Source organism: Manis javanica, chromosome 2 (genome assembly GCF_040802235.1).
Source record: "Manis javanica isolate MJ-LG chromosome 2, MJ_LKY, whole genome shotgun sequence".
Taxonomy (NCBI): domain Eukaryota; kingdom Metazoa; phylum Chordata; class Mammalia; order Pholidota; family Manidae; genus Manis; species Manis javanica.
The window spans coordinates 184859024-185003202 of record NC_133157.1 but is presented as its reverse complement, the minus strand read 5'-3'; the positions used below and the strand labels follow the sequence as shown (position 1 = coordinate 185003202).

The window sequence follows — 144179 nt, the reverse complement described above, 5'->3', positions numbered from 1 at the left end:
TGATGTGCAGGTAGAGTTGGAAGCTACCTCTCATGTAATAGATTGCTAAAATGTTGCATACATAGTCTGATTTGGGGATTACAGAGAAAAAGTCAAATAGATGAAGCAATAGAATCTCTCTTCATTTCAATGTTTTTTAATGTACCTAATCATGAAATATTTGAAACATGTGGAAGAGTACAAAACATAGGAAGATTCGCTTATGTATCCACCAATTCTATTCCTCATCCACCTTACTGATTTACATTCCCACCAATGGTGTATTGGTAAATCAACTCTCTATTTTTGACTTATTTCCATCACAGTACTAAAATGGCTTCAGATTATTTTATGAACTTCTTTACTTTCTGTGATACTTTTTAGACAGGTCCATATTTCCTACTAGATTAATGTTCCATGAGGGAAGGAAACATATCCATCTTATTCATTCACCCTTGTATTCTCAGTATTTAACACAGTGCCTGGCACATAGTGGGTGCTCAATAACTGTTTATTGAATGACTGAATATGCATATGTCCATATCAAATGACTTTTATTCTAAAATGCTGGCTTAGAAAATAGTGATAATAATAGTAGGGTTTTTAATGTTCTTAGTTGCCAAAATTATACAGACTCCAGAATTCTAAAGTAGTTATAAACTATTCCTAGTTTGTTGAGTATTTTATGTCATTAAAGGGTGTTGAATTTTGCCAAATGATTTTTCTGCATCAATTGACATGATTATGTGTTTTTTCATTCATTCGGTTGATGTAGCCTATTACACTGATCAATTTCCATATGTTGAACTATTTTTGCATTCCAACAAACTAGAATAGAAGGAAACTACTTCAACATAATAAAACTAATAGATGAAAAATCCACAATGAATATCTTACTCATTGGTGAAAAACTGAAAGCTTTCCCTCTAAGATTAGGACGAAGGCAAGGATGTCTCCTTTCACCCCCTTCCAGTTAACATGACTGGAAGAAAAGGTAATAAAAGGCATGTAAACCTTGGAGGAAGAAGTAAAATTATCTGTTCACAGAAAATATCTTCTTATATGTGTAAAACACTAAAGATTCCACAGACGAAAAAAACCTATTAGAATTAATAAATGAATTTAACAAAGTAGCAGGATACAAAGTTAATCTACAAAAATCAGTTGCATCTCTGTATACAATGAACAATCTGAAAAAGAAATTTTAAAAACAATTCCACTTACAATAACATCAAAAAGAATAAAATATTTCAGAATTAACTAAGCAGGTGAAAGACTGATATAAGAAAAGCTGCAAAATATTGCTAGAAGATACTAAAGAAGGCATAAATAAATAGAAACATATCCATGTTCATGGACTGGAAGACTTAAAACTGTAAAAATGTCAATACTATCCAAAGCAGCCTACAGATTCCATTCAATCCCTATCAAAATCCCAGTGATGTTTTTTGCAAAAATTGAGAAACACATCCTAAAATTCATATAGAATCTCAAGAGACCCCAAATTGCCAAAACAATCTTTAAAAAGGAGAACTAAACTGGAGGATTCACACTTCTTAATTGCATAACTTACTATAAAACTACAGTAATCCAAACAGTGTGGCACTGACATAAAGACAGACATGTAGACCAATGGAATAGAATAGAACACTCAGAAATAAACTATCACATATATGGTCAAATCATTTTTGACAAGGATACCAAGACCGTTCAATGGGGAAAAGACAGTTTTTTCACAAATGGTGCTGGGAAAACTGTATATCCACATGTATAAGAATAAAGTTGGACTCTTACCATATGCAAAAATTAACTAAAAAATGGATCGATGACCTAAATGTAAGGTCTAAAATAATAAAATTATTAGAAGAAAACATAGGACAAAAACATCACCATATTGGGTTTGGCAATGATTATTGGATATGACACTAAAGACACAAGTAACAGAAGAGAAAATAGGCAAATTGGACTTCATGAAAATTAAAAATTTTGAGCATCAGAAGATACTACCAAAAGAGTAAAAATGCAATCCACAGAATGGAAGAAAATATTTTCGAATCACATACCTGACAAGGGATTATATCCAGAATATATAGAGAACTCCTGAAACTCAACAACAAAACAACAACCCAATTCAGAAATGGGGAAAAGATTTGAATAAACATTTTTCCAAAGAAGATAAACAAGTGGCCAATAAGCACATGAGAAGATGCTCAACAGCACTAGTAATTAGGAAAATGCAAATCAAAAGTACAATGAGATACCAACTCATACCTATTAGGATGCTACTATAAAAAACAAAACAAAACAGAGAACATGTTGGTGAGGAATGTGGAGAAATTGTGCATGTTGCTGGGAATGTAAAATGATATAGCTGTTGTGGAAAACAGTATAGCAGTTCCTCAAAAAATTAAAAATAGAATTACCATATGATCCAGCAATTCCACATCTTGATATATACCTAAAAGATTTGAAAACAGGGTCTTGAAGAGATACTTGTATGCCCATGTTCACAGCAGCATTATTCACAATAGTTAAAATGTGGAAGCAACCCAAGTGTCTATTAACAGATGAATGGATAAGGAAAATCGTGATATATACATACAATGGATATTATTCAGCTTTAAAAAGGAAGGAAATTCTGGAATATCTACAGTATGGATGACCCTTGAGGATGTTACATTAAGTGAAATAAACCAGGCACAAAAATACAAATACTATACAATTCCACTTATATGAGGTACTTAATTTAGTAAAAATCATAAAAACAGAAAGTATAATAGTGGTTGCCAGGGCTGGGAAGAGGGGAGAATGGTTATTGTTTAATGGGTATAGAGTTTCAGTTTTACAAAATGAAGAGTTATGGGGATAGATGGTGGTGATGTTTACAGAACAATGTGAATTAGTTTAGTACCACTAACTGTACATTAAAAATGGTAAAGATGGTAAATTTTATGTCATGTGTATTTTATCACAATAAAAAAATGTTTTTAATCAATTGACTAAATGTGAAAGTTTATTTCTGGATTCTCAGTTCTAGTCTAATGACCTGTCTGTCTACCCTCGGACGTTCCATGCTGTGTGGAATGCTACAGCTCTGCAGTGAGTTTTGAAATCAGAAAGTGTGGCTTCTTTAACTTTGTTTTTCTTTTCCAAGATTGTTTTGGCTATTTTGTGTCCTTTGAATGTCTATATGAATATTAGGATTAGCTTTGCAATAGCTGTGAAAAGGAAGCTGGGATTTTGAATAGGGATTGCACTGAATCTGTAGATCAGATTTGGGAGTATTTAAAAAAATATGTTTTAAGTTAGTAAACTAAAAAGGTAAGCACTCCAACCCCCAGGTTCTATCAGTTGAAGTCAGCATCACTTGGGGCCTCTGTGAGCCTGATTCTGACAAATACTAAAAGAAATAGTGCCTATCTCAGAGATTATCAAATAATCAAGTGAAACAATCTACGTGAAAGCTATAAACTGTTGTAGGAAGTCATTCATTCTTTTAAGTTGAATTGCTTATATAATTTGGAAGCTTTGCTTATAAACTGACTGGTAAATTACAATTCCATTTCAGTATAAATTACATGTTAAAACAAATATTTATTGTTCCTTTTAAGTTGGTCTTGAGAGGCTATACATTTATTCTGACAATGCTACATTTGCTTGAAATATTTCTTCCAGTTACTGTTCACATTTCTCCTTTTTTAATTTAATAATTGTTCATTGTTAATTACTTAATTGAACACAAATGTTTAAAAATTAATCAATACATAAAACTTATGTTTATAAAGATCACATTTATATATCAAAATATATCTGTGTTTACTTGTTTAGAAAACTGTGATTAAGAAATAAGAACTAGAAATAACCTTATAATTCTTGTCTTAAAATAGTACAAATGCTTTCCTGATCTAGCTAATCTTGGTGAATTAAAGTTATAATTTTCATTAGCAACTCATAGCTAAAATCCAACTAAAGTCAAAGATTTCATTACGACTTGCATCACATTACTTTGCGTATCCTCAGTGATGGCCAATCATTGTTTTTGAAAGCAAATTTGATTTCTTGACATGATCACAAGTCGTTGGGAGCCAAGTCTGACAGCTTGGTGAAGGCAATGATTAGTCTAGGCAATGATTTTCTTTTTTCAAGACTGAAAGGTTACTACTAAGTAGTAATTAATTTTTAAAAATAAAATTTGTGTGTTTACATGAGAGTTGTCCCACAAACAAGTCCCTGGTCTGGGCAGCTATCTATTTATCACTTGATAAACGAATTGAGAAAACAATAGGGTCTCCTTTCCCAGCTGAGGAGCATTTTTTGCACCCCCCTTCCCTCACCATAACTCACTCTCTAGAATATGGTTTTTCAACTTTGTCACTATTGACATTTGGAACCAGATCATGCTCTGTTGTAGGGGCTGTCCTGTGTACAGTGGAATGTTTAGCAGCATCTCTGGCTGCTACCCACTAGATGCTAGTCACAACATCAGTCAAAAATGCCCCAGACGGTGCCAAATATACTTTCGAGGGTATAATCACCCCTGGTTGAGAAACACTGCCCTCCAGAGTGAACAGAACTTTGTGTCCCAGAGATTTGGGCTTCCCTTGCCCCAAAAGGGTAAGATTTTACTATCAAAGGTCTAGGCCAAGGATCTCAAATGCAAATGCTTCCAGGGGCAGGCAGAGCATTTACATAAGTGAGATAGATCAGATGTAAAAATATTTTTTGATGCAAATAATAGTACAATAAATATTTCACTTTCCTCTTCACTGTAAGATAAAAAATAGGGCAAGTGTAATTGATAATGCCGATGAACAGTCAACCCCAACACTGAGGAGCAGTAGGGATTGGTGGAGACTGTGGTGAGCTATAGAGTCATACCATAACATGTAGAGCTCATGCCCCATCTAACTGGGCAGCCACCGTTCAGCTCTAGCCAGTTACTGTCTTGTGGGCATCTGGCCTAAAACAGCAGAGCTTTCAATTTTGGGAAAAAAGCCAGATTTAAGATTCTTTTTTTTGTTTGTGACATCTCCCACATTTTCACACATTATCAATTAATTTAAAAAATTTAAAAACTTTAATGTGAATCTTGTGCCTGACAACTGGCCCCAGATTTCCTGCCCTGTCAGAGCATAGAATAGAATTGCTCTGAGGGAAGGGGATAGAAGCAAGGAGATGGTCTGGCTCCCAGGAGCACTTGGCCCCACAGAACTGGATTCTGGAGAGGTGGGGGGTCAAGCCCCTTCCATGTAGCAGCTTAAAAGTAAGATCTCTGCCAGGGTTGTCTGCATGATATCTGGGGACCAGAAGCTTCCATGAAGGTCTGTGTGGTCAAGTTTGGCACCAATGATACAAATGCCATGAACATTGGCCTTCAAATAGGCAATGCAGACTCAGCTAATGAGCCTCTTGATGTTAGTGATGACCAGGATGGACTCAAGACCAGAGACCCTTTCTCAGCTTCCCCGGGTGCCATGAGCCTCATTGTTCTAGTAATAATTCAACAGAGAGGTAAGGATCTCTGCCTTTGCAATCCTCACTCCTCACCTCTACCACATAACTGAAATTGGATTTCCCATATAACCTACTGTCATATTGTCTATAAGTTGTTTGAAAACAGTTTGGCATAGAAAGTGTGCATTAGTTTTATTCTAGTTAGAGGCAGATAGCTGGCATTTGAAGTATCTGTATCAGAATACACACTCTAAGGTAATTTGTTAGACTTTGAAAGACTTCAATTAGAAACCACAATTTGAAAGACTTTAATTAGAAACCACATTCCCATGAGCTTTTTCTCAGGACACCAGAGGCTTGTTAATTGGCAAAATGGATGTTGGAAAAGATTGTTCATTGGAGAAATGAATGAAGAACAAGGTGTGTAGACCAGCTAAAAATCTTTTACAGGCATGCCTGCCCTTGTGCAAAAAAGGTTTGATACTTAAGTGAGCCCAGAGGTCTGCTTCTATACCCTTCAATAAGGCCCCAAGTTTAGGATTTTGCACTGGTCCCATTATGCTTATTAGAGACTCGAAGAAGAAGGTTAGCTGGCTCCTGCTATAAAATACTGTCACATTCACCTCTGGTGAAACTTTCAAACAAGACACATTCAAAGGTCTTAAAAGTCAGAAATCTGGAACTTCACCAAGCCTGCCAAACAATGTTATGACTGTTTTTGTACCTGCTTAGTAATAAATGTCTGTGTGTGTGGCACAACCCAGCCTGAAACTCATACTCATTTTAAGGAGAGGCTGTAGTTATGGCTGTCACCAACCTTAGCTACCGAAGGCTAAGATAGCTACTAGTAATTGTGATATCCAAACTGCCTTAGATCAGTTCACCATACCTGCCAACCATGGTAAATGGGGAAGGAGTCAAATTTCATTTGAATCTGAAAATTAAAAGAATGTGGCATTTCCTTGTACAGTGCCAGGGAGCAATACATAACCAAACTCTTATCTCCTTGGTTTTTATTACCTTGCACCCCTATAAGGATCACCAGTGAGATATCTAATTGAGTGTTTGTATGGGAGTGAAAAGAGGACAGAAACAAACACGCACACATATATTCTAAGAGTAAAAAATAAATTCATGTTTCTCTTTGGGATTTTTTAGATATTCCTCATTTTTGCATTTATAACTACAAAGCCTTTAGAACTTCTAATAAGATAAAACTAAAACTGTAAAACATTGGTAGGTTTACTCAAATAAGTTCAAGATTATGAGCAAAATGTCAACCAACTTTCCCTCTTGCAAGCTCGGATGTATTGCCATTTGTCTCTGTGTTAAATAAGCATTGATCCAACAGTTATTCAAGGCTGTAGGCCCCCAGGAAGCAGCAGTGCCTCTTGCCTTCCCTGTACACACCAAATTTGCACTCTGGGGATACAGAAAGGAGTGCCAATTCAACAAGGGACATTTTCCTGGAGGAGGCTCCACCCACCTCCCGGGTGTGGGGTACCTGGCTGAGTTTTCAGGGTTTTCAGCCCTTGAAGGCAAGGCCTCCGGGGTGAGAGTCCAAACGGCAGGCACCGGGCCCCGGCACTAAAAGGAAGTATTGGAATCGTCAAATCCAGAAGTGGACGGAAACTTAGGGTTTCTCTAACCCACACATGTCTTATTTGCAGAAAAGAAAACTGAGGCCTGGAGAGGTTAAGTGACTTTACAAGTTGCTTAGGGTAACTTTAGGTAACTTAGGTTCCTGATTTCCAGCCCACTGCTCCTTCTACCACACTGTTCATCCTCACTACACATGTATTATTCTGTCTTATTTATTCATTAGTATAGTCATATTTATTTTTCAATTATCATCCTCGCATATGTGGAGGCTCTTTTTAGCATTTAAAAAACTTGAGATATACGTCACATAACGTACAGCAGCACACTATTTAAAAATATGCCATGGATATTCACTGTTATGCAGCTACAACCACTTTCTAATTCCAGAATACTTCCATCACCCCAAAAAGAAACCCTGTACCTATAAGCAATTAACTCCCATTTTCCCCTTTCCTGAGGCCCTGACAGCCACTTACCCACTTTCTGTTCCTGTGGATTTGCCTATACTGAACACTTCATATAAATGAATTATATGATATGTGGCTTTTGTGTCTGGCCTCTTGCAATTAGCTTTATGTTTTCAAGGTTCACCACGTTGTGACGTTTGTCAGTGCTTCATTCCTTCTTGGCTACATATATGGGCTTTTTAAAGTGGATTCTAGACTGAGAGTTAAGTAAGAATCTTTCCCTCTGAGGATTTTTTTCTTGGGGGTGGAACTTCCGCTTATCTGAGCGAGGCAGCATGCAGCCCCTTTCCAGGAGGCAGTTTCCATTGTGTGCAACTCACCATGTGGACCTAATTTTCTGCCTCTCTGTACACTCTCTCTCCTCTATTCAGCTTAAGAGACCCCATAATAGGAGGCCCCATAATACCCAAAATCACCACCCTGCCCAGTCTTTAGCAGTGTAATGTAACTCAGAGGTGCAATCAGGCAAGTGGCTGTCTTTTGCTTAAACATAAGAAATCACAAAGAAATTCTGCTAGACATTCTGCTAATTATATCTGAATGTAGCCCAGGATTACTTAGACCACTCTTCTTAAGTACAATTCATTTAGCAGCATACCCTGCTGCACATGCAGCTTAGAATCAGAGGTAAACCAGACCCATTTAAGCTACAGCTAAATATATTTTACTGCTCTGTTTCAGAGCTTGGAGTGGGTCAGGGGCGGGCAGGTGGGGAGGATGGCCTACCACTGCTCTTTCTAAACAGGAAGTTGCTGTGCTTTCCTTGTAATATAATATATCCTCCAAACATGCAGGCTCTGTAACTGGGGAAGTGGTGGTCCCACTGGGTCCATTCTAGATGTATTATTATACATCACAGTGTAAAAAGGAAGATGACTTTTTTTAAAGTTCAAATCTTTTAGCAGGTTATGTTAGACATTCTGAATTTTTGGATTATGTGATTTTCATTTTTATATTTGTTACTTTCTAGAAATACCTTTGCTAGCCAATTTTCAAAGTTCTTCCTTGGAATAGATTAAATGCCCCAACAGTGGAAGTCTTTCCTCATCCAAGTTCATGAATAATTTGGCATGTTTTCTTAGAGAATTTAGATAGGATTTAATTGTGAGTATTTGAATGTTTGAGATAAGCAGGAAGGAGATGAGCTGAAGGATAGTCACTACTTGACAGCAGGACACAGTGGGAAAGTTCAGCATTATCTTTTTCTAAAACATGAAGTTCTACTCATGATTTTTACGTGAGCATGGACTAAGAAAAGCGTGTCATGTAACATTATTTGGCTTCAAGAATTCATTGTCAGGAGGTCAACAAGGCATGAGTACTAAAAGCCATCCGCTCTTATGGCCCATATTGGGCTGATGCACCAGTGTGTCTGTCCTATTCTCTCTCTTGCCTATTTCTGCTCATTAAACACACACTTTCTCAGCCTCCTTTGCATCTAGGAAAGGCCATGTGGCGCAGTTATGCACTTAGAAAGCTTTTGCTTTTCTGATAAAAGGAGTATAGGTGATAAAGGGGGATAAAGTGGGTCACTGTGACCCGCTTCTCCCTTTTTTTCTTCCTTGAAAATGGCATGATGCCTGGAGCTACAGAGGCTTTTTGGGTAGTCCTCTTGCTATATGATGAGGAAAGGCCACAAGAATTGCTGCAGTGTTAGCCCTGACGTCACATCACTGAGCTGAAGCAGCAACACTATTAACAGCCCGCTTCCAGCCTTCATATTGTTTAAGAAATATAAACCCCTATTTATGAAGTCATTTTAGTAAGATTTTTTGCTACTTGAATGAACTACTAATATAAGCAATCTATGGAAAGAACTATGTTACATACCCATCCTCTGCTTTGTTAATATTTACCACAATACTTATGCCTAAATAGCCACAATTTCTCTCATTTTTTCTCTCCTGTTTTTCAGTATTATCCAAAGTCTGATATTGTTCCCACAGGTTCTTCTCATGGAAACTTAGTAGAGGCTTAAGTTTTAAATTTGGGGGGGAAGCAATATACAAAATCCATTCTAAAAGAAATCAATTCATAAGTAGTTTCATATTCACAATCTAACGTGTGTCGCTCCACCGAGATGAAAATGTTTCCTGGGGCAGTTACACCTGACACGTGGCAGAACTAGTTGCTGTGGGAGAATAAGAAAGAGAAACAGTGACTGCCTCTGTAAGTACAAAGCTGTCTGACAACAGAACTGTTTGTGCATGAAGACAATACTTTTAGAAACCCATAACCTTTAGCAACCTCAGGTGCCAAAAGCAGAGTGTGAAACAACCAGAATTAGAAAAAAATAGGACTTTTCTATTGACTTCATTACAGGAATATACTTTAAAATTTTAAAGAAACTTATGTTTTTTGGAAGAAAAAGGAAACCTCTACTTTTAATCATTTTCAAATTAACCCCTTGATTATACACCTGTGATCTGTTTAGGAGAGTCTGGGTAGCTAACACATTGTTTTGTCTGTTAAGGGTATTATCCATTGTGTCATGTAGTTTCCTGTTTATTAGGTCCTTGGGAACATTTTTGTATCTGCTCATAGAACTGAGAATACTTATAGCTAAGCCATGGGTTTGTTTTTATTCTATGAATATTGTAGCTGACTTAATTGTCAATGGGCAGCTGATTTTGTTTTATTGGATGCTTTAAAAAAATTACCAAAAAGGTATACAAGTCTCACAGCATTAGTTCCTATTAGAAAATAATGGGGTTAATTAGGTCAAATTTTCATATAATGGCCATAAATGACTGGCCCATATATATACCCAATGTCTCCACTTGATGTTTCCCAGTACTAACTCAGGATATGCAGTGTTAGCCAACGTTATATGAATTTTCAAATTTTTAGTTACTCTTACCAGCTTTAAGGATTTTCATTATAATTACAATAAGTAGAGATTAATGGACATTTTAAATTAAGATAAACAATTCCAAATATATATAATTCCTTTAACATCACAACTGAAGTTTCTTTTTCACTCGAGTTGAGTCCAAAACAGCTGTTTCTGATCAGCATCAGTCTTCCTCCCGCCCAGACTCCTTTTAACTTCTGAATTAACCATCTTGAATATGTGGCTCCCAAGATTAGCCTTCTGCTGTACATCAGGCCTGCAGCAGAGGAAGATCATGAGAATGGAGCCTGTGGAGTGGCCAGGCCACTCATATTTCACTAGCCTAAAGTCAGCCACGTGGCCACACCTATGTGCAAGGGAAGCTGCAAAATGAATTCCAGCTCTGTGCTCGAGAGGAGAAAACACGTTAAATGAAGACCTAGCCAGTCTCTGCCACAGTGAAACAGGTAATAAAGTAAAAGGTACAGAGCGTTTTATAACCTGGAGATGGAAAATTCAATTAACTCTAAGCACTCGGCGAAAAGATAGGCTACACCCCAAGGGGGACTGTGGAATTCTATCTACCCAAATCATGTGTTAAAAAGTGAAAGAGGCTATGATAAAAATATGGTAAGGGTAAAATATGAAAGACACTCTGCGATCACATGGCAGGCACATTCCTCCTCCAGTGAACAGGTAGGCAGAACCAAGCCAACTGCAAACAGCAGCTCAGGGTGTTAATCCGTTGCTCAGATAGAGTCATCCTGGAAACATTCCCAGCTTATGAATTTTTTCTGATAATCTGTATTGCAGTTCCAAATAACTCCAGCCTGCCTGAAATGCCTCCCTGCTCACCTTGGCTGGTTAAAGTGACTTTGCTTCCTCGAAGAAAGTGTAAAAAAAGAGTATGCAGATGGTGAAGCCTATCAAACTTGCAGTATGATTACTTTTGTGTTAGATTTTAGGAGTTAAGTTTTGTAACCATTGTGACGATCAGTTTGTGTTTGTTATTTAAGAAGGCTGAAGTGCTTCAGAGAGTCTTGCAAATTAGCCTTGTGGTTTTATTTTGAAGTAATAAATTGGTACTCAATTTGTGATTGTCATTTGAAGGTTGTAAAATAATTGAATACGTTCATGAATAATGTTTGAATGTTTAGGAGGACCAAGTGTACAACATGTATAAGTTAGTCTTACTAGATTTATAGGAGTTAATTGACATGTAGAAAGATTTTACTTGCAAGGTTTGTTAAGTGTTGTGCCATCAGGCATTTGAAATGTTTCAGAAAATCAACTATATTAAATTTGTAAGGGTAGTTGAAAATGTTTAAGAAACTTAATTGCATGTGTGAAGGTGGTCAGTAGTTTGAGAAGTTTAATCTTTTTAAATTTATAAGTTAACTGACCACTAATCAAGTAAAAAAGCAATTGTTCTCACTTTTATATGAAAATCATTATATTTACAAATAGAATAAATTTATAAATTAGATTTATAGGCTGTTTGAAGACAAAAAAGGTAAAATAAAATGTTCAAACAATTTTAACAAATTGAATATTAATTAAATAGAGTAGATATGAGCAGTTCATTTTGCTCACAAATCTCTCATGATTAAATACTTAATTGTAAGGAGTAAGGAAGAGGAAAGAGAGTGGTAGGCATTTTGTAAAAAGTAGGACTAAAAGCACTTGAACAAATTTATTTCTTTCAAAGTGTAGTATGAGGCTAGAAATTGGTCTGGGGCATCTTTAGCCAAAAAAAAGGCCAAAAACAATCTTAAAATATCACAATACCATAATTTGAAAATCAGAAAAGGTACAGTAGGTTGCTATATTATATTCACATTAAATTTTCCCAAAATCAACTACATGAGCTTGGGTATGACAAAAGAAGTTAATTCTGTCTCAGTCTCCTAAAGCCTCCTAAAAAGTAAGGGAATTTTCAAGAGCATTGTTGCCTTAGATTAACTTTAGACTGTAATGAGAAGTTGGGCATGTCTCTGCCTAAATGTCCACATGACCTGAGCCTCCAGATTGCATTTCACCCCCAGGAGGGAGGGTGGTCCAGCTGACCTTGTTGGGGAGCTCTAACAGGGCTGAGTGGGGAATGTGAAGGAAGCTGGCAGGGTCTGAAGAACTGGAGACAGGCTGTGGCCCCAGAAGGGTGGGCCTTGCCTTGGAAGGGGACTAGGGTGTTGAGGCGTATCGGGGGAGCCCGTGGAATTGACAGGAGAATCGGGGCCATTCCAGGAATTGTGTCCAGAGCAAAGCAAGAGAGGGCAGGTCACAGCCCTAGGAAAGGGGTCTGACTGGGCTTCAATATTGGCACCAGGTCCTGTGACTACAGAGCATCTCTGGGACCAGGAGGGTCCTGTGGAGGTGGCACTCACAACGGGAATGTCTGGCCATGCAATGCAGAGATAGAGAGCAGAACAGAGACCAGATATAACCAGCACTCCCACCAGCCCAGGGACAGGAGAGGCCCGTGGGGGAAGTGGAGGCTCTTTAAGAACAGGTGGAAGAGCCACTCGGTGTCCCGAGCTTTAAGATCTGAGGTAATAATTATCATCTTCACTGTGAAATAGTTAAAGAAGGAAGAGAGCAGGATATCGAGGTTGTGAAGTGTGGTGGGGAGAGCATAGACTGTACAAAAGTGCAGGTGGCTGGTGTGGGGTGTAGAAAAGGTGTATTACCAGCATCCTGGGCCTCTACCCTCTAAATAACAGTAATACCCCTTAAATTTTGAGAACCAAAAATGTCTCCAGACATTGCCAAATGCCCACTGGGGAACAAAATGGTCCACATCTAAGAACCACTGTTCTAGAATGCAAGCTCTGTGAATACTGGAACCTTCTCTCTCTATATCGCCAGCACCTACAAACAGCACTAGTAAATATTTATTTACCAATGAACAGCTCACAGATAGTATCACAGCAGTCAGTGGAAAAGTAGTGAAAATATGATAATACAATTACAAAACCTTCCTGGGTTAAATAGGCGAAAACTGATTGATATAAGAGAGAGCCAAATAGATTTATCCCAGGAAAGTTTAGAAAGAAATAATGCTTATACATACCATGAACTACTATTCAGCCTTTAAAAAGAAAAAAAATTCTGTCATATGTGACAACATGGATGAAACTTCAGGACATTACATTAAGTAAACTAAGCCAGTCACAGAAAGACAAATTCTGCGTGATTCCACTTCTGTGAGATTCCAAAACAGTCAAACTGGTAGAAGCAGAGAGTAGAATGGTTGCCAAGGGCAAAGGGGGAATTGCTATTAGATGTAAAGTTTCAGTTATGCAAGATGAATACGTTCTAGAGATCTGCTGTACAACACTGTGCTTAATAATCAGCAATACTGTGTTGTATGTACAGTTAAAAATTTGTTAGGAGAGTAGCTCTCATATTAAGTGTTCTTAATATTTAAAAAAATAAACAATGGTCAGTTTATCCTTAAATTTTAAAACTTATTTTTCTAGTCAGTATGTTGTTTGGTTTATTTGTTCATGTTAATAATGAATATATGTTTACCATTATAAATATGTTTTCAATACATTTAGATACAGGTGTGTTACTTCTCTGGAGTTTTAACATTCCAACTGGAAACCCACCTCTGCTTAAACCACAGAACCCATTATGTTACTTAAGTGAGTGGACCTCTACTCCATCCAGTGATAGTAACAAAAGGCACAGGTCTTAGAGTGAAGGAGGAGTGCACGAAGCACCTTTAACATTTCCCCCCAACTGTCAGGCTGCAGTAGCCGTGCCTCAGAGGAATACCGGGTTGAGCTGGTAAGTGGGCAAGATTTTGGTGAATCTGGGAGGCCAGGCCAAAGAGTTGTTTTAAGGTAGTGAGCACTGGAGAGCCGTGAGTTACCTGGTGAGTGCAGGTGCAGGTTGTCAGCAATGCCCTCAGAAGACTCTTCAGGCATTGGTGGCTGGGCACACAGTGGAGGGGAGAGAGGCGCCAGGATATGCTGGGAAGCCAAGGGAGTTGGCTGCTGGGGCGCCGAGCCAAAGGAAGGGAGTGTAGGAAGCACAGCAAAGCTGTTCTGCTGAGTGAGGACAGAGTTTTCACAAGGCTCATTAAGGTTTACAATTCACTGAATTTAACAGTGTAATAATGATAATGGATTTAGATTCCTTTTAAAAACAAGTCTGAGAGAGGGTTACTAAGGCAGGGTCATGGAGACCTAGGCAAACCAAAACTCTCGAGGCTTTAGATGGCCTTGGCCAGTGAGAGCAAATCTGGTGTTATTTGACGGCAAGGGGATTGTTTTGTCTCAAGGGTAATCAGCTTTAAGATAAGATTGTAGGATGGGATCTTCACTTGAAAAATTATTGACTTACATTAAGATCTAGAGAGTAATTTTCAGCTATTATGAAGTTTCAAAACCTCTTAGCCTTGCTGTTTTGATTCTTACGACGTTATGACAGAGAAAGCCAGCAAAAACCTATATCCACTGTTCTTTTCTCCCTCAGTAACAGAACCCTGGTTTTTCATCTGGAAAGATGGATTCCCAGAAAATACACCTCATTTCCTAGTTCCCTTGCTAAATGTGGCCCTGTGGCTATATTCTGACTAATGAAATGGGGGCAGAAGTATCATATGGAAGCTTCTGGGAATATTCCTTTAAAGACTCCCAGTCTCTGCTCTTTGTCCTCTCAGGTTCGTCAGCCTCTCCTCCATCTTGCTGCTGTCCTGTGCCGAGCTGCAGTCATCCTGGGCCATAAGGAGGCAGGCCCCCCCTAGGGATGACAGAACGGGGAGCAAAAGGGGGCTTGGGCCTTAAGGACTCTGCAGAGCTGTCACACCATTCCTGGAGTGCCTAACTGGGCCTTCACATGAAACAGAAATGATCTCATATTTGGTGTAAGCCCTTTGTGGAGTTTTCTGTTACCTGCAGTCAAAACTAATCCTCAGTAATACAAAAAATAAAATTCTATTCTATTAATTCCTACTCATCCTATCATGAATATTTTTGAACTTCTCTCATTCATTCTTTCTTCCCCACAATTTGTCCCACATGTCGTTGGTAAGTGATCTCTTAAAGTTCTGACTGAGTCCTGTCACCTCACCTGCTGCCACCTGTGTTTGAGAATCTTCAGTGTCTCCTCATTGCCCTCCAACCATGTCACACCTCCTCAGCCTGGTGTGTAAAGGCTCTGCAGTCTGCATCCACCTACCTTTCTAGCCTTCTCCACTACTCCCTCAGCTTGGCCTGAATGCTCCTCTCCTCCTGAATGTTTATCCCCATCTCCACCTGTCAAAGCTCTACACATCTTTCAAGCCCCATCTCCAATGTCACACTTCCCAAGCAGATTTTCCTCTTTTCCTTCAACAGGGTGGGACCCCTTTTTATGCTACATCCATAGCACTGTGTATCTCTCACCTGATAATTAATTACACTCCGTGGTGTCTTTTATTTTTCCGTCCTTATTTTATTCCCATCCTAGATAACAAGTCTTGTGAAAACAGAAACTATGTTTATTATCTGTGTAATCTCTATTGCTCTTAACATAATTATTATTTAGGATGGATGATGCTTCATATTTGTGGAAGTGAACCAAGGCTTCTTGGCATAGAAAGAAACCAATATGCTTCATTGCTGATTGGTTTTAGATTTTACTGTTCAGTCTCTGTTTTATCCTCTAGCTCTTCTTGAAACAGAGCCCTTTGCAATGGTGAGGATAATCAGGTACTGTCTTGCCTACTTAGTTGTCATCTATTATTATTGTATTAAATCCCTATGATATTAGGGACTATGTTTTAAACTTATTTTCTGTTTCCTTCCCTGTCATCTCCCCACCCAGCCTCTCATAGCTCTTTGCTCATTGCTACACTCACTGAACTATTATGCTTGTTAAAGTAACAAATGAAGTCAAATTACTTCTTCCTTGACATGGTTTACAATTTCTTTCCCAAGACCTTGTTTTTTCCTCTTCCAGTCTGGTTTGCCACTCATTCTGAAGCTCTTAGCTTTCTTTTGCTCAGTTTCCCAAGCATCCAGGGATCATTCCCAGCTCCTCTGAGAGTTCTCAGGTGTCTACCAACCCAAAAGAAATAATACAGCTTTTCTTTGGTCTCCATATAATGGAAAGATGGTATAGTACCAGAGGGCTCTAAGTGCCAAATTCTTTGTAAAGTGCATGATCATAACATAGGCAGGATTTTTAGATATCTACATGGGTATGTTTAAATCATAAATTACTATGGGGCCAGCAAGTATGATGCTATGAGGTCAACATTCCAGGATAAATAAGATTGTTCTTATTTGTTTTTCTATGAGTACATCCTACCATTTTCAAATTGGAACTAAAGTAGATTAAAATATGTTCATTTTATGATTTCAGGCTTACAGAGTATCCCCAGGGAACATGAGGTTGGGAAAGACGTCCAGGACACCACCACTAACAGAAGGGTCTGTAGCAGGTAGACTCTCCATAAGTACTTCCAAGTAGAAGTATTTCTTTTCTAAAGACCATGCTATTTTCTAACATAGCTTTCTCCATCTTCTGTCCCTGGTATCCCTCTTCGATGGTATCTTATTTGATTAATATGTGCTCAGTGGGTGAGCATCCCCAGAAGTAAATTTTTATAGTATCAGTTATAAAATTTGAGCTTTTTACAGCTCAAATTTTATAGCTGATACTAGATTTACTTCTTAATTCCATTCTTCCACCCAACCCGACCAAGAGTTCTTTGTCTCAAGCATTCTGTCACTGAGGACAATATGGTCCTACTATTTGAGTCTGTGGACCATGCCTGCAAATTGAGGCCACTACACTTCACATGGCCTCAGAAGTGATGATCCATAACCTGGTTTCCTGCTCACATAAATTCCCCAAAACGTACTTCCTTCTTTTGTGAACACATACCTCCAGCCAGCACCCGTAATCTATTCTTCTTCTTTTGTTTAGATAGTTCCTGAACACCTCTACCAGCAGTCATTCAACCCATACTGAATCACAGTGCTGTCAGCTCTCTTCATTTTCAAAGTTCTGTTCAGTTCAACAGACCTTTGTTGACAGACTGTCTCATGTAAAGCCTTATTCTAGGCTGTGAGGATATAAAGATTAAGATATGGTTCCTGCCCTGAAGAGGAGGGGCTTATAATCTCCTCTTTTCTTTTTATATATTTGATACTCCTCCAGTCATTGCTCCGCATGAATATTATATTTCCTGGGAATTGTCATTTTTCAGAGATGGAGGCTATACCACATGGTTCTGCTATTCAAGCAGGCAAAACATTAAGATGAATGTCCTCCCATATCTCTCCCACTCTCCAAACCTGACTCTTGACAATTTTGTGTCAGAAATGGCCTAATTTTGAGACAGGGACCCTGGGTTTAGACAGTGTAGGGTAAAGGCCTCCAGGAAAAAGCAAAGCAAGTTAATCACAGCCAGAACAATGTAACAATGTGCAAAGAGACCCCTACCAAAACTCATGTTAAACATTGAGCAAAGTCAGAGTCACATTAATTCTATAAGGTAAAAAAATCAAACTAGGAATATAGACATTCTTCAGTGAAATTAGTTAAAACTAAAAAGCCAGTAGTAACTTGGCCTGGAATGTTTTAAATATCCCCCAGATAAGAAAATACCTCAGTATAGCCCATGCCTTTACTGTGTCAATTAAATCATGCTATTGTAAGATTTACTTTAGCCTGCTAAAAGGCCCCGGCTTATTTTTTGACTTTACACAGGTGCTGCTTTTCTTCCTCCAGCCCTAATCAAATAATTTGCAACCTGGGCAATTAATTTAGCAAGCAAGCTCAGTCATAAACAACATAGTATAAACAGAATGAATTCCATCTTAAAGATAATATTGCCTATTAAAACTCAAGAAGTTAAAAAGTAAGTTTCTTAACATACTCTTTAACAAACAGACAAGAATTCAGCCCACCTTGGGAGCAGGACAGGCAGTCTTAATTAATATGCTCCCAGACTGAGAAGCTGCTATCCGGGAAAGTATCAAAGCAGTACCTTTCTTGTGTTAAGCTAACTTTGCAGAATAACCCGGACTGATGAGAAACTCAGTGTCTCTTCAAAGATAAACATTTGGGGACCATCTGGCAGGTCTGCATCCCTAGCCCTTTGTCTCTCAACTGCCTATAAATCCCCTAGACAACGCATCACTACGGACTCTCTTGTCCCCTCCCAGCACAAGCCAGGAGCTCTTTCCTCCTACTTTATCTCTAAATAAAACCCTCTCACTTGCTCTCCTACTTTGAGTGTTTGCAAAGTTTGTTCTTCAGCTCCATGAACAAGACCCCAGCTTCAATTTGACTTTTCCTGTATACTGCAGGGAGGATTTGGGAGAGAAGGAACTCTATTTTGCCCTGAAACAAAATGAAACTTGAATCTGGTGCACTTGAACCACCTACTGGCTGGTTCCTATGATTTCATACTAATAGGATTATCTAGGTATTTTGCATGAAAATCTGGTAACTAAACGAATGCCCCTCATTAGAAATTAAAGAGGATGTAAGAGGATATACCAGAGATCCCAAGGAAACCTAAGAAGATAGGATTGGAAGAAAGCTATGAAAATAAAAATCTGTGAAAGGTTGTATTTCCTTTGCTTTGATTCTTCCATTCTCCAAACCCCTCTCATACTTAGCTTCTTATTTTTGATCTAGAGGAAGTATTTATACCTCTTCTCAGAAGGGGAGGTCCACCAAGGAGTCAATATTGCTATTTCTCTAGTTAGGCCATCTCCACATAAGGTCCTCTCTCCACTGGTGGCTCTCACTAAAGGTATAGCCTTTCTGATTAATCTTCTTCCATTAGCACCTATTAGGTGTTTATGTCCTCCTTGTTATCCTGATTTGTGAACTTCATTACACTTTAAAAATGTCTCTCTTCCTTCTGATTTTGAGTTCTATTACAAAGCCTCTTCTGTGAACTTAGCCTTGGGTAGCATCCTGCCTGATCCCTTCTTCCTGGCCTTCCTCCATCAACTACATAAGCATGTGGGTGAGTGTAGAGGCAGCCAGGACAGACCCCTCAGATGAGAACTAGCAGGAGAGGGTGAAAGTAGGGGGCAATTACGACTGGAGATTTTTGAGATTTCTTGAAGTTCTTGAAGTTTGTTACCTCCCCAGTGGTTGTCCTTGTGTGTGTGTGTGTGTGTGTGTGTGTGTGTGTGTGTGTGTGTGTGTGACTTTATTTCCACCAAGCAATCTCCTTAAAACAAAAATGAGATTGTGTGGTTTTCTCAGAAGCAGCAGGAGGTCTACTTGAGGAGTGGGATGCAGAGCCTGCATGTTACTCTAAAGGTCAGTGTAAGCCAAGAGAGGGGCTTAAAGTGGAGTGTCCCTGGAATCCTGGGAAGGAAAGTTAAGCAAGAAAAATGCTTGGGACTGGTGACCAATAAGAATGGAAGGGCTGAGAAAGGACCATGCCTGAGATTGAGAAGTAGGGGAGTCGTGTCTGAAGAAAGGCTCAGCTCCCAAGTTTGTCTGTGGCTCTATAGGTGGTCTTTGACATTTCTGTACATTTGGAGACTAAGTGAATGAGAGTCCAGGTTTTCATGGGAGTGCCACCGTGCTTCAAGTCAGAAGGCCAAGATTCAAGTCCTGGATCCTGAGCTCCCTGTTCGTGTGATCAAGACTCAATCTCTTATTCCCTCTGAGTTCTTGGTTTCTTCACTTGTGAAGAGGATACCAACATCTGCCTGCCTACCTCTCAGTTAATAGGTATCAGTAGAGGGCCATTTTATTCCACATACCAAGCTAGGTGCTGGGCCAGTGAATGAGACAGAGATATCCCTTCTGTCTTACAGTTTGTGTTCTAATTTGAAATTGGAGCGACTGTGTACAGTATGGTGAAGTCACAAAGGAAAAGCCCCTGGACTTACGGGCACATTCGCCAGGACACCTAACCCAGATGTGGAGGTCAGGAAAGCCTTCCTTGATCAAGCAAGGTTTGAGCTGCGATGCAGAGGATGAGTAGAACTTAGACCATTGAAGCAGGGAGGTGAGAGCTGGTCATGGTAAAGGAACAGCAGTGAGAAGACTGGGGTGGGGAGAGCATGGCATATTGAACCAAGAAAAGGGCAAAATGAGTGGGAGTGTAAAACCACATTGGGAATGTGGAGCAGACTGCACTTGGCCTTCTAGGCTGTCTATAGATGAATTCTAAGGGAGATAGAATGAATCATGCAGTGTGGACTTTTCTTGGGCCTGCTGTCCTGGTCATCACTTTGCATGTATCATCTCATTTTTCTCTCCCAATAGCCACAAGTTTTAATTATTAACTGATGGAGACAGAGCTCAAATTCAGACAGCCTGCCCCAGCCCCACACTATTATATGCTTTATACAAAAACTCTGTGCAGACTCATAGACAGTATGCCAACATTACATATGGATAGCTTAGACCCAGAAGGAATTGTTTCTCCCAAGATCGCTTTGGGATATTTCTGTTTTTGTAGGATGTATTTCCCAAGGCCACAGAGAATGTGAAAAATGAAATCAGCTTCCTTTTTCAAGAAACTCATGAGGAACAAATGAGTTTGTTCCTCTCTCTGGTCAACACCCTGGCAGGAAACTTACACTGTTGCCTGTAACAAGTACAAGAACCTTGAGGAGGAAGGAGTGTTTTCCCTTGCCTATAATTTAGTTTCCTGTTTTGCTTTCTAAAATTTGCATAGATTTTTTTTAATGCTGTTTGGAAAAAATTTTTTTTTTCATTTTTTCCATGAGACACGATTTATGGTGCTGAGTGATCAGCCATAGGAGCTGCACGGGATTGGCTTGATTTTCCTGGATATAAACTCTGCTACCTCCTCTCTGAAGCCTTCTGTGCACTGTTGCCATTCACTTAGAAATATCCACTCCTTCCTTTGTGCTTTGATGCTGGCCCCACATATTCTTGTGGCACTTTGTTGAGCTTATTTGCTTAGAGGCCTGTTACTCTAGTAGACTGTCAGCTCCTCAGAGGCAGGAATTGACTGACTTATCTGTTTATTCCCTTACTTACATGGTGCCCAACACATAGTGGCCACTCAATAGATGCTTATAGAATGAGAGAACTAATAATGGCTACTTGAAGGATATCAGCATCAATTGGTACCTACTTGTGGCAAGCACTATGCCATAGCTTACATGCCTGATCTCATTAAGTTCTTACAAGCCCACTAGATACTCTTATTCCTCATTTTTCAGGTAGGGAAATTGGGGATCAAAGAGTTAAGGAAATCACACAGGTAGCAAACAAATGAGCCAGGAGTCAAAATCAAGGGCTCTTTCCCCTTATGCCTCTTTGGCCTCCTTAAGGTGGCAGATGGAGGTAGACAGCACCTCAGAGGTTTGCTGATGCTCACAGGTGCTGGCTGGTTTTTAAAAGCTGTCTCTTAATTTAGCATGGCGAGGCTTGTTTAGGGGCAGCTCTAGCAGAATGAGGTTATAGGGACCATAATTGTTTTCATTTTCTGCTCTCTTTTCCAGAAGAGGCAGCGTGGAGCTAGAGAAGGAAAGAGGTCATGGGCCAGGCGGGCAAGGATTCAAATCCTAATTCTGACGCACTAACCAGCTCTGGGTCTCTTACAGAGGGACAGCCACACCCACTGCATGGGAGCATGGCGAGTAAGCCAGATTTCAAGGAGAGTGGCTGGCACACAGGAAGTGCTTTATAAAGTGCAACTGTTTTTATATTACTGCATCCTGTCCTCTGGCTGTAGCGGGCTCAAGGCATCAGGCACAGTTCTCTCTCTCTGTCTGGAGCACCCTCCTCCCGTTGGGATGGGATGACACAGTCCTCCACAGGACACCTGCCTTCTCTCCTTGAATCCTGCTGTACAGTTTGTTTGCTGTTTGTTATTTGGTTGTTGGTTGGCTGGCTGGTATAGGAAGACCTTGGAGTCTTGGCATGGCTAGGTGTCAGTAAACTAGAACCTGCAGGCTAAATTTGTCCCTCCCCTACTTTTTGTGTGGCCACAAAATAAGAATGGTTTTTACATTTTTAAAGAGTTGAAAAAAATTAAAAAAAAATACTGTTTTGGGACAAATGAAAATCGTATACGATCCAAACTTCAGTATCCATAAATAAAGTTTTATTGGAACACAGCCATGCTAGTTTGTTTACATATTGTCCACAGCTGCTTTCCTGTTAGAACGGCAGAGTTGAGTAGTTGCAACAAAGACTGTACAGCCTGCAAAGCCTAAAAAATTTCCTATCTGGCCCTTTACAGCAAATGTTTGCCAATCCCTGGTATAAGCAAATAACAACAGAAGATTCCTTACCCAGAAATACACAACCAGACTTCCTCTTCCCCCCTTCACCCCATCCCCAAATATAGCCTCAGGTCAGACATTCTTTTGGACTAACAAATTGCAAATACTCCCTGAGAACTTGACCTTCTTCACACTTTTCATTTTGACTTAATGATACCTTAGCTCAACACAGAGAAGGGAAAAGGAGAAGGTGGAAGGAGATGAGGAGGAGAAAGAAAGAGCAAGAGAAGAGAACAGACAGAGAGAAAGTAAGCAAAGCCATAAATAAATGCGTTCCAAACAAGCAAATCCATAAACAGGAAAGAGAAACATTTAACAGAAATGTATAAGTTCCCCTGCTTTCTCTGCAACTGGCACAACCACATCATCTCTTCTTCAAGAAAGTATAACAAGGTAGCAACAAGAACCAGTAACACCAGTTAGAGAAGATGATTGATTATTCAAGCAACTGTGGTTGAAGCAATTTAGGACGGTCGACGGAGATGAACTCAGAACTCCTGGCAGAGTTTGGCTGTCCCATCAAACAAGCTAAGGAGTCAGAACTCTCTCAAAGGAATCACTGAATCCTTTAAAAAGAAAGAAGCAGTCATTTTAACAATACAACCTTCATGTTGAAAGACTATATAATAAGCAACAAGGAAAGCCCTGGGAGAAAAAGAAGTGGACTTTATTTTTAAAGTACAAATTTTTAAGTTTCCACACTCACCATATTAGCATAAATCTTATTTTCTTGGGAGAAAGAAAAGCCCACGTGATGGTAATACCAGAGAAGATCTGGTTTTATCCTCGGTGCAAAAGAACCTCATAACAAGATTTCTGGGTGCAGGAATAGGGGTTGTTAAAATACCAGAATAAGCCCTGCAATGCATTTCTCCATTTGAAGACAAAGACCAGAGACAAGACCGTATGAGCGCAAGTGTTTGCCGAGATCACGTCCCACAGGGCTTTGTTTTTTTCGGGTGTGTACTTGACACAGAGGAGAGATTTCATCTAAATAGAACCCACAGAGGGATGTGAAATGCTGAAAAATCTCCTTTTATCATGTCCAAGACACTTGCTATTAACAAAAGATTTAAAAATGGCAGAAAATCATAAAGCAAAGCAGTGCAGGCTAAGAGAACAGTGAGACGCTAGGGAAACACCGCAGCACTGTCTACCCTCCACCTCAGTTAGCATTTGCTTGTGCCCCTGCCTCTCCCAGTTCCCGGGTTCCACAGTTCCCAACTTGGGGGAGTTGGCTAACACATTTAAGCAAAAACTGTAAAGGGCCTCCTGATAGTTCATTGCCACAATTAGATAGCAAATAAGCAAGGGGAAAATGAAGAGAAATCATGACTGTCAAGGTCACCAACAACAAGGCTAGTTTGAGAAGCTATCACCTCCAGGAAGAGCCTAAGGAGGTACAATGACTGAATGTAATGTGGTATCTTGGGGGGATCCTGGAACAGAAAAAGGACATTAGATAAAAAAGAAAATGATATTAGAAAGAAAAAGGGTATTAGAGAGATGAAGTTATGGACTGTGATTAATAATGTATGAATATCAATTTATTAATTGTGACAAATCTACCATAGTTTTGTATCCCCAAAACTTCCCAGTGGGCTCACCACAAGAAGGAAGTAGATTGTCCCCAAGACCCTGCAATGGCCTGAGTCAGTGTTTTACAAGGGAGAGTGGCTGTGAGATTTAATGGGTGTTATTATTGACAGAGACAGAGGAAGGGAGGGAGAGGGAAAAAAAGAGGGCAGAAAGGTGGGGGGACAGAAAAGATGGTCTTTGACTAAACACATTTCAGAAAAACTAGATTAAAACCAATTAAACATATTTCTTTACTCCAGGACTTCTCAGAGCCTTTATTTTGCTTATTCATGTGGCCAGAGCTATAGAATACAGGGTTTCCCAAACGTATTTGATTATGAAGCTCTTTTATTACAGAACACCTCTCAGGACTAGCTTCCTCTTGAAGATACTTTGGAAAACACTAATTTATGCAACCTGAGGACTAAAATAGATGAAAACTGCTAAAGGGTCTGCCACAGTAAAGTTAAAAAACAGTGAAAACTATCTAATTAGCCAGCACTGCATCACTAAATGGTTTTTACCTGGTTCTTTCAGGGACCTCTAAAGCAAGAAATTCTACCAAACTAATTGCTGAAAAATTCTCATTTTATGTCTAAACTCTCAAGAGCCTAATAGCCTGTGTGTCTTGTTAAAAGTAACTGGAGGAGGAAACTATTAACACGAGGCTCAGTTGATATGCTCCATTGCTAAACAGAAGACATTTGTATCTCAGCTCTTTGAAAAGTTACACAAATTTGTATGGACAATGAGTATTTGGTCGAGATTCATTAAGTGCAGAGATGAATAAATCCTCCCTATCCTGGGGAACAAAGGCAGTTCAGTTTGCAAATAACTGCAGACACAAAAATATATCTTGGGCAGCTGGAATATTTAGAACTCATACATGAGAAATTGTACATTTTATTCCTTTAGATGTGCACTTTGTCAAGTCTAAGCTGCAATTTGATATAATCAATTTGGGCAGTTGTGTTTCTTTAGCTGAGATTAAAACAATAGGCTCAGACTGTGCAGGATTTTCTTGCAAATTTGTTCCAAAATTTAATAGATGACAAGGGATAAGATTTGAATCTTGACAACACAGCTTTGTTATGAGTTACATTAATAGCATTTTTATCAAGCTCTGACTACTTTTAGCACAATCTTTGAGGAACTGGAAAAATCTTGCTTGAGATGATGCCTTTAAAGTAGCAGAGAAATAATTGTTGAGGAAACAGAAGACCTGAGACAGCAGAATAGAGTATGGAATCAGAATTGAGCAGAAAAAGCACACAAATTTTGGAGGGTAACTGATGAGGATTTGAACCCTAGATCCACCTCTTCAAAGCTGAGTGACGTTGGACAAGTCACTTTTGGAACCTCAACTTCCTCATCAGTCAAGTGGGAAAAAGAGTGTCACCCTTGCAAGGTTGTTGTAACAGAGATAGTATTTGCACTGTGCCTTTTACAGTACCAAACACTTAACCGCACTCTCGGTAAATGAATTCTACTAAGAAAGTAACCATCACCAATCTTAAACTGCATGGAGTTTAGCAAGTAAGTGCTATAGTATTAACACAAAATAAATGAAAGCTCGGTTTTTAGGAAACAGAAGGAAGAAAAAAGTGTAGGCCAGCTAAAAGCAAATGCTATATGGAAAGAACAACTTTATTTGCATCAGCCGAGTTTTTGGAAAGCAGGCAAGACTAATAAATGCTTAGCCTTTTAGCATAACTGACTCAATTACAGTGGTTCTGCTAAAGTCAAGTTTGTAAAATGGGCTGTCCTGTACTCCTCAGATCAAAATATTCTAAAAACATTACCCCCTAGGTTCAAACAAGAAAACGATTAGATCCTCAAAAATGATCCAATGAAAGTGAACCAAGGAAATGTTTCCCAAAATACATTCTGCATGTCACTCACTGGGGGTAGGGGTGGGGGCTGTGGAATTATATAATTTAGGAGCCATTGGGTTGAACAGTTAAACTAGTTTCTAAGCTTCTTTAAAAAAGTAATGCATATTCATAGATAAAAATTCAACAGTACAAAAGGGCATAAAATGAAAAGTAAGATTTATTCTCATTTCACCTTCTGTCCCCTAGTTCTTCACAGAATCAAAAATTGTTAACAGTTTCTTGTATATCTTTTCTTTTGTTTTGTTATCATTAATCTACAATTACATGAAAAACATTATGTTTACTAGGCTCCCCACTTCACCAAGTCCCCCCCACAAACCCCATTACAGTCACTGTCCATCAGTGTAGTAAGATGCTGTAGAATCACTACTTGTCTTCTCTGTGTTGTACAGCCCTCCCCATGCTCCCCCACAACATTTACATGCTAATCGTAAGGGCTTCTTTCTTTTTCCCCGCCCTTATCCCTCCCTTTCTACCCATCCTCCCCAGTCCCTTTCCCTTTGGTAACTGTTAGTCCATTCTTGGGTTCTGTGAGTCTTTTGCTGTTTTGCTCCTTCAGTTTTTTTCTTTGTTCTTATACTTCACAGATGAGTGAAATCATTTGATACTTGTCTTTCTCTGCCTGGTTTGTTTCACTGAGCATAATACTCTCTAGCTCCATCCATGTTGTTGCAAATGGTAGGATTTGTTTTCTTCTCATGGCTGAATAATATTCCATTGTGTATATGTACCACATCTTCTTTATCCATTCATCTACTGATGGACACTTAGGTTGCTTCCATTTCTTGGCTATTGTAAATAGTGCATCTGTCTTTTTCAAACTGGGTGCTGCATTCTTGGGGTAAATTCCTAGAAGTGGAATTCCTGGGTCAAATGGTATTTCTATTTTGAGCTTTTTGAGGAACCTCCATACTGCTTTCCACAATGGTTGAACTAATTTACATTCCCGCCAGCAGTGTAGGAGGGTTCCCCTTTCTCCACAACCTCGCCAACATTTGTTGTTGTTTGTCTTTGTCTTTTGGATGGTGGCGATCCTTACTGGTGTGAGGTGATATCTCATTGTGGTTTTAATTTGCATTTCTCTGATGACTAGCGATGTGGAGCATCTTGTGTATCTTTTCAGAGGTATTATACACATTTCCAAGCCTCTTACTTCATCACAATATAGGTAGATATAGGTAAATAGCTTTCACAAGTGGTATCATATGATACACACTTCTGCATCTTCCCCTGTTTAGTTAATATATGTTGGGGGAAATATCAATTCATTTAGATAAGTAGTTGCCAAACAGCGGTGATGACTAGAAATGTTTTTCATGGTCACAAGTTGGGTGTGGTGTGGATGCTACTGGCAACTAGTGGGTAGAGTTCAGAGATGCTACTAACACCCTACAATGCACAGGACAGTCTCCTACACAAAGAATTATCTAGCTCAAAACAGCAATGGTGCTGCTCTTGGGGCACCCTGATTTAGATCTATTTAGGGTTTTTTAATGGCCACACACTATTCCACTATATGGATGAATCATCATTTATCTAACTAGTATAATATGGGTGTCATTTAGGCTATTTCAAGTCTTTTACTAGAAAAAAGACAAACTGAAATGAATATTCTCAGACAAATGCAGAAGCACATCTATAAAATAACATTCTGTAAAGGGAATGGGGGCCCAACGAGTGTGTGCGTTTTTATCATAAATATTGTCAGTCCCACAAAGATGATACAGCAATTGACACCGCCTGCAACAATGTATGCAAATTCCTCTTTCCTCCTATTCTACCCCAAACAGTGTAGTAACATAATTTTTTATATTTACCAATCTAACTGATTAGAACAGTGTTATTTAAATTTGTCTTTATTATAAGTGAAGTTGAACTTGGGAAAGAATTTTATAAAATTTCCAAGGAAAGTTTAACAGTAACTTAACGATTATTTGGTGGTTCTTTTTAGTAGGTAGGGAAGCCTCTAACCCATGGTTTGAAGCCAGATGGAGCAAACCTAAGTTTTATGGAGTCCTTCCTACTCTCTTCCATCAAGTGTACTCATCAGGATCCCTTTCCTTGCAGACGGAAACCTAGTCGATGAAAGCAAACCAACGCAAACTAGATTACACAACAAACAAGATCAAATAAAAAAAACTTATTTTCTCATAAAAGTAAACTTTGGGAAGGACTATGATTCAGCGGTGCCTCGAGTGTAATGGTGCCCAGCAGTCAAGCTCTGTGCGGGCTTTTCTCTCTTGCCCTCCTTGCTCACCCACTTTGCCCTGCCCCGCTCCAGTTTTTCTCTCTCTGTTGAGCTCCTCGCTGCTCCTACAAATTGGTATTTCACGGCCTTGTGACCAGAGAGACTGAAACACTTGCTCTGGCCCAGGCTCAGAAGTACCAGGGAAGAGCTGGATTATACTGCCTAGCCCTGAGCCAAACAGTAGTGCCAGGGCCAGTAACTGCAGGGAGGCCAAGCCCCTATTAGTGCCACATGATGACCGTAGGGGAAGGGGCTGTGCCCAGAAAAGGAACAGCGAAGCTTCTCCTTCACTACATATGGGTGACATGATGTCCTCCATGCTAACAAAGAAGACAAAGAAATATCTGTGGAGAATATAATCATCATGAACTAAGTGACATTTGGCAAGTAAATTTAAAAGAATTTGACATTCAGTGTCCTCATAAAGTTTATGCAGAGTTGCCCATGTTAAAAACAATGTTAGACACTAGAAAAAGGCTCTTTATTGACTGGATTTGGACAGATGAAGAAACAAATACCGGGAGGATTGTCAGCTATGGTCCTGAGACAGAATGTAGATGCATAAGCCTTGCAAGGTGTAGAAAGCCAATTCTTTTCTTTATATTCAAATGGCTAGAATGGTACTACTTGGAACACCTGGACTAGTACCATAATTTGAACATTCACAAATTACATTAGTTTTCTATTTGCTTCTATAACAAATTACCACAACTGAATGGCTTAAATAATACAAATGTATTATCTTACAGTTCTGGAGATCAGCAGTTCAAGATGGATCTCACTGGGCTTCTATCAAGGTGTCGGCAGGGCTGCATTCCCTTCTGGAAGCTGTAGTGGAGAATTGGTTTCCTTGGCTTTTCCATTTTCTAAAGGCCATCCACATTCTTTGGCTCCGGACCCCTTCCCTGTCTTCACAGCCAGCAATAGCAGGGCTAGCCTTCTCCGCATCACATCCCTCTGACTCACTTCTGTGTCACATCTCTATCTGCTGCTGTCTCCTCTACCTCTTCCGCTTTTAAGGACCATTGTAATTACCACATGGATAATCCAGGAATAATTTCTCTATGTTGAGGTTAGCTGATTAGCAACTTTAATTCCATCTGCAATCTTCATTCCCCTTTGCCATGTAATATACCACGTTTAATGGTTCCAGGGATGAAGAGATGGGCGTATTTCAGGAGGCATTATTCTGCCTACCACATAAATTAAGAAGCTAAAAACAGCATCACCACTTTCTCCTGAACCATCAAAAGGACAACTGGCATTTGAAATACTGTTTGTCAATGATATTAGATACTCCTGATGTGTAAAGTAAATGGCTAAAATTTAAATGATTCAAATGCTTAGGGGACAGTTTACATGGACTTAGAAAGGTAAGTCTGTCTATAAACTAATCCCTAACTTAGAGGCAAGAAACTTAATGAAAAATAAAGCAAGCTAACACTTTCAAAATGGCTATTTATTTTTGAATAAGTCAGGAAAATTTCACATTGCTCAATTTCCATTATATTCTCCCAGATATCACATACAATAGAACCATAACATCCCAAAGAACCCCCTCCTACCCAAGTCTAACAGATGTTTGTGATTCTGTTGTGTGCCTTTTTATAATTTTATCAGTAAGAAAAACAATGCAGTAGAGGACTACATATTACACACCCCATAAACATTTCCTTGAGTAGTATAAACAAAATAATTTGACATCAAGATGAAATATAAATACCTTTAATTTACACTTTGATGTGTAAATGCCCTTAGAATCCTGTATCATGTAAAGTATGCTTTTCTTGGGTTACTCTTTCCATTAAGCTAATCTGCTGGAGAAAATTGAAGTATATATATATAAGAGATTAGAGAAGATTTCAATAGCTTTTTCTTAACCTTCGCAAAATAAAAGGCACTATATATATATATATATATATATATATATATATATATATATATCTGTTAAACAGGACATGGTGGTATAAGGTGGTAACAGTTTATGCTTTATAATACAGCTGATGTTTCTTTGCTCTTTTTTCTAAAATTAAGCTCCAGGGTCCTGCTTGACTAACATTTGAAAACCTAATGTTTTGTGCCTTATTAGCTGCACAAAATGACCATCTTTTCAGAAAATAATGGTTCTGTTTAAAAAATTGCCTGTATATAAGATACATTCTCATCTCTCAGTGCCAAGGTTTTTGTAGGATCTTAGGGCAGGGAAGTGGGGTAAAAACTGCAGCAAAAGAGCCAGGCTAATTAGCTTGCGGGTGCGCCTGAATGAGAATTCCAACTGCAACAACAGTGGCCACAATCTCCACCCTGAACATGGTGTGCACCTACGAGCTTCTCTCAAAGATGTGTAAAAGAAGAAAATGTGGCAACTAGCTAGTTACTGATCTTTTTTCAAACTGCTCCCTTCCATGTCTCACTTATTCAAAACCCCCACCTTCATCTCTACCAAGCTGGCTTTCTGATGCCTTCCTGCATCTGCTGCATGGCCCGAGTCTTGGGCCAAGTGGCCCAGATCCCTAGAGAAATAACCCTCTCTCTACTGAGCCCGACGTCCCCATCACCACCCTGCAACATACACATCCTATGCTTTTTCCTCCTGAAATTCCCACTAAGCTCACTTAATTCCAGGAAATTTTACTACCTTTCATTCACTCACTTGATAATTTTATCCAACTACCATCTACTCATTTAGAACAAAATCTATGTGTCAAACGCTGCCAAAATAATCTTTCAATGACAATTTCTTCCAGGCAGTTTTGCAGTTATGGCCGTGATTGTGTATATTTGTATGATAACTCTCTGTCTTACTCTGCCCTGTTGTTTAATGGGAATTTGCCTCATCTTTGTACCCTAAGCACTCTGGACTCCAGTACACAGTACTCAGTGTACTCAGTCGATTCCAGTTAATATACTGAGAGACTGGTGCTGCTAAGACCAGCTCTTCTAGCTACACTCCCCAGTAAGAGAAAGTAAGTGCACTTGGTCTCACGTTTCTGAGCCACATTTATTGAGCTGACTTTTAACCCATCCTCCTCACCAAAACAAACATGGAATATTTATCCTGAATAGATAACCATATAACCCATTCAGTGCAGGATCCCTGAAGCCCAGAATTGTAGGGCTTTGCCTGAAAGATTGCTCATTAACTGCGAATTGAGATGAAATGGGACGTTCAGAGTACAGAGAACAAGCCAACAGGCTTCGAGTCCCAGTGCTGCCACAAATCCGCTGTCATCCTGGGTAGGCCACAGCTTCTTGGAGGTTTAACTTCCTCATCTGCAGGATGGAAATGCTGCAGATTTCCATCCTTCTCGGGCCATGCAGCAGATGCAGGAAGGCATCAGAAAGCCAGCTTGGTAGAGATGAAGGTGGGGGTTTTGAATAAGTGAGACATGGAAGGGAGCAGTTTGAAAAAAGATCAGTAACTAGCTAGTTGCCACATTTTCTTCTTTTACACATCTTTGAGAGAAGCTCGTAGGTGCACACCATGTTCAGGGTGGAGATTGTGGCCACTGTTGTTGCAGTTGGAATTCTCATTCAGGCGCACCCGCAATGCTCTTCAGAGGCTTCTTGGGAGGATAAAATAATGGACTATGTAAGAAAGTGCTTTGAAAACTACAAAGGTTTACAAAACATATTGACAAGCTTCTTGCGCCTTTCTCTGGTTCACTTATTGTCTTTCAGAAAGTCCCCCCAGTACCTTCCTTAACCTAATTCCACATAAATGACTCAAGCCTTTAGTCTTTGACTTTTGGCACTAGAATTTTAAATCAAACTTTGCAAAAGAAAGTCATCACCTTCACAATCTGTCATGCCTCAACCCCCTGCAATCAGGCTTGCGTTCTTAGAAATCTAAGGAAATTGTACCCTTAAAGGCCATCTCTGGGCTCAGTTTACCAAGTTTAAGAACTTTTTCCTTGTCAGTGTCCTGGCCACTTGAAGTATCAACCATTTCTCTTTCTCCACATCTGAGATACAGCAATAGTGTGGTTTTCCTCTCGTCTCTTAGATCCACCTTCCCAGTACATTTGTCTACACTTCTTTCTTCCTCTGGCTCCCCACTCCTGCCTCCTGGACTCATCACCATCGTGACCTCAATGACTGCTTGCTAAGCAAAAGACTCCTCCATTTGTAGCTTCAGTCCTGATCCTCCCAAGGCCTGCTGGGTGCTCCCACGTGTATGGTCTACGCAGCTTGTCTAAAACAAAACTTATTTTTCTCCCTCAAACTGGCTCTTCTTTCTGCTTTCTCTCTTCCTGTGCCCCATATGTAGTTAATCGCCCAATTCTGGTAATTCTTTTGAAATACCTTGTTACTTCACTGAGCTATGGTAACAGTTCTGCATCTCTCTTGAAGGCATAGTGGGCTTTCCTCATTGACAAAAGTTGGGGGAATGCAAGTGTTGACTTGTGGTTTAAATTACACGATAACTTTTAAATGTATGGAAAATTTTTCAAAGTAACGAATTTCTGCTAAGCATTTTTTATACATTGTCTTAGGAGGAAGGCTTGAGTTTATTATTCTTAGGTGGTATTAAAAAGATTAAGTAAAACGTTATGTAATAGGCATTTCTCAGATTAGGGATTGATTGGGTATGATAGGCTTTCTCCCAAAATATTAATGGCACAAGTTTTCTACAGGTTTACTTGGTAAACTTCTGCCCAATCCAAATTGACCGCTGCCTCAAAGTGAGGCTCCAGACATGCAGGTCTTAAAGATGGGGTCTGTCTCCCTCCTAGGTGGATAGGGTCCCGTACCTCCCAACAATGCATACCCAGCTCCCTACCCCACCCCACCCATCCCACTGTCCCCGCCTAGTGAACACAGCAACCCCAGTGAAGCATTTCTTTTTTTTCCTGCCATGCACAACCTGTTCGTTTTCTCTGCTGAGTGCCAGAATGACATCACCATTTCTACCATGCCCCTGCCTTCTGCTATGAGGAGGCACATGCCTGTAGTCTACCCAGGAATTAGAACCTCAGATGCCCCAAAAAGTACATGGGGTTTCCATAAGATCATTTTGGTCCGTTTTTCAATACTATCCATATTTTAACATTTGCCTCTCTTTTATAGCCCTAAAAGGTAAGTTACATGCCTTTCAGCCTCTTTTTATTACCAAGTCATGTGTCCAACATACAATATACTCCCATCCCTGTGCTCCTCGTCCCTGACCTTCAGGATGCCATGGTGGTCTTCATGACCAGTCCAGGCTGCCCCTTGCCACCCCGCCTGCACTGGGGTGAGCCTTCTTCTCTCAGCCACATTGTTTGGTCCTGTACACACAGCTCACTTCTCTCGAAGGGGGTAGTTTGACCCCCCACACCAGCGCCAGTCCTCTACCACCTCCTGCTCCCTTTTCTCCTCCCATCTGCTTCCACTGTTCCCCTGGAGGATCTTCCCAAGCTCATTGTGTAAACTCATCCCCACAATGTTGACCCCTCTCTTTTAGAGTCTCTTACAGTTACACTTCATGTAACCTTTCGTAACAAAATCATGGCAAAAAAAAGTCATGATGCTGAGATTCAGTTGTTCTGCAAAGCTGACTGTTGGATTAAATGAAGATGCCTGTCTCTCTGTGATGTATATTCTTAGACTATTGGTCCATCATTGTCAACACTTTGGTGTACTTTTTAATAAAAAATTGCAGGTATAACTGCCAAAGACCAGTAGCAACATTGAGATATCAATTATTAGCCAGCAACAAAGGGGCTCATAGGAAAGGAAGACAATCAGGGAAAAGAAAGCCTTGTGGAGAGACATGCCTCCACTTCAGTAACAGTCTGAGTCAGAACCAACAATCACAAGGGTGTTAACTAGGGCCCTGACTGGGCAAATCCCCTTCCACACTAATTCACATAGATGTTTATGCCCCAGTTACCATTTGCAACATTTATTTATTTATTTATTTGGGCATAAGAGGTCATGACCTGGTTTTCCATTTTCCTTTTCTACCTGGCCTGCACCAGCACATTCAAAAGGGCAGAGCAATTCCATTTATGTGAGACAACAGTGGGCTTTCAGGACTCTGAGTAAGAGTCAGGAGCAGTGGAAAGGTTCCTTTTCTCATTCTCATTCATCTCCTCTCCAGCCCTGCCCACATAACCTCGAGCTGCTACTCACTGGCTTAGGATTTTCCTATGAGCTCTCTACCCTCGAGTATAAACAAATGGGTTTTGCATTAAATTCAAATTGAAATATCATGAGAAGAAGTACATAATAAGTCTTATGATTTATTTGCATTTTGATAAAAATTAGTTGATTATATCTCTTTTCCACTTTCTACAGATCAAGTTTCAAGAAAGAGGAGAGAGCAAAAAGGGTCATGAACACTGTAACTCTGGGGGGAAAATATGTTCCCAGCCTGGGGTAAAATAACTTTGAAACTGAAATCAGTCAAAGGGAGAAATAAAGTAGATGAAATCCATTTATTGCTTACAGGCAGTCATCCAGTATTGCTTGCAGTGTCTCTTGCCACCAGGATGCAAAAAGGGACCCCATCCAACCTCTCCAGTCCAGATATGCAGTGCTCTCCCTTGTAATTAGCTATTGATATGGAGATGAGCCACTTCTTTTCACCCCGTGGAAACACCTATTGATATGGAGATGCATTAAGGCCACGTGAGAGATTCTGGAAATACTGCAATTTTACCGACAGACACTAAAGATGTATAAAATTCATGGAGAATCTAGTGTCCAGCTGCCCACATGAGAGTCTGGCCAGAAGCAGGATCATGGATATTCTTATTTCCAGTTCTGCCACATTCCCTCAGTCCCATATGTTATCCAAGGAACAGACTGCTCACCACTCCCGTCATTATCTAAGAAAGGGAGGAAGAAAGAGTGAATAGATTACAAGTGGGGAGACAGTATATCCCAAAAGAGATCAAGCCATGGTTTGGAGGAATGAGCTATTCCTTTGGCTTTCTATTTTATTAACAGTCAATAGCCAATGCAAGTTCATGGCTTCAATCAATCTCTGTTGTCAGAGTTACAGGAACCAACTGATGCTCAGCAAAAACACAGTGATTCCTGAAGCAAGATGGGGAGGGAAGAAGTAACCCTGTGGCCACCATCATGAGACCTTGAGTTTGATTTTTAGTGGAAATGTGGCCCAGAGATCACTGAAATGTGGATGGAAAAATACATTTCAAGACTGCAAGCAGTATGCAAAGAAATCTAAAGAGTCAGTCAGAACCAGCCACATAGTTTGTAGGGCTAGGGCAAAATGAAAATTCAGGACCAATGTTCATAAATTCATAAGAGTTCCAAAATGGTAACAGCAGAGCCCAAAAACAGACACCCCTTCTAAGCATGGGGCCCTGTGGAACTGCATAGGTGGCAGTACAGTGAAAGTGGCCATGGGCCATTTAATTATTCAAATGTGGAGCACAGACCCTCCTCTAACATGGAAGTGGTTGAGGCATGACTCCCAGTTGCTAAACTGCCCTGTTCAAGAATATGACTTTCACCAAGGCAGAAATTTAGACTGTTTGACTACCACCACATCACCAGAGCACAGAGCAGGTGCTCAATAAATATTTGCTGGGGGAAAAAAGCACGTAAATGAGCATGAAATGATTTGTATGCAATAGGTAACTGATAATTACAGACTATACTTGTTTGCTTTCCGTTTTCCTATGCAGGAAATGGAGCTGTAAGTGCAGGGAAAGTGTTGCCTGTGCTTATGGAGACATAATATTCTTAGAAAGCATTCGCTTGAGAAAGCCAGAGTTGTTGGCATCAAAGGGTTTAAGAGCATGTGAGCACAGATGGTGCCCTGGAGTCAAGAGGACGAAAGGGAACTCCCGCTGGGAGCAGGCCCTTTCTGTTGCTCAGGAAAGGAACCCAGGACCATTTTTTCACTTCATGCACTGGGAGCATGTGGAAACATTAGCAGCACAATGGTGTGCTTAAGACCAGGGGCGCTGACGACAGACTAGCTTCATTATTGTCTTCTACTGACCTTGAGCAAGTTGCTTGAACTTTCTGTGCCTCAGTTTCCTCATCTATGAAATGGAGGGATAATGCGGTATCTACCTCACTGGGCTGTTTAAAGGATCTAATGAATTATATGTCTCCAGTCCTTAGAACAGTATCTGGAACACAGTAAGTACTTCCAAGTATTTGCTGCTCATTTTAACACTCTTGAGGGACACCATCAATAGTGGCAATGATGAAGCCCCTCAGGCACCTTCCAAGACAGTAAACATTGAAGAAAGGAGGAAAAGAAGAGGAACAGGCTAGATTGCTAACAGACAATTGTGTGAGCATTTAAGTCCCCCATCCCTTACCTTAGTGTATTGCCAGAAATAGCCAGGGAAGCAGGGTCTTTACTTGGTGCAGGGTGCGAGGTTGTCAGACAGCAAGCACAGGAACCTCAGGGTACCAGTGCCATCAGGTGATTTGACTTGTGTATTTAGACTGGAAGCTGAGTTGCACAGTGGGAGTCAACACACCTTGGTGGTTATGAGCAAGAGACTGAATTCCAGTCCGGGCTCTACCACAGCATCAAAGCTAATTTAAGGGTTAACTGGAACCTAGCCCTGAGTAATAATCCTTCTAAAAACTCAAAACTGAACTAGAATTGGTATTCTAAGTTTTTCTAAGTTCCCACAAAAGACCAAATCCATTTGGATAACCAAGAAGGCTACCACCAATTGGCACGTGTTTACAAATCAGGAAATGCCTTCATTTCCTGAGTCTCACTGTAAGGTTCAGACTGGATTTCACATCCAAATCACCTCTCTTGCCAAGAACCCTTGTTCAGGTCATGATCTTAACATATATACTCTGAGCACAGTCAACCAACTTAGTTACTATTTTAGTCTGGAAAAAAAAAAAACCTAACTTAGAAGAAAAATGTCATTTAATTAAAAAATAGCAGAGTCCATGAATTTTACGTAAATTTTTGTTACTATTCAAGACCAGGGTGACTGAATCCTGGAAGCTCTGAATAGTCATATTCTCTTAAGAGAATTAAGATCCCAGCAGAAAACAAAATATATCATCGTTTTTAGAAGGAAATGTTAAAATATGCTTTGCCGAACAGAGATTGGAATTGAAAAAAATGGTTACTCACCAATCAAATATGAGACTTAAAAGAATAGTAATAAAAGAATTTTCCCTATGGATTCTTCAAGCAAAAACACTGTAAGAGTCATTTGAGACCTTTTTACAGTAAATTATCTCTTGTGGTTTTAAAATAGGAAAATATAGATACATTAAAATTTCTTTTCCATGTCATTTAGATACAGCTGCAAGTTATAATTCAGTCAGTAGTAAGAGATGTGAAGTTCTTATATTAGGAAAGTAGAAATTATCTAAAATGTTCACAGCACTGATAGTATGCATTTTCCTGACATGTATTCTCCAGTGATCTGGAACATTTCTGTTAAGAATGCTTCCCAAGATCAGAGATTTCTTTCCCTGGACAGATGAGTGCTAGACAGAGTCACGATACAGGGGGTTTAGTTTGCGCTTGGCCACCAACCAGCTGGACTGCCTGGAATGATCTTCCTCTTATTCCCTATCTGGCAAACTCCTTACTTATCTTAGAGATTCAGCTCAAAAGCCATCTCCTCTGGGAAGCTTTCAAAGACACCTGCAGTGAAAGTCTCTGGCTTCTCACGCACTTTGCTATATCTCTTTTATAGTATTTTTTCTGTTTCATAATTTTGGTTTCTTCCAGAGGTTTTCTGACTAAAACATAACCTTCTTGAAGGCAAACAAGGTGACCTCCTATGATTATTTCCCAGTACCTACTATAATACTTGACTAAATGAATGAAATAGCTGTGTGATCCTCGATAACTCAAACAACCTCTCTGGTACTGTGTTTTCTTCATCTGTAAAAGGAAGGCATCAGGCTATTTTCTTAAGGCCCCATCCAGTTTGTATGCTTCTTGAATGCATTATATTCAGACACAGATGTTTCACTCAGGCCTTTTCCAGGGGTAGCTCAGACAGTTTCCTCCCTTTGTACCGTCTCCATTCATCTGGTTCCTACACATACCCAGTATGACTATTTTCCACAGGCCCTTACAGCCACTTCTTATTCGGTGCTCTAGTGCCATGGTTAGGAGCACAAAGTTTGGAGCCGGATTGTGTAAGTTCAAATACTGGCTCTAGCATTTACTAACTATGTAACCTTGGGAGTGTTGTTTACCTCCCAATTCTCTAATTTTAAAACAGGGATACTAATAATGACAATAGTATCTATGTCATAGGATGTCTAACATAGGCTGTGATCAGTCAGAATGGATGCCAGCTTAAATAACCAGCACAGCTATACTGGACATGGGGTGCCTCCCACATCTCCCTCCAGAGCTGAGTGAGTCTTTTGCAATTATTGACCATTATTTTTGAGAATGGCTGAACTAAGGATTTAATAAAAGATGCCCCCAGTTACTTTAAATGAGGCCATGGGGGATGGGGTGAGTCCCTGGAAGACTCACCTTGAGGCAGGTTTCCAAGTTCAGTTGATTTCACTTTGGCAGTGAGTAATGATTGATTATTCATTGTCAAAAAATAATAATTGATTATTCATTGAATAATAATAATGGTCCCAGGCTTCTGAACTTACTCTTCCTGGTTTGTGAACAGGATATATGTCTACTTATTATCAGAAAATAATGTTGGATGGTTTTCCAAGATTTGTAGTTCTCTGATTATATCTACAACTTAAGAAACTTATTTTTGATAATAGGACTTAACATTAGAATAACACTTTATACTGTTTCCTGTAAATTATTTTATGAGAGCTTCACAAACCTGTGAGGTGGGTAGAGTAGACATTATCTGTCCTGTGAAGAGTGATCACTGGTTTATTGTATTTAGGAGTAGCCAACACATAAGATTTTTAGTGATTCTTTGGAAACTTAGGTAGACATTAAAGTATTCTCTGGGAAGGTAAGAGGATATAGCTCATATTTTCTTCATTGATTTCCTGGAATTTCATTGTAAATCTTAAATGATTTTAGAGTCTAAGAATAATAACTTATATTAAATTGGTCTGTAGCTGAGACATCACTGCTATTACAAATAATGTATTAGTTCACTTACTCCAAGAATATAAAGTAAATGACTTTTGTAATTCACAGAGCAGAGTAGAAATAGAGACATATCAAGAACACTGATTAGGTGTAAAGTGACAGCAGAATCCCTCCAAAATACAAAGCTATTAGGAGCTCTGTTGACCATCTTTCCTACATGGAGATGAGCATGGTGCTTGATCACAAATTAGAATTCTTGACCTGACAGTGTACATGGTGCAATGTGATTAATCTTCACTCAGGCAATTCACAATTAATATTCCCAATCCTCTCCACTATTCATTATATTAATATAGCCTCTTAATGGAATGCTTAACAACAGTTAAAGCTGGTGCCTTAAATATATGCATTTGGGTATAGATAAGGATCTGTAGAATAGATATTAATGTATAAAATATCTTTATCTTCTGTCTTGAATTCTAGACAAGTAATTGTTTGCTGGTAATCTTATTTGATAAGTACAAAGGAATAGAATTGTACCTATTCATAATTAAATGCAATTTCTGTGAAGCTTTCTTAGTACTGAAAGCAATCTTTGTTTATTGAACAGATTGATATAATAACATTTTTGAAAAATTATAGGGAGTAAGCAGATAGGAAATGGTAGAAAAACCACAGGGGTAAGGAAAATCATGAGTTTTTACCACACAACTATAAAATGTAAAGGGAAATTCTCTTGGGAACCCCATGGGTCACTTGATTCAACAACAATTTATTTCCCATTCAACAAGGATTCAAAACTTTGGGAGTGCAGGGAGTTTTATGATCTATGGCTCTCAGCACCAGCTGTGACAGAGAAAGAGGGCTGTTGATAAAATGATTCTAAGATAATGACATCTTTAGCTGACGGCATCTAATAGCCTCACAGGAAACTTTAAGATGGAAGTCAGCCAACAAGCCCATCTCCATCTGCCCTCTCCTTTGAATTGGCGCAAATAGCAGACTCTTATTTAATTCTCTGAAAAATTAATTCCTTTAAAAAAATATGTAATGCAGTCATTTCTCATGATAGTTCAGCCTATATTTCAAACTAGGTAAAAGCTTTAGAATAACTCCTTATCTTGCTGGCTTGTTCCATCCTATCATTGTCCTCATTATGTCATCCTGGGCATTATGTCATTACTATTGAAAGTGGAGGGACTAATCAAACTGGAACCATTTAAGACAGTAGTGCAGCAGAGTAGCTGCCCACAAGTTACTCCATACCCATGTAGAGATACATCTCTGTAGCTCATGCAGACTAGGAATAGGCAATAGCAAGCCACAGAGTGCTACAGGTTGAATCTTTGTGTCCCCCTCCCAAATTCTTATGTTGAAATCCTAACCCCCAACATAATGAATGCTATTAGGAGGGAGAGACTGTGGGAGGTGAGTAGGTCACATGGCTCAAGTCCTCATGAATGGGATTAGTGCCCTTATAAAAGAGGACAAGAAAGAGCCCTTGTCCCTTCTGCCATATGAGGTTACAAGAAATGACAGCCCTCAGTGAGGAAGGGAGCTCTCATCAGACTCCAAATGTGCTAATGTTATGATCTTGTATTTCCCAAGGACTATGGGCCATAAATGTTTGTGTTATTTTTGAGCCACCTAGTTTATGGTATTTTTGTTATAAGCAGCCAAATGGACAAAGACAAGGAGTATGGCGTAATTAGATCTGCGCTTCAAAAAATCACTCTGGTGACAATATGCAGGACAGATTATAAGGGAAAGTCAATGGACTGTGTGATACCACTTGGAAGGTTCTAGAAATAGGCTGAGGGGAGAAATGTTGAGAGCCTGAACTAAGAGAGTGGTTCTGGGGATAGGGAAAAAAACAGATCCAACACTTAGTCATCAGGTCCTGCTCATTTTCTCTCTGAAATATCTCTAGCAATTTGTTCAAATGTCCCAATAATGCCCTTTGTAGCATTTTGCTTCTGTCCAGTACAGGATCCAGTCTAGGATCACATATTGCATTTGGTCTCTTTAGTCTCCTTTAATCTGGAACAGTTCATCAGCTCTTCATTATCTTTCATGACATTGACATTTTTTATAAGTACAGGTCAGTCTTTTATAGACTGTTTCTTAATTTTGGTTTGTCTGATATTTTCTCATGATTAGATTCAAGTTTTGCATTTCCAGCTGGAACACTATATAAGCAATGTCATGTCCTTCACAGGGTCACATCTGGAGGCCACATGGTGTCTGCCTGTTCCTCCTTGATTATGTTAATCTTGATTACCCAGTCAGGATGTCTGGTTCCTCCACTGCTTGGTTACTATTTCACCTTTGTGACCAATAAGCAATCTGTGGGGAATATATAATGCCATGTAAGTGTTTTACTCTTCAGGAAACTTTCACCCCTGGATTGATCATTCTCTGATGATTCTCATCCAGATCAGTATTTACCATGATGGTTGTAAAATGGCAATTTTTTCTAGAACCTCCATTACTGCCTGAAATAAGGAACTGTATATCTCAGCCTAATTGTGGTTTTGTGCTTAAATTCTCATCAAAATGTTCTTTGGGACTTCCAAGAAGTCTTTTTTAAAGCACAGAGGTAAGGGGCAGGTGCTCATCTCCCTCCTTTCTCCTTCCCTCTGCCTATTACAGAAACATGATAGCTGGAGGTCTGTCAGTCAACTCAGACCATCTTAGACCTTGCAAATGAAATCTTCAACAGAGGATTCCCAAGCAGAAAAATAGCAATTTGGGTCTCTGGTGACACCACAAAGCTTCCATCCCAACCCTGATTGCCTATTTCTAGAATTCTATATTGTTTAAACCACAGTTTGGGGGATCTCTGTTACAAATGAACAAAAGTTCCTAGCTAGATACATACACAGTAGTTGAAGCCTTGAGAAAATATGGGCAGCCTCCTAGGAAGAATGTGGTAATGAAGAGCAAAGGGCTAAGGATTAGGGCCCTGAGGAACAGCAGAACATTACAAGGTAGAAGAGTAGCCAGTGTAGAAGTCTGAAAAATCAAACATCAGGACAGAATGGTGCCTCCAGAATAAAAGAGAGAAAGAAGGTTAAAGGAGAACGGAATGAAGAGTTCAAATTTCACAGGAAAGTCAAATGAAATAAGGATTGAAAAGCCTCCACTGAATTTGGCTGTCAGATGTCTTAGCCACCGACCCAGAGAAATTTTATTAAGATGAAGGGGGAACCTGGACTGTAGGAAGATGACAGATGAGCATTAAGTTTAGGTGGCTGTTCTGTAAAGCTTGCTAGAAAAGGAAAGGAATAGGGTCAGGCTATAACCCCCAGATTATATGTTGAGGACGAAGACAAACTGTCTTATTGACCTTAATCTCCAGCAATTTATTCATGTTTGGCACATAGTAAGCAGTGAATAAATATTAGCTGAATACAGATTACACAGAAAATGCCCCTTCCCTCACACACCTCACACTCAAATAAATAGATGAATAGAATGGGGTGTATGATGGAGGGGTGTTTTGTCAGGTACAAGATAGATATGTATTTTCAGATTTATTGTATTAGGTATATAGCTCTATGAGTTTTGATAAACAAAGTCACGTTATCAACCACACCAAATTACAAAGTATTTCTATCACCCAGAAAGTTCCTTTGTGTCCCCTTCTCCTACCCCCTGTTTGGCAGCCACTCATTTTCCTTCTGTCCCCATAAACTTTGACTTTTTTAGAATGTCATGTAAATGGAATTGAGCCAGGGGCCTTTTGTATCTGGCTTATTTCATATAATATAATGCTTTTGAGACTCACCTATGCTGTTGCATGTCCTAGCATTTTTTTTTATTGGTGAATAGTAATCTATTGTATAGATATATCACAATTTGTCCATCTATTTCTCATGGGTATTAGTGTTACTTGAGTTTTTGGCAATTACAAATAAAAATGCTATAAATATTTGTGTACAGGTCTTTGTGTAGACATATGTTTTCATTACTCTTGATAAGTCCTTCCAGGTGTGATTATTGGGTATAAGTTTAACTTCATAAGAAACTGCTAAGTTTTTTCTAAGTGCCTATACCATTTTGCATACCCACAATGTATGAGAGTTCCTTTTGCTTTGTGTCTTCCCTAGAACTTTTTATAGTCAGTTTTTAAAACATCAGCCACTCTGTTACATGTATAGTGATATCTCATATTGATTTCAATTTAAATTTGCTATTGCATTTGCATTCTGCTAATTATACCGAACATCTTTTCATATGTTAATTTGCCATTTCTACATCTTCTTTAGTGAAATATCTTTTCAAATCTTTTGCTAATTCTATTTTTCTGCAGCTTTTTTGAGATATAATTGACATACAACATTGCATAAATTGAAGGTGCAACATGTTGATTTGACACACTTATAAAATGTGAAATTTTGTTAGCTAACACCTTCATCACTTCACAAAATTACCATTTCTTTTTTGTGGTGAGAACATTTAAGATCTATTCTCTTAGCAACTTTCAAATATATAATCCATTATTGTTAATTATAACTGCTGTGCTGTACATTAGACCCCAGAACTTATTCACCTCATAACTGGAAGTTTCTACCCTTTGATCAACATCTTCCCGTTTCCCACCCCCTTCTCCATGGCCCCCAGCCCCTGACAACCACCATTCTACTCTTTGTTCTATGAGTTTGGCCTTTTTAAAGTCCACATATATAAGTATCTGTCTGATTTATGCCACTTAGCATATTGCTCTCAAGGTCTATACATGTTTCTTGAATGGCAGAATTCAGAATTTCCTTTTTTCTTGTGACTGGATAATATTCCAGTGTGTATGTGTGTGTGTGTGTGCGTGTGTGCGTGTGTGTGTGTGTGTACCACATCTTCTTTAACCAGTCATCCATTGATGGATGCTTAGATTGTTTCCATATCTTGGCTATTGGAACAATGCTACAATGAACATATGATTGCAGGTATCTCTTCAAGATACTGATTTCATTTCCTTTGGATAGATACCCGGAAGTGAGATTGCATGAATTATATGGTAGTTCTATTTTCTTATTTTTTTGAGGGACATCCATATTGTTTTCCATAATGACTGAACCAGTTTACATTTCCACCAAGAAAGAATGCACAAGGGTTCCCTTTTCTCTTTCCTGACCAACACTTATTTCTTGTCTTTCTGATGACAGCCATTCTAACAGATATGAGGTGATATCTCACTATGGTTTTGATTTGCATTTCCCTGATGATTAGTGATGTGGAGCATCTTTTCAAGTGCTTGTTGAGCATTTGCAAAGAAAAATGTCTATGTGGTTTCTCTGCTTATTTTTTAATTGGATTGTTTGGGTTTTTTGCTATTGAGTTGCATGGGTTCTTCATATTTTTTTGGATATTAACCCCTTATCAGTTGTATGATTTGCAAATATTTTCTCCCATTCAGTAGGTTACTTTTTCATTTTGTTATTGTTTCTTTTGTTGTGTTAGAAGCTTTTTAGTTTGATGTAGTCCCATTTATTAACTTTTGTTTTTGTTGCTTGTGTAAATATTGATGTCATACCCCCAAAACTGATGCCAACATCAATGTCAAGGAAATTTTTCCATTTTCTCCTAGGAGTCTTATGGTTTTATGTTTAAGTCTTTAATCCACTTCAAATTAATTTTTTGTGAGTGGTGTTAGATATAGGTCCAATTTCATTCTCCTGACTCTGGTTATTTAATTTTCCCAACACCGTTCACTGAAGAGACTATCCTTTCCCCAGTAAGTATTTTTGGTTCTCCTGTCAAATAGTTGACTGTATATTCATGGGTTCACTTTGGGGTTCTCAGTTCTGTTTCATCAATCTATAAGTCTATTTAATGCCAGTAGGTTTATAATATAGTTTAAAAATCAGGAAGTATAATGCCTCCAGCTTTGTTCTTTCCCACGATTGCTTTGGCTATCTGGAGTGTTTTGTAGCTCCATAAAAATTTTAGGGTTGTTTTTAATATTTCTGTAAAAAAAAATCCCTTTGGGATTTTGTTAGGGACTGCATTGAATCTATAGATGGCTTTGGGTAGTACAGACATTTTAACAACATGAATTCTTCTGATCCATGAACATGACATAACTTTTGATTTATTTGGGTCTTCTTCCATTTCTTCATCAAAGTTCTAGAGTTTTCAGTGTACAAATTTTTCTCTCTTTAGTTGAATTGATTGCTAAGTATTTTTATTATTTTTAATGAAATGTATAAATTACAAACAATTAGGGATTATTTACTTTTTCATCTATTTTGTTGTTAGTATATAGAAATGCAACTGATTTCTGTATGTTGATTTTGTATCCTGACACTTTAGTGAATTCATTGATTAGTTCTAACAGTTTTTTGGTGGAGTCTTTAGAATTTTCTGTATCTAAGATGATATCATGTGCAAAGACAATTTTACTTTTTCCTTTCTGATTTGGATGCCTTTTATCTCCTCTCATTGCTGGATTTCTCTGGTTAGGACTTTCCGTACTATGTGGGATAGAATTGGTAGGAGAGGGCACCCTTGTCTTATTCCTTATCTTAGAGGAAAAGCTTTCAGCATTTCATTGTTGAATATGATGTTAGCCGTGGGCTTGTCATATGTGGTGTTTATTTTGTTGAGATATATTCCATCAACCCAATTTGTTGAGAATTTTTAACATGACAGGATGTTACATTTTGTGAAATGTTTTATCTGCAACTATTGAGATGACCATATGATTTTTATCTTTCATTCTTTTAATGTAGTGTATCACATTTATTAAGTTGCATATGTTCAACCATCCTTGTGTTCCAGGGATAAATCTCACTTGATCATGGTATATGATACTCTTAATGTGCTGCTGAATTTGCCTTGCTAATATTTTGTTGAGAATTTTTGCATCTATATTCATCAGGGATATTGGCCTGTAATTTTCTTTTCTTGTTGTCTTTTGCTAATTTTAAAAATTGGGTTGTTTTCTTATCATGAGTTATGAAAGCATATGTTCTGGATTTAAATCCTCTAATAGAAATGTGTTTTTCAAACACTGTCTCTCAACCTGTGGTTTGTCTTTTCACTTTTGTAACAGTGTTTTTTAAAAGCAGAAGTTGTGGATTGTTAATGAAGTTCAAATTTATCAATTTATTATTTTATGATTCATACTTTTGTGTCCTAAGAGATCTTTGCCTAATCCAAAGTCCTATGTTTTCTTTGAAAAGGTTTATAATTTTAGATTTTGCAGTTAGGCCTATGACCCATTTTGAGTTAGGTTTTGTGTATGGAGAGGACAGGAGACTTAAACGTATTTATAGTGAGAAGGAGAGGGGAAATGGAAGGTGTGTGATGCAGCAAGATTGCAAAAGAAGTAGAAGGAATTGGAAAAGGAGTTTATGATGACAGAAATGGACCCCTTCTCCCACTAAGACAGAAAGGAAAGAAATTAAAACAAAATTTGTAAGTGGAAGAATAGGAAGTTAAATGGTCTCATACCACTTGGCCTCCATTTTCTTGATGAAGGAGACAAGATCATCTGATAAAATGAGGGTGACAGGGCTGGAAAATAGGTTGGAGAAGAATACCTAAGATGTGGAATAGATGTTATAAAGAATGGAGAAGAGAGGTAACAAGCAACCAATAAAAGAGAAGCTAAATGGTGTTAAGGGCCCAGGTTAGTTTGGAAACCTTGAAATTGTAGTTGTTCCAGTTGCAGAGCTGGGCAATTTTCCTTAGTTTATTGCTCAACATCAACAGTGTAGGAGGGATAAAGGCCAACACAAGGAGGGACTTGGCAGTGGAAAGAGTGAATTCCCTGAGAAACTGATGAGAAGTTGGAGTCCTGGTTAAGCAGAAAGGAACGAATCCGGGGGAGACTGATAGAATCAGACCAAAAGGAAAGGTTGCAAGAACTAGAGGTCTGGATGGGGATGAAGAGCAAACTCCAAGTCCAGTGCTTTTCTATGCTTTTTGTTCATGGGATCAAATTAAATATTCTGTATATCAGTTAGGATGCATGTGGCTCCAAGTAAAAGTCTACCCAAATAAAAACGACCTAGAGAACAGAAATGCAGGGTTTTCCCTACTCCAATCACTGACTCACCTAACAAGAAGCCTAGAGGTAGAAAGCTCTAGGAATAGATAAATAAGTGGCACAACAATATCAGGATCCTGGGGCAATATCTCTGCTATTGTCTTGCTTTATACTCATATGTAAAATGGCTACCTGAGCTTCAAACATCATATCTTTTCATAGTCAAAGGTAAGAAGGAAGAAATGGCTTTGTCCTCATGTGTTCTTTATTAACATAGAGGAAAATATTTCCTAGAAGCCCTCCCCATACTAGATTTCCCTTAGTTCCCATCAGCTAGGACTTAGTCATGTGCCCATATGATATTGCATGGCAGACTAGAAAAGCAAGTGATAGGGTTTCTAGTTTCTGTAATAGGTGATGGCTTTGCCAACTAGGTCAAAGTGCTGTTGAGTAGTTGACTAGCAGCATCTGTCACACCACACTTTTAGAAAAGCACCTTAATATGACAAAACCCTACAGTTGTGAAAGGGATCTCAGCATCTTACTACACCGATGGACAATGACTTCAATCGGGTATGGGGGGGACTTGATAATATGGGTGCATGTAGTAACCACAATGTTTTTCATGTGAAACCTTAATAAGAGTGTATATCAATGATACCTTAATTTAAAAAAAGAAGAAAAAAGGGGACCTCAGATATAGTTACTAGCCTTCAGGAGAGTCTATACCTTAGTCACCCAACATGCATATGACTTCAATCATCTTTCAATAGTTTCCAGGAGAAAAATTTTATAAGGGTGAATAAGAAGATTCCAATTTAGACGGGAAACAGGAATTCATAATTATAATACACAGCATATTATAGGACTTAAAGGTGTTACATGATGGAGCAGTGAGGCAATCAACTAATTCCTGCTTGACACACTAATTGGAGGATATAGGGTTTGAACTGAACCTTGATAGATCATTGGAATTGTACTAAGGATAAGGACATTATGGACTAAGAGAACAGAAAACAGAAAAGCTAAGACTCAGATGTCATGAAGTGCAGGATTTACTTTTTAAACACCTCGTTTTTCACGTGGTGGTAGTAGGATAAAGTTTTAGAGGTTAGTGTGTGAGGCAATAGGGCTGCAGAGCGGGGGCTGGCACTTCATTGCAGAAGGCAGAATAAAACGGCAAGGAGGATGGACTTACTCTGTAGGCAATGGGGAGCTCTCTAGTTAAGAGGCAAGCAACTAATATAAATAAAGTTTTAAAAGGATCTGACTAGATGCCACACGTGGAGGGAAGGGATTAGAGATAAGGATTAGAAGATTTTTCCACGGTTATGGCTAAAGAATATGAGCATTGTGGATAAAGTGAAGGTTCCTGTGGCCAGGATTCTCACCTGGCCCTGCTCAACTAGCTCACTACACACATAGGGTCAATATGTTGCTATTGACTCTATATATAAAGAGCTCCTCCCAGTGCTCTGGGTGGCGGTGGCACGGCTGTGGGAGAGTGGAGACTGGAGTGGTGGCAGCACCGAGGACAGAGACTGAGACGGCTGTGGGGGCAGAGAGGCCCAGAGGCAGAGACCAGTTTGCTGCATGCAGACTCGCTCTGAGTGGACAGGATTCTACTGATTGACCTGCCACCATGGGAATAAAGTTGGGTATAAACCTTTTCACCCCAAGAATGTTCCATTGTCATTCCTCGGTCTCACTGAATCCATAGTGAACTTGCCCAGGGCTGAAACCCATTGGCAAGATGAGCAGAAATATGGACAATGGCAGTAGGAACGGAAAGAAAAGGATGAATAAAATAACCATTTTAGAGAATGATGAAGGGAAAGTGTCCTCAAAACATTACCATAGGATTCCCATCTTTGCAAAATACTACCCTAAACCAGGATAGTATTTGGAGACATAAACTATGGAGTAATTCCTGCTGCCTTTGGTGAGACTTTTCCCCTACAATCAGTTGGAGTAGCCTTCTGCTAACTGGTAACAGTGAAGAGCAGCTTATAATTAATAGAAATCATTGTTCCTTAGAATACCCATCCGATAAAAAAATTGCTACCATTTATTAAGTACCTACTATATGTCAGTCACTGAGTAATGCTTCATGTATTTTTCTTACAAATCTTTACATCAGTCCAATAAGGAATAATGTCCCATTTGTCAGGTGTGGAAAATGAAGCCCACTGAAGGGAAATAAATTGCCCTGGGTCACTCAGGACTTCCCAGGCTCAGAGCACTTCACCTGGTAGAGATTATGATGGAAATGTTCCAAATCCTTTGAACCTTTACTAAACCATGTGCCTTTTCAGAGCTGAATTTCTATGGTCTTTTTCCTTAAAAAATAGCCTCCTTCTATCTAATCTCTTATTTTTCTTATTAATATACACCCAAACACATTGCACATATTCTAGAAAACATAGTTTCAGCATTAAGCCTTTTAGGTATTTGATATCTTTGACTTCATTCCAAGGTCATATATTAAATGATGCCCCTAAATTGCCTTCATTTAGATCCTTTGTGTTTCAAATTTATTGTGTTTTAAATGATTACTTGAGATCAGTGAGGGGAGCTGGCTGGTAGGTAACAGTTTGGCTTCAGGTATAACACCATCTTTCTCTGCTTCACAGGGTTTGGGCAATTACTTGAAGAATTTATTGCATTTTTCCCTTATTTTATTAAAAGAGTGTAAAATATAATATAAAAGTGTTAATAATACTAATTAGAAGCATTGGTCTTAATACAACCATGACAGTCAGAAAAGATTGAATCTTCAGCTTCCCCAAATGCTTTTTAGACTTAAACTGGCTAGATTATATTCAACTGTGATGGAAAAATAAAAATTGAGAAAATGAACAGAATGGTATAACAAAATTTTTGTATATGTATATATATATGCATATGTGTGTGTACATAGGTATATAAAAAAATCTACATTTATACTCTGGAATAAAATCCTCCCTTAAAACATAATTTTGTTGTTTAGCTTTCAAACATTTCATTTTAATTCACATTTTCACTATGTCATATATGAAAAGGAGATTATTTACCTCTCTTTTGACATCAAAGTTTTTCAATCCTGTGGTCTTATTTAAATAACTTCTCTCATTTCTTCCCAACACCCACTTTAACCATTTTACTCTTAACAGAAACCTGATGCTGCTGTTCCTCTATGTTTATCTCTAAATTTTCCTGTCTGTTCCAAACTGAAGCTTTCACCCCTTCAGCCCATTCCATCAATTGGACTTTCTTTCCTTTTCCCTAAAATGTTGCCTAGATGTCTAGATTATCATCATCCCAAAGTGATCCTAAAGCTTTTAAGCAAAGAGGTTAGGAATATAATCAAGAGAAAGAAGTAAGAATTAGAAATAAAAATAAAAATAACACATGTGTTGGCAAGTGCCCTCTGTTTCTTGGTATTTTATTACATGTGGGTTATTTTTTGCTCATACTCTCCAGACCCATAAGCACTGTTAGAGTTCCTCTGCTTGGCATAGTCCTGAGCAGGCTGTTATGAGCACCAAATGGAATTTGGTTGTAAGCACCAAACAAAATATAATCTGTTATATGCACCAAAGAAAATTTAGTGAATAGCTCACACAGAGGACCTAAATTCCAATCAAATGTTTGCCCTCTGTACAATAATAAACACAGAAAAATCTTGCTCATTTTAGACTCAATAGAAAAATTAATCTAAATTAATGAAAAGTCTGAATTAGGGAATTTTAAAAAGCTAAATAAATCATTATATTACTTTTGTATACCTAGAGTAGCTTGAGCTAAGGAGGGGTTTCTATGTTAGAGGCCCTTTTTGCCTTCTTTAATGAGAATAACAGTTTGGATGTTAGTAGAATCTGTTTACCTGTAAGTAGCAAATGCACTTATTTCCTTAAAAAACATTTCTTCTTTTAAGTAGGCTAACATCCTAACCACTACAACTACACAATCCCAGTCTCACCTAAGGGACTAATTTGCTCTTTTTAGATAGCATTGACAGTCATTCCTTCCAAGAATGGGTTCGTTAGAGAATAACATTTTATTTCAATTGCAATAATTAGTGTTAACTCCCTGGCAAAATTAGAACAAGTTAGAAGAGGAATACACTGAATTAAAATAGTATTTTCGATTTCAGCTGTGAGAGCCAGGGTCAAACCTTGTTTTAGGCTGTGGTACCCCTCAATCTATCACTTTAATTTAAAAGTTTTGTTATGAAGTATACAGGCCTTGGAGTTAGAGAAAGAAACTGGGGTTATAGAGTTTAAACAGAATTTACAGATTTTGAAACACTTAGATAAAACACTTAACTGAAGCCCTCTTCCCCCAAAAAATGTTAGGGATAAGTAAAAGGAGAGCAAAGTGCCATGCAAAACCCATGGGATTTAGGGTAAAATCCTAAAGTTTTAATCTGGCCCACATGTGGCTTTGGACAAGTCATATAACCTCTCTGAGCTTGTTTTCCAGCTACAAAGTGGTACTACAGTAGTTATGTCAGAACCATATTTTGAGTATTAAGTTTCAATCATGCATGAGAAAATGTTTTGTACACTGTTAAGTACCATTCAAATGTTAGACTACAGAAGGAGAAATATTCAATTTGTATTTTATTGTTTTAAAAATAGAACTGTTCTTGTCTTGGCTTAGGAGAAAAATTTCCTCTAATACTTGGCATCTTTTGAAAAACAAATAATAAACACTTCCACCAGTGACTGACTCAAAATTTTATCATACATTTGTGAAGGGAAAGAAACAATAGGAAGTAGTGATTTTAGACAAATTGTCAAATCACCCCTAAAACCATGACTTTTTTTATCAGGAAAGTATCCCTATGTAGATGCAATGTGGAATTTAAAGTGGTTTTTCACTGAAACATCACCATTTTAGCTATGGTGTTACAAAATTAAATCTGCATTATGTTTAGCATAACATGAATTAAAGTTTTACAAAGATAACTGATTAATCGGATCCTAAGAAATGACAGGAAAGGACTGACAAGGATTGTCTTATAGCCTTTATCATTTTTTATATTTGTACAAGAATGAAAACTAAGATAGTGAGTATGCACTAACTACACATGGAGACAGGTAACATCACCAACAGCTTATTGTTAGCAGGACTCGAAGCTCTGAATGGAGAGACATGAAGAAGAGGAAAAGTAAATACTATAACAACATAATAGAGCTCAGTAATTTAGACATTTTGTTCTGGACAAAATGCTAATCATGTCCTCCTTACCAAAATTTCCTCAGTGAGCCTGAGGCCTGCAGGCTGGAATGGCATTCCTTAAGGAGTAGGGGCCCTACCCTCCTTTCTGATGGGCTCATTTGACCAGGGGGAGACACTGGGCTCAAATTGGATCAATCATAATCTCAGAGGCTAAAAGGATAGTGTTGGCGCTGAAGATGCAAGGTTATGAAGAGTTGTTGCCAAAATCAGCAGCAATGGCAGCCCAAAGTCATATGAAAGTCAGTGTGAGGAGGGAAAAGAAACCAAAAAGCTTACAGAGAAGCAGAACAACTCGTCTGCAGAGAGGAAAATGGAGCAGATGTGAAACAAGGACAAAGATTAGGAAGCCAAGCAACTAGAGGGAGAGAGGGAAAGAGAGAGAGAAGCCCTCTGATCATGCATACTTTCTTCATTTCAGCTCTGTATAATGTCTTAAATAAACCTCCTTTCTTTTACTTGTACTGGCTCCATATGTTTTGGTTCTTCAGAACCAAGGGATATTTTAGTATGACTGATTGGACTAGAGCCAAAGTAAAAAGGTAAACAAGATATCTAAAGGGTCAAATTGCATTTCCAAAATACCATATATTAAATGGTCTTTCACTGCTTATTTAATTTTTGTAACAGCTTTATTGAGATGTAATTCACTTACTATAAAATTTACTCTTCTCTAATTGTTTGCTGATTTTAATTTTTTTTTTAATTCCACCAAGCTTCCAGATCTAATGTCCAATTCCACAAGTAGTCGCCTTAGTAACAAAGAGAATGGCTAGTGCAGGCCAGCACACTACGGCCATAAAAAGTAATAGTTGACAGCCTAGCAGCAAAGGAGGAAACAGAAAAAAACTATAAATAGGAGAACAATTCCAAAGGGGAAAAAAAGAGCCATCTGCGGCCATGTGGAGTGTTTTCATTGGGCTCTTTTGGTTCTGAGGAACAGCTCAAGTTACATCTAATATTAAGGGAAGGAGTTATAAGGAATGAAGAAAACAAGGATATCAGCCCCAAAAAAGCCTCGTGAGAACCACGAGAGGCCAAATCTCCAAGCCTCTGGAAGAACAGGCGCTGTAGCAGAGCCAAACCTCAGGACGACTGGAAGCAGGATGCAGTCGAGAGTCTGACTTTACTACAGAACTGCAACTGTCAGGAGTCTGCGCACTGTCCCCTCGGAGATGAGTTAATTAATGTGAGTCAGCTCTCCCCTCCAGCTGTGCTTGACTGTCTTTCGGCTTCTCTGCCTGCCCCTAACTGGCTTCCTCATCCTGTCTTTGGAATTTGTAAACTGCCAGCTTCTTGACCCATTTCAACCTGCAGATTCATTTTGTTTGGCTAAGATGATGCCTTCACGTTGTTTAGAATTCCAAAGTCTTTGGGTGGGACAAGAACTTGACAGTCTTCAGAATCTATGCCAGGCCCCATTATCTTTGCCCCCTTCTCTCATTTACATAACTTGCCAGACTGCTGACAAGTACTTGAGTTTGTGATTCCTGCTCTCCATCTCTTTTCTGTGTCACAGTTTCTGCTCATCGGCACATCTGCTTCCTCATAACTTTTGTTTATTCTACCCCACTGGCTCCCTTTCTATATCCTTTTAGCTCCCACTGCTAACTAGTAATTCCCAGTTCAAAATCCCCATAAGGACAGTCTGGACCACATCGCCCATTTTTGGCTAAACTTTTCCCACTGGGTCAGATTGTAGAATGCTGGCCAGCCTAGAGCTTAGCTGCTATAGATAAGGTGTCCACTCCACTTATGGCTGCCGAGCTGCAAGGCCTGTGCTGAGCAGAGCGTGGGTGTCAGGGGCTGACACGTCAGCAGGGTCTATGGGCAGTGCAGTCACTCTTAGAAGGGGCTGGGAGCAAAGCAGCCACCATAATTGTCCAGCGCAGTGGATCGAGTGATCTAATTTTACAAACCTTTAAACGCCTGTGAGAATCAGGCTCTGCCTAGCCTCCACAAATAATTAAAGTCTACGATGCTAACATGGAGTCTTTAAGAAAAGGTTAAATTGTGTTCTGTGTCTTCTATTTAAGAAGCAGTGGTTTGTATAGTATACTTTGGAATACTTTCAATTGAAAATTAAAGTAAAGGTAATGGAAGTTATTTAAAATGTACTCAGATATTTGAGAAACCTTGGATATTTTTTTTATATCACATTTTCCTTTGAAATAGGAGTTAGTCTTAGAAAGATATCAAGAAGAGAAGCCTCGAAAGGTTTCTAATCCTGGCTCTGTCCCTTACCAAACTCTAGTAATTCAGTGCCTCAATCTTTTCATCTATAAAATGAGGGTAATAATAGTACCCACCTCCGAATGGTCAGATTAAATATAATAGTCCAAATAACCCCTTAGAACAGGCTCCTCTGTGTAGTGAGTACTAAGAATTATTATCATGCTGTGGTAGTTGTTTGTTTGTTATTATATAAATAAGGAATGTATATACTAATATATTAATAGAAGTTTTTAACAGCTGAGTTTTCCCTCTTTGTACATACGTCCTGTTCTCTTTGACATTTTGTTCTAGCTCTGTCACACAAATTATGTATTGTGTTTCCATATGAAACAAACTGCTTCAGCTTGCTGTACTGTATAATGACAGTGTTTCGTCTGCGGGGATCTGAGTGTGTTTTGACCCTTGTGCTGGTCTGTCTATCCATTCCCTGATCTTGGTTCTAGACTGAAAGGCAACCCACGCAAGCAAAGTAATCTGCAGAGCACTCTCTGCTCAGACAGTGGTTGGCTTAAAAGTAAACACTTTTGAAAAACAACAAAGGCTATAGCTGATGACAAAGGATTTATCTAAAGACAATCTCCTTGGAGTTTCTGGCTAGTTCTAGGCTGACTTCCTGCCTGGAAACAAGACAGGAAAATGCTGGAATGGATGCATGACGAAAGGGCTAGAGCTTGGAAGGACTAGGACTCAGCAAAGCCATTAGAATTAGCTAGGGAACTTTAGAAAATATGTCAGTGCTGGTCCCACCTTAGACGGGTTAAATTCTAAACCTCAGGGGTGGGCCGGGGGAAGGGAGAGGGCAAGCAGCCATATTTTTTTAAACTCCCAAAATACTTATAATGTCCAGTCAAGGTTGAGAAGCCCACTATTCTAGGACTTCCTCTAATTTGCTTCTGCCACTGGGCTGGGCCTCCTCAGAAGAGAGGCTTCCAGGCCAGAAGAGAGGAAAGGAGAAAAGAAGACATTGCCCAAGAACCTGATCACAGCAGCCTCCTCAGGGTTTGGCCAGACCTTGCCCTCTGCTCAGTGCTGTGTGGAAACCAAGTGGTGAGAGAACAGATTATGATGAGCATTGCCTGCCTTCATAGAGCTTTCGCAATTGGGGAGTCAACATTAGCACACACACAAAAAAGTAGTAGCAGAACCTCAAAGCATTACATTGTGGCTGTGATTGAAAGGACATGTTCTGAGAGTTCCACCACGTGTGAGGCAAAGTTCGACATGGAGGGGATGGAACCTCCTGAGGATGAGTGAATATTTGGGCACAAAAGGAGCATGAGGAAGGCAGTTACAAGAACAGCGAACAAAAAGAGCGGAGTCAAAGAAAGGGCACGGGGTGACACAAATAGGGACAAGACCTCTTAATTAGGCTGCAGAATATTCCTGGGGAGTAGTAGGAAATACCCTTGGCTGATCTAAGAGTGGGGCCAGTTACAGAGGGCTGGTGTATCAGCCTGAGTGAGTTAAACATCATGCAACAGGAATAGGAAGGCCTTGAGTACTGACAGACAATGTTTTCTAGTACTCTAACAGAATATTGGAGGAGACCAGAGATGGCAATACTGGGTAAAAAAGATTGTCACCATAATCCCAATGTGGAAGAAAGAAGAAGGCCTATGTGGTCATAGTAGAAACAGATAATGAAAAAGAGTAAACCCTACAAACAAGTTTATATTTCTTTTCGTTATGCTTATTTGGATTTGGATTTTTATCAGACTATGTAATACTTGTACATTATGAAATTTTTGAAATCACAGAAAAGTAAAAAGGAGAAAAATATGCATAATTTCTTTAAACACGAGTAACTACTGCTTTGACATATTCTTTTCATATATTTGTATGCAGCTACTCACTGTCTAAGCAATTTTGTATCCCATCTATAATATAATAGTGTGAGAATTTCCCCTTGCCATTAAGAGCTTCAAGCTTTATTTTTGTAGCTTTGTGGCCTTTGTTGGTAGGGCTGCACTATGATTTACTTATAGGGCAACAGCTTTCAAACTGCTTTTCAATTCTTCCCTTATTAAAACAGTGCTATACAGAGGTACATCTCAATACATTAATGTTTGTCTCATGATGGCTATATCCATAGCATAAATTCCTAGACTTGCCATTAGTGAATACAGATTTTTAAAAATTTAAAGCTCTTGCTACTTGCTGAGAATTTGCTTTCTGAAGGTACTGAACTAATTTGTACTCTTGCTGTAGAGTAAAGCAATGCTGGCTTCACTCTAATTATCTTTGCTAATTTGCTAGAGTAAAAAATGAAATCTAATTCTTTTTATTTGTGTGGTTAAGCTTTTTATGTGTTTATTAGCTACTTGCATTTCCTCACTTATAAATGTTTGCTCATTCTCTTTTCCTAGCATAGAAATAGTAAAAAGGAACAAATTTTAAGTCTTAGCAATATACTGCAGATGAAAAGAGAGAAGATTCAAAGTTGTCATGTTCTTGGCAAAAATAAACAAGACAAAGGAAAGAAAGACCCCACAAACAATATGAAAGGTTAAACAGTAATCTAGAAAAGATTGCAATATTTATGGCAGAAAAGAAGCTTATTTCCATAAAATATAAAGAGTTTATACCAACCAATAGGTCAACAACCTAATAGAAAAATGGGCAAGGGATATGAACAAATAGTTGCAGACAAGAGGCTTTTAAAAACAAAGATATTCGACCTCATTCATGATAAAATATGGAAGTTAAAATAAAAATGAGATAGTATTTTCACATAACAAGTTTACAAAGACCAAAATGTTTAATAATTTATACTTTGTTAAAGAGGATGTTGGAAAACACACACTCAACCATTGTTGATAGACTGCTAATTTATGTGACTGCTTTGGATGATAATTGGACAATAGATTTCAATATGAAAAATAGACATATCCATTGACCCAACAATTCCACTTTTAGGGATTTATCCTATAGATAATTCACAACATGTGTGAAATAATATATGACCCCGATAACCACTGCAAGGGTTTGTAGGAGCATTATATTGGAAACAACCTAAGGTATGCGTCCATTAAAAAGAAGAGGGTGCCTTTATAGGTACTGAAAAAGCATTACTCCACCATACATTGTTGAGTCAAAAAGCAAGGGACAAAGACTGCCACACTGTAAAAGGGGTGGGGATGGGAGAATATAAATTATTTGTTTGTATGTGCACAAACTTATTGTGGACTGATATATAAGACATTGATAATAATAGTTGCTTGGGGGAGGGCTGCTGAAGGGGTGAGAACTGAGGAACAGAGATGAAAAAGAGGGTTTTTGCTGTAACCTTTGGTTCCTTTTGAATTTCGTATCATTTGTCTGCAATGGGAAAATGTGGCTGTTGAGGTATGATTATGGCTTTTCTCCATTGTGTGAAATCGAGGTTCAAAAGGGCAGGTGCTAGGGTTCTATCCAAACTGTGATTTGGATAAAGGGGTGTTAGTATTGTCATCAGATGATAAGCCCAAAATTATAGGGGCTATGAACGTGCACTTTCCTGTTGAATCACCAGCCTCTAGTCTAGATGAGAGAGGTGTTGAATAAATATGCATTAAACTACTAACAGGGTTCTAAAGAATAGAAAAATGGAGGAGCCACAGAGAGGAGGGGACAGATCAATGTGAAAGGAAGACTCAGAGACAATATGAAAGGAAGACTCAGAGACAAAAGCATTTAGGAGTGAAGAAGGTTCTTTGCAAAAATGTTGAAGGGAGACAGACAGAAGGATTGGCTAGCCCAGACAAGGGTCATATGATCACCCCTAAAAGGGGAGTTAACACCACCCTAATCTTATGAACCAAGAGTGAGGGAAGGGTAGTCCCCTAAAGAAATCAGGATGCTATTTCCAAACAAAAAGATGCTGAGCAGTTAAAACAATACTAGCTCTCTAAGCAAAAGGAAAAGAAGATCTTTTTTCTTTTGTTCAAATGAAGACTGTTTCCTTCTTTAAGAAAAAAAAATGGAAAGAATCTTTGGAGGAAGAAAAAGTTAAGATGAGAGAGAAGGTGGAGGAGATTGTGAGAACAAACTGGAAGAAATGGAAAGGGTTGTGTTCACATGGCAATTGGTAGAGAATAATGATAGGCTCTTAGGACTGGGAAGGGCTGTGGAAGCCACCTCAACCAGCTCCCCTACTTCTCTATGCAAGCCCTCCCTCCTTACTCCACACACCAACGAGGATTCCTTACACAACCATTCAAACTCCACTGGAACATATTCAATAATGTATAGTTCATGATCCTGGACAATATTTATTTCACTGTCATACAGGTTTGATTCTTTAAAGTGTCTGCTTTTTTATTGAGCAGAAATCTAGTTCTCAGTTTGTACTCCGAATTAACAAACCTTGAGCCTATTCCTTTCAACTGAGGATCCTTTCAATGTTGGAAAACACTCTCATTCCTGACCCAATCTTTTTTCTCTTTCAGCCAAACACAATCAGTTCTTTTGACCACATATTAAGTGATATGGTTTCCACATATTTCGACAGCCAAATTGTCTTTCTCTGGATTCAAGCTGCTTTATATGTGTCTCTTTTTAAAAGATAAGCTTAAGTATAAGCCTGCTGATGAGGCCTGACCACTGCTGAATTCATTGAGACTGAAGAGTCCTGACTAAAGAGTCTTGACATAAGCTACTCCATTTTATAAGTGACTTCATTTTGTAAAAGACAGGGCTGGCCGGATGCTCCCGGCCAGTGGAAGGTGAACGGCTCACCCACCTGGTGGTCAGGAGTGTCACTCCACCTAGAAAGAACTGGTCCAAATGGTTGGAGAACAAGTTGAGACCAATTGCAGTGAAGGTCAGGTCATATCTAGGCCCGGTCTGCAAACGGCCCATTCTGTGCATGGTCCGTTCTGTGCACGGCCCACTCTGCACACGACCCCATTCCTGTGTATAAAAGGAGAATGAACTTGTACTTTGGGGTCTCCACCTGCGAGTGTGAGACCCCAGCATGCTGGCTACCCAATAAACACTGTTGCTTTTGCATCCACGTGTCTCCTGGTTATTTGGAGGTCGATTGCACGAACCCAACAAGGACTATTGCTTCACTTTATCTGGACACTTTACTTTGCTAATGTAATTTGAGATTTCATTGGCTTTTTTTGCAACACTGTAACACGGCTCAGTCATTTTAAGCTTGTTACCAACAAAATCCCCAGGTCTTTTTTCCCATGAATGGTTGCCAAGTCAGCCCTTTTATAATTATGTAATTAGAGATTGTTTTTTTAAACCCAAAGGATGGAACTTCCTAATTTTTTCTTTTAAATCTCTACTTATTGTTCCTTTCATGCTCCATTCTATTACTTGCCCTGCCCAAATGTGACCCTACATAAACAGGTGTATAAGGCCAAAAGACACTACTACAAAAGAAGGGAACATTCTGGCATTCCATTAATCTAACTGGTCTTTTGGCTTATGTACGGGCCAGCTGTCATGCCTGATTCCTGAATAATCTAGTTCTATTACTTGATAATGCCTTGGTCATATGTTGTACCAATCATAAGTGGGCAGGCTTTCTAGCCCATAATGTGTGTGCATGTGTGTGTGTGTGCGTGCATGCATGCGCATGTGTGTGTGTATCAGATGATGAGCTTTGACCAGTGGTTTCTGGTCAGTCACTGTCAACCTTTGTCCCCACTTCAACTTTGTGCCAGCTGCTCTGCAAGAGCAGACACTAGTGCCAGTAAGCTGTTCCACCCTTCTTCCACGGCCAATGAAAAGGTAGCAGCCAGGACAGCTCCAGAGGGATTTGGAATTAGTCACCTATGGCCTGTGCTTTAGAACAGAGTTGCCAGAGCCTAATTAACCATCATGGAGCCAAATGTCTGATGAGCCTTCAACCCAAGTCTCAGATTCATAGATGCCTACCACCCCATCCTAACTGGAACTGACATCCTCTGCACTTCAGCCTGTGTCATCTAGGGTCCTGATTGCCTTACAATCCCCTCATCTAGTTCATAGAAGACCCTTGTCATGGGGCTATACATCTGCTTCCAGGATTAGGAAGGTCCTCCCTGATCTAAGATTTGCATACCCACTTGCTATAAGATGTTAATTCCTAGAAGCTTTCTCCTAAACATCACCCAAGGCCCCTTGGACTAGACCCTTTGCATATAGACACACTACAAAGTGAACTAAAATTTACCTTGTCCCTTGGACTTGATAATATTGACAGCTGACTTCTCCCTGATAGGGGAGAGCTCATTTGCTTCAGTTTGTCTCCAGTGCTCTCTCTCAGCCCCAATACCACCCTCCTGTAAGCCTGAGCCTGCTTCCACAGGATGAGGTCCAAAGTACTTGAAGCTCTGGGAAAATGTGAATTATGGTGATTAAAGAAAATGTGGTCAGACACTGGAGTGTGGTCAAAAGTGAACCTCTTCCCTGACTCTTTTGCCAGGGTGGATACAAACTGCCCTTTCATCTGTCTCCCACAATATTCTGTCTCCCACATTCAAAACCAAAGGCAGTCACCCTTTGGGAAAACGACAGAGATTCAGACTCTTACTATAGCGTAGGACTCGTACCTCAAACATTTGAAGAGCCTGTGTGTTTGCTAAAAGTTATTCTCCATTTTCCCAGAAATCTCTATAATATCTCATTGTCAAATTATGTCAACAGCAATAGAGAGATGACATATTTGTGCTTCTTGGACACACATTCTGTGTCCCTGAAGGAGAAATGCTGGCTTGAAGAGTGATGATTAAAAAAAAAAAACCACCAGTGATGCCCTCATCACCTTTCCAAACTTGTTTTGGGATACCCTTTTTGTATCATTTTAAAAAGGGGAACCAGATGTTTCCCTAAGGGGAAATTTCCAACACCCTCTTTCTGAAAAGTAAGACACTGGAATTGAGGGACCATACACTCAGGATTTTCCAGGTTTTGACCACAAAAAAGACATCTCCATGAATCAATGCAATAAATAGTATATAAGAAGTAATTACTAAACCTACAAGGAAATTCCATAAGAATTTTGGACCCTGAAGCACTCTTCCTTACCAATCCAAAATTAGTAGATCAGAAAGTGAAAATGATTTTCCTTTGTATTTGTTAGCCAGTCTAAGATGAAAAACTAAGCCTAGATGTGTGGGACTTTTTCATAGAAAAATAGAAAGTACCTGGAAGGTGATCCAAGCAGAAGAAGTAACGCTGACATATCTGCTGAGGAATTGTTCATCAGAATGTTTAGACCACATCCAAGAATGTCACCCCACTGGCTCCTAGGCTGATTATTTTTGGGACAAAATACAGATTTCAAAAGGAAAAAATATAAGATAGCATTCAAAGAGCCTCTGCCAATTCTGAGTTTGAAGGTATTAGCAAACATACTCAGTATTTCTTTCATAAAAGAAAGTTAAAATACAATTTTGTACTTAATACAGACTGTTTAAAGGTTTTCAGGTAAGTATCATTTATTTCAGGAAAAAAATATTGAGAACCATAAGGAGTAAGGTCTTGGAAGAGCAAATAAGGGAATGAATGCAAGAGCTCATGGGAAAGGAAGTAATATTGGATCTTTCTCTGAGAGAGAGGAAATGTAGAGAGACTTTTGAAGAAGAGGCAGAGAGACATGACATGGAGAAAGGGAAGATGAGGTGGATGATGCTTCCCCAAAGGCCTGGGTGTTTCTAGTAAAGCAGGAAGGGAGAGAAGCTACCTCTGTTTCTCTCACTGAACTGTAAGATCTGTTCAGGCAGAGACTGGATCTGTTTTGTCCCCCACTACAATACCCACCACCTAGCACAAGAGCATGGCATTATTGTTGATTTTCAATTAGTATTTGTTGAATAAAATGAATGAGAGAGTGTGGGGCTTAAAAGAATGAGAAATTCTGGGAATAGCTATGTTAGGAATCAACAAGAAATGAATAATGGGGCCGTTAATTTGAAGTTAGGTGGTATGCATTTAAAGCAAATCAGCATTTTTCCAAAGTTCAGAAGCAAGAACAGAAATGTAGACAAACAGGAATTGGCATGACCAAGAGAGTGGAATGGAAAGGAGTGAGAAGGTTTAGTGTTCATGCGAGGGCGATGGAGCCAGGCTTGAAACGGGGTCAAGGGTGGAGACAGATTGAAAGCACCAGTAGACTGTCAAGTTAACAAGATTACAAGTATTTCTGAGGACTTCAGGCAAAGAACCCCTTTAAAACACCAGTGTAGCACATAACTTTGTAACAGGCTAAGTGCCCAATTCAGATTTGTACTGTGAGTGTTCTGTGAGTGTTCAGACATGGCCTGTGCCTCATTTGTTGCCTCTTGTAGCCCAGTTTGTAAATGAAATGGATAAAATAGGGAGGAGGGAAGGAAGGAAATTAGTTAAAGACATGATTGTCATGGGTTATGGCTATTAAAGTTATGAACTGTTCATATTTTTTATGTGTGCATAAATGCATATAAATATTTGGACCTGTGTGTTTACTAATACTCAGAAAAACACATTCATAAATATCCCCAGATATTTTCTGCAATATTGGGGATGATAACAATGATTGGAAAATCTGTCAGTTCGTTGTGTTTTCTATCTTCTCTGCTATAGGATGGGGCCAAGATCTGGTAAACACTGGGCTTGGGAACCCAGGGAAAAAGCTGGATTTGAAGCTGCTGAGGGCAGAGACCTAGAATCAAATTCCCAGGTATAGGCATCTTGTCCAGAGGTCAGTTATTGAAAAGAAAGGGCCTAGAGATGACACAGTAGGACAAAGATAAAAAACAATGGGAATGGCCAAGTCAAATGGAGGGACAAATTAGCAGTACCAAATAGGAAGTAAAAATCCAGCATTGCTGTGATTTCTCTTCAGGAGCCCCAAAAGTCAATGCCCCTGCTAAGACCCTTTAGCCTTTTAAGTTCTCTGCCTTCAGTATCAAAAGTATTTTCCCTTCTAGGATTTTCTATTTAAAAGATTAATCTTTTGAATTAATTTTCATCATCCTTTGTTGAAATGTCTTATTATAAGGTTCTTTGATTTGTTTTAATTTTTTTCATGTCATTTATTTTGCAAATATATGTATATACACATCTATTTATGTTTTTCAGGTCGGAAATACTTCATTTCTGAGGAAATCAATGCAAAGGTACATTAGGAGCCTAATTAAGAGAAAACAGTGACTCATTGTTAGTTGGGAGTGATGTGGGAGTGGGGACTGGAGGGAGAGGGAATGAAAGGAACTTCCACTCTCCTCCAGATTTCCTAAGTCTTCAAAATGTAATATTTCAAAGGAATCCATTGTTCATTTTAGAGGAAAACAAAAATTCTATACTCATTTTGCTATTGGGTCTATAAATCAGTAAAATATGAAGGTGGGAACAAAAGAGATACCTCTTTGCAATTGATCATCTGCTTAAGTCATTCAAGTCCTTGAATTTGATTGTGTTGCAGATTTGTACTTCTGAAAATAGAATGTCTCAAGTGTTAAATCCCAAGATGCTTGCTACTAAATTTTTACTTTTCTATTCAACACTGAAACACAGAGAAGATAATTTCAAGGAGTTCATGTGATGTATGAAACTAGCATTACACAAAATCTTGACTGGACACCCTTCTCTTGGTAAAAAAATAAGTAATAATACAACTCTAGCATGTGGGAATTTTTATTCAAACAAAGCCATCTCAAAATCACAGCAATTACTATAGTAATTGTTCACTTTCCCCCTCATGTCCTTGAGATGCAATGTTTAAAAGTTTTGAATTTATCACAGGATATAAAACCCCTAGAAACATTTAAAATTGAATACAGATCTCTGGCTTTGAGATTTCAGATATTTTTCTCCCTTGCTTAGTTATCCAACTATTTTAAAATCTTACTCTCTTTGATCACAGATAGGAATGTTGGCTTGGGCACTCATATTAGCTTCAAACTTAGGATGTTGTTTTTTGAAAACTCCTAAGTATGAATTTCAAAGTTAACAAAGCGTCCTGAATTCTCCCCTCCAGCCCCAGTAGCAGTCCATGCAAAGTACTACATGTCATCTCTTGTCCATCTTTTTATATCACGTAGACTTTTAATAAGCCATTTTGGATTCTGAGCACATTTGCTAGGAAATAACTGTTTAAGCACATCTTCTCCTAACACATTTCTGATGGGATTCCCCTGGCAAAGGTAGATGGGACTTTTGAAATTGGAACCCTGCTAGAAACAGAATTGTTTTGGGTAATTGCTGATGAATTTCCTGGGTAGCATGTGAGTTGCAAAGTGACAATCCCATTGAACAGAATGGATGGCAGAAAAAGGGTGAAATATGGCACCTGCATAAGCAGGCTGTGCGGGTCCAGCCAGGGTTAGTTTGTTGTCAGTTGCCTCTCCACTGTTTTCTCCTTGCTTAAATGTTTATATATTGTTACTGTTTCAGTGCTGAGATTCTGCCAAAAATATTAAACACAGTTTGAAAGGAAAAGGAAAGTATAAAGACAAAACTTCCCAAAGTGATATTATAGGGAGGAATAAATTTTCTTTCTTCCTTAAAATTCTATCTTTCTATGACACACTACCTTCAAATAAAAGCCACTGAATCCAATATCCAACATTATTAGATATTGATTATTGATTATAAGATTATTGATTATAACCAATGTTTACTGAGCTATTACTAAGTGCCAGGCATGGGGCTAAATGCTTTATTATTTCATCTAATAGTCACAGAAACTCTAAGAAGGAGGTACTTTTTTTTTTTTTTTTTTGAGAGGGCATCTCTCATATTTATTGATCAAATGGTTGTTAACAACAATAAAATTCAGTATAGGGGGGTCAATGCTCAATGTACAATCATTAATCCATCTCAAGCCTAATTCTCATCAGTCTCCAATCTTCTGAAGCATAACGAACAAGTTCTTACATGGTGAACGAATTCTTACAGAGTGAATAAATTCTTACATGGTGAACAGTACAAGGGCATTCATCACAGAAACTTTCGGTTTTGATCATGCAATATGACCTATAAACCATCAGGTCAAATATGAATATTCATTTGATTTTTGTACTTGATTTATATGTTGATCCCACATTTCTCCTATTATTATTATTATTTTTATTTTTAATAAAGTGCTGAAGTGGTAGGTAGATTCAAGATAAAGGTAGAAAACATAGTTTAGTGCTGTAAGAAGGCAAATGTAGATGATCAGATGATCAGGTGTGTGCCTATGGACTAAGTATTAATCCAGGCTAGACAAGGGCAGCAAGACATCCACGGATGCAGAAGATTTCTCTCAAAGCAGGGGGGGTGAGGTTCTGAGCCTCACCTCTGTTGATCCCCAAATTCTCACCTGATGGCCCCCCTGCGACTGTGCCTGTCTTAGGTTGTTCCTCCCTTGAGGAATCTTACCTGTCTCTGGCTAACCAGTCATCTTCCGGGGCCATACAGGGAAATGTAAAGTTGGTAAGTGAGAGAGAAGCCATATTGTTTGCAAAGGTTAGCTTTTTACTTCTTTGCAGATTTATGCCCTGTGGCTTCTATGCCCAGCACTTGTCTCGAGGTATCTTTACCACCTGGAGGAATTATGATACTCGGTAAATTCGATATGAGGCACGAATTCTATTTAAGGTTTGTAATTAGGAAGGAAGAAGAAAAGCTATAGATGTAGCATATGAAGGAAACTTGGGAGGATTGATTATTTCTTTGGCATATCTTCTTGTATAGTACCTTAAGTATGTATAGGTTTTAAACTACTAACTAATTTGCACACACATATTAACATAATAGGAATACGGTGACATAAACAAAGCAAATCTATAATTACCAGCCATCTCCAGTGAAGCCAAGAAAACCATTTAGGCACCCTAGGCATTTGTGAAAATTTATCTATGATATGATGGATATTTTCCAACTGTACTTGAACCATCAGACAAATTAAAGCAGCCCATTTCTGGGATCTGTTCACATCCCATATGTTCTTTTAACCATAGATAGTCTATAGTCATGAGATTTTGGGGTGCTACAACTTGCACCCCTCCCAACTCCTGGTTGAGTTCCAACAGTACAGATCCAGTCAAATTCGTTGTCTCACTGTATGCACATGCCAGCCTAGACATCTCCCTCCTCCTTCTTATGGCAAGTCCAGGAGACGGTGGGCTGGATGCAGCCACAACCGCAGCATCGTCCGGATCCCTGTGGAGGCTTTTTGATGATCATCCCCCGGCACGAGTCCTCCAGAGAGTGCTGATGCCGGAAGCTAGAAGGAGGTACTTTTACTCAATATAAAGATGAGGACACAGATACAGGACCTTAATCTATAAGCATTCATCTCCTTGTATTAATAATTTTAGACCTTTCACTGGAAGGGCTCTAAGAATTCACATACTTTTTTTTCACCCATTGAATATCAATACCTACAAAGAAAATCAGAGGGGGAGTTCATAAGACAGGTTATAGTATTTTTCAGCTTTTAAAAGAATGTCTTTAGTAATTCTGCTTCCAGATACATACCCTAGAGAAACTCTCCCATATGTGAAAAAAAGAGACATGTATAAGAATGCTTATTTATATCATTTATATAGCAATTAAAGTGAATGAACTAGATTTCCATGTATCAACATGGATAGATCTCAGAATCAATGTTGAGCAGAAAAATAAAAGGTTATAAAATGATGCATGTGGTACAATATCATTTATGTAAAAATTCTGTTAGTAAAAATTATGTTCAGAACATAAAACGACAGAATATTTTATTTGTGAATATGCACTTATGTAGTAAAATGATTAAAATGTGAACCAGAGGGTAAAACTTTCAGGATAGCAGATACCTTGGGAAGAAAGGAATGGGACTGGGAAAAGGTACAAAGTAGGTTTCCATTCTATGTCTCATTTCTTTTTCTTTAAAAAATAATACAAAAATGAAAAATGTTAATATTTGTTCTTTTAGGAGCTACATGGGTTTATCACCTTATTCTCTGAAAGTTTTCATATTTTAAAAAACACTTCCATCTTAAAAAAGGTAAATAGGTATAGTCATGCTGAAAGGGCAGGAATTACTATATAGAGCATGATTTTAGGGTAAGATTTTTTAAAAATAAATTTAACTACATACCAAATCTACCTATACTGTCCATAGATCTAGCTTTTAGTCTTTCAAACTTAGGGCAACCTCCAAAGTAAACTAGTTGTAAACTGTATCCCTTAGTAATTTCATTAAGATGAATTTCTTTATATGGTTTTATGTTAGCTGCAAACCACAGGGTGCCAAATCACCAGGCCCCTGTAATATTATCAAGGCCAGCAGGAAGAACAGTTGTCTGGAGACTGTTACAGGCCACAGGCTTCCAGCCCAAGACAACTTCTCATGGGCCATCATTATTAACAGGACTGTACATTTCCAAATCTGACTCTCTGACCATCTGCCTTTCTCTCCCTTTCTTCATCTCCAACAGTACAGGATTTCACTGTGAAGGTAAACACCCCTGAACATTATCTAGTTAGGCTATGTGGTTTCAATGGTGAGTGTTCTTCATTACTTGGTTTGGCATAGGGTTCTGGGTCATATCTAAAAATATTTCAGCTTGAAAATTAATCTCTTGTTTGTTTGCTTTTGTTTGGAACCTTTTCACTTTCTAGATAATAATATAATTGAAAAGTGCCAAATCCAGCATCACTTCAACTGCTATTCATTTGTTAATATTGTATTTTGTAAGTGAAGAAATTCTTGGTATACACTTAAAAATAATCCCTTTTAGTTATATAACTAGCAATCAGTACCAATTTCTTTGTGGGCATATGTTCATATACTTTTCTTTTATACCTGGCTTGTTTCAAAATGGATAAAAGATGGGCTATAGATACATATAAAATAGCACTAGAAAAATTAAATATGAAGTTAGTGAGGAAATGGAAACAGAGGATTTAAATCCAGAGTGAGCTAAGAATGTAAAGTGCATCTTGTTGAATAAGGAGAGAAGGAGACCATGTATATGGCTCTAAGCTTCCTCCTAGCCAAGGAAAATACTTTCAGGTCCACATTATGTATCCAGAAGACAAAAATAAATGGAGATTTATAAATAAACAAGGAAAACACAACTTATACCAGGTGCTAAAATTAAAGAAAAATATCTTCCAGGTAGTGTCAGAAAGAGTAAACATAACAACAAATTTTATGGTATTTTCATACAAATTCCTTACTGTAGGCCCAAACTAAATTCATTAAGGAAATCTGCATGGAGATAGAAGCTGTGGCATGGTATTGGAGTCCTGGAGGATAGAACGGGGTAGTCTAGGCACAGTCCAGAAGCTAAATTGTTACAATTGTTAGTCTTGCTGTAAGGTTCATTACCAGGTGTGGGGAAAATGGAAGTTCCTATGGCCAGGATCCTCACCTGACCCTAAAGTACTTGATGATGTAATTGGCCCACTGCAAGGCTAATGCTTCCATACTCATAGACAATAAGCTATTTATATAGTGAGTCACTATATAAAGATCTCTGCCCAGTGCGACTGGACTGAGGCAGAGATGGAGGTGAATTATGGAGCTGCAGACTGCTGGATGCAGATGTGCTTCTAGTGCTCAACCTACCACTGGCAGAATAAAGCCAGGTATAAACCATTTTACCGCAAGAGCATTTGCCATTTTCATTTCTCAGTCTCACAGAATCCATAGTGAACTTGCCCAGGGCTGAAACCCTCAGGCAAGATACCAGGATGACCATATATTATCTAACCTAGGACACTTGGAGAGTGAAAGGGGGTACTGTTAATAATTAAGCCCACATAACAGGTATAAGCTAGGACCATCCTGAGCAAACTGGGATGTATTGTCATTCCAAGTCCTTGCTCATCACCAACTGATATCCTGCTCCCAATACAACCTACCACTGTAGACCTAGTCAGCCAAATGCACTCTGTTTAAAAGTGGAGTGAGGCTAGCCAGCTGTAATTATAGGGGACTCTGAAGGTCACAAGCATGGGGTAGGCTTGTTCATGAGTCAGCCAAATAGGGAGGTAATCAAGAAAGACTGGAGTAAGCAATCGGTAATGGTGGCCTGAGGACCCAGTCTCCGTCAAGAAAATGTTAAAGGAGGTGTCACTTCTGGAATAATGGGTGGGAGGAAGAATGAATCAGGTTACAGGTAATTGGATGGGTCCCATGAAGAGGAAAGAGGAGCCCTCCTTCTTAAAGGGCCCAGTGAAAGAATACTACTTGAAGTTGGGATATTATCATAATGGCTGAAGCACTTAAGCTGTAGTTCTTAAACATGTGATATGAATTATCTGGAAGGCTTGTTAAAACTAGATTCCCGGACCCCGAGCTCACAATAATGATTTTGTTAGTCTGAGATGGAACCCAAGAATCTATTTTAACAAACGCTCCAGGTTATTCTGACAATGATGGTTCTAGCCTACACTTTGAGAAATACCACCTTAATGGTTGATTAAATAGACCTCTAGGGGAGTCTACCCTTCCCACAAGAAACTACCTTGGGTCAGCTTTGGGGAGGATACAGCGCTGGTTCCCTTGTGGAAGGTGGGGGGTGAGAGATGGAGCAAGGGGGAATAGGTGGATCAGCTCAGTCTTCAGCCCCCTAAAGGATATTTCCATTGAAGGGCCTAGGTTCTCAGTTGGATGAGAAAAGGCCTTTTCTCTCCACAGATTTCCTATATGGTCTTAACAATCAAGTGAACCACCCAAGCAGGTACAGAGATGACCCTATTTTAAAAATCTTTGCTGGAATAATTCCACTCTAGCAAGCTTCCCTTTACCTAGTAACTGTAGTAAGATTTACTGATGATTTAATTACATGCCAAGCCTAACTGCTGTATCTGCATTTACTCATTCAATCCCAAGAACAACCCAGCGGTTTAGGCACATGTTTCACCTGAGGGGATTGCCTCCAGGCAGGTTCATTCTGGATTTGGTGAAACCGAATAACAACAGCATGTTAGGGGTAAAAGGGTTTATACTGAACTTTATTGTCACTATGGCTGGTTGAGTGCTGGAATCACATCTGCCTCTGGGGCAATCTGTCTCCCTCTGCCTCCAGGCAGGGCTCTTTATATAGTAACACTGACAATAATGATTCATTGCCAATGGGTGTGGGATATTAGCCTAGCAGTAGGCCTAGGCCAATTACAGCATCAAGTTGTTTAGGGTCATCTGAGGACCCTGGCCGCAGGATCTATCATTTTCCCTACAGTACTATTTTTGCCCCCATTTTATGGCAGAACATGTTGAGCAGACCACTGTGAAGCACATCCATGGGGTAGTGTGCACAGTGCAGTCTGTGTACATGGCACCTCCTGTGGTAATGTGGTGCACAACCTTCACAATCTTACACACTGGGCCTGACATTATGGATCATGAAAGTTTGGTAACATTTCCAAGATCCCACAGCTAGAACCTACATTCTGAAACCTCATAGATGAAAAAAAGGAGGGGACTTCATAAGAAGAAATATCTATGACCCTGCCAGGAAGGGAATTGAACCAACTCCGGGCTTAATACACTTTTTCACATGAGGACACATGAGAGTGAGAAGTCAGGAAATAGCACATTCGGTGAATTACAGCATGTGAAAACCTCCCAAGTCTTCCCAGTTGAGGTCCTAAGATTGCCTCCCCAAGCCACATTAAATGACAGTGGAGAATAAGGCCCCCAAGTGCACACTCCTGATTGAATGTTTTTTCCTGTGAAACAATCCTAATGCCAAGCTTCTTATCTTAAAGGTCCTATCCAGTGCTCCTGTTAAGGAAAATACTGGAAAACCTGGACTGGATCACTGACAGAACCAAGCGGCACTCGGAGGTCTTGGAGTGCTGAGGTTTATTTTACACCAATGGGCTCAGAGGGAAGTAATCTCCCAAGGTCTGAGCCCTGAGCACAAGCAAGGGGAGCAATTTATATTAATTGATATGTGGCATTTCAGCATGTGCAGGGCAAAAGAGTAGCCTGGAGGAGGGGAGGAGGCAGCTGGGAGTGCTTTGCCAACTGGAGGAAAAAAGCGATTTGCTGACCTTGACGTCTGTGTTGAATATTTTCCTTATCACTCCTATAACATGTTTCTATCACACTTTCTGCCCTTGTAATAGAGTGATTTTCTATGTGTCTGTTTCCCTGCCAAGACTATAAGCTTCCTGAAGGTAGGAACAATACTTTAGTGGATTTGTGTCTTCAAGCACCAAGGGAAAATGCCATATGTGCATGCCTAGGTATCTTTGCTTGCTTCCTTCCTTTCTCCCTTATGTATCAGGCATAAGCAAACTGCCTTGAAAGCTTAGTGGGAAAGACCTACAAATAATAAGTTTGTTACACAGAAAATTAGAGAGGTAAGCATAGAAGCGGGAGGCAGAAAAGACGGACTTGACTTAGCCTGTAAGGACCAGTAAAGGTGGGCAAATTGAGCCAGGCACAGAAGAAGAAGGGAGAGGGCAGTCTAGGCAGAGTGGATAGCACATGCAAAGAAACAGATGCTTATATATATAGGCAGAAACAGGAGAAGGAGGAGAAGGGAGAAAGGAGAGAGGATCTGTGGTCCCCTAAGTAGCTTAGTTTGGCTGAAGAAATTTTCACTTTGATTGTGACACTGGTGGAGGGGACCAGGGTAGGGCTGGGAGAAGAGTACCAGCTCTGTAGCCAAACCACCCATGTGGTCCCAATCCCACTCTGCCACTTACCTGCTATGTAACTTTGAGCCAATTACTTAACCTCTGGAGCCTCAGTTACTAATTTGTTAATAGGATAATAATAGTACCTACCTTTGGGAACTCTTAATAATTAGATGGCTTAATATACTTATAAAGCACTTAGAACAGTGCTTGTCATGTAAATATGTATTCAACAAAGAGTAGTTATTATTTAATCCCATTGTTCTCTTACATTCCCAACTTTTACTCTATTCCAAGTCATACCAATACTGCCTCTAAACAAATTCCAAAATCACCCACCCTCTTCTGTCTCCACTGCCCATCTCCACCTTGGTCAAAAGAACTGAGATTTCTGGATTCTTGCAGTATTTTCCTAACTGATGTCCCTGATTCCACACTTGCTCTGCTATAATTGAATCCACAGAGCAGAGTGATTTTTTTCAAAGACAAATCAAGTGTCACTATACTTAAAAGTCTATCATGCCTATGGATAAAGTGAAGGTTCCTGTGGCCAGGATTCTCACCTGGCCCTGGTTGGCTAGCTCACTACACACATGTGGGCAATATGTTGTTATTGACTCTATATGAAGAGCTCCGCCCAGTGCTCTGGGCAACATGGTGGCATGGTGCAAGGCTGGAGAAGAGCAGAGATGAGACTGGAGTGGTGGCAGTGCTGAGGACAGAGACTGAGATGACTGCACAGGTAGAGAGGCCCAGAGACAGAGACTGGCTTGCTGCATGCAGACTTACTCTGAGTGAACGGGATTCTAGTGATTGACCTGCCACCATGGAAATAAAGTTGGGTATAAATCCTTTCACCAGTGGATAAAATGAAGGTTCCTGTGGCCAGGATTCTCATCTGGCCCAGGTTGGCTAGCTTACTACACACATCTGGGCAATTCATTGTTATTGACTCTACATGAAGAGCTCCGCAAAGTGCTCTGGGCGACAGTGGCACGGCTGCAAGGCAGCAGAACAGAGCAGAGGCTGGAGTGGTGACAGTGCCGAGGACAGAGACTGAGACAGCTGGCGGGGGTTGGGTGGGTAGAAAGGCCCAGAGGCAGAGACCAGCTTGCTGCATGCAGACTTGCTCTGGGTGAATGGGATTCTAGTGATTGAACCTGCCACTGTGGAAATAAAGTTGGGTATCAACCCTTTCACCCCAAGAACATTCTACTGTCATTTCTTTGGTCACAATGAATCCATAGTGAACTTGCCCAGGGCTGAAACCCATTGGCAAGACAGTGTCTCATCACACATCATACCAACCATTTAGAATTCTCCTTATCATGACCTTAAAAGGCCTTAAGTAATCTGGCTTCCTCCTACTTTTCTAACCCCATGTTAATCTTCCTGTCACTGTGCTTCAGCCTCTAGCTGCCTTGAACTGGGCAAGGTTGTCTTGCTAGGATGTCTGCAGCTGCTATTTTTTGCCCCTGCCTTCTCCGCTCCATAACTTGTTTGCCTCCTCCTTGTCCTGTAGGACCTAGCTCAAGTGTCAGAGGAGTGGACTTTAGTTTGAGACCAATCTAAAGTAACAACCTCCCTGGTTTCTGTATGTTACTCTGGTAAATTTGTTTGTTTTTGTTTTTTCTGCCTCCCCCAACCTTGCTCTTCCTGGCCCCCATATAAGCTCCATGAGAACACACACAAGGGCTGTCTTTTTCATTGCTGTATTCCCATGTTCTATTAACAGCAAACCCCTCCCTGCAATATACTAGGCACTCAATAATATTTATTGAATTGATGTTGAATGAATTAGAAGAAAATAGGGAGAGATGGACAAATGCTGTCAAAAATTGAGGCACATGGGGCCAATTATAATGCTTTTGCAGTAATTCAGTGAAAAATTATGAGTCCCTAGCAGTAGTTTTCAGTCTGGATATAAACTGCAATCACCTGGGGAGTTTTAAAAAATACTGATGCCTGAGTGTCCAATCTCTGAAAGAGATTTGGATTTAATTGGTGGGTGAGCCTGGGCATTCGGATATGTAAAAGCTTTGCAGGAGGTCCTAACGTGCAGCCAAAGTTGAAACTACTGCCCTAAAAGCAGAAGGAGGATGTAGAAGGGAGTGCAGGGGTTTTTAGGATGTATAATAAGCAGGATTTGATTACTGACTAAGAATTGGAAATGACAAAAAGGAGGGTGCCTGGGAAGAAGCCTAGATTTCTGGCTTGGGCTTGGGTGAATGAGAGGGGCAACTTGTGAGAAAAAGATAACAAATCTGTCTTAGGCTGTCTGTGGACATTTGAGTGGAGACGTTCAATAGATAATTCTTTATAGACTTATTTTGTCCTAGTGAAGAGTTGAAATCTCTCTAGTTTTTAAGAAGAAAAACAGGAAAAGGAATCTCTGGAAAATATGACAGTCATACGAAGTACAATACCATTCCCACTCTGCACAGCCTCTTTATTCAAAATCTCTTCCCAAGTCAGTGCTCCATCCGTTTTGAAAAGTTCAACATGTTAATATATTTTTCAAGAAGGATATTATGTATGGGAACTGTTCCATAAATCCATTTAACTCACTGTTCTTGTACTACATGTAGGCCAAGTATCCCATTGATTAAAATTGCTGACAGCCTTCAAGTAACATTTGAAGGATAATATAGCTTTAAACTTCCAATAAATGAAAACCAACAAACCCATCATTACTTCAAGATTCGTGGTCAAAGATACTTAGACCCAAATTGCCTAACTTGTTTAAAATTTTCTAATTGGTAAACATTTACTGGGTTACCAAAGATACCAAGTACCATCTGAAAGACCATCGCTCCTTGGTTTGTTTCTAACTTAAATTAGACACACTCAAACAAGGATTGATGGGTTGATATATTTAGTTAAGTAACAGATGGCAAATGGACATTCTGTCCAGCATCTCTCACATTCCGTTTCTCAGTATTCCATGGAAGAGTGACTAAATTTTGACAAGAAATCAGCTAGGAGGGAACGGACCAGGCCTAGACTGAATGTTTATTCATCTAAGAATTGATACCAAGTCATGTGCAGGTTAAAAAAGTCAAAGGGGGTATGACTATTTTAAAGGAGAGAACAGATAAAACTGGATTAAAGTAATTCAAAATATATATAAGGACTGAAATATGAATTCCGTATACTTAAGCGACTTTGTGAAGTTAAGAGGTGGGTAAGAAGAGTTGAAGATACTCTCTCAACCTGCCCACAGGGTGTTAAACTGGCGAAGCGCTTGCTGCGCCTAGCAGCACCTGCGGAAGATTAAGGAACGAGGGGGTGGGGCGCTGCCGCCCTGGGGCAGAACATTTCTTCACGGAGAGCGGCAGAAACTCGCTCCAACACCTCGGCCCTGCTCTCCCTGGGGTTGCCAAGTTGGCAGGTGAGCCGCAGGTGAATTCATAAAAGTGAATTCCTTTATGAACATTATTCATCAAAGGATGAAATTAAGGCGTGCGAAATGCCAGAAGCTTGAGTCTCAAGTCCAACATCTCCTTTCACCTCGGGAACAGCGCCAGCCAGCCTCACTCTCCCTTAAAGACACCTGCCCTCCAGCTCAGCTCGGTCCAGGCGAAGTCCTGCGGTTCACTGACCTCCCCGCTGAGGGGCGGGCAACGGGGCCACGCTCGCCACCAGGGTCGCAGGCGAGGTGACCTAGGGAGAGCACCCGGAGAACCTACGCGAGCAAACGACAGCCTCCCAGAGCCGCCCGCGGCGGGCCCAGTGGGCGTGACGCCATGACGCACAGCGCGTGGGCGGTGCGCCGTGGCTGGCCGGGCCGGGGGCGGGAGGAAGAAGTGGGAGGAGGAGGCGGAGGCCGCGGGGGCCGAAGGAGGGGGAGAATGGCAGTTGCGTCGCCGGTTCCCGGGAACAGCCGTCCAGACAGAGCTGCGGAGGAGGAGTTCGGGACAGCGGCCGTCGGGACCCCTCCTCCCCGGTCCCCCGCCCCAGCTGAGAGGCGCCGCGGCGGGTCTGAGGGAGCCTCCTCCGTACTTCCTGCGGCTCCTGCCGCCGCGGCTGGGAGAGGGGCCTGCCCGCCCGCAGCCCTGCGCCAGCTGCCGCTCTGAGGAGTTGAAGGTACGGGCGGGCGCCGGAGGAGGTTGCTCCCGGGAGCGGGAGGGCAGGGGCGGCTCCCCTTTCCCACCCGAGGCGCTCTGGCACGGCCACTGCCCTCGCGCCCTTCCTCGGGACGGAGAACTCGTGGGAAAGGCGCCCCCTCTCGTGATCGGGCTGAGGCGGGTCCCCGGATCGGGCCTCGGGCCGGTTCGGCGTCCCCCACCCGGCCCGGGCGCTGGCTCCCCCTTGGCCGCGCCGGCCGAGGCGGAGCGTGGGATCCGCCCCAAGCCCTGTCTCCGCCCGGGCAGTCTGTGGGGATGGCAGCCGACCCGGCGATATTGTGACGGGGCAAGGTGGCGCTCCCCACACTTTCTGGCCCCTCAAGCGGGCGACGCCGAGGGCGGCCACGGCGAGGAGGGGGTGGGGCGGAGCGCATTCCTGACGGGTGAAATCGGCTCTAACGGGACCGACTTCCGGGCCCCGCCGCACATTCGGAGCCGCTGCCGCGCCCCCATCCCCTGCTGCCCCCACTAAGGAGACGGGGGCAGTCCGGGGAAGGTTCATCCGTGAGAACTGCCATCCTCTTCAAGAGCAGAAATTAAACATACGAGAAATGATGTAGGTTTGGGGTAAAGTATGTGTTGGTAGGGGTCTTCCAGGATAGTCTCCTTCATGCTAAACCTTCAGGGAGTTTCCAGCCTTCACCCAGCAAGTAATGCCACTCTTTAATTTCCAGTTTTTCCTGTCGTTTGGGGTTCCCTGTGTCATTGCTCTTTGTCCCCATTTTCATCAATGGGAGGAAGAAAGAGAAGTTTAGGGTTCATTAACCCCGCGACAAGGGCAGTAAATAAAAGAGGGGAGAGAGTTTAAGGCTAAATATGGAAGAAAAAAAAGTCTTAATTTTTTCTCACTGGCCCTTGAAGGTAGAAGTATACGAACGATGCTTTATTTTGTTTAATATCCACAACTCAAAATGTTCTGTTGGGTTGAGGTTGGAAAGGACAGCATTTAACTGCCGCTGCAATATTCAAACCCAAGTGTTGGCTGCAAATGCTAGTTTTAAATGTTAATAAACAGTGGAGGCATAAAACATCCCTTCGTCCTACCGGTTGCTTAAAATGTTACCTTGCCCTTCTTATTCCACTCTTTTTGTAAGACTATGGCTATCTTTTTATTTTATTTTTTATTATTTTAACTTTAGATTCCTTGAGCCTTTTCATGAACTGTGACAGTATGTCTAAATTTCCTTTTCCGTTTTGCCATTAACCATTTTAACGCGCATCTTTTCACTTCTGTTTATAATTCAATCTGTTACTATATTTGCCTGTTTATGCTTCTGTTAGACCCAACTATCTAAACTGAATTAAAATGTAAATACTCCTGTTTAGAAAATGGCGATGATTTATTGTTACCTCTTGTTGTAAAATGTTCTTTCTTTGCAGCATGCAATTCCATGGTAAAGATTTAGAATTAAGGCTTGGTATACTTAATAAACCAAATCATGCAAAAACAACAAAAACCTTTTTGTTAGTTTAATATTCTCTTTATTACTGTGCACAGTATAACTGAAGTTTGAATTACATGTGTTCACAGAAACTGTCATCACAAGGTAGTGTTTCTGAGAAAAAAATTATTTTGACAACTAAATGAAGGGTATTTTTTTAATATTTCTAACTTCAGGCAGATTCCAGTAACTTTTAAAACTGAAACATTATTTTAGGAGTTGAAACACAACTCACTTCTTAGCCTCCAAATAGTTGCTACTTAAAATATTGCTCTTTCATCCCCCCTTTGGGGGAATGCCTCAATTGATCATTAGAGTTTAATAGAGAACAGTCCATTTTACTGTCATCTAACCAGTGTTGGAATTTCTTTTTAAAATTTTGGAAATGATTTGTAGGATTTGGGGTGCTTTTTACTTGACTAAATGAAGCCATATTTTTTCTACCTAACCTGAAAGATACTAAGATAACTATTTTTAAAGTTACTTTGGCACCTTAATGGAAAATAAATGCATTTCACAAATTTGAAATAGAGGAAGTCATAAAGTAATATTTTTGCAGTTGTTAATGTAAGACACTTGGGGTCACCTTTCTTTAATGAGATTGAATTGAAAGGACTATTCTGACAGGCTTAGATGGAGTTATATGTAGGTAATCTGAAACAACTTTTAATATTTGAAAGAATCTTGTATATTATGACAGGTTCTGATTTTAAAAATTATTTAGGTATATCACAGATATTTGTTGGGTTCTAATCATCCCCTCCCACTTAAACTTTTTTTTTTTTAATTTGGTGAGCACTAAGGATTGAAAGATGCTGTTCTCTGAATTTTTCAAAGGGGAGAGGGAAGATAAATATTTGTAATAACATGTTAAAGTCTCTAGTCAAGTACTGGGCACAGACAGGCTGGGGATACATTTTGTTGTATTTACATCTGAATTGCCTTTTCTATTCAGGTTATAAAGGAAATCTTAGAGAATTGTTAACTTTTTCTGATGCTACTGACAAGAATTGATTGTCATATGCAGGCTGTTTTGTGCTGACTAAGCTTTATGCTCTTTTATTGTTTGAGGCCCATATAAAAATCAGGCCATTTTTGGAATGGAAGGCCAAAGGAGAGTTGAATTTCTAAATTTATATTTGATTGCATATTGCACTGTATTTGGCAAGCTAGCACTAGTAGTTTAATGATGGTCTGAAAGACCCATGATGATGTATGAAGTATTCAATTTTGGTTTGACTCTTTTTTAGCAAAGTGTTAATCTGATTACCTATTGGAGAATAGCTAAATTTTCCTTAGGTGATTTTTTTTCTCCAATCTGGAGTAATTGTTTTTCTTCAGCTTTTTTTTTTTTTTGGTTACAAGATTTCAGTTCTTTGTCAGCTGACGGAATACGTGTAGTAACATCAAAACATCTATGTACATAACCACACCTGCACAACTAAAGACTAAAAGATAAAATATTCCTTTTCTAAATACATCTGTATTTCAGATGGTAGTAGACTTCAGCCAAAAAAGGCAGTGAAATCATTTGGGTGTTTAAAGCTTCAGTACTTCATTTGTTTGTAAATAGCTATTATATGTCAGTAAAACTTTCTGTATTAAAATGGGAAGAATTAACACCTTTTGATAAAGTTGTTTTTGCTGGTATTGTTCTCTTTGTAGTTGCCAGTAAAGCCTGAACAATTATTTATTGGTAACATTTTATTGATATTTATGTCATTGTCCTTAAAAACATTATGTATTCCTCTCCTAATGATGTTACCTAGTATTTGTTTTTAAAATCGTTTAATAGAGAAATACTATGTGATCACTTGTTTTGCAAGCCCTATCTGGGAGAGTTTTCTTGTGTGAAAACCTCAGTAGGACAAAATTAATGAGTTGATTTGGCCCTCAAATAGGTTTGTGCATTGAATTATGAAGCAAAATCCTCCTCAGAAATCCCCTAGTTTGTTTAAGCTCAAAAGAAACTTCAAACTCAATTTTGGGACCAAAAAACCAGAGTTGGCCCCTTAAAATTATGCACAGTTAACATTTTCAGCCTGTCTTCCTCTGGGGACCCCTGAAAATAGAAATAGCCCTGCTGTAATGTGAATAGCAGGCAGGCTGCCAGTGGAAAAGCAGTCTGGTAGAGGTGAGCCATAAGGAGTGAGCAAACTGTTAGAGGGAAGGAGCAAGAAACCAGGAGAAACTATTGAGAATGTGAGAGTTAGGCTTCCAGATAAGTACTATATAGCGTTATAATATAAACAGTATATCACAAAAATAGACTGCCATTAGTATGAATCTACTGATGATTTATATTTTGTGATTTCTAAGTATTGGCATTTGTTCCCCAAAATGGTGTTCCAAATTAAGTTATTTTTATGCATTATCATAAATGGAATAATATATGTAGACTGTGCAGTAGAAGTGTAGGAGTTAATGTAAACTCTGCTGGCAGGGGCCATTCTCTTTGTTCACTCTTAAGGTCTCAGCACTTAGCATAAAACCTGATAATGATAGCTGTTGAGTTAGTATTTGCTAACTAAATAAAGTATATATAATAATATAAGGTATATATTTCATAACTTTTCTGTATCAGGGCTAATAGAAATATAATGTGAGTCATAAATGTAATTTAAGATTTTCTGTTAGCCACATGAAAAAAGTAAAAAGAGGTGAAATTAATTTTCATAATAGTTAACCCAGCATGTCCAAAATATTATCGTTCTAGCATGTGTTAATGAGTGACTTGACATTCTTTTATTCGTGCTATGTCATCTATCCAGTATGTGTTCACACTGCACAGCATAACTCCAGGGGAATTTTGTATGAAATGTTTGTTCCTTTCCTTAGAAGTTCTTTTGTCTTTTTGATGGTCTCTTTCTGATTGACATGTCTCTCTAGATCAAATACACAAGTGCATGTGTCACTGAACTGCAGTTACTGAGTTGAACTGAATATTGAATATCAATTGGAGAACTGACTTCTTTTGGTTTTTACAACTCTCCCAAAATGACTGTGCCTCACTCTTTCCCTATATTTAAAAATGAGAGAGAATATGCTGTCATCTATTTCACTGAGTTAGTATATATTATGTCTTTGAAACATTCTGAACTACTCAGACAATACTGTTACAAAAGAGATTGTTTTCATTATTAGCAACCTGTCATAGCAAGTCTTGAGTATAAAAACAGAAGAAGTCCCCATGAAACTGCCGTATATGGAGATCCTGTTATCTCCCACATTAGAAACAATTACAGTGAATAAATTAATACAACATGCTCTTGTAACATAACAGAATCAGGAAAGGTTTTGTTTGAGCACCATATTTTAAATCTCTGATCTATTTAAATTTTGCCTGAACTAATCTATCCTTCAGTTTTTGTTTGTACAAGTAACTTTCACTTCTTAGATAGTTATCCTCAAGCCAAAGTCCTGAAATAAGGTCCTTTGGAAAGAGGGGGTGGGCACTGATAAGTGCGTGTGAGTGAGGAAAGTAAAACCTTTTCGAAAAGCCTAGCTTCATAGCATGTACCTGATGAATAGCACAATGACTAATTTTTTTATCCAGTGGTTGGTTACCTGCTAAGCAGTTATATATACATAGCCAAATCATGTACATAGGTAAAGTCAAATAGATGTCTTCTCATAGCCTTACCCTTTAATTTAAAAAGACAAGCAAAACATTTTTTTAACTGTTCAATATTTTTTGTGTAAACATGAAACATTTTACTTATGTCTTTACCGAAAATTTCTGAAACCATAGGTTGAATGGTAGCCCTCAAAAAGGTAGGTTTACATTCTAAACTCCGTAACCTGTGAATGATAACTTATTTGGAAAAAGAGTCTTTGCAGATGTAATTAAGCATTTTGAGATGAGAAATCATCTTGGATTATCTGAGTGGGTCCAAAATCCAATGGCAGGTTGTTCCTGTAAGGGTAAAGTAGAGGGAAATGATAGGCAGAAGAAGAGGAGGCAAAGTGATCACAGAGGCAGGGATTAGACTGATGTGGCCACAAGCCAAGGACTGCTTGTAGTCAACAGAAGCTGAAAGAGGCAAAGAACACATTTCTCCCTGGTAACCTGGAAGAGATTATGGCCCTGCTGGATTTTAGACTTTACTCAGAACTATAAGAAAATAAATTTCTGTTGTCTTAAGCCATGCATTTTGTGGTCATTTTTTACAATAGCCAGAGGAAACTAATATATACTCAGAAGTCTTTGGTACTATGCTTATCTTTGTTTGACATCGTGCACTGTAACTATTACAGACTAGATAGTCCTTCCTTTAGAATTCTAAACCTTCCTTAGAAATATCAGAGGAAGTGTCTTAATACCCTCAAGTCTCAACAGCCTTAAGAAACATTATATAGGTTACATTGTTATTTTCTCTCATGTCATTCCTTCGCTTCTCCCAGTTTGTCCCTTTGTTGCTTTTCTTAAGGTATGGTTTACATTTAGGGGAGGGGATGAATAAAGTATTGGTGGGGATAGACTACACAACTTGTGTTTTCAAAGGTATAATTTCTAAATGGTTCCTCCTTCAACCTTATCTATGTCCTTTAGTGGCTATGTTGAAATGCCACAGGGCTCAGTCCTTACCCTTTTGTATTTACTGTTTTGTTGATTTCATCCACCTTTATGATTTTATACACCATCCATATAGTAACTCTTCCCAAATTTCTATCTCTAGGCCGGACTTTTTTCCTGAACTCCAGGTTTGTCAAACAGTTATTTGAATATACATTCCCACTTAAGATATAAAAGGCATCTTAAATGTCTGAAAATGTTCTCTTGCTCTTAGTTCCTCCCTAAAACATGTTTTTTCGCAGCCTTCTCGATTTCACTGGGTAACAGTTTTTTTTTACAGTTCCTAAGTTTGTTCTGATTTTTTTTTCTTTCTTTCTTTTTTTATTTAATTGAAGGGTAGTTGACACACAGTATTACATTAGTTTCAGGTGTACAACACAGTGATTTAACATTTATATACATGATAATTCTAGGTACCAGCTATCACCATACCAAGTTGTTATAATATTTTGACTATATTCCTTATGCTATACATTACATCCCGGTTACTTATTTATTTTACAATTGGAAGTGTGTACTTTTTTTTTTTTTTTTGTGAGGGCATCTCTCATATTTATTGATCAAATGGTTGTTAACCACAATAAAATTATGTATGGGGGGGTCAATGCTCAATGCACAATCATTAATCCACCCCAAGCCTAATTTTCGTCAGTCTCCAATCTTCTGAAGCATAACGAACAATTTCTTACATGGAGAACAAATTCTTACATAGTGAATAAGTTACATGGTGAACATTACAAGGACAGTCATCACAGAGGCTTATGGTTTTGATCATGCATTATGAACTATAAACAGTTCAAATATGAATATTCATTTGATTTTTTTTTTTGAGAGGGCATCTCATATTTATTGATCAAATGGTTGTTAACAACAATAAAATTCTGTATGGGGGGGCAATGCTCAATGTACAATCATTAATCCATCTCAAGCCTAATTCTCGTCAGTCTCCAATCTTCTGAAGCATAACAAACAAGTTCTTACATGGTGAACGAGTTCTTACATAGTGAATAAATTCTTAGATGGTGAACAGTGCAAGGGCAGTCATCACAGAAACATTCGGTTTTGATCACGCTTTATGAACTATAAACAATCAGGTCAAATATGAATATTCGTTTGATTTTTATACTTGATGTATATGTGGATCCCACATTTCTCCCTTTATTATTATTATTATTTTTATTTTTAATAAAATGCTGAAGTGGTAGGTAGATGCAAGATAAAGGTACAAAACATAGTTTAGTGTTGTTAAGACAGCAATTGTAGATGATCAGGTGTGTGCCTGTAGACTATGTGTTACTCCAAGCTAGACAAGGGCATTAAAACATCCATGGATGCAGAAGATTTCTCTCAAAACAGGAGGGGTGAGGTTCTGAGCCTCACCTCTGGGTAACAGTTTTAACCTGGCTTATCAGGCCAAAATCCTAGGAAATCATATCAGTTCTACCTTCAAAATATGTATCAAAACATATCGTTATCACTTCCACTGATAGCCCATCATCTTTCCTACTTTACTGCGGTAGCCTTTAAACTGTTCTCCATGCTACTACCCTTCCTTCTTTTCCATTTTAAACACCATAATTATCCCTTTAAATTATTCAAATTCTAAACCATCTTCGTCTAGAAACCCCCAAAACTTCTCCATCTTACTTAGAATGAAAGCTAAAGTCCTATGGTGGTCTATAAAGCCTCATACAGATAGCCTGCCATTACATTCTGACCTCTCTCACCTATCACCACCTGCTTTGCTCATTTCCCTTTGGCCACCTTCTGGCCTCTGGGCTATTCCTTGAATTAACAGGCACATTCCTGACTTAGGGCCTTGGCTGTGGCTGTTCCCCTTGCTTTAAATGCTCTTTCCCCAGATTTCCGTGTGGCTAACTCCTTTATCCCCTTCAAGTCTTTGTTTAAAATGTTGTCTTTCAGTAAATTCTGATTACCCTTTTAAGGATTGTATTTGGCACCACAGGTTCGCCCATCTGGTCTTTCACTCAACTTTCCCCCCAGATTTTAGCAAAGGATCATAGTAAAATATTTAGATGAAGTATTTAGAAAATGGTGAACTTCTACATAAAAGTATGAAGCAATTTTTAGTAGTTTGTTTATAATTACTAACCTAGAAGGATTTGTGAAGATAAGGTAGGAGGTGGGCTTTGAAAAGAAGAGTGGAAATTTAGATAAGCAAAGAAGATAGAGAAGAGTATTCCAGGCAGAGACAAAGGCATAGGAAAAGCCATGGAGGTGAAACTATGTTACTTTAATATGTTTAAAAAATAGATCAGTTGGCTAGAGTTTTTATATAGGGTAATAGTGAGAGACTATGGTTAGATTGTGGAAGGTTTTGAATGCTATGCAGAGTTTGAAATTTGTTTATCTGTGGGAAGTGATTGGAGATTTGTGAGTAAACTTTAACAAAAAGGCTAAGGTTATCATTCAGAAACCAGGTGATAAATGAAAGCCTAGTCTGGGAAGATAAATAGAACTGAGACTTTGGTGGTACCACATTAGTTGTGGCTAAACCAAATAGCTCTTGACTAGTGTGGTCTGATAGAACTTTCTGCAGTGATTGAAATGTTCTATGCCTGCACTTTTCAGTGTAGTACCTGTGTGGCTATAGAGCATTTGAAATGTGACTAGTGCAGATGAAGAAATGAAATGTAAATTAAAAATTTTTTTTATCCATTTACACTTAGTTTCATGTGGCTAGTAATGATGATATATTGGACTGAGTAGATTGACTGCAGTTTTCTAACTTATATAAAATACAGAGGTTAGATGAGAACCCTAGTGTCAATGGAAGGATAGGTTCCACAGCCAAGTAAAGTTAGTGCAGCATTCTGAGAAGAGCAAAGGGATTGAGGCAGATGTCCCTGTGCATGACTAGTATTTATGATATAGTTCAGGTCTGTAGCCTTTTCATTCTTTGTATCTCCCTGTGTTTAATAGACAGACCCACTGTCTCTTGATTGCTGATTTTTCAGTTGGTCTTCAGGTTGATGCTTCCCAGGAGTCTATAGTTAAATGTCTAGTACATCTAATTTAATAGTATGTTTTAGAATTATAATGAAACCTGTTTTGTTCCTTTCGAATTCTCAGTCAGAAAACCATAATGATAAACCTTTATGATTGTTTACCCGTTGTGTAATTCTTGCCTGGATTCTGCCATGTTCTTTAGAAAATACTCCCATATGTGTTTTCTTTCCTTATAAAATTAATATTTCATTTGTATTTCAGTTTTCACTTTATTTTGGGGGAAAATGTTTAGAGAGAAGCTATATGAATGCTCTCTATCAAAGGAAAATAGACACATTTTGCTTACTGTGCCTCTTGTTTCCCAAGAGATATTGTTCCTTCTTTGTAATTACTTTCTAATTTGAAGAAAATTTAAAAAATAGCTTCTAGGACTTCTACCAAACAGTTCTCCCAGGCCTGTACTCTACTTCTTTATGTATGTGTATCATAAAATTAAACACACACAATGATTTGCTTAACTAGAAGTCTTCTCTTCCTCCATCCCGCATATTCTTCAGAAGAAAGAGGCAAATGAGCTTCCAAAATTGGAGTGTTGAGATGCTGCTCTTATCAATAATTTTTATTAAAAAAAGACTTCCAGAAAAAGTGCTTAGGACAAATTAGCCCAAACGTTTAATACTTGTAACTGTCCAAGTAGATTTATTCAGATTAATGATTCTTGTAAAATTCAGTTTGTAAAGATTATACTCATTCTACTGAATTTGCTGACAAAAGAATGTGGTAACATGAGATAATTTGAAGATATTTTTCAAAAGAACAGAATAAATTTTATCTCAGAAAATCTTAATTATCCACTTTTAACCATAGAGTGTATTTGTATATTAGAATCATAGTATTTTAAAACTAAGGGATCTTATACATTATCTGGTGCAATCCAACTTTCAGATATGAAAATTGAAATTCAAAAAGTAGACATGGCTAAGAACTCAGATTAGGTTAATATTTCTTTTCTGTTGAGCTGTAGCAGTATTTTAACCAGTTCAAAAAAAGTTTTGACAGACATCTTTTAACCTATTTTAAAACTTTTTCATGTCTCTGAGCTGTCCTTCATACCTGGGATTTTGCATTACACTGTCCCTGCCATTTCCCATATTGGTGTGTTCCTTGCCCTTCTGAACAAAGAGGGCCTGGAATGGGCTAGCCAAATGTTCGTAATCTTTTTTTATTGGAAAATTGGAATCACTAATGCCTTTTCTTTCTGCCGCAGCTAACTCTTTGTAATGGATTTAGTAATGAGTATTATTTGTAATGCTTACTATTAAACCCACAGAATGCCATTCTTTTCTACCTCCCAATCAAGAATAAGCTTAAATTGGTAAATGTGGCAGGTGTGTTTCTGTGAACGTGTTTAAGAGCTATCGTCTTGGGAAGCTTTGTGGCATATGGGAATTGTTTGAACTTTTAGTTTCTGGGAAGTTACGGAACCTATCTTAGGGGTAGAGCTCAAGATAGTATATATGAGTCTTGGTAGGCATTCACTTTCCAAAAACTTTCTGGAAACTGATATTTGCCCATCCTAATGATCTGTTGAATTATACCCACCTCCCTCATTGACAAGTAGTTGAATTAAAATTATTTATCCCATTCTTAATATTAGACCACTTGCAGTTGGTTTGTAGCTATGTAAACATAAGAGGACTGAAAACATTATTCATATTTGTCTTAGAGAAATTCATGTAATGACATATTAAAAATAACTTAAATACTTAAATAACATTTTTGAACAATAGCAAAGTTTATTGTAATGAACCTTAGTGATTTATTTCTGTTCAGAGAAAGGCATTTATGAAAATCCAGGCAGCTTAATACCTCAAACTTCTCTTAATTAGATGGTTCAGCTTTACAAAAACTCTATTTACTTTGAGCCAAAATTAGCTTGTGTTCAGTTACATCATTTCTAACATATCACTTCTAACTGTTGTCTGATGAAAGGATGGCTTATGTTAATTAGTTCTGCTTTTTTGGTAGTCAACTACCACATTAAATTTTAACTAGTTACATTTAAATTTGATAGTTTGTTTGCAACTCTCTATATAGTATCTCCTATAGAATAATAACTTCCATTTGTCCTTGTCTTAGGAACCTTTATTTAACCAAAAAAGTGAGTGAAGTTTTGAAGGTTCCCCCTGCTGTTTATTTAACTGTATTGGTTCCGGAAGTTGTACACAGTGAGCCAAATGAATGTCCTCTGCACCAGATCATTTGGTCAGATAACTAGTGATTCCCCTTTGTACATCTTAAATCGTCTGCTGTTTATGGTGTTAGAAAACTTGTCACTGTGAAAAATAGAGCGCTGTCAAAAGTATATATAGTCTTTTGGAAAAAAAAGCTTTAAAATGGATTTTGATAAATTTGTTTAGGGGACTACCATATACCCCAATATAAAAATCAAATTTTTACTCTTTCTTAATTATGCTTAAGAAAAAAGGGAATAACTTTATTATAATTTAGGTCCTTGCAAATTTCATATTACTGTTTAGAAAGAAAGTCTAGAGTGTCTTTATTCACTGCTTCATTTAGATGCATACAGTGAAAGTTCTACAGAACAGAGTCCTTGTCTTTTTTGTTCACTATTGCATAACTACATAGAAGAGTATCTGACATGTGATAGACACCTACTGTATTTGTCAAAAGCATAGATGAATTAATACTTAACAAGGGGTACTAAAAAAGCAAAAAGCTTAACAGATTTAGTCATTCCCAGAAGCCATTACAGTTGCAAGTGTTGGATAATGGAAGAAAACCCTTTAAAGATTATTTTTTAAAAACAGTATACTAATTGTTTATATTGTAGATAAAACAAATGCATACTTAAGCTTAGGCTAAAATTTCCTATGACTGCATCATTCAGATTCATAGATAGAGTATCTCAGAGCCTAGGTGAAGGTATCCTTTGAAACACTGCCAAATGTTTTCCAGGAAAAATTTATATATATCATTCCTCTTGAGAAGAAGTCCAAGATGGTGAGAATTCAGGGAAATAAGCACCTTTTGACTGGTGAAAGTACAAATAGGAACAAAACAGTTTGGTAGCTCATTTTAAGATCATATTTTAGAAGTCCATGCCACCTAGGTAGCAATAAATTCATACACCAAAGAAGTAGCTTATCAAATAGTAGGGAGATGTGGGTGAAAAAAGATCCATTCAGTAAAAACTGATGTTGAGATAACTGGCTAGCCACTTAGAAAACATAAAATTTTGATCAATTAAAATAAATTGAAATGGATGGAAGATTTTAATAAAAAGATAGACTATAGAAGAATCACAACCTGAGAGAATTTTAAAAAATATAATCTTGGAGTGAGCAAGTCTGTCATTCAAGACAGGTATAGAACCAAAAAGTCATAAAGGGAAAGGTAAGTGAATTTGAACATATTAAAAAATTTAGAAACTACTGAATTATAAAATTACCATACAGTCAAATACAATTTTAAAAAAAATGTGTTTGACACACAATAGTGAACTTCCTGTATAAATAAATAGGTCTTATACACCAATAGCAGGATATAAACGTGGTTAGTTCACAGAAAGTTAAATGTAAAAAATGACTTGTAACATGAGGAAATACCAGAAATACCTTTCCCACCAGAGCAAATGTTCCTTGTGGTTTCCCAATCTCACATGTAATACCAAATATGTAACCATTAAAGTTAAAATTTTTTGTATCTTTTATCTTCTCCCAGCCTCTCAATTTAATCCCATAATACTAAAGAAGTTTGATAGCTGCTTTTGAAATTTACATATTTTATTAAGGTATTTTTGATGTACAGTAAAAGTTTCACGTGAAAAAACAATGAAACAATATGGTTACTGCATTTACCCATATTATCGAGTCCCCCTCCCCTGATACCCCAATGCAGTCACTGTCCATCAGTGTAGTAAGATGCCACAGATTCACTATTTGCCTTCTCTGTGCTACACTGTCTTCTCTGTGACCCTCCTTCCCACACAATGTATACTAAACATAATACCCCTCAATCCCCTTCTCCCTCCCTCCCTTCCCTCTTTCCACAAACCTCCCCTTTGATAACCACTAGTCCCTTCTTGGAGTCTGTGAGTCTGCTGCTGTTCTTTCTTCCGTCAGTTTTGCTTTGTTGTTATACTCCACAAATCATTTGGCACTTGTCTTTCTCCACCTGGGTTATTTCACTGAGCATAATATGCTCCAGCTTCATCCATGTTGTTGTAAATGGTAGGATTTCTTTCTTTCTTATTGCTGAATAGTATTCCATTGTGTATATGTACCACACCCTCTTTATCATTCATCTACTGATGGACACTTAGGTTGCTCCATATCTTGGCTATTGTAAATAGTGCTGCAATAAACATGGGTGCAGATGTCTTTTTGAATCTGAGAACTTGTATTCTTTGGGTAAATTCCTAGGAGTGGAATTCCCAGGTCAACTGGTATTTCTATTTTTAGTTTTCTGAGGAACCTCCATATTGCTTTCCACAGTGGTTGAACTATCTTACATTCCCACCAGCAGTGTAGGAGGGTTCCCCTTTCTCTGCATCCTCGCCAGCATTTGTTGTTCTTAGTCTTTTTGATGCTGGCCATCCTAACTCCAGTGAGGTGATATCTCATTGTGGTTTTTATTTGCATTTCCCTGATAATTAGTGATGTGGAGCATCTTTTCATGTGCCTATTGGCCATCTAAATTTCTTCTTTGGAGAATTCTCTCTTCATATGCTCTGCCAATTTTTTAGTGGGCTTATTTGCTTTTTGGGTGTTGAGGCGTGTGAGATTTTTATATATTTTGGATGTTAACCCTTTGTCAGATACATCATTTACAAATATATTCTCCCATACTGTAGGATGCTTTTTTGTTCTGTTGATGGTGTCCTTTGCTGTACAGATGTAGTCCCAGGTGTTTATTTTTGCTTTTGTTCCCTTGCTCAAGGATATGTGTTCAGGAAGAAGTTGCTCATGTTTATATTGAGGAGATTTTTGTCTATGTTTTTTTCTAAGAGTTTTATGGTTTCATGACTACATTCAGGTCTTTGATCCACTTCGAGTTTACTTTTGTGTATGGGGTTAAACAGTAATCCAGTCTCATTCTCCTGCATGTAACTGTCAAGTTTTGCCAACACCAGTTGTTGAGGAGGCTGTCATTTCCCCATTGTATGTCCATAGTTCCTTTATTGTATATTACTTGACCATATATGGTTGGGTTTTATATCTGGGCTCTCTAGTCTGTTCCATTGGTCTATTGTTCTGTTCTTGTGCCAGTACCAAACTGTCTTAATTACTGTAGCTTTGTAGTAGAGCTTGAAGTCGGGTAGTGTAATCCCCCCTGCTTTATTCTTCCTTCTCAGGATTGCTTTGGCTATTCAGGGACTTTTGTGGTTCCATATGACTTTTAGAACTATTTGCTATAGTTCGTTGAAGAATGCTGTTGGTATTTTGATAGGATTGCATTGAATCTGTAGATTGCTTTAGGCAGGATGGCCATTTTGACAATATTAATTCTTCCTATCCTTGAGCATGGGATGTGTTTCCATTATTGGTATCTTCTTTAATTTCTCTCGAGTGTCTTGTAGTTTTCAGAGTATAGGTCTTTTTAACTTCCTCGGTTAGGTCTATTCCTAGGTACTTTATTATTTTTGATGTAATTGTGAATGGAATTGTTTTCCTGATTTCTCTTTCTGCCAGTTAATTGTTAGTGTATAGGAGAGCAATAGATTTCTGTGTGTTAATTTTGTATCCTGCAACTTTGCTTAATTCAGATATTAGATCTAGTAGTTTTGGAGTGGATTCTCCAGATTTTTTTATGTACAATATGTCATCTGCAAACAGTGACAGTTTAACTTCTTCTTTACCAATCTGGATGCCTTTTATTTCTTTGTTTTGTCTGATTGCTGTGGCGAGGACCTACAGTACTATGTTGAATAACAGTGGGGAGTGTGGGCATCCCTGTCTTGTTCCCGATCTCAGAGGAAAACCTTTCAGCCTCTCGCTGTTCAGTATGATGTTAGCTGTGGGTTTATCATATATGGCCTTTATTATGTTGAGGTACTTGCCCTCTATGCCCATTTTGTTAAGAGTTTTTATCATGAATGGATGTTCAATTTTGCTGAATGTTTTTTCAGCATTTTTTGAGATGATCTTGTGATTTTTGTCCTTTTTGTTGATGTGATGGATGATGTTGATGGATTTTTGAATGTTGTACCATCCTCGCATCCCTGGGATGAATCCCACTTGGTCATGGTGTATGATCTTCTTGAGTATTTTTGAATTCGGTTTGCTAATATTTTGTTGAGTATTTTTGCTTCTACATTCATCAGGGATATTGGTCTGTAATTTTCTTTTTTGGTGGGATCTTTGCCTGGTTTTGGTATTAGGGTGATGTTGGCTTCATAGAATGAGTTTGGGAGTATTCCCTCCTCTTCTATTTTTTGGAAAACTTTAAGGAGAATGGGTATTATGTCTTCTCTGTCTGATAAAATTCTGGGGTGAATCCATCTGGCCTGGGGGTTTTGTTCTTTGGTAGTTTTTTGATTACCACTTCAATTTCATTGCTGGTAATTGGTCTGTTTAGATTTTCTGTTTCTTTCTGGGTCAGTCTTGGAAGGTTGTATTTTTCTAGGAAGTTGTCCATTTCTCCTAGGTTTTCCAGCTTGTTAACATATAGGTTTTCATAGTATTCTCTAATAATTCTTTGTATTTCTCTGGGGTCCGTCATGATTTTTCCTTTCTCGTTTCTGATTCTGTTGATGTGTGTTGACTCTCTTTTTCTCTTAATAAGTCTGGCTAGAGGCTTATCTATTTTGTTTATTTTCTCGAAGAACCAGCTCTTGGTTTCATTGATTTTTTCTATTGTTTTATTCTCAATTTTATTTATTTCTTCTCTAATCTTTATTATGTCCCTCCTTCTACTGACTTTGAGCCTTCTTCTTCTTTTTCAAGTTTTGTTAATTGTGAGTTTAGACTCTTCATATAGGATTGTTCTTTCCTGAGGTAGGCCTGTATTGCAATATACTTCCCTCTTAGCACAGCCTTCACTGCATCCCACAGATTTTGTGGTGTTGAATTATTGTTGTCATTTATCTCCATATATTGCTTGATTGCTGTTTTTATTTGGTCATTGATCCATTGGTTATTTGGGAGCATATTGTGAAGCCTGCATGTGTTTGTAGGATTTTTCATTTTCTTTGTGTAATTTATTTCTAGTTTCATACCTTTTTGACCTGAGAAGCTGGTTGGTACAATTTCAATCTTTTTTAATTAACTGAGGCTCTTTTTGTGGTCTAGTATTTGATCTATTCTTGAAAATGTTCCTTGTGCACTTGAGAAGAATGTGTATTCTGTTGCTTTTGGTTATTCTGTAGATGTCTGTTAGGTCCATCTGTTCTAATGTGCTGTTCAGTGCCTTTGTCTCCTTATTATTTTCTGTCTGGTTTATCTGTCCCTTGGAGGGAGTGGTGTGTTGAAGTCTACTAGAATGAATGCATTGCATTCTGTTTCCTCCTTTAATTCTGCTAGTATTTGTTTCACATATGTAGCTGTTCCTGTGTTGGGGTGCAAGGATATTTATAATGGTTATATCTTCTTGTTGGATTGACCTCTTTATCATTATATAATGTCTTTCTTTGTCTCTTGTTACTTTCTTTGTTTTGAAATCTATTTTGTCTGATACAAGTAACGCAACTCTTGCTTTTTTCTCCCTGTTAGTTGCATGAAATATCTTTTTCCATCCCTTCAGTTTTAGTCTGTGTGTATCTTTGGGTTTGAAGTGAGTCCTTTGTAGGCAGCATACAGATAGGTCTTTTTTTTTTTATACATTCAGTGACTCTATCTTTTGATTGATGCATTCAGACCATTCCCATATAGGGTTATTATCAGTAGGTATGTACTTATTGCCATTGCAGGCTTTAGATTCATGGTTACCAAAGGATTAAGTTTAAGTTCCTTACTATCTAACTTAACTCACTTAATATGCTTTTATGAACACAATCTAAGGTTCTTTTTTTTTTTTTCACCTCTTTTTTCTTGCTCATCCATTCTTTATATACTAGGTATCATCATCTGTACTCTTTGTCTATCCCTTGACCGCCTTTGGGTGTAGTTGATTTAATTTTGCATTCGCTTAGTAATTAATTGTTCTACTTTCTTTACTGTGGTTTTATTACCCCTGGTGAGTGCTGTTTAGCCTTAGGAGCACTTACTTTTATAGAAGTCCCTCCAAAGTACACTATAGAGAGAGACAGTTTGTGGGAGGTAAATTCTCTCAGCTTTTTCTTATCTGGAAATTATTTAATCCTTCCTTCAAATTTGAATGATAATCTTGCCAGATAGAGTATTCTCTGTTTGAGGCCCTTCTGCTTCATTGCATTAAATATATCATGCTACTCTCTTCTGGCCTGTAAAGTTTCTGCTGGGAAGTCTGATGATAGCCTGATGGGTTTTCCTTTCTTTCTATGTTATATTATTTCTCTCTCTGGCTGCTTTTAATAGTCTGTCCGTATCCTTGATCTTTGCCATTTTAATTATATATGTCTTGGTGTTGTCTTCCTTTGGTCTCTTGTTTTGGGAGATCTTTTCATCTCCAGGGCCAGAGACTATCTCTTTCCCCAGATTGGGCAAGTTTTCAGCAGTTACCTCCTCAAAGACACTTTCTATTCCTTTTTCTCTCTCTTCTTCTGGTACCCCTATAATACAAATATTGTTCTATTTGGATTGGTCACACAGTTCTCTCAATATTCTTTCATTCTTAGAGATCCTTTTTTCTCTCTGTGCCTCACCTTCTTTGTATTCCTCTTCTCTGTTTCTATTTCATTTATCATCTCCTCTACCATATCTAAAATGCTTTTAAAACCCTCCATTGTGTTCCTTAATCATTGGATCTCTTACCAGAATTCGTTCCTGAGTGTTTGAATATTTTTCTGTACCTCCATGAGCATGTTAATGATTTTTATTTTGAAATCTCTTTCAGGAAGAGTGATGAGATTGCTTTCATTTGACTCTTTTTCTGGTGTTTGTACAATTTTGGTTTTAATCAGGTTCCTTTGACATTTCATATTTGTATGTGGTGCCCTCTAATGCCCAGAAGCTCTCTCTCTGGAGCTTCTCAGCCCCTGGAGCATTGTTGAGGGTTGCAGGGGAGCGGTTTTGGTGCTTGGGGGGAGCAAAGAGCTGTTTCTGCTTCCTGGCTGCTATGCCTGTCTCCCCTGTCAGAACCAGTGGGCCGAACACACAAGTGTAAGCCTCTATGCTTTGAGATTGTAGTTGCTGTAGGCAGGGCTTCCCTCTGGCTGGCATGATGCCAGGGCAGGGGCTCTCAGTTTGTGAGCCAGGGGTGGGCTGGCTGGGAGGAAGGTGCAGCCTGCTGTGTGTCACAGGGGGGGGGCCTCGGAGCTGTGTATCCAGCCAGGGGGATGGAGTGCTGAAGCTCCTGAACGTTCCCAACCTACTACGCAGAGTGCACCCATACAATTTTGTCTACCTGTCCTTTCTCTTGAGCTCTGTGCAATCCTTGCCCCTTTAGCACCCCTCTCGCTGTTAGGAAGTCTCTCAGACTGCCCACCTTTCTTTTGTCCCAGAGCAGCTGAATATGGATCCCTGTTTTCCTCAAGCAGCTGGAATCTCAGTCTCTCCAGGTATTCTGCCTGTCTTAGCTTTCCAACCCCACTAATCACCAGAGTACCATGCAATGTAGCTTTGTGCTCCCAGAGCAGATCTCCAGAGCTAGGTGTTCAGCAGTCCCAGGCCTCCACTCCTTCCATGCTCTGTTCCTCTTCCTCCCACCAGTGAGCTAGGATGGGGAAAGGGCTTGGGTCCCGCCAGATCACGGCTGTGGTATGTTACCCTGTTCCGTGAAGTCTATTCTTTTCTCTAGGTGTATGCAATCTGGCGCAGCCTTCTTTCCTGTTGCTCTTTCAGGATTAGTTGTATTAATTATATTTTCTTATTATACGTGGTTTTAGGGGAAGGCCTCTGTCTCACCTCTCATGCTGCCATCTTTTTTAGACGCTTTTGTAATTTAGAGTACATCATCCAACAGAGGAAAAGAAAGGTCTTACTTTTTGATCTTCTTTCTTGACACTTCCACAGGAACATAAGGTAGGTCAAGTTTCACCAGTGACCAAAATTAGTGATCATTGAAAACTCTGGTGTGAATCTCTGTGAAACCCATTCTTTCATCACTTTAAAAAAATGTAACAAATAAAACATGTCTTTATCCTTTGTCCTCTTTCTATTCTCTTCAACAGTGTTAGTAATTGTTACATGCCACCTTTATTACATGCATGTTTTAGAGTGCTGAACATCTGGGTGTCAAACATTGAAAAAAATTTATAGCTGTTGTTACTCTTTGCTCTTCTACTTATTATCAACAACAAATGACTGGATTTTCTCCATATTTTAACATTTTGAAAAGTAACAGAAGAAACCTAGTTTTAGTTGAATAACAGGCAAAAATATATTAAGGAGTACAATGGGATTTTCTTTTGAGTTGTCTTTATTGTCTGTGAACTTTTTTGTCCATAGCCTTATGCATTTCCAAATATCCTCTCCTAAATTCTAAATCATTTAGGCATTTGGGTGGCCATTACATGCTACTAAATGCTTATGGAGATACTTACTGATAAAGTATTTTAAATCTCTAATTCTTGAAGTTGTATAATGTCAAGATATTTAAAATGTTTTATTTATCCTATAGCAGTTCTGGGGTAAAGATTCTTATTTTTTTCAATTTTTTAGTACAGTTGTATCCCTTAATAAAGATCACACAACAATAGTAAGACAAAAGCAAAGATAGAACAGAATGCTCAGTTCCTCATTTCCTCTTATGTGTATTCCGCATCATAATTTATTTAGCCAATGTTTTAGCACCTTCTGTAAGTTACACACCATGTTAGGTGCTGCAGATACAAAGCCTGTCTTGAATTTCATTTTAGCTAACATTTAGTACAGTGCCACATATTGTTGGCCACTTTTAGCACATGTCAATTTCACTTTATTCTTACAACATATATTTTAAGTGAGTAGTAGTATCCATGTTTTGTAGTAGAGATCGCAGACTCAGAAATGGACCTTATCTAGGATTTCTTAACTAAAAGTGGCTGACCAAGTCTTGGCTTTCAAATTCTCTTCTTCATACATCCAGTACTGGATTTTTTTCCCCCCTCCAGATTTACTTTAGTGAAGAGTGCCTTCTGTGCTTTGCTCTGTGCCTCAGAGAAGGCTGATCTCTAAGGACTGCTTCACTGGGGCTCCCTTCTTGGTTTCTTGTTGGATTTTTCCAGTGTGAGGCACTGGCAGGATGTTGGAGAAACAGAAGAAAGAAGCTAGATATTCATTCTTTCAGCTGCTGTTGGCAGTTATTCTCCAGTAATTGGTCCCTCCCTGCACCGTCATTCTGAAGGGTAGCAGTGGCTTCCTGAGTACTATGCTCTGTTGGTTCCTTTAACCCTGCCTGCACCATTGTAAATGTGCCCTTAAATTACCTCTTCAAGAAGGCTATTTTTGTTGTTTTGCCTAATAGGTACAGCTTTCCTGAAACTTGGGGAACTATTTGTATGTGTTTGAGCTTTCTGAGTGCTTCTCTATGCTGTGTTTATAATTTTAGTGTTTAAAATCTAGAACACATTTTCATTTAAAATAATATTGTAATGTTGGTTAGATACTTGAGCAGAATTCTCAACTTCTGTAATTTTTACAAGTGTAAAAAATGCCATGATGCCAAATAAGGTATATTTCATGATGAGTCTATACAAAGTTATTAGCACTTGTACTGACTTTTTGGCCCACAAAATGTTTGACACATGTGGTAGAAATATCTTTGTTTTGGTCATTTCTATTTCTTAATTCTTCCAGATTCTTCAAGAGGTAGAAATAATAAGAATCAAGAGATCTTGATATAAACACTGGACTAGAGAAAATTAGGTAAGCCTTCATGTATGACTTTGAGGGGGGAGTTCACAGCTTCAGTGGAGGAATTAACTGCAGTGGAAATAGCAAGAGAACTAGAATTACAAGTGGAGCCTGAAGATGACTGAGTTGCTGCAACCTTATGGCAAAACTTGAATGGATGAGGAGTTGCTTCTTATGGATGAGCAAAGGAAGCAGTTTCTTGGGATGGAAACTACTCCTAGTGAAGATGCTGTGAAGATTGTTGAAATGACAACAAAGGATTTAGAATGTTATATAAACTTAGTTGATAAAGCAGTGCCAGAATTTGAGTGTTTTGACTCCACTTTTGAAAGAATTCTGTGGATAAAATACTATCAAACAGCACCTAATGCTACAGAAAAATTGTTAGTAAAAGCAAGTGTTAATCATTGTGGCAAACTTCATTGTTGTCATATTTTTAAGGAATTGCCACAGCCACCCTAACCATCGGCAACCACCCTGGTCATTCAGCAGCCACCAACATTAAGGAACAACCCTTCACTGTGAAAAGGTGGTGATTCACTGACAGATCAGATAATGGTTAACATTTTTTAGCAATCAAGTATTTTTTTAATTAAAGTATGAACATTGTTTTTTTAGACATAATGCTGTTGCATACTTACAGACTATAGTATAAACATAACTTTAATATGCACTGGGAAACCAAAAAATTAATTTGACTTGCTTAATTACAATATTTGCTTTTTTTGTGGTGATCTGGAACCAAACCCAAAGTATCTCCAAGGTATACATAAAAAAGTAAGGAGTGAGGCTCCTTTGCAGTGATAAAACTAATTCTCCAGCTGGTTTCTTCAGAGGGATGAAAGTTGGTAGCAGCAATTGGCAGTCTTAGTTACTTGTTTGTGTTGTACTACACTGGGAAAGAGGGAAAAGGAAAGACATTTCTTACTGATTAATTAGCACTTGACTGGAATTCCTTGTGTGTTGTAGACATTGATCTTTGAGCAGCACCTCCTTTATGATTTTTAGATAACTTAATGAAAATACGTAATTTGGGTCTACTTGTATTTAACTATTCTTTTCTGTTTTAGTAACTAAACTCTTCTAGCCTCCTAAATTACAGATCCATACTTTTATTTTAGAGGGAAGGTTATTCCCACTAAGCCAGTAGCCACAACATCATGAAGGCTAACCTTAGCTACGTCTTACTCTACACTACTTTTCTTCTTGTCATCAGTGCATTATAGCTTCACAGATTCTTGTGCTAGCAAATGAATCTAAAAAACTTCCTAGGTTGTTGATTATTAGGAGTTGGGGTATTTCAAATTATGTCATTAAGAACATTTATTGCCTCTCATCATCTGTTTTTGCTCTGAAATGATATGAACTATTATACAGTGTAAACCTCTGGGTTTTTCTTTCTTTTTTTTAAACAACAAACATTTATTTCTCACAGTTCTAGAGACTGCGAAGTCCAAGATCAAGGCATCAGTGGATTCAGTGTCCAGTGAGAACATTCAGTTTGCAGATGGCCATCCCATTATATCTTTTTATACTGGTATCATTAATGTACAATTACATGAGCAACATTATGCTTACTAGATTCCCCCACTATTAAGTCCCCCCATATACCCCATTACAGTCACCATCGATCATCGTAATAAGATGCTATAGAATCACTACTTGTCTTCTCTGTGTTGTATGGCCTTCCCCATGCCCTCCACCCTACATAATGTGTGCTAATCATAATGCCCCTTTTTCCCCCTTATCCCTCCCTTCTCACCCATCCTCCCTAGTCCCTTTCTCTTTGGTAACTGTTAGTCCATTCTTGGGTTCTGTGAGTTTGCTGCTGTTTTGTTCCTTCAGTTTTTCTTTGTTCTTATACTCCACAGATGAGTGAAATCATTAGATACTTGTCTTTTTCCACCTGGCTTATTTCACTGAGTGTAACACCCTCTAGCTTCATCCATGTTGTTGCAAATGGTAGGATTTGTTTTCTTATGGCTGAATAATATTCCACTGTGTATATGTACCCATCTTCTTTATCCATTCATCTACTGATGGACACTTAGGTTGCTTCCATTACTTGGCTATTGTAAATAGTGCTGCAATAAACATAGGGGTGCATTTGTCTTTTTCAAACTGGGCTGCTGCATTCTTAGGGTAAATTCCTAGGAATGGAATTCCTGGTTCCAATGATATTTGTATTTTTACTTTTTTGAGGAACCTCTATAGTGCTTTCCACAATGGTTGAACTAATTTACATTCCCACCAGCAGTGTAGGAGGGTTCCCCTTTCTCCACATCCTCGCCAACATTTGTTGTTGTTTGACTTTTAGGTGTCGGCCATCCTAACTGGTGTGAGATGATATCTCATTGTGGTTTTAATTTGCATTTCTCTGATGATTAGCAGTGTGGAGCATCTTTTCATGTGTCTGTTGGCATCTGAATTTCTTCTTTGGAGAAGTGTCTGTTCAGCTCCTCTGCCCATTTTTTAATTGGAATATTTGCTTCTTGTTTTTTGAGGTGCATGAGCTCTTTGTATATTTTGGATGTTAACCCCTTATTGGATATGTCATTTAAGAATATATTCTCTCATACTGTAGGATGTCTTTAAGTTCTGTTGATGGTGTCCTTTGCTGTACAGAAACTTTTCAGCTTGATATAGTTCCACTTGTTCATTTTTGCTTTTGTTTCCCTTGTCTGGGGAGATATGTTCATGAAGAAGTTGCTCATGTTTATGTCCAAGAGATTTTTGCCTATGTTTTTTTCTAAGAGTTTTATGGTTTCATGACTTACATTCAGGTCTTTGATCCATTTCAAATTTACTGTTGTGTATGGGGTTAGACAGTGATCCAGTTTCATTTTGTTACATGTACTGTCCAGTTTTGCCAACACCAGTTGTTTAAGAGGCTGTCATTTCCCCATTGTATATCCATGGCTCCTTTATCGTATATTAATTGACCATATATGTTTAGGTTAATGTCTGGACTCTCTATTCTGTTCCACTAGTCTGTGGTTCTGTTCTTGTGCCAGTACCAAATTGTGTTGATTACTGTGGCTTTGTAGTAGAGCTTGAAGTTGGGAAGCGAGATCACCCCTGCTTTATTCTTCCTTCTCATGATTGCTTTGGCTATTCGGGGTCTTTTGTGGTTCCCTGTGAATTTTAAAACTATTTGTTCCAGTTTGTTGAAGAATGCTGTTGGTATTTTGATAGGGATCGCATTGAATCGATAGATTGCTTTAGGCATGATGGCCATTTTGACGATATTAGTTCTTCCTACCCAAGAGCGCGGGATCAGTTTCCATTTGCTAGTGTCCTCTTTAATTTCTCCTAAGTGTGTCTTGCAGTTTTCAGGGTATAGGTCTTTCACTTTGGTTAGGTTTATTCCTAGGTATTTTATTCTTTTTGGTGCAATCATGAATGGAATTGTTTTCCTGATTTCTCTTTCTGCTAGTTCATTGTTAGTATATAAGAAAGCGACAGATAAGGGGAACGTGGGCATCCCTGTCTTGTTCCTAATCTTAGTTGAAGAGCTTTCAGCTTCTCGCTGTTAAGTATGATGTTAGCTGTGGGTTTGTCAAATATGGCCTTTATTATGTTGACATACTTGCCCTCTATACCCGTTTTGTTCGAGTTTTTATCATGAATGGATGCTGAATTTTGTTGATTGCTTTTTCAGCATCTATGGGGATGATCATGTGGTTTTTGTCCTTCTTTTTGTTGATGTAGTGGATGATGTTGATGGATTTATGGATGTTGTACCATCCTTGCGTGCCTGGGATGAATCCCACTTGGTCATGGTGTATGCTCTTCTTGATGTATTTTTGAATTCGGTTTGCTAATATTTTGTTGAGTATTTTTGCATCTATGTTCATCAGGGATATTGGTCTGTAGTTTTCTTTTTTTGTGGAGTCTTTGCCTGATTTTGGTATTAGAGTGATGCTGGCTTCATAGAATGAGTTTGGGAGTATTCCCTCCTCTTCTATTTTTTGGAAAACTTTAAGGAGAATGGGTATTATGTCCTCTCTATATGTCTGATAAAATTCAGTGGTGAATCCATCTGTCCTGGGGGTTTTATTCTTGGGTAGTTTTTTGATTACCAATTCAATTTCATTGCTGGTAATTGGAGTGTTTAGATTTTGTTTCTTTCCTGGTCAGTCTTGGAAGGTTGTTTTTTTCTAGAAAGTTTTCCATTTCTTCTAGGTTATCTAGCTTGTTAACATACAGATTTTCACAGTATTCTCTAATAATTCTTTGTATTTCTGTGGCGTCCGTTGTGATTTTTCCTATCTCTTTTCGATTCTGTTTATGTGTGTAGATTCTCTTTTTCTCTTAAAATGTCTGGCTAGGGGTTTATCTATTTTGTTTATTTTCTCAAAGAACCAGCTCTTGGTTTCATTGATTTTTTTCTATTGTTTGATACTTCTCAATTTTATTTATTTCTTCTCTGATCTTTATTATGCCCCTCCTTCTGCTTACTTTGGGCCTCATTTGTTCTTCTTTTTCCAATTTCAAAAATTGTGACTTTAGACTATTCATTTGTGATTGTTCTTCCTTCTTTAAATATGCCTGGATTGCTATATACTTTCTTCTTAGAACTGCCTTCACTGTGTCCCAGAGAAGCTGGGGCATTGTGCTGTTGTTGTCATTTGTTTCCATATATTGCTTGATCTCTGTTTTAATTTGATCACTGATCCATTGATTATTTAGGAGCATTGTTAAGCCTCCATGTGTTTGTGAGCCTTTTTGTTTCCTTTGTACAATTTATTTCTAGTTTTATACCTTTGTGGTCTGAGAAGTTGGTTGGTAAAATTTCAATCTTTTTGAATTTACTGAGGCTCTTTTTCTGGCATAGTATGTGGTCTATTCTGGAAAATGTTCCATGTGCACTTGAGAAGAATGTGTATCCTGCTGCTTTTGGGTGTAAAGTTCTGTAGATGTCTATTAGGTTCATCTGTTCTAGTGTGTTGTTCAGTGCCTCTGTGTCCTTACTTATTTTCTGTCTGGTTTATCTGTCCTTTGGAGGGAGTGGTTTGTTGAAATCTCTTAGAATGAATGCATTGCATTCTGTGTCCTCCTTTAATTTTGTTAGTATTTGTTTCACATATGTTGGTGCTTCTGAGTGGGGTGAATATATATAGTGGTTATGTCCTCTTGTTGGATTGACCCCATTATCACAATGTAATGTCCTTCTTTATCTCTTGTTACTTTCTTTGTTTTGAAGTCTATTTTGTTTGATACAAGTGCTGCAACACCTGCTATTTTCTCCCTATTGTTTGCATGAAATATCTTTTTCCATCCCTTCACTTTCAGTCTGTGCACGTCTTTGGGTTTGAGGTGAGTCACTTGTAAGCAGCATATAGATGGGCCTTGCTTTTTTATCCACTCTGTTACTCTGTGTCTTTTGTTGGTACATTCAGTCCATTTACATTTAAGGTGATTATCTATAGATATGTACTTATTGCCATTGCAGGCTTTGGATTTGTGGTTACCGTAGGTTCAAGGGTAACTTCTTTACTATCTAACTGTCTAACTTTAACTCTCTTATTACGCTGTAGTTAACACAGTCTGATGATTCTTTATTTCTCTCCCTTCTTATTCTTCCTCCGCCTTATTCTTTATATGTTAGGTGTTTTATTCTGTACTCTTTTGTGTTTCCTTTGACTGTTTTTGTGGATAGTTGATTTTATTTTTTGCCTTTAGTTAGTATTTGGTTAGTCTGTGTTCTTTGCTGTGATTTTATTTTCTCTGGTGACATCTGTTTAGCCTTAGGAGTACTTCCATCTAGAGCAGTCCCTTTAAAATACCCTGTAGAGTGGTTTGTGGGTGGCAGATTTCCTCAACTTTTGCTTATCTGGAAATTGTTTAATCCCTCCTTCAAATTTAAATGATAATCTTGCTGGATACAGTGTTCTTGTTTCGAGGCCCTTCTGTTTCATTGCATTATATATATCATGCCCTTCTCTTCTGGCCTGTAAGGTTTCTGTTAAGAAGTCTGATGATAGCCTGATGGGTTTTCCTTTGTAGGTGATCTTTTTCTCTTTCCGGCTGCCTTTAATACTCTGTCCTTGTCTTTGATCTTTGACATTTTAATTATTATATGTATTGGTGTTGTCCTCCTTGGGTCCCTTGTGTTGGGAGATCTGTGGGCTTCCATTGTCTGAGAAACTATTTCCTTCCCCAGGAAGTTTTCAGCAGTTATTTTTTCAGATACATTTTCTATTCCTTTTTCTCTCTCTTCTTCTCATACTCCTATTATGCAAATATTGTTCCATTTGGATTGGTCACACAGTTCTCTTAATATTCTTTCATTCCTAGAGATCCTTTTATCTCTCTCTGCGTCAGCTTCTATGCGTTCCTGTTCTCTGATTTCTCTCCATCAGCTGTCTCCTGCACCTCATCTAGTCTGCTCTTAAGTCCTTCCATTGATTGTTTCATTTCTGTTACTTCCCTCCGGACTTCATCCCTTAGCTTTTGCATGTTTCTCTGCAGCTCCATCAGCATGGTTATGACTTTTATTTTGAATTATTTTTCAGGAAGATTGGTTATATCTATCTCACCAGTCCCTCTCTCTGGCATTGTTTGAGTAAATTTTGACTGGACCACATTCTTCTGCCTTTTCATGGCGATAGAAGTGATTACCGGCAAGTGGCGCATGTGATAACTGGGAGAACAGAGTCCCTTCCTGCTTGCTGGTCGCCTTGTCCTTCTCTGCTTCCTGTTGCCATTACTCGCACAAAGGGAGCTGTCTTTGGGTTAATCCCCTGAGCTGTATGGGAGGTGCGGCCCTCCTGATGGCCTATGGTACCACCAGGGTCGCAGGCGCATGTTGGCATGTGTTCTCCTGCAAGAACAGTGCCCCTTAGTGCCTTCTGGACTGTATGCTGGATTCCTCTCTTCTGAGCAGCTGTGTACTGGCAGCAGCCTCTGTATCTGTCCCGGTTAATTGCGTTCTTGGAGAAGACTCTGTGTGGTTGCTGTGGGTGGGGCTGTTTCCATCTGGTCCACAGCAGTAGTGGGTCAGCCAGTTTGTTTGCAGTGCTGGTGGGGGATAATGAATGGCAGGCTGCTTATCGCCATGAGGGGCTTCGGAGCTGCGTTGTTGCCTGGGGGGCGGTGCACCTGAAGTCTTTTAAAATTCCCAGCCTGCTGTGCTGAGTGTGCCAGGATAATTTTGTCCACCTGTTAAGCCCTTGCTCCTTTAAGACTTTTAAAGCACCTGCTTTTCTTTTGTCCCAAGGGAGCCAGCTGTGGGGACCCGCTTGCAGTCTCAGCCTCGAATTTTACTTTTTCATTTCTCTAATATCCAGCACACCATGCAATGTGTGTCTGTGCTCCTGGTGCAGATTACTAGGGCTGGTTCTTTAGCAGTCGTGTGCTTCCACTCCCTCCCCACTCTGATTCTTGTCCTCCCACCAGTGAGCTGGAGTTGGGGGAGTGCTTGGGTCCTGCTGGGTCACAGTTTTGTATCTTACCGTTTTCATGAGATGCTGAGTTGTCACAGATATAGGTGTAGCCTGGCTGTTGTACTGTATCTTCTGGTCTCTTCTTTTAGGAATAGTTGTATTTGCTGTATTTTTAAAATATATATGATTTTGGGAGAAGATTCCCACCACCTTACTCATGCTGCCATCTTGAGCGACCCCCCTTCTCGGTTTTTATATATATAATTTATTTTGTATTTAATCCAGTAGACATCATATTTGTCATTGTAGACCTATTATGAACAAACAGAACTTTTTAAAAAATAGAATATGTACTTGCCAAGGAGATATGACAATGAAATAACAAGACTGATACTTTCTTGTGGTTATGGAGTATTATCATCACTTAAGTGACCTTTTGTCATTTTAAGAGATACTCATTTGTTATTTGCTCATCATGTTTGTGTTCATGACACCATCTTGGCCCTGTGTTTTATTAAATATGGAAATCATAAATATTTAAATTCTACCTTAAAAACCTTATGAAATAGTTGAAGGTAATCAGGGAAGAAGTAAACAGTACAATTTTTTCTGAGTTATAGAAGTTAAGTACAATTTGGTTAGGAGAGAAAAGGTAGTGACATTTCATATAAGGGGAGTGGGTTGAGTAAGACATGGAGAGCAGGGTTGGTTAAGACAAGCCATGGATGATGTCAAGATAGAATTTTTTTTTCATTTTCTGAGTTTATTTTTGATACCCTGATAGTGACTAGAGAAGTTTCATGAAGGCATCTCCAGGCAGATGATGGTACTGAAGCTGAGATAAATCAGAAGACCTGAATTTGACCCCTAACCGTTCCATTTACTAACTATGCAATATTCTTTCCACCTGAACTTCAGTTTTCTTATCCATCAAAGTTAATAATACCCATTCCATAAGGCAAAGAGGTTTAAAACAAGACACAGACAGAAAGTAAGTTCTAATGTGTGGTGGTATTATTATATACAACATATTTTTCCTTTTTCGAACTTGAAATCCATCTATTTGTTTTAAAATTCAAATAATATTTTTGGCTTAATGGTGTGTGCATTTCTACAACAACATATTATGAATTCCAGATTCATACAGTTGATAGTTTACTTTAAAAAGTTGAGTTCAAAAGAATAGTACTTTATTTTTATTTTTCATTATAGAATGATGTCAGCTTTTTGCAAAAGTAAGTAAAGTTCCTGAATCACTGAAACTTTACTTCACACATTTTGTCAACTGTTCATATTGGCAGAATTTCTGTGTTACTAGTTTTTTTTAGTGGTTTAGGGTGGAGTCTTACAAATCCAAGTTAGTTTACTGATTTATCAGTGTTGATGCAAATAAACAGTTTGATTAGAAACTCTTTGTAATGGGTGAGCCATATAATTTTAATTACATATATCAGTTAAAATAATTAGGTTTAGTTCTTAATACTCTGAGGCTCTGGTTTTCCATCTGCAAAGTTAGAAAAATGAAAAAACGTGTATGGGTAAAACTTGTAAATTGTAATCATCGAGAAGGTAAAAGAGGGATGGATATGCCCACTCTTCCAGGGTGGTGAAATGAAATACTGGCTGTATCTGTAGACTGGCTGTATCTGTAGACTCTGCTGTTACGTAAGGCCTCTTGTTAATATGTTTCAGATGCTTGAAAGATGGCTTCCTGTCTTTTTAAGGTGAATTCTGTATTAGCCTATAGTCTGTCAGAATGTCCCAAAGATTCCCTCTAAACTGGTGAAAATTGACTCAGCTGTTTTCAAGAGATTTAACAGAGAGAAATAATGTATATAGGTTTTTAATTATTGGTTTTATGATACATGTTTCTTCTTCAGACATATCACATTGGTACAGACCATATCTATCTTGTCCATGGTGATAATCTCAGGATTTAGTATATGCTGGGCTAGATTTCAACTCTGAAATTAGGCCAAAGTCCGCTCGATAGAGGCATTCCAAGTACTTTCCAGTCAAGTGCTTACATATATCTTCATAGATTATTTCTACAGAAGGGTAGTCATTAAGTTATGTTAACTGCTAAGGCTCTCGTCATATCTATGCCATAGGTTGTTAAAGGGAACCTCACCTCAACCCTAAAAGTTGGCAGTGACTATAAAGTGATCTTCTTTGTTTTTGTTTTTCATTTCTGGAATTTTAGTAACTAATGTAGTGAAAAACAAGGAGCCTTGTTTTGGAGATCAAGCCTGTAGAATTTTGTTTTTAAGCGAGAATGTTGAGCAAAGTCTATTTAGTATTAGTGGTTCTTAACCAAAGCATGCAACTAAATTATACTGAGGAACATTTTCAAAATATACAAACTCTGGATCCCATTCTCATTTTGATTGGCTAATTCTAGGGTAGAATATGTTTTCTGATGTCTGCGGGGTTCAGTTAGGCTTTTTTTCCCAACTATAATAATAGATGCTATGATATAATTTAAACTGTGCAGAAGGCAGAAAGTAAATGAAGATCGTACTTCCCAAGATAACCAGTGTTAATGGTTTCTTGACATTTTTCCAGAAACTCTGTGTGTGTGTGTAAGGCTATGTGCCTATGTGGGTGTGTTTTGTCCACAAATGTGCTCATACTATACATACTACTTTGCAGTTATTACTGCTCACTCAGCAATATATACAGTGATATTTCCATGTCATCACACGTAAATTGTAGTTGGAATCATTTATTTTTACTCCTGTTGGATGCTTAAGTTATTTTCAGGTTTTCTGTGGGTTTTTGAGCTTGTTTTGTTTGCTTCTATCAACCAGGCTGCAGTGAATTGCCTTGCACAATATGTCTTTGTACACCTCTACCCTTATGTTTTCTGAAGGGTAAATTTTACATGTAGGATTACTGGTCAAAGAATATTTTGATTTTGAAGTTTAATAGGTGATGAGAAATGGGTTCCCCAAAATTGTGCTAATTTGCACTCCTCCTAACAGTATGTGAGATGCTTCTTTCATTACACACTTACCAACCCATTACAGCCTTTTTCAATCTCGTGTGCATGAAGAGGTGATCTAATGCTTGAATTTTCGTTTCTTTAGTTCTGATTGTTGTTGAACACTGTTTCCTGGCTTTCTTATTTTTGTATTCTTTTTCTCTAGACTTCCTCCTTGTATCTTTACTCATTTTGCAACTAGGTTGTACATCTTTTTCTGTTAATGTGTAAAAGCTGTTTGTAGTAAAGAAATTTGTTAAACATGTTTTCCTAATTTATGTCTCTCTACTTTATAATATTTTTTACCATATAGGAATATTGAATTTTTAGTATTCAAATTTGTTTTCTGTTGAGGCATATTTGTACATATTTGCACAATATTTTAGAAAGGCTTCTTATGTATGATAACCATATGTTCCACTTTGCCCCTGTTACCTTGTTTAAATATTAATAGTAACTCCATTCACTCTTAAATATTCTTATTTGAATAATAAATTATATGGTTATCAAATTTAAAGACAATATGAATAAAATGTTAGTAAAACCTACTATTACACTGTGTTTTCCTCAGAATTAAGGAAGAATGCTACAAATAAAAAGAAAATATAAACTGATGGACATGAATAAAGTTTGCCTTAGTGAAATGTTTTTCTAGATTTTTTGTTGGGAAATCAATATGACTTTCTCAAGGATGTGTGTGCAGAATATATCATCTCAGGAAGCTTTTTTTTTTTTTAACCTTTAATTGTGGTCTAACAGTCATACTGAAAAGTACATTAATTATTAGTTTATAAGTCCATGATTTATCACAAGGTAAACATGCCTTTGTAATTACTGTATGTCTCAGAGTTCTTTGTTCCTTCTCCCAAAAGGTAGCTACAATCCTGACTTCTAACATCATAGCTGATTTATGTTCTTGAACTTAATTTTAATGGAATTATACAGCACATACTCTTTTGTGTAAAATTCACTTTTGTGTATAGCAGTTTTGTTCATTTGCATTGCTTTCTAGTACACTAGAGTGTGAATATACTACAACTTATTCTACTATTGATGAAAATATGGGTTGTGTCTGGTATTTTGGCTTATTATAACTAATGTTATGAATATTGTAGGTATATCTTTTGATGAACGTGTGCATTCATTTCTCTTGTGTACTCATTTCTAGGAGTATAATTGGGTAGCAGATTATCTGTTGTTAGACAGTTTTCCATAGTAGTTTTGTACCATTTTACACTCCCACCAGCAGTCCACATCTTTGTTAACACTTGGAAATGTCTGTCTGAATTTTAGCCATCATGCTGGATGTGTAGTGGTCTCTCAATATGAATTTATTGTGCATTTTCCTGATGATGAATTATGTTGAACATTTTTCATATTCTTTTGTGAAGTGCCTGTTAATTCTCTTGCCTTTTTTTCTATTGGATTGTCTGCTTTGTCTTACTAATTTGCAAGTGTTCTGTCTGTATTCTGGGTACTGGTCCTTTATTAGTTGTATGTGGCAAATGTCTTCTTCCATTCCCTTAATAGTGTCTCTTGATTTTATTGTAGGTCAATTTATGAGTCATTTCTTTTACAGTTAGTACTTTTGTATATTCTGTTTAAGAAATTTTTCACTGAAATATTCTTTACTGACTCCTGGGTGCTTTGTGATTTTGCTTTTCACATTAAGTCTGTGAACCATCTGAAACTGATTTTTATGTATAGTCAGGGTCCTTTTCTCTTTTCAGATGGTAATGAATAAAACAGTACTATGTTGTTTATTTGTTTTGTTTTTGAAAAGGGCATGCTTAGTGCTCAGCAATATCAACTTTGACAGAAGTACCCATATATAAGTGGGACTTTTCTTCTGGACTGTGTTCTACTCCATTGGTCTTTGTATCCATCATTGTGATGTACCTACCACACCATCTTCTTAATTACTGTAATTTTATAATTTATTGTGTCTGGCAATATAAGAGCACCCCTCTCATACACAGTGTTCTTCAAGTTTGTGTAAGCTGTACTTAGCCATTAGTATTGCATGTACATTTTATTGTTGATTTAAAAAGAAAAAACTTCTAAAGGCAATGGGGAATTATTGAGGGCGAGTGATAATGATCAAAAGTTTTGGGTAAAATTTTAATAATGATAAGGTCGACCCAAATCTAGAGTCCTTTGTTAAGTTTAGAGAATGTCCTTGTTATTTCAGCATTGGTTTTATATTCTTATATTCTCTTGTAGATAATTGGCCTTATTTAAAAAAAAACATGATGAAATAGCATATTGAAATTTCATAGTAAGTTTGTAAGTTCTTTTAAAAAAATTGCAGACTAAAAATACAGATTAATGATCTTGCTGTTTTTATTTTTCAGAACATCTCTGATAAGAGTCTTCTGTTAATTAAACTTTTTCAAGAATTCTGTGAAGGAACCAAGTAGGATTACATCATGTCTTAATCTGAATGAAAGAATAAGAGATAGGCTTTCTCCCTAAATATCATGAAGGGCTGTGTGTAAACACAGACCCTGAGTCAATTCTAATGAGCATTATAGACATGAGTTTACATCGGCAAATGGGTTCAGATCGAGATCTTCAGTCTTCTGCTTCATCTGTGAGTTTGCCTTCCGTCAAAAAGGCACCCAAAAAAAGAAGAATTTCAATAGGCTCTCTGTTTCGAAGGAAAAAGGATAACAAGCGTAAATCAAGGGAGCTAAATGGGGGAGTGGATGGAATTGCAAGTATTGAAACTATACATTCTGAAATGTGTACTGATAAGAACTCCATTTTCTCTACAAATACCTCCTCTGATAATGGATTGACTTCAATCAGCAAACAAATTGGAGACTTTATAGAGTGCCCTTTGTGCCTTTTGCGACATTCTAAGGACAGATTTCCTGAGATAATGACTTGTCATCACAGATCTTGTGTGGATTGCTTACGCCAATATCTAAGGATTGAAATTTCTGAAAGTAGAGTTAATATCAGTTGCCCAGAGTGTACTGAACGGTTTAATCCCCATGATATTCGCTTGATATTAAGTGATGATGTCTTGATGGAAAAATATGAAGAATTTATGCTTAGACGGTGGCTCGTTGCAGATCCGGATTGTAGGTGGTGTCCAGCTCCAGACTGTGGGTAAGAAGATTTTGTTTGATTTTTCTGGAGTTAATTGTTTCCCTGTGGATAAAATAAGAATCACTATTACTCAAGAGAAAAATCTTAACATGCCAGATAATTCACTCATTCAAAAGGCAAACATATATTGAACACACACCGTAAGTCTGGTGCAATGCTACATCCTAATGGCAGGAATTTTTTTTTAATACAGTCTTTTTTTATTCTTTTTATTTTTATATCATTAATATACAATCATATGAGCAACATTGTGGTTACTAGATTCCCCCCATTATCAAGTCCCCACCACATACCCCATTACAGTCACTGTCCATCAGCATAGTAAGATGCTATAGAGTCACTTACCTGTCTTCTCTGTGCGATACTGCCTTCTCCATGCCACCACCACCCCCACCTACATTATGTGTGCTAATCGTAATGCCCCTATTCCCCTTCTCCCTTCCCACCCACCCTTCCCAGTCCCTTTCCCTTTGGTAACTGTTAGTCCATTCTTCGGTTCTGTGAGTCTGCTGCTGCTTTATTCCTTCAGTTTTTTATGGCAGGAATCTTACCTCATTCAATTTTATATTGTCTCTGCATCACATAATTCATTTAAGATCATTTTCAGAAGAAAAGGATAAGGTGGCTGAATACAGGATCTAGTTGTGGGCAAAACTGATTTTCCCCATCCACTTGGAGAACTTTTAGTATAATGAAATGATAGGAAGTTTTGTTTGTTTTTGCCAGGGAGGTCATAAATTACCCTTTTGAAAAGCACTTTAATACGTGCCACAGTATGTGTTCATGTTTGTACACATAAGTATAGTTGACCCATGAACAACATGGGTTGGAACTACACAGGTTGGCTTATATGTGAATTTTTTAACAAACATTGGAAAATTTTTTTGAGATTAGTGAAAATTTGAAAAAACAGTGGCTTTTCTCTAGACTTATTGTTAGAATATAGTACACAGTACATATACAAAATATGTTATAACTGTTTATGTTCTTGGTAAGCCTTCCAGTCAACAGTAGGCTATTATACAGTTAAGTTTTTAGGGAGTAAAAAGTTATACACAGATTTTCAATTGTGTAAGGGGGTCCATGCCCTAACCCCCGCATTGTTCAAGGGTCAACTGTTCTTTGCTAGTCTTAACATCTAGAGGTCATTCGTCTCATGTTTTTGAATTACAAATACCATTTTCCCAAAATATAAATAATTTTGCTTATATATTTTATTATTATGTTAACAGCAACGTCTGTTTATAGGGTGTTTACTATGTACAGTTGTCAGAAATAGGAAGAAATAGTTATAAGCTCTTAGAGAAAAACAAAAGCCATTCTGAATGTGATTTAGCTTACCATTACTAAGCCAAAGATGATCTATAAATAAGAGTTTGGGGAAACCCAGAATTTTCAAGATTATCTGGATATAATCAAAGGCAAGGCTGAAATACAAACTTAATTTATCAAATGAAATTCAGGACTCATTGTCTGAACCAAATCCATTATTAAGAAGCTTGTTGAGTAACAAATTTTTGGATTATGTCTAGTCTATATTCCATAATATTAAATGAGAAAAGTAATGTTTCCTGCCTGTATATATTTCAACTGGTTTTCCCAGGTATCCCTAGAACTTAACTGTCCACCAAGGATTTCTGTGTAATATAAAACATTAAAATTATTACCTAATTATTTGACATTTTATGAATTCATTAGTTGAGTGAAGGACTCAGAGATACTACTTAGTATCAAATTGGAATTTCACTCTCCTGTACTGTAGGGAGCTTGTACTGAAACACATAACATAACAAAATAATATGTTACAGATCCTGGAGTGTGGCAGAAGCAAGCCCTGGAACCCATGAAAGGCTAAACTCTCAATAAAAAGTTGGAATGAAATTAGGGATAATGAGCAATACCTTTAAATAATTTGAGGAAGAGACAGTATCCTGTCAGAAAAAAGCTTAGAAGCAATTGTATCATTCCTCATCCCATGGACCCCTGCACAACATTTCACTGGTGCAGGAATACATACATTCATTAGAAGAGATTTCAAGTTGGATAGCCAATTTTAGGTTAAAAAAGTGTGGGGGTGGGCTTTTGTAAATCAGCAAATACATGTATAGTGAGAAATAATGCCTACGTAGGCATACCTTGCTTTATTGTACTTCACAGATACTGTGTTTTTTACAAATGGAAGGTTTGTGGCAACGCTGTATCAAGTCTACCAGTGCCATTTTTCCAACAGCATTTGCTTACTTGATATCTCTTTATCACATTTTGGTAATTCTTGAAATATTTCACAGTTATTCATTATTATTATATTTGCTGCTGTAATCGTGATGAATGATTACAAATAGCTGAAAGCTCAAATGATCATTAACATTTTTTAGCAATAAAGAATTTTTAAATTAAGTTTACTTTTTTTTTTAGAGATAATGCTGTTGTACATCTAATAGTCTATAGTGTAGTATAAACATAACTTATATGCACTGGGAAACCAGAAAATTAATGTGACTTGCTTTATTGTTTTACCACTTTATTGTGGTGGCCTGGAACTGAATGCATAACATCTTCAAGGTAAGCCAGTATTCTCTTGTGCTGGGTTGATTGATTGTGTCATCATAATGATAATATCAATACTGTCAACTAAATAGAATACAGTAGATAGGGCTGATCCTAGTTTGTATAAGAACTTGATATTTTAAGGGAAGCATGCCAAACTAAGTAGGAAAGGATTATTTAACGTACAGAATTGAGGGGGAAAATTAGATTGTCACCACACATGAACACCTCAAAAAAGAAAATGGAAACAGATTACAGTGGGAATATAACTAAGAGGAGAAAAACTAAAAGAAATAAAGATGAATGATTAATTCACCTATTGCTGTATTATTTATTAGAAATCATTTTAATAAATTTGTAACATAGGAGAAATTCTATTACTTCTAACACATCCTATAGTTAGAAGATCCACTCCTAACTAAACACCTTAGAGAAACTCTTGGGTGCCAAGAAACATCTAGTTTGGAGACATGTTTAAGAATGTTCATAATAGCAAACAAGAAAAAAAATGTTCATTAACAGTAAAATGGATAAATTTAATTTCATGGTTACCTCTTGAGAGGAAGAGGAGGGAATGTGAACTTCAAGGGGCATTCAAGGAACTTCTAAAGCTACTGATAAATAAGGTAACCGCAGTTTATGATTTACCCAGTACAGTTCCACTTCATGTTTATTGTTCTGGTGTTTTTAATAGCATTACCTTTCTTTCTCAAGTGTTCTAGTTTAGGTTGTGAGTGAACTGCTCACTCTACTAATACTGTTCTTGTGTGATAGATACAGGGTTATTCATTTTTTTATTCTTTATAAATCCTTTTATATATATGACATTTCTTAGTAAAATGTAAAAAATTTTTGGAAATTGATATTTTGGATATTTTGCATACTTTAATTTCATTGAGACATTGTTAAAAAGTAAAATGGCTTAGTATTCTAAATATACTGGAGAAGATAAATATTAATTCAAATATAAAATATCATGAAATAATAGAAACACCTACTTTAATCGATTATTTTTATGAAAACAACCACTTGATTGTTATATAAATTTAACAGAGAATTGGTCTGGATTAGTTTGGCTATAAATTAATTCTTGGTTTTGGTGGTTATCAGTAGTCTTATCCACAAGGGACAAAGAAAACATGACATGGAGATGAATTATTTTTATTTTATTACTATGTATTTTCATTTATATTTATGTTGACTGTCTAGATTGTTAAGAGTATATTTAATGTACTTGATTATGTCATAGGTTTTATGGATGTGTTATGTATAAAATATCACCCAGTAACAAAATTTATATGTATACTTTGAATACAGAATACTATATAAAGCCTCATATATAGGCCTGATTTTAAATCTCTGTCCTATTATGTTGTAAGGATTAAGTAGATCTTTAATGTTATTATACTATCATAATTCCTAGCACACAGTAATAAGCTTTTCATAGTTTTGTCATTCCTCATCTCCATTTCTAAAGTTTTACTTGTATTTTTAAAAATCAGACATTCAAGTATTTAACACACCTATGGGCCAGGTTCTGGAAATTTAATAATGAACAAAACATGAAAACCTCTACCCTCTAGGAACTTACTAAATTTTTGGATCCACAAAAGGACGTTTTTTTATTTAAACTCCATTTATTTAAATTTGGCAAAAGGAATACTGGTAAATATCTGACTGACAGTTATTCATAAAATGCTTAACCAGTAGTACTAGGATGATAGGCTTGTATTTAGCCCCTTTAATTTACAACACCATTGAAAGGCTTTTTCTCCAAAAATGCTAAGTGTGAAATTATGAATTTTTCCTTTTACATTTGATGTTTATCAATATGACCATTTTCTATGTCTGATAACAGTTTTACTTCAACGATTAGTTTAACATTTAAGAAATGCTCTCCTTCCCTCAGAGTAGAAAGAAAACCTGACCTGGTTCTATTTGAGATCTCTCAGGGTTTCTAACCTAATATTCTTACCACTCCTCTGAAGGTCAGGGCAGATTAAGCTTGTTTAAAAGACAGTATTTAAAAAAAAAAACAAAGAACACCTTGAGAAAGGGTGTAGGAGGCCAAACCTGTGTGCTGTGATTTAACCAGGTTGACGTTAGCTATATTGCCTCTAGAACATGCCAGTCTACACAGGTTCAGAGAAAAAGCGGACCATGGCTGGGGAGAATAACTGGGGTGAGGGACATGGAAGAAGGGAAGTCTAGAACCTGCCTTGGATAAAAAAATATCTAATTACCTTCTGCCTAGGAAGCCTAGTCTGTACATTGTCTAGGCAGAAAGCAAAAAGTTAAGACTTCTCTTCTGTCAACACAAATTATCCCTGTCATCTTATGTGAGTGCTTCTGACTTTGCTGGGGAGCTTTGAATATATAGGAACATTTATTATATTATAATAATAATTAATGATTTAATGTCTGTGAGCCCCTCAAAGGTCAGGTATTCCTTTTTTCTTTGTAACTACAGGTTAACCCCATGCTCAATCAAGAATTGTTGAATGAACCAATTTGATTATATACCATTAACATAAATAAATCATATATCTAAGAAATTGTTGATAAAAACGATTTTAAAGCAGTGTGGGCAAATGTAATCAGGCTAATGTAGCTTTAAGCTGATTTGGTGACAGTGAAATGGCTCTAAGTAATAACTTGTTCTGGTGAAGGATACTGTTCATAATGGATTAAGAAAATGAGACCATTGATTAGGGATTAAATATGTATTTTTAGAATTCTACTTAATATCCATCTGACTCTCATTCTCACCCTACAAAGAAGGGTTTTAGCCATAACTTGACCATCTTTTGATATACTAGAAATGCTTTGTAGGCTTACCTTTTAGAAATTTTACAGAGAACAGATACAACTTTGATTTTCTTGGGAGGAAACACATTTGACTTAGAAAAAAGCAGATTTTGTGTATAGGGAGCCATAATGAGTAAACTGTGTTTCAGGGGAAGTTGTAATTCATAACTAGGGATAAATTATATGTGTTAACATAGACATTCATTAAAGTTAATAGCTTGATCTGAGAGTTTGCCTAATCTTAATCTAAATCTATTTTAACACCAAGTAATTAAGTATATACTACTGCTATACCAAACATTGTTAATTGATACCAAGATTTTGAGTGGAGTTTTAGGGAATCGATAAAAGTAACATTTTCCCCTTCACACCCTCATTCAGAACCAAGTTGATAATATAAGACAGGGAACGAGTCAGCATTCTCTTATTAATTAGTTGACCAAAGAATGTGGATTTAAATACTCAGCCAAAATGGCTTGCTAACACTCCACCCTTCAATTAGATAGACTTCTTCAAATAGCCTGGGCAGTTCTGCGTAACTGTAGGTCTTCCCTGAAGCATGTAGTGGAAAGCAGAATAGATTGCATCCTAAGTAGCAAAGAAGATCCATAAAGAGAGAAATAGGAGATGAGCCTCGCTTTGACTAGACCTTCTCCCAAATATATTAATTGAGTAAGTCACTGCTGTCCTATCAGAGTAATACTCACATCTTGCGAGTGGAAACATGAGCCTATTGATTTTGATAAAAAACTTGACTTTTCTCCTTAACTGGGTCAAATAACTTCGGTATTTCTGATTTTATTTTCTTTGTTCTTGAGAGGTTGTCTTAAAGCTTTTGAAAAAAAAGTAATCTTGAATTTCTGGATAATTTTCATTCTTTTTTCTCATTAAAATTTTTATTGGGACTGTTGTATCTTTCTTCAGATTATGTTTCATATTAGGTATAGTTTGTTCTTGTTCCTTTATAAGGAATTTAGGCAGAATATACTGCCTAGCTAATATCCCTACTTCCTTAGTGTTGTCCATAGTATAATTCGTGGAATTCTAGTACTCTGAAACTGAGGAAATAAGTGTCATGGCCATATAAATTCTGTAGGTAGTGAATACTATATATGGAACATTGGTATGTTAAAAATGTTTTAGCAAATCCTAGTTATATATCCTCTGTGTAATATAATTAAAACACTTTAATTTTGCCTAGCATTTCCCTAATTTGACCATTGAGTACTTTCAGTGTGGATCATTTATTGATAATTCAGTGAACAGAAAACACTTTTGGAAAGACTGTCCTATTTCAGCCCCTTCCTTTCTTCCCCTTCCTACTCCTCTTCTGCTAGGTAGGAAGGTTTGAACATTTCAAGTAACTAGTGACCTTCAGCTGAAGAAAAGAGACAAAGTAAGACAAGTTACATACATAGTTAATCATAGAAAGAAATTAAGCTATCTTCTAAACCAAGATTTAGGTACTGTTTAAGCCAGAGATGTTTAGGTAGTTAACCAGTATTACTTGGTTATCTGACTTTCTGCTGAGCCTGTTCTTTTTCTCAAATAACAGTGTACCAGAGCAGAGAGACTCCTGACATTTTTCTTTAAAGCAAATATTTTGTCTTTTAGTTTTACCATTTTCTTCTATTATAATTTGAAAGCTATTTTCCAATTTAAAGTAAGTTTGGCTTCCACACAGTGAAATTCATCTTCAAGAGGCATAACATTCTGTTTTCAGAATATGTGAATGCTAGGTACATTTAATCCTTCATAAAGAATGTGCCTAACATAGTTATCATTAGGAATGAATGTGTATATGAACACAGAACACTTACATAGTTAGTAGTCATTAATTTTTAGCATAAGAAAATACTAGTAGACAAACTTTTGCAGTCATCAAGATACACATTCGTGAAAATATTTGGGTAGTATTATTAAAGATAATCCTGTCTTTGGAATTTGCATAGATTAAATGGGTCTTGAATGTTTAGTTCTGGGTTAGGGCATCTTACCTTTTCAACTAATACTGAGTAGCGTAAAACAAGTTTGTTATAGTTTATCTCTCACAATGAGTACATGGATATGCTGTGGACTAATTCTTTCCCTTTCTCCCACTTTTCCCCCACCTCTCTCTCTACACACACACACACAGACACACACATTGTCTGATTTAAATATTACAACTCTGTTATTATATCCTAATTTTTGAGATGCATTAAGACCTACATTTTTATTAAATGCCAAGTTACCAGATGTTAGATCACTATTCCTCTGAGGCCAAAGTATCACCTATCAAAGTGGTGAATTTCTGTGATATGAGGATAAATGTAAAATTTTACTTTAAAAAATAATTTTTTAAAATTAGCAATCAAATTTTAAATGTTTGACATCATAATGCAGGAATAATAATACTCTATGTGTCAACTGTTAGTTTGCTCCTGACAAATATACTGCATATTTAAAAAATTCTAAATAGATACTCAGTAAGTATCTATTTAGCTCCCTCAGTCTTCTTGAACAAGCTTAAATCTCTAGACTAAAAACTGTAAGGACTTTTCATCTGAAGGCAATTTCTGAAGCTGTTTTGAGGTTTGATTATTGAGAAGAAAATGTGTTTTGAGTCCTCAGTTTTCTCTTGATATTCTTGCCATATCCCATCATGTTTTGTGGATGTTGTGTCAGTTTGGAACTTCTCTTCATGAAATTTTGCAGTGGCAAAGTTGATGTTCTGCTGTTAATTCTTCTTGTGAAGATGTGAAGAATTCCCTGGTAGGACTTTGTCTTGAAAGACTCATAGCCTAAGTCATTAACTAAAAATTAAATCAGTATTTAAAAGTTTTGTTTATTGAAAGACTAGTATACCAAACAGCCTTCTACAAAGGTTAGAATTATGACATAACTTAATTTCTATTAATCTGCCTGATATATTTTTATGAATATTTGCTCAGGAAGGGTATGTTCTTCCTAGGTTTATCTAGTTAATGCAATCTCAATGTTCATATTAATTGTAAATGTTTCCCTATTGTTTGAAAGATCTTAAGTTTGTATGTAAATTTGGGGTACACAATCACCAGTAATTCTTGCATTTTATTCTTGGAACACAATATGTATTTATACTTCAGTTGTCCAGTAAAATTTCACCATATAAAAAAACAGGATTTTTGCTTTAAGATGCCTACCAGTGTTTATCTTAAAATGAATATTTGGATATTAATATTCAGCCTAGTTGACACATTATTCATACTGATGTGAAAGAGACAGTAATTTGAATGATCACATGGTCATTAATCAAGCACAAGTACAGAGCTACTAGAAATGTCACTGAAGCAGTCAGTTGCTTATTTGGCCTTCTAAGGTCAAGACCAAAGCTGAAGATGATTTTGACTGTAAACTGAGGCTAAGCCTAACTTCAGAGAATCCCTATTTTGTTTGGGAAAACTTAGTTGTAGGGAGATTATGTAATTTACATAAAACTATACAAGTAATAAGTGGTAGAAGTAGAATTTGGGCCAAGTAGACTGAACTTTTCTTCTGCCTTTATAAATTGTTACTGACTTAAAAATTTAGCTGATCTTAGCATTGTCCCCTTTATATAGACAGATTTCCCCATCCGGTCCCTCCTCTTCACTTCTTCCTCAAGAGTAGGATAGAGAAGATTTAGAAGAGAATGTCATTTCCTTTAAACTGAAATTAATCATTTAAAGATTGCTTTAGATTATAACTTGATAGAAAAAAATAGTCTTCAAAGATTTTTTCTTTTTTTGGGACTGCCTTGAAAAAGCCCTTAGGGAAGTCTTAAAGCTCAGGGAAGTGAAACTTTGCTAAATTATCCCATCTTGATTTAAGTTGTGTTTAGTTCCATCATGTTTGAACATATTTATGGTAGACAATGTCACTTGGAGAATTGGTCTATCAGAATAAAATTGGATTTAAGATGTAAAATTTAAGTTAAAACCTTCATATATATCAGTGAAACCTTAATTAAAAAAATAAAATAAAATTTAAGTTAAAAGGGTGAGATACCATGGAAGCAACAGGTCCAAAATAAACAAGCTTCTTGACTCTTAAAATTTTGTATAATTTAATGGATTATCTTGAAATTTAATAAAAACCTCAGTTACAATTATTACTGAAATTGTATTGCCAGTAGGAAGAGGAGCTCTGAGAACTCCTCTGTATTTCCAGGCAAAAGGAAATATTTGAGATTTACAAAAGCCTTGTTTATAGACAAGACTTGTTTGTTTCTCTTTCAGGGAGAAGCAGAAACCCCTAGACATTTTTTTATTTGCAAGTTTTATTGAAATAATTGTAGATTCATGTGTAGTTATAAGAAATAATACAAAGAAATCCTGTGTCCTTCACACAGTTTGCCCCAATGATAACATTTTGCAAAGCTATAATACAGTATTGCAACTGGGATACTGAATTTGATACAGTCTGCTGATCTTATTCAGATTTCCCCAGTTTTACTTGTATTTATTTGTGTATATGTGTATTTGTGTATTTAGTTGTATACCATTTTATTACCATCTGTAGGTTCATGTATCCGCCACGCTAGTAAAGGTAGTAAGTTTTGTCACATCAAAGCTCCCTCATGTTGCTCTTCTGACACTTCTCTCCTACCTCTTCCTCTCCCTCACTCCATCCTTAGCCTCTGACAGCCACTAATCTGTTTTCCATGTCTAAAACTTTATCATTTCAAAATATTATATAAATGGAATCATACAGTATATAACTTTTTGGCATTTGACTTTTTTCATTTAGCGTAATTCCCCAGAGATTCATCCAAGTTGTTAAGTGTTTTAGTAGGTGGTTCCTTTTTGTTGTTGAGTAGTATTCTGTGGTGTAGCTATGCACCATAGTTTGTTTAACCATTTACCTGCTAATGAAGGACATCTGGGTTCCTAGTTCTTGGCTATTACAAACAAAGCTGTTGTAAACATTTAGTTCATTTATCTGGGATAATGCCCAAGTGCCCAGAATTTAAGTCAGAAATTTTTAAAGTGCCAACAATATTAGCTCAAAGTATAAGTGTTAGGGCTAGTAATGAGTCTACTGTTCTTAATCTTTTATATGATGTAAAAAACAAAGCTTCCTGATTGAGAAATTCAAGTTTGTATACATTTTGGTAGAAATTGGCACCCAAAGACCACTTTTACCATGCATCTTAAAAACAAGAATATGAGAATTTATGCATAAATACAAGATCGGCACACAATTTATGAATTGGCACAGCCTACTATTATATATACACTGACAAGTGTAGCTGATCTATAGGCATTGTATTTTTAAAAATGTAATTTTATTACCTTTCTGTTTTTATAAGTAACAGGTAATTGTACAAGTCAGAAATGTGTACTATATAAAGAAGATAATTAGAACCCTAATACTAGGAAAACTACCAAGATTTTTAGTGAATTTTCTTCTAGTCTTTTCTAGGTGCATAGAATACTAATTTAATAGAATTTTTATAAAATCGGGATTAGGCTATATATAGTTTGACTTCCTAGTTATAAGTTGGAAGTTAAAAGTTAAAAATTGAACTTTAAAAATGTTTATTACCATTTATATGTCTTCATTTGTGAACTTTTCACTTGCCCATTTTTATATGTTGAGATGGTGTTAGGATTTATGACCACTTGCTCATGCATAAATAGAAAACTTTTTCAGGAATAGCATTTAAATTGTATAATTTTCTTACTTAATATCTTTTGTTTTATAATTTTTTGTTTTAAATAATTTTTATTGTTCTTTGAAGATATGCTGTGATAGCATTTGGATGTGCCAGCTGTCCAAAATTAACTTGTGGGCGAGAAGGCTGTGGAACAGAGTTTTGTTACCACTGTAAACAGATTTGGCACCCCAATCAGACCTGTGATGCTGCTCGACAAGAGAGAGCCCAGAGTTTACGTCTGAGAACTATACGTTCTTCATCTATAAGTTACAGTCAAGAGTCTGGAGCAGCAGGTATTTATATCTTTTTCTAATAAAATATTTTACATATACAGAGCATTAGTTATTTCAGTAGAAGTACAGTATTCATTTCCTGTTACTACATGTTCTTCCTCAGTTATCAAAATTATTCTGTGTGTTAGCATTTCTTTCCCAATAGCACTTGTTCTTTCCTGTGGAAGAAAGTAGGACTGAGATTGGAAAGATTTTATTGCCTAAAAAAAAAAAAGCAAAAGGAAGTATCATGATGGTTTATAATTTATAAATCTCATAGGCCAAAGATGGTCTGAAACTGTTATTTATGAAGGTGTGCTGCGCAAAGCTTAGCAAAGATTTTTAGTAAAATTAATTTTGAATATTACCTTTAGATTATTTCTAATTGTGTAAATATCACAGTTACAGGTTTAAAACAGTTTATTTTTTGAATCTTTTTCATTTACATGTTTTGTGAAATACAGGTTTTATTTACAGATGTCTCATCCAATTCCAGAATAACAGATTAAAAATCATACCTTAGTGTGGAGGACACTAAAAACTTTGTGTCTTTGGCTAAAAATTTAAAAACTATGTGGGAATCTCTACATGAGTAATATATGCATCTCATAAATATCAAAAATTAATAAAAAATTTCTGAACACCTTAATGTTCTTTGAATAAAATTCCAAAGAAATATTTCACATGCCTTGAATTTTCATTGTTTATTGGAATTTCAATTTTAGAAAAATAATCACTTTTCTTACTGATTATAAAAGAGAAAAACTTGGAAGATACAGAATTTTATCAAGAAAATAATTTACGTTCCTACCAGTAGTGTATGGAGATGATCATGTGACTTATGCTACAAGGAAAAAGTCTTATTCATAAAGTTGAATTTAAAATTAACATTTAAAATTATATATACTTTAAATTTGACATTTAATACTTCATAAAATATAAATGAATTTTCATGCCTGTTAGATCATTGACTTGTTTCTATTTCCTTTTCTGAAGATTTGGAGTGAAACTCTAAAGTTATTAATAATAATTTATAGGTAAGGATCAAGAAGCAATTCAAAGAGAACACAGATGTATCTAAACTATTCCCTGTAGTCAGCTGCAGTATAGTGGTCTGCTTGGAAATAATATCCCTTTTCTTTAAGTGGGAATAGGTATTTATTGGGCATTGGTATTTATACAGACATACAGAGTAAGAGAATGGACTCTGGAATCCGACTTTTCTAGATTTGAATCCCAGCTTCTCCACTAATTCTGTGTGACCCTGAGCGAGTTACTTGCCTTATCTGTAAAATGAAGATACTAATAATACTCATGTCCATAAAGTTGAAACATTTCCTGGCTCATAATAAGGGCTCTGGCTATATGAAGTAGAGAGAGTTAGAGAAACCACAGTTACGTGCTAGAGATTTACGTGTGTCTGAACCATCATTAAAAAAAAAAAAAAAGACTTAGAGATGGCTTGTGTCATCCATTTTAAAATAAACATCATAATTTTGATGAATGTTGGTCTTCCTCCTAGTTATCACTGTGGGATATTTTATGTTTACTTCAGCAGTGTCACCCTTGAATACCTTATTGGTCACAACCTTTAGATCCTGACACATTCACTTAATTACCTTCTTATATAATTATTAGTTTGATTTCTGGGAATGCCTAAGTTTCTTTGGAGCTACGTCTCACACCTTGAGTATTATATCAAGTTGAATCACTAGTTTGAAGTTCATCCAGAGTAAGATGTAGCTGTATAATAATGAGGGTGATTTTTAAATATAAAGTAGCTTTGAAAGTAATTATGAAAGAAAAAGTTCTCAAATGATTTGAGCCTTTTAAATACTAGCATTGTTGGCATTTTTCCATGTTTCCAAGATTTAAAAATCTTATCTCATAGTTCTGAAAATTTAAAATACATGCATTTTTAACTACAATGCTCCAGATGTCCAAGCTCTCAGAACAAATGTTCATGTGTGACAGTTTTTTTTAATATAATCTACAAAAATTAAAAACTTGAACTTGGCTTCTCACTGACTTATAGAAAGAAAAGAGGAAAAGGAACTACCATGTAAAATGATTTTATTAATTCCTATTATTCCAGGTATCTTGGTATTTTTGTCTCAAATTATAATACTTTGAAAAATTGGCTACACTTTTAATAAATATTTGGTATAATAATTATTAGTTGACTATTTCTAACCAGTTACCTGAGGATAAGTGTGTTTAATCATATAGTACATTAAATAATTTATATTATGATTATATTTGTCTTTAAATAGTGATACTATTACATCTACATGAGACTATTATATCTATTAGGGTGGTTATGCACTTGGAGTTACATATTAAATGAACCACATATCTTTCAATGTCATTACCATGTTTTTACCCCTTTATAAAAATGTGTTCAGTTTGCTCCCCACCCACACTCTGTTCCCTGCTATTACCATCCCAAGAGATAACCACTGCTTAACATTTTGTTGTAAGTCCTTACAGGTAAGGTGGCAGGGGCAGGGGAGTTGTAAAATAAATTTTGAGAACACAGTGTTTTGTAACCTATTGTTTTTCTTAATATGACAATGGCCTGCCCATATTGTAATAGTAAACATAGTATTCAAAGGTAATTATTTGTCAAACACTTCAAGTAAGAATGGGAAACCTTTTTAAAATATATAGTAATTATAGATTAATTGATGCTTGGGGAAGGGGGCATCAGTTGTCTAATCAGTTAAACAGCTTTATTAAGGATTTTTGCATTTTGAGACTACTTTGAGAGATATGTATCCTTATGTGCATAGTAATTATTTCCCACTAACTTACTGTTTTAAGAAAAGAGACAAAGCAGACAAAACAGATTTTTGTAGATAATTCTACAGAGAGTAAAACCATGCATGTACATGTATGGTAAACTTATCAAAAATATGTTGTGGTGTGAATTCTCTAACATGTAATCTTAGAGCATATTAAAAGGCTGCTTTGTGTTTTTAGAACACTAAGAATAAATGGGATCTCACTTTTCAGTTTGTTTTGGAAGATTGTATGTATCAAAACCAAAGCCCAGTTCTCTTTATTCCCACCTCTAATTGGGCTTTTTACCTCTTGAGTATACTCTGGAATGAGGAAGTTTATCAATTAATATGCCACTTAAGTAGATAGTATTAGCATTTCTTTAATTTGATATAGTAATATACCCTATAAAAGCCAGCTTCTCTTCATTCATGCTATTGTTGAAACATTTTTAATGCAGACTTTATGATCTTTGGATCATTTACATAATGACTTACAGATATTTTTAATTCTAGAATTATCATTTGTCTTGGTCTGGCTGCATAGAGTTATCAGTTTGCTCAAAATTGTTCATATTGTTAAAACACTAATTGTGAGCATTGACCTGTTCTTAAGTTAAAAAACAGCTTTGGCCCTAAAAGAAGCACTAAGGAAACCTGAATTCAGTGGCAAAATAGGTAAAATTTGACCATAAAATTTATAGAAAATAAAATAGAATACAGCCAAATGCTTGTCATGTAAAAATTGGAACAAATACTTGAATTCAGTGGCTAGCACTATAAATATCTTTTCTGAACTGCCTATGTATACTGAAAAAATAGCTGGCTACTAGAAACAGTAAAATAATTACTTGTTGCTATTTAAATAGATGCCAAAGTTCAAAATAGTTCTGTAATTTGAGACTACTCTTATTCTGTGTCAGTGATTACTAAGTTTTTGTACAACTTGATTTTAAATTGGCACCTTTGTGCTTTGTAACCGTATTACTATACAGAAAGCATACAATAACAACATTTGAATAAATAAATAGGACAGATCTAACTAATTAAAAACAGTCATGAGCATGATCAACAAATGATCGCATTAATTCTGAAACTGTTTTCCATTGGTTAAATGTTAATAACCATACAACTTCCTTAGCTTCATACTTATTTCCTTCTATTCTGGGTACTGAATAAGGCCCATATGTCCATTGTATGAACTAAAATAGGAAGAAAAGGCTACTTTCCTGAAGATGTTATGTTTACCGTACTTAGAGTTGATATTACTTGGAAGAAAGAAGTAAATTCAGTGCTTTATATATAGTGCTTCACATTAATAGCAAAGTGTCACCATTTTTAGTGTTTATTCATAAAGGGTTTGCAGAATATTGATTAAGTAGAGATGGTTAGAAAAGTTCCAGAACATGAAGTGCCACTCAGAGAAGATAGCTATAGGCTAGGGACAAAGATAAATTGTGTGGTTCACAATTTGCCTAGGGCTGTCCTTGGTTCTCCTTTCTTTTCTATTATTTTTTTATTTTTTCTCATTGTTATGCTACTGTGTTTGAAAAATGTTTAAAACTTGAAATTTTAATGTAAAATATGTTCCTTTTCTCAGAAGGGATGAGAAAATGCTTTATGTATAAAAATAGCAGGCTAAAGCTATCAGTTAACAAACTATACACGTTCAGATTTTTTGGCAGTGCTACAATTATCGACTAGAAGTTGTTAATTTTAGACCATTTTGATACAGTCAAACAGGTCTCTCTCTTTTCCTAATAGCTGATGATATAAAGCCATGTCCACGATGTGCTGCTTATATAATTAAGATGAATGACGGGAGCTGTAATCACATGACATGTGCTGTCTGTGGTTGTGAGTTTTGTTGGTTGTGTATGAAAGAAATCTCAGATTTACATTATCTCAGGTAAGCTTGTAGAAGGAACTATTTCTATATAAATAGAAGTCTATATTGTAAGACAAAAGGACATTTTTTTGAAAAAGTGTTATCCTAAGCATTTCTTAATTTAGGACGTAAAATACTTAGAGGGATCCTAAGTTTTATTCTAGTTACATGAATTTAAATGTAACCAAATTATTGTGCTAGTCATTTTGGATTAATAACTAGACTTTTTTGTTTTTGTTGAACTAGAAAACCAGTATTTAATACCCCATGTAATTATGCTGGGTCATAAATAATCTCATTTAATTTTCTCATATAAATTCCCTCATTTAGGACAGAAAGTGAGTTTATGATATAATCAGATATTGTATGCCAGATACTTTAACAGGGATAAAATAAACATGTTTTGCATTAATTTATTCTTCAAAAACTAACCTAAGGTTTTGGGGCTAATGGAGGATTAGCAATAAGTATATAACCTGAATCCCAGTTATTAGTATCCTTTTAATATAATTAAGGTGGTTCTTACCTTAATTTTTGTTTTTTAATTAACTCCAAATTCAAAGAAAGGGGGAAAAAAAGCCCTCATTCGTAAGTATGAGAAGTCTTCATTTATAGTCACTGCTTTAATGTATTGTAGTAATTTGTTGTGATGTTTTGCAGCACGTACTTGACATTAGAATTCTTTCCATTAGTCCATCAGGATGTACTTTTTGGGGGAAGAAACCCTGGAGCCGAAAGAAGAAAATATTGTGGCAGCTGGGAACACTTGTTGGTGCTCCTGTAGGAATTGCTTTAATAGCTGGCATTGCTATCCCTGCAATGATTCTTGGCATTCCTGTATATGTGGGCCGTAAGGTAAAATGCATAATTCCTGGTTAGTTCATTGTCTTATTCTAAACCTTTAGGTTTAGGATTGATGATTTTGCTTTGTTTTTGTTTTGTTTTTTATTTGTTTTGAAAGACAAAGGCTAATTTTAGTATCTTTGGTATAAAACCATTTACTATTTTTTCATAAGATAATACATTTTCAGATAATAAAATTTGGCAAGTTTGTATACATGCATATAAAGTAGACTTGCTTAAAAATTATCTGAATATCTTTAATATATTATAATTTGCATTATAAACCAAACTTTCAAGTATAAAGCATTGAAGGATATACACCTGACATTTTTCTCATGGATATTCTTGTAAAGTCAGGTCTATAAAAAGTTATTTAAATAACACATGCCTCAGGCAGAGAACATTAGCCAGTCTCTAAATGATTTCCAACTTATATTTAACCAATTATTTCCTCAAAAAAGGTCCATATCTTTTTTTTTCCTCAGATCATTGCTATTAGTAAATATGCTGTTTTGTAGATTATAACAATCTTGTGAGTCTAAACACCAGTTCTTACCATTGGCCTATGAGTTATGAGTTTTATACTTTATTAGCCAAGCAATAGTTCTCTTTTGAAAGATTAAAGGGATAATTTATGAAGTGACTCCAAAATAATTTTAGAGACGTAGCTTTGGAATTATCTAATCCCAACCTTGTATCCCAACAGAACAAAGTAAAAGAATTTTTAAAAAAGGAAACTAAGTTTGTTGAGCCCTTACTGTGTGGTAGGTGTTCTACCTATACTGAGTTATTTCAACCTCACGGCAATTTGTATGCTAGAATGTTGAGGCTTAGGAACGTTTATGTAATTTACCTTCAGTTACACAGAAAGAAGCACAGCTGGAATTTAAACCCAAATGTGCAGATCTGTATAAGATCCTTGATAAATTTCAATCTAGCCTTTTGGGCAATGGTGAAACCCATTGTTGCCAGGTAGCTATAATTGTTAATTCTTATGTTGAGTCAGAATCTCTTCCCCTTTAAATTGTTTCATTTAATTCCTCTTTTGACTTTGAGGACCAAAGTCAAAACAAGGCTGATCTGCCATATAACCCCCCATCAATTTTTTTTATATTCAAAATATATTACTTTTATAATCAGAAAAATAACAATACATACTATTTTTAAAAAACTGGCTTTGGGATGAAGGACAGTCATAGCTATTTATGAAGCAAATGTTTGTATCAAAAGGTTTTAAATAACTTAAATTGTTTTAAGTCCCAAACATAGTAGCTGATTATAACAATTTTTCATGTAGTTATCCAAAGTAAGGTTTTGCTGGAAATAAAACAGTTTATTCAGATACTTAGAAATAGAACTAGAAAGGAAAGATGGACTATTGTACTGCATACACCTACAAATAATTTATAGAGGAGAGATTATTTACTTCATAATTCAAATCTTAGGTGTGATTGCAAGTCTCCTTTTTTCAAACATGTACCCAAAGGGTTGCAAAATGATGAACTGGTTTTCCATTGAAACATTGTTCTCTGTGGTATTTAGGGATACAAACCAGCCCAGGAAAACAGTTAAGTTAAAAAAGTACCTAAAAGCTGAGCCCTTATTTATAATAGCAAATAGAAAATGTGGTACAAAATTGCAAAACAGAACAAGTAAGTTGGACCAGAAATAGTGGAATAATATGATCACTGTAATTGAACATTGGTGCTTGAGGGTCCATAATTTTCTGGATGATCCCTTTTCTTCTGGCACCCTGCCTTTGCAAGTCTCCTTCATCAGTTCTTACCTTTGGCTTTTCTCTGCTTCAGTGCTAAGTTGTCCAGAAACGGGAGTGGGGAAGAGCAGGAATTAACTGCAATACTGAAGGATAATGAACTGTATCTTGGGAAGGTCTGCTATCTCTGCTGGCATGGATTATTTAGGAAGTATAGAGGTCCATTCCCTGGTAACATGAACCAAAGCTTGGAAACAGAATTCTAACTAGTAAACAGAAATGTTCCTTGTCTAATGTATGCTTCGCCCACCTCCCCACTCCATACTTTTCACTGTTTATTTAATGTATCCCACAAACTCATTGTACTTTATAGCCTTTAAAATAACAACATGATAATTGTAGATCAATTTATTAAGCCTCATCTGTAATATTCTTTATAAGTCAAGTATTTTATTTTATAGACTACCTGTAAAAATATTTTTGAGGGTATTTTGAATCTATCTTGAAAGAGAGGGGGAAATGTGCTTTATTTAGCCCTTGCAAACCATGAGAACAAAGATACTGAGCTATTTCCTGAAGTTCATGTAAAATCTCACAAGCCACTCTCATGGTGATACTAATTTCTGTTTATTAACACCTGTACTATACAAAGATGCTAAGCAGATTCAGCTTGTGTCTTTGGCAGCAATATTTATTCTCTTTTTTTCTTTCTAACCCTTATTTAAGCTATAAATGAGAGCCCATGATCCTGAGTCATTTGATAATATTTTTATTCATAAAAAGGCATTGGAGAAAAAAATTGATTCTGTGGGATGTTTACTTATTACTACTACTTTTTAAGGTTATTTTAAAAATTGTGGAAACCTCCCCTAGAAGCAAATTTTTACCATTTAGGGATGCTTATGTAGAAACATGTGAAATGCTCAGTTTCTTAAAAGTAATCCTATTAGTCAAACATTCAACTCAGTTATGTTGAAAATAATATTAATTCCTTCTTTGTTCAAAACATGATTATATTATTCTTAAATAAGATTATAAAGACTACTTTTACTCAAGATGGTTTAAAAGTAAGCACCAAATAAAATCTATTAAATCACTATCTTATGTAAGCAAATTATTACTAAGGAGCAAATTATGTGTTGTAAGATATGGTTTAAGAACAGTAATATGTTTACCTTTTAAACTAGGACACTTAACTATGAAGTTATAGAGAAATCATTTTAAACTTCTAGCAAATGTAAGTCTGTTTCATTTAATATAAATATGTAATGTATTTTCTCTTTAATCCCCCACCCCCATTTTTATATTTAATTTAAGATTCATAATCGATATGAAGGCAAGGACGTTTCAAAGCACAAACGGAATTTGGCTATAACAGGTGGTGTAACATTGTCTGTAATCATATCTCCAGTTGTAGCTGCAGTAACAGTAGGTAAGATTATGCTTGAAAATACTAATTACCTCAGATTTTGTAGAAGTAAAGTTTGTGTGGAAGGATTTTTAAAAACAAAGCATTATATTGTTAAAGATAAGAGCATTGCCTTTTTATTTAAGGACAATTGAAGCTGAGTCTACGAAAAACCTTTCATTCAGTAACTGTTGGTTAAAAGTCTGTAGACTCAAGAGCCTAGCCTTAGAATAGTTGTTAAATTATTAGTGGCTGAAACCCCTTCTACAAATACAGTTTGTAGATAGAGCCCTGACATTTTAAATGAAAAGGTCTACATCTTTATCCTTCACCTGTAATGCTGGAAACTTTGAATTTGCTTCTGTGCCTCAGTAGCTAGGTAAATTCATTTTGGCAAGGGTTGTGGAACTCCAGCACATTTCTCCTGTATACCTTCTCTCAAAAGACTATCTAAAATTCATGTTTCTGAAATAAATTCATTTATTTTTTGGTTTATAATGACTAATTTAATTCCTCTTTAGGTATTGGTGTTCCTATTATGTTAGCTTATGTCTATGGCGTTGTTCCAATTTCTCTCTGTCGAAGTGGAGGGTGTGGAGTCTCAGCAGGCAATGGAAAAGGAGTCAGGATTGAATTTGATGATGAAAATGATATAAATGTTGGTGGAACTAACACAGCTGTAGGTAAGTCTTTTAAGCAAAGAAAAAAAATGTATTTACTAATAGTTTAAGTGGGGAGGCTGTACATAACACTTAAGTCAGAATTTCCATTGCCTTCCTTTCACGTGGCCTAAAAGTATTCATCCAGAAGAGTACAACAGCGAAATGAACTGCCAAGGAAGGGTGAATGGATGAAAGAGGGTAGAATAGTTCTGGGTACCTATCTTCCAGTGGAATTTCCAATAGAAATTCTGAACTTTTTAATTTTAAATTTTTCCTAAAACATTACAAATCATTAAGAAAAGGATATGAAGAGAAAAGTTTATAATTCAAAAAATACAGGTGGCCAATGAGTAGAAAATATCTTCAACCCAGTAATATTCAAAGAAATATGAATTAGAATAATAACTAGAGAATGAAAAGGCCCTCACAGACTGCCAGTAGGAGTATAAGTTAATATCTGTATTCTATATCCTAGCAATTCTTGGTAAAGAAATTTATCTTAGGGAAATAATCAGGGATATGTGAAGGATAATGTTTACTTCCTTACCTCCCATTCTCTCTCTCTTTTTTTTATTGGAGTGTAGTTGATATACAATATTATATTGGTTTCAAGTATACAACACAGTTGTTGAGCAGTTATACACATTGTTAAATCCTCACCCCAAGTAGTGCAGTTACTATCTGTCAGCATAGAAAGATGTTACAGAAGCATTGGCTCTATTCTTCATGTTGTATTACCATGCCTGTCACTAATTTATATTATGACCTCTCATTCTTTTTTGAAGTCATTCTAATCAGATTTTGGTCCCTACCACTCCAGAATTCCATCTCTACTTCTTCCGCAAAGCAGAGTCACCAGTGACCTCTGTGTTACCAAATTACAGTGGTCAATTCTTAGTTTTCATCTTAAGGCAACAGTACACCTGACGTGGTAGACCCTGCCCTCTTTCCTGAAACATTTTTTTTTTACTTCTCTCCTTGTCCTCATCTTAATCACATATCCTGCTGCACTTTCTCAGTTGTCTTTGCTGGTTCATTTTTCTCCCTTAACCTCTAAAATTTGGAGTTTCCAGGGTTCAGTTCTTAGATTACTCTCCTTTATCTACACTCACTCCCTAGGTAACTTCACCCATTAAATAATAAATAGGCCAGCCACTCCTAAATTTATATCTGGGCTACAACTCTCCTCCAAACTTCACATTTGTACATCTAATTCTTCTTTTTAATCTGCATTTGAATGCCTAACAATTTCAAGCTTAATTTGTCTTTTACCATACTCTTCCTCTAAAACCTGTTGTTCTTCCGGTCATTCTCACCTCAGTAATGTTTCCATCCTTGCCTGTTGCTTGTGCCAAAAACCTTAACTTAGGATGACTCTTTTCCCTTCTTAACATTACATCTGATCTGTCAGCAAATTCTGTTACTTTCTTCAATAAATTTAGTCATAATCTAACCCTTTCTCACCCTTCCCACTGCTATTCCATTAGTCCAAGCTGCTGTCCTGTTTCTTGGACTATTGTAATAGCCTCTTTAACTGATGGCGTTACCTTCTCAGCTTCCATTCACTATTCATGGTACAGCCATAGTGATACTTCGGAACCGTGAGTCAGATCATGTCTTTTTCATGCTCAAAATTCTCCTAGGGCTCCTAACTATACTGGGGGGTGGAAAAAGCCAAAGTCCTTATCATGGCCCCTAAGATCCCACATGATCTGTCCAGGACTACATCTCTGAACTCATCTCTTGTCACTCTATTTTATACCACCCCTTGACATTTTCAAGGATGCCAAGGACACTTCTATTTCTAGGCTTTTAAACTTTCAGTTCCCTCTGCTTGGAATATTCTTCTCCCCAGTGAATTCTATGGCTCACTTAACTTTGAGTCACTTTAATGAAAGACCATCTCTGATCACTCTATATAAAATGGCACAGAAGTATGTACACATGTACTCCTCATTACTCTCACCACCTTTTATATACTCCCCTTTATTTTGCTTTAGTTTTTTTTCTCCTAGCATTTGTCACTATATAATATTTATTGCATTCCCCAGTGAGAATGTAAGCTTCTTGAGGGCAGGATGTTTGTATCTGTGATTCAGTATGTTCCCAGTGTAGAACAGTGTTGGGTATGTAAAAGGAACTCAAATACTGGAGAAAATAAGTGAATCCTTCAGTACAAAGCATGTAGAAAGTACTTTAAGATTGGAATGTAGTGGTATCAGATCTTGTTATATAACTTGTAGACCATTGGAGCTGTGGAATATTTCTAGAAGTCAATTTTTGGCCCATTCTTATTGGCTTAGGGCATAATAAGCTCTTTAAATAACACCCTCATTGAAAACTCACATAATTTCCTTCCTAAGTCAGCTAAATGTTTAAACAGTTTCTTTATAGAATTCCTAGATTCTCTATATTTTTTTTAAAAAGTAATCAGCATTTACAACTGAAGACCAGTTCCTGATCCAACTTTACTCTCTGAGAATTTCTCTTTACTTTTACCCCATAGTTATGCATCCCTGAGTCCAGATGTATTTTCTATTCCTGTGTTAGTTTTATACTTTATATGATAAAGTGTCCTATCTGAAATCATGGAAGAATTTTAAAAGAGGGAAATTAATAATCATTTATTTAATTTCTTTGAAATATGTATATTTAGACACAACTTCAGTAGCAGAAGCAAGACACAACCCTAGCATAGGAGAGGGAAGTGTTGGTGGTCTAACTGGCAGTTTGAGTGCAAGTGGAAGCCATATGGACCGAATAGGAGCCATTCGAGACAACCTGAGTGAGACGGCCAGCACCATGGCACTAGCTGGAGCCAGTATAACGGGGAGTCTGTCAGGAAGTGCCATGGTAAACTGTTTTAACAGGTAAGAAAAATAGGCTTTGCTTTGTTCTGCCTTCTCTTGTAACTATAAATTATTAGTTAGATGAGGAGAAATTTGAACACAAAGTATGATTACATATAAACCCTACTGTGTCAGGGTTGAAAACAATAATGTTAAAAAATGAAATTTAGTGGGAAACAGTGAATAAGGAGATTTTTACTTGTTTGAATTTTTTGTTATAATACCATGATATAGTAAGAACCAAGTCTAAGGCATAACATTCTGCCAGTTTTTTTCACTGTAGTTGTCCGGTTTTATGTAACAAATCAGTGCTCACATAGTAAAGACAGTGCTTAAGCCTGGATCTTAACCTCTGGAGGTGTCAACAACTGGATGTTAAGAAATGAGACAGGCTGAGGCCTGGGGGAGCAGGTGGAGTCAGGATATCTGGGAATGCATGAATTCACAGGCCAGGATAGTCTGCCTGGGCCCTTTTGTGTATTAATGGTTATTTTATTTTCACAAAATCTTTGGCCAATGGCCATATAGATAAATAGGAGAATTTAAAGCATTATCATCTTCCTTTGTTTCCTCTCTAATTTACTATTCTCTACTCCTTTTTATTAGCTTTGCCTTTTTTTTTTAAACATGGGAGAGTACAAGAATTAAAAAACATAAGTTGGTCATATTTATCTTATTTTTAGGTAATTTGCTTCTAAACACAAACTCTTAAGAATAGTAGTGTATATTATTATTATGTCTTAAAGTCAGGTGTTAAATTTATAGAAAGAACTGTTTCTAACACATAGATGCCCAAGACTTTTTGATTCACTGATTTGTCACATAGAATGGTTTTCATTGTTTTCTTATTTTATGTTTTGCATTGAAACATGGCAAGCAAAGTGCCACATCCTGAGTGAGAATAATGGCGCATGTTTAAATTAAAATTCTCTTATGTCCTTTTTGGGTAATTTGGCAGACAGCTAGTTTTTCCCATTTTATTTGAATGGGCTAATACTTTTAGGATGCTACAGTAGAATTTGAACAATTGGAGAAAATAAAAAAATGTTTATAGTTGTTTCTAAAATAGTTTCTTGTTACTAGGGCTCTTAGCTGAATTATTTAAAGATACTACCATAGTGCTAATAGTGTATGTAATTTCAGTTTTTTATATAATACTTCCCTCTTTAAGGTTGGAAGTACAAGCAGATGTACAGAAGGAACGGTACAGTCTAAGTGGAGAATCTGGCACTGTCAGCTTGGGAACAGTTAGTGATAATGCCAGCACCAAAGCAATGGCGGGATCCATTCTGAATTCTTACATCCCATTGGACAAGTAAGGAAAGAATTACTATAAAATGAGAAATATTTTTAAGTTAATTTAAAAAGAATTAACCCTATCATTAGGCAAAATTATTATGAATAATGGTTTCCAGAGGTTCCCTGGTAAAGAAAATGGTGAGGTGTTCAGAATAAGCAAATCCAGAAACAGAAATGTAAACAGTGGTTGGGGCGAGAGAAGAAAGGGAACTGCTGATGGGCACAGGGTTTCTTTCGGGGATGATGAAAATGTTCTGAAGTTAGGTAGATGGTTGTATAATTACCTGAATATGACAGAAACCACTGAACTGTGTGCACTTTAAACGGGTGAATTTTATGGTGCATAATTACATCTCAACAAGTCTATTCTGGAACAAAATGGAGAAGTAAGGTATCATAGTACCTGGAACAGCATAAGCAATAAATGTAGCTGTTTCTTTCTCTTTTTTTAATTTAATCGTTATTATAAGAACAACTCTCTTATTTCAAGCAGTTTTTTTTAGTAGAATGTGTCCTGTGTTAATTTCTGAGTGCTTTTATAGTCTTAGAATTTTTCATACATAAACTCCTCCCCCTCTGCTGTCATCTGAATAAAAATTTAAAAGTCAAAAATGTATTTACCTTGGTTACTTTTATGTTCTAGAGAAGGCAACAGTATGGAGGTGCAAGTGGATATTGAATCAAAGCCATCCAAATTCAGGCACAACAGCGGAAGCAGTAGTGTGGAGGATGGCAGTGCCACCCGAAGTCGTCCTGGTGGTTCATCCAGTGGCTTGCCTGAAGGTAAATCCAGTGCCACCAAGTGGTCCAAAGAAGCAACCGCAGGAAAGAAATCGAAAAGTGGTAAATTGAGGAAGAAGAGTAACATGAAGATAAATGAGACCAGAGAGGACATGGATGCACAGTTGTTAGAACAGCAAAGTACGAACTCAAGTGAATTTGAGGCTCCATCCCTCAGTGACAGTATGCCATCTGTAGCTGATTCCCATTCTAGTCATTTTTCTGAATTTAGTTGTTCTGACCTAGAAAGCATGAAAACTTCTTGTAGTCATGGTTCCAGTGATTATCATGCCCGCTTTGCTACTGTTAATATTCTTCCTGAGGTAGAAAATGACCGTCTGGAAAATTCACCACATCAGTGTAGCATTTCTGTGCTTACCAAAACTGTTTCATGTTCAGAAGTTCCACAGTTGAATCATACTGCTGAAGAACATGGCAACAATGGACTGAAACCCAATGTTGATTCATATTTTGGTGATGCACTAAAAGAAACAAATAACAACCACTCACATCAGACAATGGAATTAAAAGTTGCAATTCAGACTGAAATTTAAACCTCTAACTGCTGCAAAATTATTACCACTGAAAAACCTTGTCTGGAGCTGGTTGAACTACTTGTGACTACTTTGTTTCAAGTTACCAGAAATGCCAGATTGCATAATCATAATGCAGATATGTCTTCTATGTTCAGCAAATCATTGTGTTTCATGTAGATCTTAATTACCAAACTATGAAATGAAGGCTTTAAAAGTGCATTATTGTAAGAAAATAATTCTTAATTATGTTTTGTGTTTTTGCCACAAAACATTGCTTGAAGCACATACTTGTGTATTTAGATAGAAATTTGGCTTAATTTATAATCAATATAAAATACTAACACAGTTCTATAGCATTCTTATGAAGAAAACTTGAGGTTTAGGTATAAGTGGTTAATGACATTTTATGGAAACCACTAAGGGAATACTGTTCAAAGTACTTTGCAGGTCACTCTCAGTATGTGATGCTCTGTAACATTTCTGTTCGTAACTGGGTATAAATTTCATTTTTTCTTCATATGCAATGTGGACATAAAGCTTAATGCAGCCCATTTGCTACCATTTGGATACTTAAAACACTTTGAGCAAGATTGTGGCAGTTTTTGCACAACTTTGAAATAGAAATACCTGGTACTCTCTCTATATTGTATATTGTTGATGCCGCCTTAGGAGAAAAGTGTAAGGGTAGGTAATTAAGTATATCAACAGCACCAAGTAAGATATATAAAACTACAAAACAAAATTCCATTAGCATTTATAAGTGTTACAAAAAAGTCATCTTTCACCAAGGGGAAGTTTGTACCCCATTGATTCTTGGTGCCTTTGGAAGAGACTGGATTTTAAGGACCTACTTGTTTGAAGATTTTGCTGTATTGTTTTCCATAATTTCCTCTTTAGCCTCCTTGGATTATGTAGAAAAACACAGGATAGATAAACTTAAACATGATTGATGATAACAATGCTGAAAAAGTATTAGCCTACCAAAGACACACTCAGGCTTTAGTGAATAACTTTACATAATCTCATGTTTTAACACATTTATCTTCTCCCGTCATGAAATCAAAGCACAGTGCAGTTTGTTTCATGTCCTAAGGAGGGGTCCATGTATGACTGGCTTTATTTTCGTTTGTTTTTGTTTATGGAAGATGTGCAGCGGACTTAAACAGAAGTTGGCCAAATACTGCCTGTACTATTAACTTCCTGTAAAATTCACTTAAATAAAACAGGTTAACCTCAATGATAGCAGTTAAAAATGTTCCATCTTACACGTTTCTTTTAAGTATTACCATTATGGTGCTACTGAGCATTTTCTTTTGATAAAAAGAAAAATGCCATGGGCTGCAGTTTTTCTTCCATCACTTTTCTCATCAGGTCTATTAATATGCTTATAACACTAGTGCCAGTTCTTTTATTTGATAATGCTTATTATGGCATTTGTGTATTTGTTTGCATTCCAGTTTTGTTCAGTAGTGTGTGTGTAAACTGCACACATGAAATAAATGTAAATACTAATAATGTATCACTGCCTTATGGTTTGTGCACAGGCTTTTTCCTAAGAACAGGAATATACGTTTGTCACATGGTAGTTACTCAAAATTACCCTGCAAGACATTGAGATGATTCTTCATTCCGGTCTCAGCCCAAAGGGAAGCATTTGCTGAACTTCTCTACAGGCAATGTTAGACACTGTCCTTTCTTCATGTCTAATACCTGCCTTTCCTTCAAGAAGAAACTGACTTATTCATCAACATTATTTTTTTAAGGTAAATTGGTTGGAAAGTAAATAGATCTACCATTAAGTTGTGAAGACATAAGTATAAATGCTTTTTAAAGAGTCTTTGGCAACATGAGATTATGAAACTAGAGCCATTTAAATTGAAGCTGGTAATTGTACTCAAACCCTTTCTATTCTTGTAGCTTCCATAAAGAAATTAGATCTTTTTTCTGTTTTCCTGTTACAATGTTAATACTGTATGAAAATCGGTATGAATTTTAATGGCCTTCTTGACATTTCTATACAAGGATAGAGCTTAAATGGAAAACTAAATTATTTTAGGAGGAATTAAGCAAAAATGATGCCATGTAGGAGGCCAGTGCATTCAGTTCACTGAACCCCTCTTCTGGTTGTACCCCCAACCAGTACCACCTCAGTCTCACTTTTAAAATGGTCTAAACCATTCAACAGGCTTCAGAAGTTCCTTCATCTCCCAGGGGTCCTTCAAACTTGGATTAATTTAGGACCAAGCCAAATTCCCCTGGAGTTTAACTCTGGACTAGCCTAGAATAAGAAAATACTCCAGGGTTCAAGACAGGCCGTAACTCACCAGAATCTTTTTTAAATCCCTTGTACTTCGCTTTTATTAAGACCTCTGGGAAAAAATCACATGGCAGTGAGAGAAAATACAAAGATTTTACTGTTCATTATATAAGCCACCAGTTTCACTGAATTATCCTAAATGTACAAATTCCCATCTTCAGAGCACTGAATTAGTTTTTTTATGTTAATTCTCACAATTCATCACTCTTACTTCCACTGGAAATTGGGCTAAATTATAAATATATAAGACTTTCCATAGCATGTTTTCTAAAATATAAACTTTGATCCCCAAAGGATAAATAAATGTTGAAACCAACAGACCTATTAATTCCTACATGACATAAACAAAATAAATTCAAGAGTTCTTTAGATTATTTTGCCTTATATTCAGAGTCATGAAGATTCTCAGAGCTATATTTTATATGGTTCCTTTTAATTGGTTTGTTTCACTTACTATCATATTAAAGTATGAAGTACCACTGTCAAAAGCCAGTCTTTACAACGTGGTTGATTTTGAATGACCAGAATATTCTAAATTTAGGGAGAGTTACTGTATTTTGGTAATACCATTTTAATAGATGAATAGTGACTGGCAGTTACAGTTTTTAAATTTAGTTAATTGCTATACTTAATAATTGTCTATCAGAATTTTTGTGATTTCTTCCAGTTTATTTACTTACTCATTCAACAAAGCAACAAAGTAGAGCATTTTCCCAAATAAACATTCTGGCTTCAAAGAGCTTATAGTTGGGAAAGAGGCATAAAAAACATATACACATAGGCTAAAATAATGTCAGATGAGTGCTATGAAAAAATACAGGGTGGGGAATAAAGTGACGAGGTATTGGGGTAGTGCTGTTGTTCTATACAGGGCAAACTGGAAAGATCTCTGCTTACATGCTATTTCTGCAAAGATCTAAAAGAAGTGAGGGAAGAACTATATGGACACACCTAATGGATGAGCATTCTAGAAAGATGTCTCAGGTGAGTCAATGGACAATTTAGATATCAGTCTTGGAATTTGATACTTATTAAGGCAAGTATGCCACCTTGTTTTTCTTGGAGAGTGTTTTGACTGTTTTTGGCATTTCATATTTCCATAAAGTTTTTAACCTTGAGTTCCACCAGTTTTGATTGGGATTGCATTGTGTTTATAATTACCCATAAAGAAGCTTTTCACATCTTTTGTTAAATTTTATTCCCAGGTATTTGATTTATCTTTTTTAATGTCATTTTGTTTGTTTATCGTCATATATAGAAATACAGATTTTTGTGTAATGATTTTGTATCTAGGAAATTTTATTCCTATAGTTTATCTCTAGATTCTTTGACATTTCTATGTACAGTTATCTGTGAATAATTTTTTTATTAACCACTTATAGTGCTTTGAAATATGAAAAACTTTGTGTACTTTTAAAATACTTACTCTTCAGAACAAACCTGTAAAGAAGGTATTCATTATCCCCACTTCTAAAGATGGGGAAACCAAGGCAGAGTCAGTAAGTACTTTGCCTAGAGTTACATAGCTGGTAAGTGGCAGAGCCTGGATTCAAACTTTGTTTTTTCCTTTCTGATCTTTACATCATGTATATCTTTTTCTGGCCCATTTGCACTGGCCAGGACTTCAAGTGTATAGTGCTGAATAGCACTGGTTACAGGGGGCATTCTTCACTTAATAATCTCAGGAAAATCTTTTCAGCGTTTTAGCCATTAATTTTTATTATTTGTTGCAGATATATTTACCTTGCAGACATATTCCCCACTCTGTAGATATATTTGTTGCAGGTATAGATAATCTTTATCAAATTTATTTGATTCTCTTCTAATTCTTAGTTTGCCAAGAGTTTTTACCTCGGGAAATACGTTAAATTTTACTGACTGTTTGCAAGGAGTGGAGGCAGGGGACCTTCATGTAATTGGGATTTATTCCTTTAAGGTATTAATGTCGTGAGTTTGATTTTTCAAATGTTAAATTAACCTCCTGGGATAAACTTCAGTATCAGAGTGTGTAAGATTGGAATTATGTCTTCCTTGAATGTTGGGTAGAAATTGTTGTTAAGGCTGTCTGGGTCTTCTGAATTGATTTTTAATACTATAGAAAGCCAGGTTTTTCAGGGTTAATAAGCAATTCATTTTCATCTGTAATAATGTGAGCAGTAAGGAATGGCAAGTTCTTTCCTCTGTAAGAGTTAACTAATCCTAGAATATATAGATTTTGCTGTCTCTCTTTTAACATAGTCCTACTTTATTGTTTCTCTTTCTTTCCAGCATTTTGCCTAATAGCATTGAAGCACCTATTTTGGCTACCTTTTGTCCTGCATGAAGAAGGCAAAACCTAGTATTTCACACCATTTGCACAAGGTGCCACTAAATTCTGAATTCAGGATGCTGGGGGAAAGATTTTTTGAAAAAAACTGAAGGCTCTTGAAAAGACTTGTCTTTCCTTTTCTTTCTCTAAGTGAATTCTTAATAAAAACTTTATATATTGGCAGGGAATTGAAGATAAGCTTGCTATAATGGGACAGAATAACTGAGCAAAGAGAATGAGAATGTTTGTGGACTTAGGCCTCAGAGTCCATGATCAGGCACTTTGTTAAACTGTACACTAAATTGTTTGAAACGACAGTGGCAGAATATGCAGTCACTTTTAACAAGGTTTTATACCAAATACGTTAGTTTATAAATATTCTAAGATGTATGATGGCAAAAATTTTTAGAAACAATTACCACAAAAACAATAAAATGTGCACAAAAGAATTTATTTCCCATTTCTCCCTCTAACCTTTCCCCTTTCTCTCTACCCCTTTTCCCACATTACCTTCTCCAGTAACTAATGCAAATGACCAAAGTACGTATGACACTATAGTCACCTCCATGTTCATGTAATCACATGCAGTGCATATGTACATTGATTATTTTCTTGATATTTTCATTATCTTCCAGAAATCAGTCCAAGTCAACCCGTATAGCTCCCAATTCATTCTTTTTAATGGCTGCATATTGGTGGGCATTCACTTTGCATCTCCTTTATTTTTTGTGGGGTTTTTCCTCCCTTTATATAAAACACTGCAAGAAATATCCACATATGTAAGTCCTTATTTTCTAGTAGTTTTGACTATGGGAGATAGATTTATGGATGTCAAATGGCTAGGTTGAAAAGTGAATACATTTTTAATTTTAGTAAGTTTATGAGATTGCCTTCCAAAAAAGGCTGTCATTGTTAATAATTCCACAAATACTTGAGTCTGCTTTCCCGTGTGTTCCTCTAACAATAGATATTAGAGCTTTAACAGTTTTTGCAAGACTGTTTGACATAAAGTAATACCTATTACCTGAGTTTACATATCTCTGACCACTAATGATTTTGTACATCTTTTTGTGTGGTTTTCTTTATTTCTGGAAGAAGGGGAATGGTGGCATTTGATTTGCTGTTCTTCATTGACAATTATATCATTTGCCTATTTTCTTTTGGGTTATTTTTTTCCTTGTCAGTTTGAAAGAGATCTTTATTATAGTGATTATATATTATATAGTTATTATAATAGCTTTGTGTTATATAGCTTTTATAGTAGCTATATATTATATATATATTACAGATATTTGTATTTTCTCCAAATCTATTATTTGACTATTGACTTTATTTTTTGCTCTGCATTTTATTCTTAAATAAACTTTATTTGGAATATTTTTAGATTTACAGAAGTTTTAAAGATAGTTCAGAGATTTCTCATATACTCTTTACCCATATATTATTTTTTTCCTTATGAAAGCTCTATTGTCATATGTGTCTAAACTGTATATTTCAAACCTAAGGTCTCTTCTGCTCCAAGTTACAGTCTTAAATTTGAGATTTTAAACTTATTTTTTATATTTGCTTTAATCTGTTTTGAATTTATGTTTAGTATAATATAGAGGCCCAGTCTTATATTTTATTCTAGATGGAAAGCTGTGATAGCACTGTTAAATAATCTATCTTTTCCTTACCGATTTAACTATGAGCTTTATACCGTAATTTCTAGACTTCTACCAAAAAAGCCTGCTGGGATTTTGATTGCAATTCCATTGAATCTATAGGTCAATTTGGCATTTTAAGATTGTTGAGTCTTTTGACTCATGACCATAGTGTTATCTATCCATTCATTTAGTTTTTAAGTTTCAACAGTGCTTGGTAGATTTCAGTATACTTTTCTTTTTTTAAACCTCAGCTTCTAATTATTTATAATAAAATATAGAAATGTTGATTTTTAGAGTTTGATCTTCAGTCCTACAAACTTGCAAGTCATTTTTTAATTCTAATAGTGTTTTAGTAGCTTCTGTGGGATTTTTCTACATAGACAACCATGTCTGCAAATAAAGTTAGTTTTTCCTCTTTCTTTCTAGTCTGGAAACCTTCAGTAGTTACTACTTGTTTGTTTTTGTTTTGGCTTCTTATCCTGGGTTCAACCTCCAGTATATAACATTAAATAGGAATGGTAAGAGTAGACATCCTTACCTTGTTTCCAATCAAGCGAGGAAGGATTTAGTCTTTCACTCATCCTCACCTTTCATTCCTTCTGGTAAATTCTTGACAAGCTTAAAGGGGTGACCTTTGGGGGCTGATGGGAGGACCCCAGAATTTGCCATTTAGTTACTGTCTGCCTCGAGTGGTTTGCTTTTCTGTTCCTCAATTTTTAAGAGAGAGCTATAGTTCACCTCATAAAATTCACCTTTTTAAAGTGTAAAATTAAGTAGTTTTTAGTATATCCACATGGTTATACAGTCATCATCACTACCTAACTCCAGAACATTCTCATCACCCCAAAATAAACCCTGTGCCCATCAGCAGTTCTCATTACCCGCTCCTCTCAGCCCCTGGCAACAATTAAGCTGCTTTCTGTCTACATAGATTTGTCAGTTCTGGATACTTCATGTAAATGGAATAATATAATATGTGACCTTTTGTGTCTGGCTTCTTAACAATGTTTTCAAGGTTCATCTATGGAGAAATGTGTATCAGTACTTCATTCCCTTTAACGGCTGAATAAG

At 37.3% G+C, this 144179-nt stretch overlaps 1 protein-coding gene across 3 annotated transcripts; it reads left to right on the top strand.

Annotated features, from left to right (window-relative positions):
- Window positions 1-76029: 76029 nt before the first annotated feature.
- On the top strand, window positions 76030-138356 carry RNF19A (ring finger protein 19A, RBR E3 ubiquitin protein ligase). Of its 3 annotated transcripts, XM_073229893.1 has the most exons (12): window positions 76030-76342; window positions 97248-97316; window positions 98740-98841; window positions 110030-110792; window positions 121891-122099; window positions 126623-126767; window positions 127439-127601; window positions 130621-130735; window positions 131233-131394; window positions 134030-134243; window positions 135394-135537; window positions 136165-138356. In XM_073229893.1, exons 4-12 carry the CDS (start codon window positions 110197-110199, stop codon window positions 136853-136855), a joined length of 2439 nt encoding a protein of 812 aa, XP_073085994.1. In that variant the 5' UTR covers window positions 76030-76342; window positions 97248-97316; window positions 98740-98841; window positions 110030-110196; the 3' UTR covers window positions 136856-138356. The 3 variants fall into 3 exon arrangements, with proteins under 3 accessions (XP_073085994.1, XP_017514944.3, XP_036851260.2); XM_017659455.3 differs by lacking the exon at window positions 98740-98841; XM_036995365.2 differs by lacking the exons at window positions 97248-97316; window positions 98740-98841.
- Window positions 138357-144179: the final 5823 nt, after the last annotated feature.

What these genes read in the sequence shown, in the direction of transcription:
- RNF19A (XM_036995365.2), top strand. Translation starts at nt 110,197, where the DNA reads ATGAGCATTATAGACATGAGTTTACATCGGCAAATGGGTTCAGATCGA. An exon ending in TGTCCAGCTCCAGACTGTGG is followed by an intron (nt 110,793 to 121,890) that starts GTAAGAAGATTT and finishes TGTTCTTTGAAG; the next exon opens with ATATGCTGTGATAGCATTTG. An exon ending in TGTAGCTGCAGTAACAGTAG is followed by an intron (nt 130,736 to 131,232) that starts GTAAGATTATGC and finishes ATTCCTCTTTAG; the next exon opens with GTATTGGTGTTCCTATTATG.